At 40.1% G+C, this 140,533-nt stretch overlaps 12 protein-coding genes across 20 annotated transcripts; 7 read left to right on the top strand and 5 right to left on the bottom strand.

The window, feature by feature from the left end:
• Positions 1-4,541: 4,541 nt before the first annotated feature.
• Positions 4,542-19,582, bottom strand: usp36 (ubiquitin specific peptidase 36). 2 transcript variants are annotated; one of them, XM_062439545.1, is made up of 20 exons: positions 19,479-19,582; positions 15,713-15,978; positions 15,370-15,591; positions 14,350-14,460; positions 12,917-13,019; positions 12,760-12,827; positions 12,416-12,486; positions 12,245-12,327; positions 11,983-12,094; positions 11,746-11,886; positions 11,038-11,138; positions 10,793-10,931; positions 10,313-10,675; positions 9,782-10,006; positions 9,180-9,301; positions 8,369-9,058; positions 7,644-7,867; positions 7,124-7,306; positions 6,880-6,995; positions 4,542-6,728 (listed from the first exon to the last, which is right to left on the bottom strand). In XM_062439545.1, exons 2-20 carry the CDS (start codon positions 15,963-15,965, stop codon positions 6,597-6,599), a joined length of 3,459 nt encoding a protein of 1,152 aa, XP_062295529.1. In that variant the 5' UTR covers positions 15,966-15,978; positions 19,479-19,582; the 3' UTR covers positions 4,542-6,596. The 2 variants fall into 2 exon arrangements, with proteins under 2 accessions (XP_062295529.1, XP_062295530.1); XM_062439546.1 differs by lacking the exons at positions 4,542-6,728; positions 6,880-6,995; positions 7,124-7,306; positions 7,644-7,867 and adding an exon at positions 7,900-8,167.
• Positions 19,583-21,172: 1,590 nt separating this feature from the next.
• On the bottom strand, positions 21,173-29,898 carry timp2b (TIMP metallopeptidase inhibitor 2b). The gene is made up of 5 exons (XM_062438576.1): positions 29,497-29,898; positions 23,298-23,398; positions 23,103-23,211; positions 22,837-22,961; positions 21,173-22,698 (listed from the first exon to the last, which is right to left on the bottom strand). Exons 1-5 carry the CDS (start codon positions 29,627-29,629, stop codon positions 22,501-22,503), a joined length of 666 nt encoding a protein of 221 aa, XP_062294560.1. The 5' UTR covers positions 29,630-29,898; the 3' UTR covers positions 21,173-22,500.
• Positions 29,899-35,701: 5,803 nt separating this feature from the next.
• Positions 35,702-38,949, bottom strand: LOC133999012 (galectin-3-binding protein A-like). The gene is made up of 6 exons (XM_062438114.1): positions 38,799-38,949; positions 38,409-38,515; positions 37,967-38,170; positions 37,690-37,821; positions 37,252-37,543; positions 35,702-37,034 (listed from the first exon to the last, which is right to left on the bottom strand). Exons 2-6 carry the CDS (start codon positions 38,491-38,493, stop codon positions 35,927-35,929), a joined length of 1,821 nt encoding a protein of 606 aa, XP_062294098.1. The 5' UTR covers positions 38,494-38,515; positions 38,799-38,949; the 3' UTR covers positions 35,702-35,926.
• Positions 38,950-39,082: 133 nt separating this feature from the next.
• On the bottom strand, positions 39,083-45,855 carry cant1a (calcium activated nucleotidase 1a). Of its 2 annotated transcripts, none has more exons than XM_062438116.1 (4): positions 45,656-45,855; positions 40,397-41,065; positions 40,086-40,289; positions 39,083-39,989 (listed from the first exon to the last, which is right to left on the bottom strand). In XM_062438116.1, the coding sequence occupies exons 2-4, from the start codon at positions 41,040-41,042 to the stop codon at positions 39,619-39,621; spliced, it is 1,221 nt and encodes a 406-aa protein (XP_062294100.1). In that variant the 5' UTR covers positions 41,043-41,065; positions 45,656-45,855; the 3' UTR covers positions 39,083-39,618. The 2 variants fall into 2 exon arrangements, with proteins under 2 accessions (XP_062294100.1, XP_062294099.1); XM_062438115.1 differs by lacking the exon at positions 45,656-45,855 and adding an exon at positions 44,109-44,423.
• Positions 45,856-46,847: 992 nt separating this feature from the next.
• On the bottom strand, positions 46,848-50,519 carry syngr2a (synaptogyrin 2a). The gene is made up of 4 exons (XM_062438117.1): positions 50,315-50,519; positions 48,787-49,024; positions 48,505-48,641; positions 46,848-48,072 (listed from the first exon to the last, which is right to left on the bottom strand). The coding sequence occupies exons 1-4, from the start codon at positions 50,411-50,413 to the stop codon at positions 47,875-47,877; spliced, it is 672 nt and encodes a 223-aa protein (XP_062294101.1). The 5' UTR covers positions 50,414-50,519; the 3' UTR covers positions 46,848-47,874.
• Positions 50,520-53,435: 2,916 nt separating this feature from the next.
• Positions 53,436-61,388, top strand: LOC134000155 (transmembrane channel-like protein 6). 5 transcript variants are annotated; one of them, XM_062439486.1, is made up of 20 exons: positions 53,436-53,624; positions 54,394-54,512; positions 54,746-54,868; positions 54,998-55,147; positions 55,255-55,363; positions 55,503-55,587; positions 55,659-55,913; positions 56,000-56,130; positions 56,217-56,361; positions 56,780-56,923; positions 57,574-57,734; positions 58,312-58,387; positions 58,538-58,635; positions 58,745-58,840; positions 58,937-59,012; positions 59,109-59,237; positions 59,398-59,603; positions 59,925-60,003; positions 60,083-60,164; positions 61,275-61,388. In XM_062439486.1, exons 1-19 carry the CDS (start codon positions 53,566-53,568, stop codon positions 60,161-60,163), a joined length of 2,322 nt encoding a protein of 773 aa, XP_062295470.1. In that variant the 5' UTR covers positions 53,436-53,565; the 3' UTR covers position 60,164; positions 61,275-61,388. The 5 variants fall into 5 exon arrangements, with proteins under 5 accessions (XP_062295470.1, XP_062295471.1, XP_062295469.1 ...); XM_062439487.1 differs by lacking the exon at positions 61,275-61,388 and adding an exon at positions 60,307-61,263 and having other exon boundaries at positions 59,104-59,237; positions 59,427-59,603; XM_062439485.1 differs by lacking the exon at positions 61,275-61,388 and adding an exon at positions 60,307-61,263.
• Positions 61,330-62,626, top strand: LOC134000156 (heterogeneous nuclear ribonucleoprotein A1). Of its 2 annotated transcripts, XM_062439490.1 has the most exons (5): positions 61,330-61,417; positions 61,636-61,727; positions 61,833-61,928; positions 62,069-62,206; positions 62,335-62,626. In XM_062439490.1, exons 2-5 carry the CDS (start codon positions 61,641-61,643, stop codon positions 62,446-62,448), a joined length of 435 nt encoding a protein of 144 aa, XP_062295474.1. In that variant the 5' UTR covers positions 61,330-61,417; positions 61,636-61,640; the 3' UTR covers positions 62,449-62,626. The 2 variants fall into 2 exon arrangements, with proteins under 2 accessions (XP_062295474.1, XP_062295475.1); XM_062439491.1 differs by lacking the exon at positions 61,330-61,417 and having other exon boundaries at positions 61,466-61,727; positions 62,069-62,194.
• Positions 62,627-64,895: 2,269 nt separating this feature from the next.
• On the top strand, positions 64,896-67,957 carry cenpx (centromere protein X). Of its 2 annotated transcripts, XR_009927389.1 has the most exons (6): positions 64,896-64,931; positions 65,828-65,879; positions 65,969-66,022; positions 66,117-66,205; positions 66,556-67,720; positions 67,761-67,957. XR_009927389.1 is itself a non-coding variant. In XM_062438956.1 (5 exons), the coding sequence occupies exons 1-5, from the start codon at positions 64,896-64,898 to the stop codon at positions 66,568-66,570; spliced, it is 246 nt and encodes an 81-aa protein (XP_062294940.1). In that variant the 3' UTR covers positions 66,571-67,957. The 2 variants fall into 2 exon arrangements, 1 of the variants encoding a protein (XP_062294940.1); XM_062438956.1 differs by having other exon boundaries at positions 66,556-67,957.
• A 38,060-nt stretch (positions 67,958-106,017) lies between these two features.
• notum1a (notum, palmitoleoyl-protein carboxylesterase a) lies at positions 106,018-111,967 on the top strand. The gene is made up of 11 exons (XM_062439204.1): positions 106,018-106,346; positions 109,440-109,492; positions 109,678-109,773; positions 110,145-110,205; positions 110,286-110,344; positions 110,445-110,547; positions 110,647-110,838; positions 110,969-111,066; positions 111,252-111,399; positions 111,486-111,533; positions 111,664-111,967. Exons 1-11 carry the CDS (start codon positions 106,018-106,020, stop codon positions 111,965-111,967), a joined length of 1,491 nt encoding a protein of 496 aa, XP_062295188.1.
• A 3,648-nt stretch (positions 111,968-115,615) lies between these two features.
• On the top strand, positions 115,616-116,527 carry LOC134000157 (myeloid-associated differentiation marker-like protein 2). Its single transcript, XM_062439492.1, has one exon. It carries the CDS (start codon positions 115,616-115,618, stop codon positions 116,525-116,527), a length of 912 nt encoding a protein of 303 aa, XP_062295476.1.
• A 2,347-nt stretch (positions 116,528-118,874) lies between these two features.
• On the top strand, positions 118,875-122,937 carry pycr1a (pyrroline-5-carboxylate reductase 1a). Its single transcript, XM_062439080.1, has 8 exons — positions 118,875-118,953; positions 119,209-119,280; positions 119,405-119,475; positions 119,672-119,851; positions 120,577-120,798; positions 120,904-120,996; positions 122,114-122,277; positions 122,556-122,937. The coding sequence occupies exons 2-8, from the start codon at positions 119,214-119,216 to the stop codon at positions 122,722-122,724; spliced, it is 966 nt and encodes a 321-aa protein (XP_062295064.1). The 5' UTR covers positions 118,875-118,953; positions 119,209-119,213; the 3' UTR covers positions 122,725-122,937.
• Positions 122,938-124,290: 1,353 nt separating this feature from the next.
• On the top strand, positions 124,291-136,210 carry LOC133999775 (transcription factor MafG). Its single transcript, XM_062439081.1, has 3 exons — positions 124,291-124,416; positions 134,956-135,028; positions 135,122-136,210. The coding sequence occupies exons 2-3, from the start codon at positions 134,993-134,995 to the stop codon at positions 135,572-135,574; spliced, it is 489 nt and encodes a 162-aa protein (XP_062295065.1). The 5' UTR covers positions 124,291-124,416; positions 134,956-134,992; the 3' UTR covers positions 135,575-136,210.
• The last annotated feature ends 4,323 nt before the right edge of the window (positions 136,211-140,533 follow it).

A 140,533-nucleotide genomic window follows, 5' to 3' on the forward strand; every position in this document is an offset into this window, starting at 1 on the left:
CAGGTGTTAAGTGAGAAAATCACTTACCTATGCAAATAAATACATTTTCACTATATAGAAATGATTTGGTGCAGCCAAATTAAAGTGATGAAAATGTGTTTCTGACGTCATGAGTCAAACACCTTCATTTAGCAGGAACAGTAGCTGCAGTGGATAGTACATAGGCCTGGCCTTTAACTGGACCCAAATGAACACTTTTTGAGTAGTTGTACATACATGCCACCAGGTGGAGATAGCATGTAACAGCATTTGTATTTCTTAGTTCACCAACCCAAGGCATGCACCACGTGGAGTTGACCATACAGCAGACTTGGATTTGATTCATCTATGAAATGTGCGTAGGTTGAAAGCTAATTAGAACATCCATGAGCAAATATTACAAGCAGAAAACTTCAGCTCTGTCAATAGAGAGACTACAAGGCAATGCTGATGAAAATCAGTCTTATGTTTCTCCTCAAACAGTCATTTAAGTAGGGAAGTCTTATATGTGATGAAAGTGTTTCCCCAACTGGAAATAAAACCAGCAGAGAGCTGGCTGACCTGTGTTGGTGGAACTCCTACATAGCAGCCTAATGTTAGCATCACCTCCAATGACTAACACCTGGCTTGGTGGGAGCAGAACAAGCACCTCTGCTGATATAATTCAACCAAATATACTCACTGCAAAGTATAGAGCTTAATGCTAAATATAGCGTAGATTTAATTAATTTACATCTTCCTGATAATAAGTTTCAGCACCCTTTTGTCCAATTTTCATTTCAGATGTCTTTAATATCAGAGCTTTAATATACTGTTCTTGTGTGCTTCTCTTTATCTTCATCTCTCTGTGACTGGTGTAGACTTAATAATGGAAAACAGAGGCATACTGTTATATCTGGATTCACCAATCAGAGTATGAATTAAGAGATGGAAATTTAGAGAATGATGTCAGTTTATTTTTAGACTTTTTAAGAGGGTAAGGTATTAAAAACAACTGCAGCAGGCACATGTCAGATTTGCATCTGCTTTGAAGCAACAGATTTCAACTTTTCTTTTGAATCTTTTATAATTTCATTTCTTTCTTTTTTTAGACAGGAACAAGACATATCTGCATACGTCAACTGAGATTTGGCTCCTACTGCTTTGACAGTTCTTCTCTGAGTGCTTTGAAAGCGAGAGGAGTTTAGTGCTGGAGTAAACCTGCCTCATCACATGAGTAAAGAGTGACACTCTGCAGCAGGAAAACAACATATTACTGGCAGAAGTGACAATATTTCTCACGTCAATCACTCTGCAATTGAGATGGGGTTAAACTGAGAGGAGAGATGTCGCCCATAACCACAGCAACCACACGTACCTGTCGTTACAGTGCACCACACCTATGAACCAGCACACTGTTTCCTTTGTGAGCACACATTTCATTATGCAAAGAGAAACTGAGCTGCACTGACAGGCGCTGGTAGATGGCAAAGGTGCCTGTACAAAAAAAGATAAAACAAAGACATTTTATTTCCCTGCTGCTCAAAGCCGTTTGAAGTAAGTCTTGAAACACAGCCGCACCCAATAAATCCCAAGATAGCTGGTTTAAGGCACCAACACCTAGCAACATTACTGGTGCAGAGTGCCAAAATACAGTATGGTGATCCTGTCATGAATTTAAGAAGGTGACTTAACATAATGTCACTGCAAGGCTATAAAATATACAAATTATCCCCTGACACCCTACACATCCCCACATGAATATAACACTGACTTTTCTTGTTACATAAGTCTACATTAATAATACAGTAAAGGGAAAGAACACAGCTGCATCAAAATAAAAAGTCTGAAAGTCAAGTGTGGATGGTGAAGTGATTACTTCCATCCTCTCTCCTTTTTTTTCTCTTTCATTTGTGCTGAGCAGTCACGTAGCTCAGGGACAGAGGAAATTTTATGACTTGCACTTATACATTCCGATCCACAAGCCAGCGATTTGACTAAGTAGGTGTTGAGGACAGTGAGAGTGTTATTTGAATGTGCTGAGAGCATCAGCACATCCCTTCTCACACTTTCACAGATCATTTCATAATCATCGGCTGATTCTTCAGCTCAATTGCTACTAGGAAACTACTGACAAGGGGACAACTGCAAAGAAATATGACTATATATCTCATGTAGGGAAGACCAGACATAATGTAGGGGATGTCCAGAGTGGCAGAAGTCACTTTTGGTATAAAAGTGTAAATTAATAACCTCAAAGGTGTACTTCTACTTATTACACAAAAACTTAAAAACATTTTATATCTGACTCACAGAGAGAGAGAGAGGAGTACCAGCCCTCCCTCCTTTTAACAGAGCATCAGTTGAAATCTTGCAATGAGGCCATTGCTAGTGGGTCTATTTTGAGATGCATTAAGCCCACAGAAAATTAAACTGCTAAATAATTGAGACAAAGCCTCTATCATTGCTTGAGCTGAGCCATCAGCTCATCACGGCCTGACATCATCAGGAGCATCAGCCTGTATGTGGTGTCAGGACACTGAATTTCTTGTAAAGATGTGTGTTTTTTTGGCAATAGGGGCAGCTTTATAAGAAGGCATTCTGTAAAACTGTGTCATCTAAAGAGCTTGTGCAACTCTGACAAGATGCCAGCATGGCGCAAATCAATCAGCAATGTGTCATGTTAAATCCCACATACACAGGAAGTGTCCACCATGCCGTTATAGCTGCAGTGTGATGCTTAATAATTCATCATACAGATCTTTTTATATCCTTTTGGCTGTGAATATCATAGAGGCCACCTGTTCCAAAACTGGCTTATAAAAAGCCAACAGGGTATAACTTCATTTCCTGTATATGCGTTTCAATCACATAAACACAGGGTGGAAGCATGACTCTCTTTAGGTCTAGGTGTAAATACATGTCTACTGTATGTCATGCTGTTATCTAAACAGTCCCTCCAGACAGTCAGACTGGCACAGTATGAATCTATGCTTATTGATATCTCTGTACACTTGCCACAGCAGAGCACGAACACTGTAGACAGTAGCAGTGCTTAAAAAAACAACAGCATGCAGTCATGTCACAGTGAGAAGCTTGGGTGGAAGCGTTCACTTAAACGCTAAACAGTCAATATAAGAGTGTAATGATGACAAACCGTAATTCTCCCCCTCCATCCTGGTGGTCCTGATGCTGCTGCAGGAGTCACTGTCCGGGGATGTCTCTCACCAAGCACTCGCAGCTCAATCCGGATACCTTCTTCTCTTCCTCTCTCTAGTCTCTTCTTTGCTTACCCTCCAGGTTTTTTAACTTGTGGTGGTATGTACAAGCTCCCTAGGAGGTGGCACTTTTAAGCTGTTGCCGTTTTGTTGGTCGCCAGTTGCCGTTTGAAATATGTGTGTTGTCGGTGTTGGCTGCGTGCTGATGTGCATCCAGGGGAGCCGGTGCACATGCTGGCCCCTCCCATCCCAGATGTGATGTCACATCTCTAGACAAAAACTTTGCTGAATACTGGTATCATTTCCGCCGTTTCGTACGCATAGAGTAGGCACATTGCAAGAATGTATGATGCATGAATTTACATTCTCAAAATAGTTTATATTGATGTTTAAGGTGAGGAAAAACGTATCTCTATAAGCCAATTACTCACAGGCTGTAGATCCTTAGACCGAGCATTGTTTTGACAAAATTACTGAACATACTTTCAGAAAACTACTAAGATGTCCCCCAGAAATGTTTTAAGATGTATATAATACACTCCAATGTGAATAGTAATGGGTGTCTTGTTTTTTCCACAAAATAGGTTCATTTACTTAAAAACCTTAAAATGACAATTTCTTTACCCTCATTTAAAAAAAAAAAATCATAATCTACAAATATGCACATATACTTCATTTCAAAAGTTTAATGGCTCTGTGTCCAGTAGTCCAAAGTTAATTCTCAGTGTATGAGGCTTCATGTTTCTACATTACATTTGTGACTGGACCGGGATTGGCTCCAAGCTAGTTGTAATGCCGCAAATCCAGTTTGAGGTCTTTAAATTGACACAGACAAACCTTCTCCCTTCAGCAAATGAAAGTAGAAAACTATCTTCTGGTGTCGAACTCTGCACATTCATCATTCTGCACAATGAAGTTCAAACACCCATCTGAATTAAAAATAGGCATAACAAATTGTTGGCCGGACGGGGACTTTTAATTGTAAGTCCAAATAAATTGCAAATAAGAAAACTGTTGTTCTTTCTAGGTTCCCACTTTGCATGCCAAACTTTTGTTGATCAGTCAAGTCACAATAGGTGTTTGGCCACAGCTACCAATGGGGACACATCTGTTGTGACATTGCTGATTGAGGTGTGGCCAACATATTAAACCACAGACAGCAGCAGTTTCCTGTCTTTTTGTTGATCCATTTGTCAAACTTGATGTAGATGGCAATCGACTTCTGTTTCAATGGAGCTTTGCTTTGAAAATATCACACTTATGTCAGACTTTCATTAGTGCATTTTGCCATCATAACTGTGCTAATTCAGGACAAGGAAGCGAGAAGAAAAAAAAAAAACACAACCATCTCACAAAAGTCACAACTTTATTGCACCTTTAAAGTTTACTATAGTGTGGTAAGAGCCACTTTCATTATGAAAGGTCTCTTCCTTGGTCAGAAAAGGTGGTGCAAACATGTGGACCGTCCATTCACACCAGTAAATGTTCCTGTCAGTTTGAGAGTCATACCCTACGTCAATTTCACAGCCGACAGACATGTCCTATGGAATTTAGACTGCCGCAGCCTCTCTTGTACTGTACACACTACAGTGACATAGGGAAGGTCTTGCATGAAAACAGACAACTCTCTTATACACAAATGAACAAACACATTTGCAAATAAATTCTCAAGTTAACATCCACCAACTGATCCAAGTATTAGTAGCACATTAAAGATCTGTGTCTTGTCTTCTTTAAATTATATATTTATAACATTAAATCCTATACTTTTTATAGCCAAATTCAAGGCAACATCTCTAGAATGAAAAGAAATGCATGGGCAAATCTTTACAGCGTTGGAGGGAGACACGGGTAGCACAAGATGGACTGTACAGTCTTCTACACTGGCAAAGCATTGTGTTATCTTGACGTTGATTTCTCTACTCATCTGTGCCCATGACTGGGTGCAAGATGATCCCATGGTTTCCACACCTGAAATACTTGTATAAAACAGTTTCTACAGGATGCACAGGGTGCAAAAAATGGTGGTCCAGGGAGAGGGACTGGTCTGATATGGAACAGGGGAGTGGGGTCCGATCAGAGATGAAGAATGGATACAGGATGCCTGGGTTCCTGAGTCTTAGCCCAGTTTCTAGGTGACCAGCATGACAGTCAGAAAATTGCATAGAGATATAAGATACAAGGGGGAAAGAAATTATTAGCATGTGGCTATCCATTTCTAACACAGTGCCTGAAGTAGAAAATGTAACCCTTTTATTTCAGTACATTGGTGACTAACAGTTTGTGGTGAGGTTTGTTACAGATAATGGAAAGCTCAAATCTCCAGATGCAAGGCTTCCGAACGCAGGACTGATGAGATGAGCTACAGAGTTAAATAGCTGCACAGTAGAAAACAACTGCTCTCGTCTTGAGGTCCTCCAACAACCCCCACCTCGACTCCGTCAGAAAACAATAACATCTAGGTAAACACATAGATATGATGTTTGCTCATCGATACCAACGCTTCCACAAACAGTCAAACTGTTTCCAATCGGCAGAGCACTCTTGCGGTATAAATGCATCAACATTCAATCTGAAATTAAATGAATTTGTTAGCAAAATATGGTACATAACCAAAACAGCAGAACTAAAAACAAAAGTCAGCTTGGTAAATTTCTGGACCAATTTGGACATGCATAGATAGAAAGTGGTAAGAATTTTAAACCGTAATTTTACCAATAGTATGCAGCCAAAACTTGGTCCTTAAAAAAAAAAGAAGAAAAAAACAAGCCACATGGCACAGACACTGCAGCAAAATAAAAACAAAGGCAGATTAAAAGATATAAAGAAAATGATATATAAATCTAAAATAAAGTATGTTTTAATGAATACATAATTCTGGATCTTTGCAATTTGGTATTGAATACTTTCAGGAGAAAAAAAGGTCACTTTTTTAAAACAGCCAAAATGTTACAGGTATCCTTTCAATTTTTTAGCAACTGTTGACAAGTATGATAAACTGTATTCAAGGATTTTGGAGGCAATAACCAAGGCTCAAAGGGTGCCACCACCAATGAATTCATGTGACACTGAGGTGTAAGGGGGTTCTGTTAAATACTGCATGCATAGAAAAGTTTGAGCCACTGGATTAAAGGGGGACGTGAGTGGTCAAATCCCACTGGCCAATTTTACTGAAGCCTGAAGACAACATTTCACGTTAGTTAAAAGTTTAGTTTAAAATTTATATTCAAGGGGTCAGTTATAAGCTGTTAATGTAGTCTGCTGTGCTGCTTTTGGCTCATATATTATTCAGGAATTTGGGTCTGAACTGAACACAGAACAGAGAGGTAAAAAAGAAAGGGGACAAAAGTACAGAAGTTTGGTATACAGTATTATTGTCTCGATTTCCAGCAAACATGACCTCAACAGCTATCTGGACATTCAGCGACGGACTCCAAAAACTCTCTTCCCTCCGGGTGTTACAGACCACTTGTTCCGTCTGTCCTGAATCTTCTGGAAGATGCTGCTCCCGCTTCTCCACTTCTCTCTTTTATAGTTTTTCACTTTCTTCACCTGTTTATTCACAAGTAAAAACAGAGAATAATGAATCTGATGAAATGGGACAGTGTATGGCTTACAATTAGGCAGTTAAATTTGGGCTTTAACATTTAGAAAGCATTGTGATTTAGAAGAAAATACATTCAATTGCTTTCTCTCCTCTCACCTTTCCCCTGTCAAAGTCTTCATCCCACTCATCTATCACGGTGTCACACTTGGCATGGCGGACATCTTCAATGGCATCTCTACTAACAGCAGAGATCTCTCCATCCCAACTGAGGACTAAATAACACAAACAAAACCTATCAATGCACATGAAAACTGTAGCCCTGCCACATATCTTAAATATCTTTTGCCACAAACTATCAAATCAATATACATACAATAGCTCAAATCACTCTTTGTCTCACCATTGGCTCCATAGGCCTTATCTTTGGAGTTTCTGAGCAGTTCTTCCACCACACCACTCGTCTTTTTCCCATCCCAAGCTAGAGGAGCAGTTGGGGTGTCTCCTGCTGCACTTCCATCAGCCGCTGGCGCCTGTTTGCGCTTGTAGCCGTCCTTCACTTGGCTGTCCCACACTACCACTGTGGCTACATTCAGAAAGAAAAAAAAAAACAAGTCAGAAAACAAGACCCAAAAAAAACCCAACAACCCACAGATAGAAGATGGAGAGCTTGAATTTGACATTCTCAAAATGTAATGAGTCATGCTCTTGCAGTATAATTGTGTTATGACTGGTCACTCAAATGAAAGGGTGAGAGACTGTGGTGCAGAGAGTTTCAGCAGATGTCTCTATTCAATATCCACAAAAAATATTGTACATTCTTATTTGCCAAGGCAACAAGATCACCCATTTCATTGCATAGCGCAAATGCTAGTGTATTTTCTAGATGTACTGTACATGCACGCAAGTCCACACTTGCATACCTGAGCTGTGCTTGCTGATTTTGGCGTTCTCTGCGGTGTTCTTTTTGGAAGGGGGCTCCTCTTCTGCTTCAGGCTTGTTGTTCTGCCCATCTAAGCATCGCGTGCTCTCCTCCCACTGTTTCACCTCTTCTTTTAGCCTCTTCTTCTTCATTTTTAGCTTCTTTTTCATCGTTATCAAATCTCCCGTGTCATTCTGAACAACTGCGGCCTTCGACTCAGAATTCCTGTTGGAACAAAGTAAATTTATACTGATTAATATTGTGCTCATTTTGCCAAAATGGGAGAAACAGTGTTTGTGTTTGCCTATAGATGAAAGCCACAGGGTGTAAGCACCTGCTTTGCCTGCACTTCATCTTTTTAAGAATGATGCATAATGTCAAGCACTTTATACAGAGCTGACTAAGACAGGTGACACACATTAACAATGAATGAAAACTGGAAATTTACAGGTAGAAGAGGACTTATATCTTTCATGAAGTCAGTATGTAGTACGCTGGCTGTCCTGTGGAAGTTTCTAGAAGTGTCTGATAGATGGACATAAGAACAGTTCGATAAGAGAGCCAGCTGGTTGTTATGGAAACAAAGTTATGCATCTGTATTTATCCAAATTATGAGTTCAAAATTAATTGAAGGCAACATTTTGAACAGAAATGAAGAATATCTGATGTGCACTCTTACAAGGAAACAACAAAACATGCAACTAAATGAGCCAAACTTCAACCCACCTTTCTGATGCAGAGCATGCTGAAGTTGTGTCCTGCAGAGCCTCATCCAGTTGCATCTTCTTTTTCTTTTTCTTCTTCTTCTTCAACAACACAGAGTCCTTTCTGTGTTCTTCCTGATTTGACTGGCGTTGCATTGAGGTTGTGGCAGCTAACAGAGGCTTTTCTTTCGACTGTTCAGTATCTGGATGGGAGCTTAAACTCCACATCCCACCCTGACACCAATCCTCCTCCTGGTTGGACGTGTCCAGATGAGACGGGACGCACTCTCTCTCCTTCGCTTTCTCTCCATCCTCGTTCTCCCTCTTTCGCTTTTTCTTTTTCTTCTTCCTCTTCTTTTCGCTAGCTGATTCCACATGGTTGGACTGTGTCTCCACAGCTGGAGATGCGGCTGCCTGTGTATCACCCTCCATCTCAGAGTGGCGCCGCTTCTTTTTCTTCTTCTTTTGGTTGGCCTTTTGAGCTGGAAGGCTGTTGAGATCTGGTTCTTGGACCACGGAGCTGAGGTTGTTGGAAGACTTGGGGCTCTTTGGGCCGGGACTGTGAAGCCCGTTGGTTTTAAGAGAAAGGCTGGCGTTTGGCTTTTGCAGTGTAGAAAGAATGGACTGTTTCTGAGGGCTCTGCTGTTTGTAGGATCCACTTAAGTGGGCAAAAGGCGATGACTGGACTTTAGGTGAATGGAATGGACCAGCTCTGTGAAAAAGAGAAGAGAATACATCTGAATCAACTGGGTTGCTTTAATGCTGTTATTTTGATGGAAGAAGTTGGAATTCCAGTGTATTTGTGATATGAGTTGCGTTTCACTACTTCCTACCTGTGAGTGTGAGGTGAGGCAAAGGTGAGAGGGTTAAGTTGATTTGGATGCGTGGGGTCTCTGGACAACTGGCGTGGCAAAGGGGGCAGAGCATCAATGCTGCTCGGACTCCGGCTGCGAGCCTGCAGTTATCGACATAAATAAAAACTTGGTGGTCTAAAGAAAATAGCCATGAATGTGACAAAAATAAGGAAGAGAATCAAATAAGGAAGGGGACGATTTAAAGGATGGCAGGAAAAGATGGAGGGAGGGAAAACAAAGAGGAAAGGGTATGGCAGAGAAGAATTAGAAATGGTTAGAAAAAAAGAACAAACTAAAGGAAAAGAAGACAAACTCTAAACAAGTGCTACTATGTGGTTGATTAGACAGGCACGCTGGAGAAATAACACATTACATACAGCAGAAAACAAACTAGAAAGAAGAGACTTTACTTCCCTTAAATAAAACTATTTAAGGTGAGTCAAATCTCCTAAACAATTTACTGAAATCAATGGTCAAATTTGGGATAGCAGTGTGGAGTGGGGCAACAGGAAACCAAGGTATCATGAGCTTGTACTGAGACAGGAAGTGGTGTTGCAGCTGAAGATGGGAATAAAGTTCACCTTCTTGGCTGACAGGGCCAGTTTCTTGGCAGGTGGAGGTGACATGGTGCTGGTGGCTTCAGATGTGATGTTGTTGAGGGTTGGGGGTTTCATTTTCGCCGTCTTCTGCTCCTCTGTGCTCTGAGAGCGCTCTACACTCTTGGCTGGAGACGCCAGGCCATTGGAGCCTTTCCGAGGGGTGGAGGGAGTCTCTCCTACTGGAGCACTTTTAGGACCCATGGAGTCCTGGCCGATACAAAGGCAATCATACGCTGTGGTTATGATTCTGTGCAGCCACACTTGGCCAGATATAGATCCTTAAAATCTATAAAAAACAATGGTAGCTTCATATAAACTGGTAATACATTTGACATACTTGAGGTTTGTGCTGATGACTACAATCTGTTCATACTATTCTGAATACAGAGTGCATCCCCTTGTAATGAATTCATATGATCATCTACAGAATACTGTATACATATTTGCAACTTTTACATACACTAAATTTGATTTGTACGGTTTGTGTTTTTGCTTTTTCACCACAAACATTACCTTTGAGTCAGTGGTGTCGGAAGAGGAAGAGTCAGACAAAGACTTGAATGAGGTAGACGCTGCCATGCCTCTGCCCTCTCCACCTTGCTTTTTATCTCCCTCCGTCCTGCTGACCCCGTTATTGGATGGGGTAGGAGTGCTGCTGCGTGACTGCGCTTGGCTCTGGGGAGAGGGCTTCTTCAGCTTCTTGAAAGGCTCCTCGATAACCGTAGGTCCACCTGGCAACTTAGGTGGTCCATTGGAGGACGACGTCCAATTGGACAGCCTGGGCTGCGGCTGAGAGCCCACTCCGTTCCTGGAGACAGGCAGGCCCAAACCACCATCCATGGACTGGATCTTACGAAGCTGTGCAGGCTCAAGTTTCTGTTAAGAGGAGTTTAATTGTATTAAAAATACATTTCATCAAAATGTTCCAAGACGTAAAACTGAGTATGTCTTTTTAATATTTTACAAGATGTTTGAAGTTTGTATATCTCGCACCTTTGTGACCTGCGGGGAGGAGAGAGGCCCGTTCAGGTTGGCCCTCTTTATCTGTTCAGACGATACACTGTTCTTCCCAGAATGCATCATCCCCTGCTTGGTGGTCTGCCCATCTGCATTCTTCTTGGTTTCAGGGATCCTTTCATATACAAACAAAGACTCTTTAGATGCTTTATTTAATTATATATCCAGGAGGAACAGACAACACTGTTTTTGATCTCTTGCAGCACTGCACAGTGTCTTACCTCAGGTAGAAAAGCACATAAGCCTGCTGGTTCAAGACCACTTTGATGTTACTAGAGTGCACCATTGAATCATTCATTTGGTACCATTGACCGTTGCTCGCCTTCAAGAAAATGAAGAAGAGAAAGTTTTACAATAAAGCAGGAGGTCCACAGCAGTTTATGTAATAATTACCTGTGAAATGTATTCAACATTATTATTTACAGCTACTCTAGAAGAAAAGGTTTGCCATAACAAAGTATCCATCTTTTTAATACTGGCAATATTTAGCAATTGTTTAGCAATTTTAGCAATGTTGACCATAAATGAGCAGGACTGTTGTGTCAATTCACTCGATTATCCGAAAACAGGTTATTTTATCTAAAAGCTATTTGTCAATGGAGTTTTCAAGAAATATACCATTATACTGACATTGTGATATAAAATTACATATAATGTCAAAAAGGGTTGTATCCATATTGTGTACTCTAAAACCTACATTATCTTTACAGATTAACGAAAAAAAAAAGAATATCATATAATATCGGAAGCCATTTCATTTTTGGACTTTTTTGTAGACATTCACTGAAATATAATACCTTATATATGATTTGTTAATGTCTGTTTCTGTGTAGAAGATCTCCATTGACAACAAGATAGCTCATCTCAGGGTCTCAGTCCTTAGCTTTTGAAATACACAAAAATTAAATAAAGGACGAATATCAGCTTACCTTGACATAACAGTAGTAGTGGCCAGCATGACAACTGTAGCCAGAGTGCACCAGAACAGCATAGAGGCCGTACATAACAGGATCGCCTGAGCTCTGAGACATGTAAGGGCGGATGTTCAGAAATTCTGGGTATCCAACATCCTGACGAAGGAAAAAGACGAGCAGAAATGTGAGATATAACTGTCAAGCGACACAGCTCTTTCAAAACAGCCAACGGTGTGAGAATCCTTTGTTTACCTTTGTTATTTTTCCTCCACTGAAGTTGGCAAACCTCTTCAGTGAAAGGGTCAGTACATTAGATGTTCGATGGACTGTGAAGCGTTTGGTTGCTGGCACTTTCTTTTTGCACCTGGGGAGAAAAATAAAGAAATGTAAGGATCAGCAAAGTGAATAAACATAATAAAAATAAAAAGTTTTATGCCCTGCAGGTTTTACTCAAAACTTTTTACATTATGTTTATGATTTATGTTACATGTTAGACTAGATAAGTGTCACTCACTTGGCACACATGTAGGCGTTCTCTCCACTTAACACATCTGGTTTCACAAACAGTTCCAGGGCGCGCACAATGTTTGCTGCTTGCTGAAAGACAAGGACAGATAAACATTTAGAGTTTCTAAAAATAAGGTTGGAGTAAAAAAAAAAAAAAAAAAAGTCTTGTGAAACCTACCCGTATCTCCACAGCGATGTCCAGGTAAGGATCATACGTGTCCGACACACTTTTACAAATAGAGCATTTCACTGCAAGAAACAACAAAACAAATTTGAATTCAAAACTATTTCTGAAGAAAATATGTTTAAGTAATGTAAGTGGAATATTTCACTGCAAACATAAAACTATCAAGGACTTCAAAATATCTCCTCCGACTCTCAGATTAAATACTGAGAGGAAAAAAACATCACATTTACATTTTCTCAAAGAGTACGCCCACATTTCAAAGGAATTTAAGGAAATTTGAAATCTCTCTTACGTCGAGTCATTTTCCAAATATAATATTTAATATTCAATGATACCTCTTGACCTGAGGTAACCTCCAAAGATCTGGTGAACCAGCGTTGTAGCCTGGGTCTGCCTGTCCAGCCTACACAGAGGAAGAAAAGAAATGAGAAGGTCATTCACATCAACATTCACATCTGTTTGTTAATAAATTACTGACTAATAAAGCCTTACTTAGGGTAGCCATTGAGACAGGCTTTCTGCATGGCATCAATGGTGTATCGCAAAAACTCATGGGCGTCCTCCTGGCTCCCGAAGCGAAAATGTCTTGCAATTTCTATGGAGGAAAAAATTGCATATTAGTTTTCTGCTCGGTTTCTGAAACAATACAGCAGTGGCTCAGTGATACACAAGCTCCTGTCATAATTACAAATGGATGATTTAAGACAGGAACACATACAGGTATATTGAAGTGTGTGATCTAAACACTTGCTCTTTAAAATGTGGTTCTGACTATTAATGATGCTGATTCATGGAAATCTGGCCCTTTTAGAAACTAAAATCAGTTTGTTTAATGTGTTGTAAAGGTTAAAGAGCACTTATCAAGGGTATTTACAGCTGCCCTCTAATGACCTAATAAAAAGCTTACCGTCACTTAGTGACTTCAGCAGACTGATGTCTCATCTAAAAGTCTCATATTAGAACTAATATAGCTCTAAACCCTTTGGCTCTACTGTTATTTCCTGATGGAAAAAGGGGAGAGTACGAGCTGGTAGAATCATAATGTGGTCATCACCACATTCCCAGCATAGCATCCCTGCACATTTACAACAATGAATCACCCCCGAGTGGGAAAAAGGAATAAGACACCATGCACTAATGACTTGTTCAGGGCACCTCACAGAGAGGAAGGAGACAACATCTTGAAGATATGAAACCTGCGGGCATAAAATTAGATGGGATGTAGTTTTATTTTGTTTGTGAAACCCTTTTTATTTTATGTGATGACATCGTGCTTTATTTGTATTTTGGTGGAGTGGCCTGCACAAAAGCACAGATGTTTAATTTCATTTCATTGGTGGCAAATTTCTAGCTGTGTGGAAGGCCACCAAATAAATGAATGGAAAGGGAAACCATAGGAAACCTAAAGTACATCTCACAGTTCTGTTTGAAAAGACAGGAAAAGGTGGACTGTACATTTTTGTGCTAAAGCTGAAAGCTGCTCCTCTCAGCCCGCAGTCACAAGGAGACGGAGAGGGCATTGGGAAAGGAGGGAGGGAGAGGGAGATGAAGGGGGGGGGGGCAGAAAAAGAGGCGCAGGAGGTGGAGACATGATTGCAGCAGCACATAAGGAAGTAGCAAGCAGGTAGGGAGGGGAACAGGGTGCAGGGAGGACTCCTGTGAGACTACAGCACAGCACCTCTCCATGTCAAGGTGCAAAGCACACCTCTTCTCTCTACATGCTGTTCATTCACAGCCTGCAGTCTCACCGCTCCACTTATGTACTGCAGTTACCTGCTGTTGTCACACAGGATACTGTGGCCAGTGTTGCGTCATTCAACCAAAAACCAGGTGTCTGTGACTCCTGACAAAACCTACATTGAAACAAGCAGGCGCAAACTGCTCAGACACAATCACACAGTGCTGAGGGAAGCTGGTGGTCTTACTTTTTAGGTCTCTGATGAAGGAGACAGGCTTGATGGCATTGCCTGTGTTGGCAAAGGCTTGGATGATATGGTTCTGCATTATACAGATCATACAAAAGCCTGACTGGTGACCTGAAACACAGAAAACAACAACGCAGGAGAGTCATAATCAACTCATTACCTGATGAAATGTCAATCATGTAACTGTCCATCACAGAGTGACTTATTTAACACACTCATGTGCAGATTAAAAATAAATTAGATAAAAGGCAGAAATACTTAACAAAAAGGTGAAGTGATGTATTGATGTTTAAATAGAATAACCAAAAAAAAGAATGAAAAAGGGAAAAAATGAAATGAAATGAATTACTTTGTGGAAGCCTGGCACATGATCAGCAGGATTTTAAGGGATAATTAGTTTAAACCAAATTTTTCCATGAAGAATTAGTAAAAACCGAAATTGATAAACTATACAATTAAGTTTGTATCACACAAACTTCTAAATATGACAACAGCATTATGTGAAGCATTTATGAAGGGGGTTTTGTTCTTTAACATGGTCATTTTAAGGCTCCACCATGACATCTCAATATGTCATATGTAATCAAAGGGGAGACTTTAATTAAAAATTTATTAAAGTGCAGGCTATGTCTGCACATGCAGTTTGGTCTGCATCAAAGCAGAATATGATTGTTGCCTTTTTAATCATTTGGCGTGCTTAATATTTAACACATGAACCTAAGGCACAAAGGCTTTTTTAAATTTAAAAAATGACTTTGTTTGTTGGTTTACTAAAAAGGTTAAATCAGTAAATCATAGACTGCTGAGTGTTTTAGAGGTTGAATACAACTTATTGTGGACAAACTGGCCAACTGAAGCAGCTGTCTTTGTTTCTATTCTTCAGCTGCTCCGGCTTGCATTCCACAGTGGTCTTTCAGACACACATGTCCACCGTCGTGTAACGGTCGCAAGTTAGAAGTTATTTCCCAAACTTGAATGTTGAAGTCAGCCAGTGTTTAAGAACATGGTTCAAGTACTCACAGGCACGGCTGTGCTCCTTTGAGAGTAAGTAGTTGGCAAGTGGTGGGGTGTAGGTGAGACACTGCACTGTGGAGTTGAGGAAGCAGGTGTTTCCTAGGTTGTGGAGGCCGGCTCCCACCCTGTACACCCGCTCCCATTTGAGGGTCAGCTTGTTCCCTGGAAAGAGCATCTTCTGTGGGGCAGGGATCCCATCGCTCTGGCTCCCAACCACATTCTCGGAGACTGAAGGAGGATTGCAGTCAATTTTGTTACATTATCAAAATATTAATACACAGAGCCTGAGGAGCATATTAAAAGGAAAGAAATCAAAACATGGAAATGTAAAACTGCTTTGAGAGCTTACCTTGCCTCTTTATTTGGGCAGGCTCTGTGGCCTTCTGTCCCGTAGCGCCCTCATTCCTGGGATTGAGGATCACATACTTGTTCTTCAGACTGTCCAATTGATAGGAGAAACCTTTGCTGGCAGGCTCAAACTCTATCTTCTGCAAAAGGACTTTCTTGGCAGAAGAGGCCAACAGTTTGTTGAGGTCGCCTTCATCGCCCGTCTCCTTTCGACCAGGTTTTAATGCCTCCTTGAGTTTATCCACTATCGGCATTGTTGAAACATCACTGAGGAGAAAGATGCAAGTCAGTGTCATAAATCATTCACACTGTGACCTTACATGGCCCACATGAAGTTGCACAAAACAAATACAAAAAAAAAAATCCCAGTTTCAGGGTCAGTATATTGGCCATGTGAGCTTCACAGGACCACAAATAAACTTCAGTTGATCAATTAAATGTTGCATTTATCCCTCAGCTAATCACTTAATTGCCTGTTAATGCTCCTTTCTGCTTGTACTTCACTCCAAATTTCCTGACAGACATTATGAAGGTATACTGTAAAGACTGTACATCTAAGCAGCCAGCTCGGACTTGGCAGCTATCCCCACAGTTATGCAAGATGTCAGTAACATGGGGGGGGTAGAAGTATTTAGAGCACATAAGGTGTAAACAGCTGCTGTTATCAGTTGTTATCTCAATTCTGCCAAATGTTATGTTTCTTCAATTAAATTGTATGCCATCATTTTTTTTTTTAAATCTAGGCAATCAGCCATAGTTTAAAAAAAAAAATCACTGACTAACAGATGACATATGCTGCTGGAAACGTGAGTGAAAATTTGCATTGGCTGACTACTGTCCCTTTAAGTACAGTGAAGCTGAGTGCACTAAAGAGGACCATTTCAGTGTAGATAACAGTGTGTGCACATTTCCACAACAACCGTCTGTCTGCCAGTCAGCCAAGTGAATGACTTCTGATGTGTTATTTTCTACAAAAGGCAGCAGGCTGGCGAAATGCGTTCAATGCTGCTGACTGAGTGAGCAAACCAATCCTTTAGTTTCCTATTGCCCTGAACTACACAAACCCTTCTAAATTTGAAGGCACTAACATCATATAGATGTCACACGGTACTACGTCAAAGTGAAAACATCAAAGGCATGGAGTACCACGATAGTCATGCTCATTGGAGTGGGCAGTGACGTCATGAGGAGGGAAGGAGGGCTGAACATGCATTGTATGCACAAGGGCACGCTGACCTTCACTTGCTGCTGATACTGATACAACTAAGAATGACACAGCTGACTGCAGTGATTCGGGTCTTAGAGCAGGCAGTAGTGTCGATACACTCACTTCAACGCAGGAGTTGTTTGAGACTGTTGTCATTGAGGAAGTCATGGGCATTAAAAAAAACAAACAAAACAAAAATACAGGTGAGCCAAGACAATTAGTTTTTCTATTTGGGCAAAGAACAGGGAAATGTTCTAATGTTGAGGCTACATGCATGGATATAGTGTAGTCTTGTAGTGTGAATGGACAAAAAAAGCTTAAAAAACAACAACAGAAAAACGACTGAGTAATCAATTAGCTGATTATAGAATTATAGAACTATTTTGATAATCAAATAATTGTTTTAATAATTTTTTTAAATAAAAATGCTGGGCTCAGCTTTTGATAAAATGATCATTTAATGCTTTTTTGTCACACACAATAGTAAACTCTTTGTGCTTAGTCGGACAAATATAGATAAATGAAGATGTTGCACTTGACTCCAGGATATTATAAAGGGCTATTTTCAGTATTTTTACATTTCATAGACTAAACAAGTAATTGAGAAAATGATCAGCATTACTAATAATAGTTACATGCAGCTGTTCTAAACTGTCAGTCCAGCTTACATCAAGCGTGGATTGTTGTTGGATATTTTGATGAAAAGAAGGCTTGTGTGCACCTGGTGTGAGATCTGAGAATAGAATCAAACATCCGAAATCACATTAGATGTCACCTTCTGATGCAGCCGGTTTCATCTTTTTTTCATATTCTTCTTTTATTCTTTATTTTTGTCTGGCTGGACTTAGCTACTGCCTCAGCCAATGTGTGTGTATCAATATCCCTCCCAGTGAGGAAATCAAATCACTTTATGTGCAGTCTGAGACCACTTTCTCATTCTGGCAAAGTGGTCTCAGACTTTTGGACCATAATGTTTATTTGTTCAGACTCAGCTGCTTTAACACATGAATTTCTCCCACTGGGATCAATAAAGTGTTATCTTATCTATGCATTTATCTTATCTATCCAATCTGAGTCATATTTTGAGGTAAACCTTGCGCAAATACATCAATGGAGTTGACAGTGTTTTCTTCATCTGGTATGAATGCCCAAGTCATCATCCCACATCTGATGATGCAATTGCAGGCCAAACATTGTCTAAAATGTACCTAGGTTTCCAACAAAATAGAGATAGTAGTTTTAAGTTTAGAAGTTCATAAGCTGATCACATTAAAATCAATAAGGGAAAAATGCATTTTGAATACCATCACTTCAGCAAACCTTTAATACTGTAGCTACCCACACAGGGCAGAAAAATAATAACATTACACGTATAATATCAATTACAGCACAAGGGATTAGTTGAATTTTTCTATTCGATTTTGTCCCCCACTTATTTTCCAGCTTTTTAATCGTGAAGACTTACACCAATTTAAATGTTCTTTGAGCCATTGTTTGGGGGGGGGGGTCAATTTGAAGACATCACTTTGGGAAATTGTGGTGAGCAGTTTTTCCACTAATTTCTGACAAATTGCCAGAAATTGAGCAGATATGTCAGTAATGGAAAACTGATTGTTGCAGCTCTGATATTAATACTAATCTTTATTTTACAGAAAGGTGATGACAGGAAATGTGATGGCTGTAATGACGGGACCAAACAAAGTAAATAGTGTGTGAATGGACATGTTGAATGTTTTCTGATAAACCACTTGCTCGCATAGAAAGCAGAGCGCCTCCAACATAAAGCATATTTTGAGGGTACAACAGTTATGACAAATCATTTCATTAACGCATTAAGCTGCCTGAGCACTTAATATCTCACCGACAACACTAATCCATAATCAGACAACATTAATATTTTTGATAATAACCGATTAACACCTCAAATAACAATTATCCACTCATGATTTCTTACAGTCGAGCGATGGACATTAGGGGGAGCACCTGAACGCATCATGCTATATTGCTGTCACTTGTAAAATCCCTCCATCGTTATAACTCGATTAAACAACCAATTAGCCGCCCGGCGTCAGCAATTTTCTTTATAACTGGTCGGTAATTATCGTTATCAACCCATAATAGCAGCCAGGTAGCCTTTGAACACCCACTGGACTCAACTCTTCGGGCCAGTCATTATAGCTTAACATGCTAAGTTGCTAACCTCAACACAGCTTAATATCGACCTAAACACGCTCAAGTTTAGACACCAAACTTCGTCGTTACTTCGATAAATACCTAAACCGTTCGAGGTTTAATTGCTATCGTATTCCTGCTGCGACTTATGTCGTTTTCTGTCTCTTTACGCTTGACAGCAATAGCAGCAAATTAGCCAGCGAGCTAACTTAACGTGGCGAGAGCCTCCAGTCTCCCTTCAATGCTGCAATGTGGGTTAGCATCTCAGCGGTCCAGGTGGCTAGCAACCCCCCCTCCCCTCCACCAGCCGCCACATCCTGCCTATTTATTCACCAACATCGCACTCTTACAAACACCACACATAACATAAAGGCGTTTGTTCGCTCACCTTTTAGTTCAATCGTTCAAAATCGTTGCCAGTAGAGGAGTCCGCTTCCTCAGCTGTTTCTCTTCACTCTGGTATTTTCGCCCATGCTGCATTATCAGAGGGCGGTAACGACGATGACTGACAACTATCAAGGGCCAATCGGATAGCAGGTCATGCCGTAAGCAGAAAGGTTCAGCCAATCAGCGCTCAGAGTGACGTAGCGCTGTCCAGAGAGAAGCACACGTGACCTATGAGCAGCGCTGTTTACCATTGTTGCAATGGGCACGACACATGTTAACAAATTTTAATGCAACATCAAAGAGCGACCGACATATCACCTACTTGTATTGAACATTTATGTTAGGCGTGTATTATGTGTTAAAGCAAATTGAGCTTTTTGATTACATTAAAATCTATCGGGAATCCAATGTCAATGTCTTATGTCAATTTCTAATGCGGATGACCCAATGTTAAATTTGAGATAAAATGCCAGTTTATCTATTCCATTATAAGCCACGCCTCCCATGCCTTGGGTTCCAAGTAGTTAAATAAACAAACTAGTAACATCGACTACTGAAAGTGATGTCGGGGTGGTGGTATACAGCTTTCTGCAAAATGCATATCATTCTGGGTTAATGTCTTAAACCGTGCTGTAACACTGCTATAAACTGTCACTTCTCATCATGTTTGATATGATGGCACAACATTTACTATCTGCATTTTGCGAGGCCCGTGGAGGAATGTGTGTTACTGTCACCTGTTATTACCTCCAGTAGGAGGCAGCAGATTACTGTTTTAGTGTTGCAAAGTAGCTCTTCTAGTTATAGTTCAGTGCTCATTTAATAAACTGAAAATGATACATGGTACTTAAATTTATGTATTTATTTATTATTAACAAAATCAGGCCTTGTTTTCCATACACATGTATGGTTAATAATTATAGCTCCTGCACTAGTCAAGGTCTGGTTCACAATTTTTTAAAGTCTGTCTTAAAACAATAGTTGGGTGCCCAAATGAACATAACGAGTCTTCCTGTTCATACTGGCCATTAGAAAATCCTTTCACAATGCATTTGCAATGTAAGCCTCCTTCTGTGTAAAAATGTACTTAAAAGTTTATCTGAAGCTAATATGAAGCTTCAGATGTCCAAATGAGTCAAATCAACCAGATATTTTTCAGCATTGCACACTTTTGAGTACGAAGTTTCCTCTTTTTGTGACTATACTTCCACTGCAACTCAACAGGGAAATACACTACTAGAGGAAACACAAAGAGGGAATTTGATGCTAAAAAAGACTGGAAATGTGGCAGATATCCATTTAATATGACTAACTCAAGACTGTCAAAGCCTCATATAAACTTCGGATAACTTTTTAAAGCATTTTTGTGTAAAATGGCTGGATTTTTACCCCAATTACTTATATTGAAAGTGTATTTGAAAGGGATCTTTTGACAGCCAGTATCAACAGGAAGAATGGTTACAGCAAGGAAAACCCCTTTTAGTGTTCATATGGGCACGGGACAGTTGTTTTAAGACTTGAAAAATTGTGAACCTATCCATAAAAACTAAATGTGTATATTGTATGCACATAACTAACAAAGAAAACCACTCTGATTCTCTGCTGAATTAAATTCCTTTAAGAATTTGTGATGACTATTGTATCCTGGATTTTTAAGCAGTGAAGTGAAAATAACCAATACAAAGCGCACCAGAATAGGGTTTGGCATTTAATGTAATAGTCAAATGTACAGTATTGTTTCAGTTGGTCATGCATGCAAAAAATCACCTTCTCTTAAAAGTCTCATGTGAAACCAGCACAAGACATCACGGTACTCGACTACAGTTTCAAATGAAGAATCTTTTTACACTCTCATATTGAAGTCAAATGACATTAGCCTGACACATTAATGTTCATTTCCATGGCTCTGCAAATGTATCTATCATTAGTGACAATAATATGTTCTTTATTTCACTGGCCTAAATGATGAGCCAGTCAGACAGTTAACAGTAAGGCCTACAATTTGACCTTTAATGCACATAAACTGTATCTTATACTTCTGATAAAATATTACGTCTTTAAAAAATACCAATGGTGTCATTTGTCACAAAAGTAGAAAAATGTGGGCATTGTTTCAACAGAATATGATGAATCATATAACATCCTTAAATAAAATATGTTCTTACACTAAAGCATTACAAAGAGAAGAGCTGTAATATATAAAAAAAATACAAAATTGAGGATTCAATCCTCTTTTTCAGACATTTTCATTCGAGACAATATGACTGCTGTGACAGTTGTGTTCAAAGTGCATTCTTGTCTATTCAGGATTATTTCGAAAAAAAAACAAAAAAACAACAAACAAAAGCAAAAAGCGCTGATTGTGTGCACAGGCTGGCACCTGAAACATGATCATTAACATAACACTCTAACTCCAAACAGGCTTGCCACACTTCTTGAAAACAGAGGGGAGAAGTTTTTGCTTAATCAGCACAAGAAAGAATCTGAAGCAAAACAGGCAAAAGGCGGCAATCACTCGTTGTGATAGCTCTGCTGTCACAATCAGGACTCTGATTGCCGGCTGTTGCCATTTATCAGCACACAGATTCACAGAATTGCCATACTTTCAGTTATAGGTATGTATGTGTTTCATATTAGAAATTATACTTCACTTTAAACATTATCTTTGGTTAAACAGGAACAAAAATGCTAATAGCAGTAACACTGCATTGTGAGGACGCCCTTTATTTCAGCTGAAGGAGAAGTGGTTTATGAAGAAGTGCTTTGAAGTTAGGAAAGTGCTGAATTCATAAGACTGTTGATTAAAAACATAATGAGTCCTGCAACTAAAAACATTTTTTTTTTTTTCGTTTTTTGTTTTTTTTGGTCCAACTTCACCACAAAGAACACTCCCTGTGGCTTTCTTAATGAGAAACAAAACAAACTAACAATTTTACTGGTGGATTTATTTGTATTTTCTTTGGTATTGATATCTTGGTGTATTTCAACTGCAGTCATCCTCAGACCATTGCATTGTGGTGGAGTTAAGGGTCTTCGATATCCAGGAAATCCTTTTTGGGGTGGACTGCCCCTCTGTACCAGGCACAAGAGTCATCACTCCTCTTGATACAAGCATAGTGTTTGGCCTGCTCTCCACTGACTGTCTTCTCCATCACCCAGTCTGTCCACAGGCACTCTGCTGGGCTGCTGATCATGCACGGGATGGAGGCGCAGTGAGTGATCTGAGGATCAAAGAAGAGATCAAGATTAGAGGTTGAACTCATAACAGGCCATATGTCTTTCAAGCTCAATTTATTTCTTGTAGTTTCCGGCAATTATGAAATAGTAAATTCTACTTGAACCACTGAATATCATCCTACCTTGCATTCGCAGCCCATCTCGTAGCGCTGGATCAGGCTCTTCTTCTGGGTGGCACTCATGTCATCCCAGGGCTCAATGAAGTCACACAGTTTGATGTGCATCGTCCCATCAGTTGCCAGCGTGCCTAGAGTGGAGGAGGAGTGTCGTAGAGGCAATAAGGTGACACGAAAAGTGATATGGAGATGTAACAAGGAATACAAATTGTTGTCTTGTGAGTAGTACATTTTATAATCTATTTGAGCATGTGATGTGGTTACATTTTTACCTGTGATAAGATACTCCTTCTTGCCATTGGTGTCCAGAGTCACTCCACACAATGCAGAAATGGGCGCAGTGTAGACAGCATCAAATTCCTGGTTAGGACCTTTGAACATCTGACAATTCAAACAGAGAAAAATTATTCAGATTCATACTGGAATTAAGTATGTCCACAGTCATGAACAAGCTTTATTCCAAATACCTTGAGCTGCTTGATGTCATACTTGATCTGTTTGATGGAGTTGCCGTAGATGTCATTGCCAACGTCAACCTCCTGGCTTCCAACCACCTTTGCCCTGATAACTGTAAAGAAATAAAACAACCCACATTACCTTGAGTATATTTGAATAAAAGTTTTTTTAAGCCAAACACTATTGTCATGTTTGGATCGGGGTCTGCCTGCATGTGATCTAAGCCCTGCCCAGGTCTGGCATGCCGAGGTTGGCCACAACACATTGCTGTGGCTTGGATCTGAGGAGTTTGCATGTGCCAGGTGCTAGGAAGACAGAGGCACATGAGTGTTTCATCAGCTGTAATCAGAGGGAGGAATGTATGCTGCCTGCTCCCAGGCTCCTGGGCCGACACAGGAGGAAGTCAGTCAGCAATCTTTGAAAACTAGAATGAACTAGAATGCTCTCTTTGCCCCCAGGCCTCTCTGCCGGCCTGCCTCTCTGTCTGGATAGAGGTGCTGACATGCAAATCAGCCTCTCTCTTTCACATGCAGCTTGCTCCCTTCTTTCTTGCACTCTTAAGTTCCAGCTTCCAGATTCGGAGAGGTTTGGTTGGGGGGGAAAAAATAACAGTTCAAGTGGAAAAATATTATCAGGGCCAAATGGATGAGTCTTTAAGCTTTAGCAAAGCCAAATACTGAGTATTCAACAAAAAATATGACTCATGTGCTTCAGAATCACTGCCTCTTTCATGTGAATCCAAATTCCCAAGTACAGTAATAGCACTAATCAGATGCCAGTCAAGCTAAACACCTATGGATTACGTGTACCATGCAAGTTGATTATTGTAGTCATGTGACTACTATATCAAAAAAAAGTTTACAAAATCGCTTTTACAAATCAAGCTTTAAAGTGGTGGAGACTAGCAACAGAGCTAATGTTAACCAGATGTTCTCTCTGAAGTCCCGTTTCAGTCTTGCTTTCCCGAGGTGGCAGCTACTGTCTGCCTCAGTCCATCACTGCTTCCTTACCAAATAAGATCAAGCCTTTTCACTTGCTTTTTATATGAGTAAGGTATGAAGCTGCGAACCATATGTGCCCTAATTCAATGACAATAGAGGCTTAGAGAACATTTCCTTTTAAGGGTCTAAAGAGTCCACCTTTAACAAAAGGAAAACAGGGAAAAAAGGAGAGTGTGTGCACAGATGGAGAAAGTGATGGAGTGATGAGGATGGTTGCGAAAGAAATGCAGTCACATTGTAGTATTACCCAAAGAGCCAGCTCTTTAAAGCAGTACTGTGACATTATCACAAACATACAAGTTGACAGGGAGAAGAGTAGGAAGAAAGACAGAGGTGGGATTTAGTTTGTAGCCAGGCAAATGTGAAAGATACTGAATCATGCAGACTGCTCTAATATACAGTAGACAGCTATACCAAAACACAAGCTATCCATACTGCCAATACCTGACATTTGGGAATCACAAACTGCACTGAATAATTCTCTTTAACAGTCCAAATGATTTTGGTTTAACCACAGACTCCTTCAAACACTCAGGCACACTGTGCTGGTGGTGCTGAGAAACTCAAACATTTCTGGCTACAAAGTGGATTAGTGGTAATTCCCTATGCCTGAGTGTGCAGAATCACACGCAGATCACTTCTCCTCCTACTAGTGTTAAGTAGGGCAGGTAAAAATATGTACAGTAAGCAAAAAAACGGAAATATGTGGCTTAAAGGAGTAATAATATATGATTTGAGTTTTTTCAAAGACCCCTGCTTACTACATGGGCTTCTAATCTAACTTCAGTTAAAACGGTGCTGTGAGTGATCAGGGTTAGGTCTTTATATGGTACAAATAGTCAAAACAAAGTAAGAACAGATGTAACATGTAACTTATTTTCCATCTGTTATTTTTCACATCTATATTAAAATTATGATTCCAGCTATTTGAGTAATAAACAATGATATATATTTTGTTTTCCATGGCAGTTTCACTAAAACAGTCGCTTGTATTGCTTGAGTTTATATAGCGATTATGGCGCCCTACAGTTGAACTAAATTAGAAATATGGCTTAATTTTCTACACAGATGTACATTGTATACCAGATTCTCACAGGACATGATGATGTTTACTGGAACAGGCTGACTGAGCCCTATAAAAAAAACATAAGTTTCAGAAAGCTGAGGACTAAGGAAACCATCTAATTTTCTAGTTATGCAAACAATAAACACATTATTTTGTATGTAGTATTGTGGTAATGGGAGTGCTTTAAAAAACAAAGAGAAGAAAGCAAATGCATGTCATGTAATTGCAGGGCCTGGTCAGCCATTTTCCTCTCCGAAAAGCCGCAAAGTGGCCGGACCTTGAACGGGAAAAGCTAAACTACAAATTCAAACAGCTCTTCTGCTCTTCAGTCCAAAATACACAGATTAATCCACCATTATCTCGTTTTTTCTTTGGTTTTTTTAAACAATAGTACACTCTTTGGTGTCTAAAACCCCTGTCAGTGCGTAAATATGCTAACAGCTTGTCTTTTTGGCACTGCTTAAAAATGATAGCATTTACTTGATACTTAAATGTTTTCTCTGGACTGAACATATTCATATACAATATTCTATGTTTTGCACAAAAAAAGTGTGTTTCTGCATAAAATTACACGTTATTTGCTCTTTAGAGCACATAAACAGAATCTGCTGAGCAGATCAATACAAAGCGTTATCACTGGTGATGCTGGACTTTCCAGCAGCTGCTGCGAGAGCTTGCACATATTCAACATGGCTCAAAGTAGGGAAATCTGGTTTTAATGTCAGCTCTGTTTACACAGCTTGCAGCACTGTGTTTATACCGGAAGTCACGTTAAAACCGGCTTTCTTTCAAGATCTCAAATGATTTGCTCTGCTTCTTCCCAAAAGCTGCATAGGTGCACTCTATAATCACAGAGAATTATGGAACAAAGATAATCACTGAGAATTCTGAAGTAAACAGGGAATACATAACGAGCACAGCATATGACCGCCCGGCATTCCTCTGCCTCAGCCAAAGACCCAGGGGATGGATTTCAGTTTATGAGGGAAGATTTTTTTGTTCCTGCTCTGTCTGTTTTAATAAGATAAATGGAAGTAGATGTTAACAACTAAAGATGACCAGGTAGCTTGTTTTTGTTTACTAGAACAAAGGCAACAGAGCTGGGGTCAACTTGGGGCAAAGGTGGAAACTATAATCTAAAGAGTCCACCTCCATTATTTGTACTATCTTGACTTCCCACAAAGAATACTGTATAAATTGTAATGGGTCATCTTAAAAGGGGGCCCAATGATGCAATGATCTCTCCCAAATGTGTAGTTTTTACACACTGCAAACTTTGACTGTTCTTCTCAGTTTTAAAGATTTTCACTTGAGACTAACCAAATTTACAAGCCCTCTTCTTCTTGAGTAATTTTCCATACACTCCAGACACTGACTCTGCGTCTGTGCAACTTAAGTAATACTTTCACTTCAGTAAACTGTCTCACACTAAATGAGGGAGGAAATCAAGGAAAAGGAAATGTCTTACTGTGGAAATGTCTTACTGTGCAGTAACGGCATGGAAATAGCAGTTTCATCCTACATGCATTAACTGATACCATACTTAATGCAAATAACTTTGCTTTGATTTAATCATTTGCAGTTCAGAGGATAGCAAACCACAAACTGAGATCAATATAATCCAGCTAAATTGAAAAAAGCCTAAAGAATAAAAGGGGAGTTTGACATAGTAGATAATAACCTTTTTTTTGAACGTGGCAACTAAACTTAGCATTTCATCCCTTCACACAGTTGGCCAGCCATCCATAGTCTACTTAGCAGCTGCTAAGTTTACACACCAATGACGTTACAAATTCACAAGTTTCCTCTCTGAATTTTACCTTTAGAAAAGAGTTACGGAAGTTTGCAAGTACTGAAGTACTTGAGTTGTATCCTTATATTAGGAAGAGTTTGGTGTGGCTATGAAGATTTCTGACGAGGGGGAATCAAGAACCTTTTGGCCACATAAACTGATGTTATTGTTCATGTTGGTAGGAGGGTCTATCCATGGTGCTGAAATACAGGCAATGAGGTCAGGGGTAGGTCAGGATCTGACCTGAGGGACTGTGATGAAACAAACCCATCTGGAAGGTCAGCTGACTATCAACACCTCAGTTTAGGCTTAAAACAATCTGCAGGATAGTCATATAAATATGGATGACACTTCCTGCTACTATGCATAAGTAAAGCAAAAATGTCTTATTTCCAGGAGCTGTCATTTTGCTCGTGTGATGTCATTCTGCGCAATAGAGTTGGGTGGTGGGATTACAGCATGCGGGATACGCCCCCTCAGCCGTCACACTTCCTGACAGAGGTTTAACAACGGCTAACCCAGCTGTCAATCATGATGTCACACCCATTTGCATATTCTCAAAACACTAATTAGAAACAAACTTATCAGAAAAAGATCAGCTCGAAAAAGAACAACCTAAAATGACAGAAACAAATTTTTAGGAAAAATGTATTTGACATTATTTTAGTTTGGCTCATGTCCCATCCACTAATATAGAGGGGGTGGGATTTGTTAACCTATGCTGAATCCAGCCACCAGGGGCAATCAAGATGTTTGGCTTCATTTTTCATAAAGTCATAAAGTCCATATTTATATACAGTCAGTGGTACCCTATGAAACTAGAAATATTAAAAAAGAATGGCAATAGTATATCATCACTATGCAAAAGGTTAGAAATAGTTTGATTGAGTCAAAGAAATACACTGTTATATCTTAATCTTAGTTATATTTCATAGTTATGTTGAAGGAAAAATAACTATACTGTATGTCACTAATTTTTGTATGTTTCATCATAATTTATATTTGTCAAAGTACGACTGTATTGGAAATACATTTTTGACTTTTTGTATTATTATCGGGCTAGTTATTATCATTGTTTGTAGTAGCTGTACTCCTAGCTAAACTGAACTCTTGGATATACTGAAGTATGTCCTGATAACTTTAAAGTTGTAACAAGGAACACTAAATATACCTAATGGATTTTTAATTCCCCTCCGTCTATCTAGGTTCCTTCCATTAGCTACCTGGCTGCATCTGAAGCAGGAACTTTAATATGATCTCAATGAAAAGGTTAAACCAACAGTTGAAAAATCAGATTTTCCTTTACGGTAAACTCTGCAGCAGGATAATGTGGTTTCTTCATCCTCCAGCACCATGGAATCCATTGGTAGAGAGAAACCTTTGAATCAAGCCAGCTTCTGTATACATACCACACACTCAGCCAGCTCACAACCAAGAAAAAAGACCCCAGTTTAAATAGCTAGACAAGCTGGTCACTGTTGAGACTCTCGTTAGCTTAAGGCCTATGTTGAAAGCAGCAACAAGCAGTGTTTTGTAAAAGGTAAAATAGGAGGGAAACTACCCACAAGGCCTAAATTGCAATTGAATTGACATTTAGCAGTCTTTAAGGAAGTGCACCACAAACCTCTCAATTACTGAGTTGAGGATGATAAGAACTATTTCTCTTGCATGATCCTTAGCATGGTTGCACTTTAGTTTACATCTACTTATTTAACATTTAACAGCAGCAAACATTAATTTAATGGTTTAAAACACACTATAAAATAGTTTTTAGGAGATATAGTGACATTCCAAGTGTTATAACTTCCCATATGAAGACATATTTTATATTATTTCAACTTAGTTTTACTATAATTCCATTCATTATTCGTTAATACATTAGCCTCCACAGTGCTAGCTGTTGGCAAATACATTAATAAACACTTGTTGCAGCTAACAACTACATTTAAATGTGCTATAGACTGTTTATTAAATGATTTTATACTTGGTCCTTCTATCGTACTGTATTATAGATCAAATGGTACACACAAATTACCATTCGATTAAAAAAATGGCATAAAGTACATGATGTACACTGATGTCACCATCAAGACTCGAGAATCACAACAGAAGATTAAAAAAACAGACAGAGGAGGGAAGTGGAAAAAGACTGAGAGACAGAAAATTCCAGTCCATCCTCCGCCCCCTGTAATTGTAAACATAAGAGTGGGGCACGTTTGCAAAGTTTTCCTTCTCGGCAATTACCGTTTCTTTGTCAAAAGATAACTAACCTGTTCCTCTACATTATATAGTAAAATAAATGTACTTGTACGTGTAAATGTTTCTTTATGTTAGTCAGCGAATCCACTTACCGACGTCTGAGTAGCAAAACGCCTGCTGAGGATGCGCAGGAGAGCAGCTGCAGGCTTCTGCTATTTCTTCCACTCGCCACAGAAACAGGATGGCCAGAGTGACAAAACAACTGTTCACCATCTTTGAAAGCATCTCTGTTTAATTTACAGGATTTGAGAAAGTATCAGGAAAGTTGTGCAGTTGAGCAGTCCGGTAAAGGAGATGAACCAAGAACGTCCACAGCTTCAGAAGGTCCACTTGTCAAAGTATGAAATGCACAAGGCATGAGAGAAAGTTCATTCCTGCTGAAGACTGCACTCAAGACACCTCCTCCAAATCTGTTTTCCACTACCGTCAGGAGCAGCCGCGTTTTATTACTGCAGTGCTGGAAGCAGACTCCGCCCCTGCTGTTATCTCAGCCAGTGAGCAAAGCACTGTGGAGGTCAGGGGCTCCCAAACTTTACACATCCACCCACCTTGTGCCACCAATTCTGAAGATTGCAGAGGTGGATTACGGTTAAAACTACACACACGCAAGCAAACACACACACTCACGCATGCATTTGTTCCTCTTTTTGGTCAGCGTTGAGCAAAACTTTCCACAAGAAATTGCACTTCCTTTAACCACCAGATGAACCCTAACCTCTAACCCTAATTTATAACCTTTAAAAACATTAAAATCAAACTCTTTTTCAAGAACATTTAGGCTCCATTAAATCAGCGGACAACAAAATCACCAGATTATTCATATCATGGAAATCAAATGGAGAGCATGAACATCCTCGGCTAAATTGATAACAAATGTATCTTTAGATTTAGATGTATTAGTGTGAGAATACGTGGATAATGGTAACTGTTGTAGCATTTGGCTTGATAGCAGGGCTAGAAGAGAGGTCAGGGGGTCACTAACATTCAGATTCTTGATTTTGAGAATCTGAAAATCCACAGCATATGACCTCCACTTGATCTCCATCCTCCGAACATTGTGTCTGTGGTAATAGTAACAATAACCTTGCAATATGAGTAGTTTCAACACCTGTGATGTCACTGCAGTGCAGTTTGTACAGTTTTCTCATACGTAATAATGAAGTTTTGTTCCCCTTAAATTTTAAGGCGTTGGTGTTCTAATTTTATTTTTATTGCATTATGTTATATATACAGTATATTTCATATTTTCTCAGTTGGTTTGAAATGTAATAAACATTTATAAGACTGATAGTTTATGACGTACTCTTGCTAAGTAATCCTCAGCTCATGCTGCATGGTTATTCAGGGCTTTAATTCAGTGAGTGTTTATCCACGCAAAGTCAGTTTTAGGGACTCTGAAAACACTGTTTGTAACAGATGAAAATACTGAGGAAGAATGGAGGAGGAGTGTCAGAGTGGAGAGAAGTGACATCATCCCCTTAAACTTAATAGATTCAATCTGGCGGCGATTCCCCCAGCGTAAGCTACCCAAACCCTCCGACCTTGTGTAAAAGAAACATTATGCTATAGTCAAATTCTTCGGTTGTTTCTCACTCCCTTGTTCATGCACAAAAATGTATGTCTGTTTTGCTGAAAAGTTCACTGCTGCAACACCACCTCAGGAAACGGAGGATCTCAACAGTTTGGGGTTTGTGGCCTCCCATGTTGATTCTGGCTTAAAATTGAGAGATCACAGTGAGGGCATGCTGTGTGTGATGATTAGAGCTGATGATGAATAATAAAGGGAGAGAGAGAGAGAGAGAGAGAGAGAGAGAGAGAGAGAGAGAGAGAGAGAGAGAGAGAGAGAGAGAGAGAGAGAGAGAGAGAGAGAAGGACTGTATCGGCTGTGGCTGCCTTGCTCCCTGACATCATATTTGGCCACCAACTTTCTGTCTTCTGGCCACTCTGGCAAATATTTCCACTCTTTTCCATAGTTTAGCATTTTTGCCTGGTTGCTTTTCCACAGGTCTCTGTTACTTGATGTCTGTGTAAAAACAGGCAGGCAGAGAGAGTAAGAGCAGAAAGGAAAATGGGACAGCCAATGTAATGTCATATAATGACTAACGTCCCCAGTGTGTTTTTGTTAAGGAAAGGAAAGTAACTCATATTTATCTTTGCCTTCAGCCATAGAGTAAGAATACCATCTGTTAGATAAGGAAAATTCCCAAATCATTAGAAATTTTGCAAGATAGTATGACTCGTATGCTAAGTGGAAGTTACTGGACACAAAAGACGTAACCAGGATAGCATCACGGATGTTGGGTGTGGGACAGAAATCCAACACATGAAAGGAAGTGACACATCCACGACCAAATGAAGAGAAATGTCCTTCCGTTTCTTTCCACACTTTGGCATCAGAGGAACAGCAGGCGCCTTCTTCTGGGCAAAGCCTGCCTCCCTCTGTCCAAACAGGCGGCTTCCTTTGCACTGAGATGCTGACTGATGTGGTGGGCTCTGCTCAGATGTCTCAGCCGTGTCCCCAGCTTCTGGGCATTTTTCAAATGACCTCACAGTATGACCATTCTGAGCTATTTCCCACACTACAACTCTCGCTTTAGAACTGGGTTTTAGTCGCCCGTTAAGACCTGGATTATTGTATCAACATTTGGTTTACATTTGTTGAAAGAGGTTGGATTTGTTAAAGAAGTGCAATGTAAGCACCCCCCTATGTACATTACCCACTACAAACGCCAAAAGGGGCTTAGGAATGGACTGAACCTCCATCCCCTAAATTACAGACTTGCAAGGCCAGGAATACTCTCAAAAGGAAGTGCCCGGCAAGACAGAAAAAGAGGGTCTCATTGTGGGAACTGGTGGGTGCTGTGGCACTGACCCACATCCTCTGACTCCCCCTCGACTCTGTTGCCCACCACGTAGCGTTTCCACTATCCATCCACTGCTGCATGTCTTCCCCTCACCTCTTAACCATCTTTGTTTTGATGTGACCCGACCATGGCCTGAGGGTAATTCCCATGATTTTCCATTCATCAGTACAGCAATGCACATTTTATTGGTGACAATGTGAGACAGTGAATCCATGTTAGCAGATTCACTTCAGGGAAAGCAAGAGGGAGGGAGGCATCTGCTAGAAAGTGAAAAAAACAAATAACAGTAAAATCCCACCCTTGACTGGGAGTGAAGTGGTCTGTACTTCCCACAATGTAAGAGTCACAATGACACAATGAGTTACTTTCCACAGACACTCCTCAGTGACTTCAGTTAATTTAAGTGAATTAGTTGTCTGGAATAATTGTTAGCTAACAGCATGTCAAACTAACACATGCTTTAACTGGAACTTTCACCTTACGAAACGTGAATAGCCACAACTGTTAAATTACATCGAAATTGTTGAACAGTCATTTCCTCTGTCGCACTACTATGCCATCAGACCATGACTAGGATGTCTGGAACAGCACTTGATATGAAGCACAAAGCACGTTGTACAAGTGTTCAACCTTTACAACCCCACAGACTCTTCAAAGTGTCTATTGTGAAAAAGCTTATCATGTAGCTGATCATTTAATAAAAAATCAAATCATCACTTGTTGTTAAAGCTAGCCTGTCATACCAGATGGTTTGTTACACACAACCATTTAAGAAGCCATTCTTGGCAACTTTTTGGAAAAGATGTAAGTATAGTTGTAGCCGTAGCCATCGCAATTTTGTGTTTTCAGTTCATTAAAGTTAATTGAAACATTTTGATTAAAAAACTCTTGTTCAATATTTGGTTGTACTAAAAGACCCATTGAGAGGTCAGATGTTTGTTTTTTTACACTAAGTACATTTTACTTTAATGGTTTTATGACTGTTTTTTCCAGTGTAAATGCACTGTGCTAACCAAGCTGACTCTCATCTGAATTCAAAACAAATATGTATGCCCATCTCATACATGTACGTCCAATATTCACTTTCCCTTTAGTTTTGTTCTCCATCAGCTTCTGAGGGCATTGTGTCAGCTGCTAAATGGTCCAGTATGTACCTATGCTGCTCAAATGAGGTTAATGTGAGCTATGAGAGTGAATCAAAATAGCTGAGTGTCAGACTGTGAGACCAAAGCAATGAACTAAAAGAGATTAAAACCCTCCATATAGCTGAGGGGAACTGCAGAAATGGTGATAAGTATCTGTGGGTTTATCACAGTAGGTTACACCTTTCACTTTACACATCCACTGTTCATATAAAAATATGTGATATAAAAATATTTATTAGAGCAGCTTTAAACAAAACAAAGTAAAACTACCAATATGGGCACTACCTCAATACCACCCCACATTCCTCCTACACACACAGATATACATTTACATCTCTTTCTGCTTTTGGGTTTACTGTTGGCATTGCTCTGCCAGTTGCGTGACTATAAGCCACACTTCTTTCTTTAATGGTTGCTAATTGCGTTGTTGTTGTTTCTTTTGTGTATTTTCATCAAAACACACTTAGTTTTGTCTATAACAAGGGCACATTTGTATATTTCAGGAGGGCACCACCCAATGGAATTTCAAAATTTTGGGACAAAAAAATCAACCCATGTCATAACTTGCGGGGGCAAATATTTAGTGGGTAGAATGACACAACAATAAAAATGCAGTCAGATATTACTCAGAGCACAACAAGTCTACCCTGTGACGAAATACCAGAACTTTCCCTCAGCCTCTTTTCCCTCCGGCGTATCCTACCTTACATAGAGAATGCAGCCATGATTACAAGATTATTTGTGAATGATTCATAAAGCATAAATAATAGAGCAATTGCTGTGAGTTTCTACCACAGTGACCTATGAGTGTGAAGGAGTGATCTTTAAATGTAATCAGTGATTTTAATTAGTCAGTCATATTTTATTTGCCTATGTCATTGTTTGGTGCAGCCACACATTTCTCAGAAACTGGACCCTCCTGTCCAGGCATGTAGGACTGCATGTCATTAAAGTGTGACTGTCAGTTTTGGGAAATAGGTATGCAGAAAGACTTGGAAGACAGTCTGATGTGAATGTGTGTTGAAAAAACAATAGCTTGGGAAGATTCCATGATTCACAAAGAGGAAACTTCTATCATCCTTACTCAAATCCCTGTAAACACAACTTTTCCTTTCACATTAACTATCTAGTCTGGTAATCTTGAATAAGCCAACATGTTTGGAGTTTGTTGTTTTCATTATGTTGAAGACAGGTGACTGAGTAAATTTAAATTATTTTAGCTAGACCTAAAACTGCACTTGTGAAACACAATCACTCAATTTTGGACTGGATATTTTGTAATAAAAGGAAAGGTTCAACATTTTGGGAAGTATGCTTTTTCACTTCTTACTCACATTCTGGGGAATTGGTTGATCAATACCACTCTTATCCCTTAAAAGGCTACAGCCAGCATCCAGTGAGCTTAGTGTAGCACAAAGATTGGAAACAGGGGTTAGCACAGCTAGGCTGGCTATGTTCAAAGGTCACAAAATCTGCCTTCCAGCACATCACTAATTTTCACTTTATGTATTTTGTTTAATTCTGACAAAGCACAAAGTGTAAAACATAATATGTAGTTATATGTGGGAGTTATAAATGCATTTTTTGGAGGGTTGGGACCACTTGCCATTTGTTTTCTTTAAAGATGAAACCAATGAGATATAGCGTGTTAATTAGTAAGCTTTAGAGATGCTGTTAGCAGTATTGTTACCGTTTAAGAGTGTCAAGCTAACTGTTTACCGCCAGTTTCCATTATTTGTGCTAAACTAGCTATGGCTGATGGCTGTACTGTAGCTTCATATTCAACTGACAAACATGACAGTGGTATTGATAATATAACTCTCTGGCAGAAATATAAGTATAATTTCCAAAATATAAAACGATTCCTTTAAGACAGTGCTGGCATTTAGCAGTTTATTTCAGTCTCTCCTGTGTAAATGCATAATACTTGTTCATTTCACAAGTCATGGCCTAATGATGTATGCATGTGAACCCTTCTTCAGTTGAGCTGGACCGCAGCAAAATGGCTGAGATCATGATTGTAGTTAATATTTTAAGCAGCAGGGTTCATGTCAGAGTCAGTACAGTTAATATTTTGGACAGGACTGGGCTAAAACATCTTGAGTGAGTGTGCTCACTCAAGATGTTTTAGCCCAGTCCTGTTAATTTGGCCCTCCTAGAAATGAAAGGTTCAGCACATGTCCAGGAAAGTGATGCTATAAATCAGTCAGATGATTATAGCTCGGGCCCATTCACACTTGTCATTTATTGTGTCTCATATCTGGATAAACAGATGACAAACACAGAAAAAGATCTTGAACTATTTATTTGTATTATTGAATTTTTAACAAAAGGGCAGGAAAGGATACTTGGTATGAATTAAAGCACAATCAGGTGATATATTTGTAGCTAATCATTAGAGAAGAAAATCATTCACAACGATCATATTTTAAGTATTTGATTGCAATCTATTGAATAATAACCTGTCAAATTGATCAGGTGTGAGAAATATTAGGTCTTGCATTGCTGCTGGATCAGACATACTCTGGTCTCACGACAAAGCGGTAGATGTACTGGTCATCAGTACAGGGATAGGCCAGAACCTGGGTCCCGTTCAGAGCGATATAAGCCAGATTGTCTTTGAAGTCCTGAACCTGACAGATGTACTTGCCTTGGCACATCAGCAGGAGTCGGTTACGAAACAGGACATTGCTCTGGGAAAGGTGGCTTCGGGGAACCAGCCTTGCCACAGGGACTGACTCGCATCTCAGACCATGGTTTGAACACTCATGTTGGTTCTTGAAGACATTAGCCTCCCACTGGGCCTTGTTGCTCTGAAAGATCATGCTGTTGTGGACAGGTGTGCTAAATGACGTGGTTGTGGTTTGAATATATGGGCTGACAGTGGGTTGGTGGTAACGATAGTTATAGCCATTGTCATACTGCATCCTGCGGTTGTATGATGGATATTGGGCACGGACTGGTTTTGTTACAGTTTTCTTGAAAGGGTCCATTACAGTGCTCCATGGGTTAGAGGTGTAGATCCTGGGATGGTAATCATCATCTTCTTTATTGAACTTTGGATTGGTCTGAAGATTGCTGAAGAGCAGAACATTAAACTGAAGCGCTTTCAACATGTTCTCACGATACATATTCTCATGTGTGCTGTAGAGTGATGAGTTGGATTCCAAATCATACAGTTTCTCAGCAGGGATCATAGGGAAACGAATAAGACCCAATAGTTCAGCCTGGGTTTCCAAACTGCTTGAGTTGCCCTTCTCAAGGATCCAGCTCTCCACAGTCTGAAGCACAAAATATTCATCTGGCACCACTAGGTCTGAACGGGCTAGAAGGGCTCCAATGACCTCCACAGAGAGGTGTGGCCAAGCAGAAGACCTGGTCAGATTTTCGTAGTTCCAGGCCAGATACTGGATACAGTTCTCCTGGAGGACCAAGTCCTCAGTTTCCACTGCATATTTGTGAAGGGACACCTGGGTATGAAATGATGTGTCCTCAGGGAGGATTTTGGTGAACACCCGGCCTGTGTCCTCCATCAGCTGCTTCACTCCAAACGTTGAGGCCATCCAGTGGATGCACTGTGCAGAGGAGAAGGTCACATCTATCTTGCGAGTGTAAAGGTACCTGTCAAGAACCAGATTGTAGAAGGGTTAGATGTTTGCCATTGATTTTGCTGACAAAACTGCTTTCAAAATATGACTAATATTGCTATTTATATCCTCACAAAACTAGAATTCAGTATATTGATGCAATACATGTCATAGCGGGTTCAATAATATATATAAAATAGTGTGGTGCTGCACCATCTCCAACAGTGGCAGGACTACAATCCTACTTGTACCTAATGAAGGAGGTGAAATGTGGTTGGCAAGACTGGCTGACGTTGACTGTGATACTAGTCATCCCCATCAAGGTACTAAAGAATGGGAATTGCGAGACAATCATCCTGTGTGCACAGATCTTTGTCTCAAGCATCTCTGGTGTCCCATCCTCCCATTTGTTCCCAGTGGCACTCTGAACTGTGATCTGGAAGTCGCAGCCATCCCCACTGTGAAATATTTGGCCAAGATCATCAGACAGACTAGCACTGTGGTCCAGGGAATGTGTAGAATTACTCATGGTCACATTTGTGTCTGGAATCACAAATAATCATTGGGATAAGCATTTGATAGAAAGTGTGCAAGAAGGGCAGTGAGCAGTGATCATCGACTTTATTTTTACCAGATCAGATGGTGTCATGTGTTCTGTATAAAGGGACTGGTTTAGTTTAAATACCTACCTGAGTCACAAATAACTCCAACATCCTCTTTGTGGGTGCAGTCCGTCACTCCCCAGCTTTTGAAACCACAAGTGATCAGACGGTTCTCTGTGCCTTTACATGTGATATCATCGAGCCAAATAGGTCCAGATGCTATGATTTAAAATGAAAGGGTGTGTTAATTGTTGTGGCAATAACAGATTAAACAAAACCCATTCAGAGGGCTGAATCACAACTCTTGACTCATTACAAAAGTTTCACTGCCCTCTGGTGGGGGATATATGGAAGTAGAAGGTACCTTGTCCGTACTCCTTCCCTTCTACAACAGATTTGGCTCCAGGGAAGTGGAGCTGACGACACGCCACCTGGGCCTCAGCCATGTCCCAACCATCGTCACAAACCGTTCCCCATTTCCCATCATGGTAGACCTCCACACGGCCCTCTGAAGTGCTCTGAGAGCCAGTCAGCCTCACATCACCTTCCTGCGCATCAGGTGTCCTCTCTGTATGTGATCACAGGCGTAGGATATCAGACTGTGACAGCAGAGAGTTTATCCAAACGTTCAGGTAATCTATGTTCTTATTATTTGTAAAAGCATATCAGACAATGCATAGTTTACAGTTATACATTAACAATAATAATAATTCAGACCATTTTCCACCCCATTAATTACTTTCATGGCAACATGGTTAGCATTTTATTAGTTGTTACACAAATGAGATGTGCTTCTGGTGACTTACTGAACAAGTTCCATTTGGTTGCACTTCCAGAGACAAAGAGAAGTAGCAGAACCCACAGAGTGAGTAGGTTTCGTTTAATAAGCATTTCCAACCACCAGTGTAGGACTCTAACACAATGACAGCAAAAGAGAGAAAACGTATTCTTATCCAAGAGTATCAAAGATACAAATTGCAGTTTTACTTTTTGCTATTTTTGTTTAAAAATAAATAAATAAAAAAGAGTGAATGCGAAACCACCATAGCATTTGCCTTTACATCACTACGTTTTCATCGAGATGGATTGCAGTTCGTTTTAATTGATTCAATCTTCTAAACTTGATTTCTACATTAAAAATTGAAGGTCAAAGTTAAAAGGTAAAATTTACATAAACTGTAATGAAGACACATTACCTTCCTCCCTCTGGCTATCAAGTCCTGTAGTCCTCAAATGCGCTTCTACCTTTTGAAGCTTGCAACACGAATCTCACTGCTTTTATGTTACTGGAAACCGCGGGGTTCACTTCTATATTCCTGCTGCTTTCCTTGTGTTTCATTTCACAGTAAAGCAGAAAATCAGGGTGTTGCACAACGGGTTTTGGGGCCATTCGAAACTTGTTTGAGAACAATGTCTACGTGATGTTTAACTAGTTTTGTGAAAACATGCACACGTGAGCTTCATGACAAGACTCGACAAATAGTGATCAAGAGTTTACTCAGTCAAACCCCTAAAAACATGACATACATTATAATTCAATTTTCACCAAAATGTCCTTCAAACAATGTTTTATGATGAATAAAAACACACTTTTAGTTATCCAACGAATAAACAGGTTTGATTTGTACAGAATGGATTTACTATGGAGTAAAGGTTAAAAATAAACCTTTGACCTGTTGAGAGTGTATAGTATGTGCATGACAATCACAGTCTTATAAATCTGTCTTTTGTACATTCATTATAGAATTATAGAAAGCCTACAGTACTGTTGAGGGCCACATTTTGCATGAGAAGGAGAATATCTCAAGACATGCTGGCATTGTTTGACTAGTACTTTCTCAACACCCAAAGCCAGACTCTACTTGACAGTCTCAGACATCAATTTGTCTATTTGTAATGAAGATGAGTTGTGTCTTTCATAAACTCAATGAGGAAGCAGCAAGTGGAGTAACTTCAACAGTCAGTGGCTTGTAAACAAAATAGAACCACAGTGCATTGGTCTCAAGAGCGAGCCTACTAAATGAACTCCAAGCCCTCATATTTCACATCACCAATCTTGGTTTCAGGTAAAAGAATGCGTCCATCAAGTGTGAACGCCATGATGTATGTGGCAATCTTTCCGGCATCTTCTTCTGACTTTAGTGCCAGAAGGATCTGGTCGTCTGTGTTGGGGACAAACTTGAAGGAAGAGAAACCGTGAGTGGGGTTGAGCGGACCCACCCGACTCACAATGATGTCTTTGAAATCTGGCGAGCAACTAAGGGCAAGGTTTGTGGCACGCCGTTCGTCTGCCGTCTCCTCATATTGCTCCTGGCTGGCACGGCGAGGGAGAAAAAACCAGCGTTGCAGGGTGTCGCTCCACGCTGCAGACTCATGAATGAGATAACCTGTGGAGATTCAAGGGAACACAGTGAAGAGTACAGCAAGGAGAAAGAAATGGTACCAACAGCAGTCGTTACATGAGACCAGATTTACATCCTCACCTGGAGGTTCTATTCCTGCAGCAGACTTCAGTGATTTGTACTTTGGAACCCAGTTCTCATGTTGCACATCTCCTCTGAAGCCCACTACTTTCACCCACTCTGGGTTGTTGTTAACAAACTCGCCTGTAGTGGTGGTCCACTCCTTCCCCAGTCCACCAACATACAGGTGCTCATCTCTCACTGCCAGCCACTCGGCTTTGAACCCTGTCAAGAGAAAAGCTCATGGGTCACAATTTTTAGAAAGCACTGTTTCAATCTGGTGCTGAAGAACTTGTGAATTACAGGATATATGTGACCAGGGTAACACCAACCTTTGGCAACACTGCCGTCACCATCGGGTAAGATGACCCAGGGCACAGCCTTGTCACCGTCAATGTGGTAGACAATGCCCGTCCTGTCATCGACGCTGTAAAGCTTCCCGTTGAACACCACCAGCTCAGAAAGCTCCATACCCCTGCCCTTCTCTGCTAGGTGGCTTTCCAGCACCACCTTGTCCGCATCCCATTCAACTGCCACCTTGTCACCACTCTGGGACACCAACAGGTACCCACACCGCATGTAGCTGAACCACGTCAGCTTCTTGTCACTACGAGAGTTCGTGTCCAAGTCAGCAATGACCCCAATGCGGTAGCGGGTGCCCTGCGCCGTGCGCTCTGGCGGACTGAGAGGGTAGGTGTCATTGTAATGGGAATCAGACTGCTGGGTGTCACTGCGGCTGGCTCTCCAGTTCTGTGAGCCATAGGAGTGGGATCGGAAGCCTGAGCTCCAGTGCATGAAGAACAGCAGAAGTACAGTCAGCAAGATGGTAACCACCAAGATGGGCTTTCGCTTCAGGCGGAAACGAGGGTCAGTGGTGTTGGCCATGGAAGCCAACATGGGGAGGCCTCCGACAGAGATACGTAAAGTGTTCATAGGCTCATTCTGGTCCAGTCGAGTGAAGCCTGTGGGAGCAGGCATGGAGGACGGAGGACTGGAGTGACCTGGAGAAAAATTGAGAGGGACAATAGACAATTTGTCAACTATTTTGATCATCAAATAAACTTTTAGTAAATGTTCAAGCAAATAAGCAAACAATTTTCTTAAATCTCTCAAAAAAAATTGTTTTGGCATAGACAACTTTATTAGCAGTAGAGAGCCAAGAAATCACGGGAGAGAGGGGTGTGTGACATGCAGCAAAGGTCCTCCGGCTGAGATTCGAACCAGGGCCTGCTGCGTATGTGGTACGCGCTCTTAACCACTCGACCACCTCCAAAGCTCTCAAAATTGAGAATTTGTTGCTTTTTTTGGTCTTACATTACTGTAAATTTCATAATTGGGGATTCTGGTCTGTATGGACAGACGTTTTTTGTTTTTTTGTTGCCATTTTCTGATATGTTATTGACAAAATAACGAATCATGAAAATAATCAGTAGAGTAATCGATAATAAAAGTAATTGTTAGTTGAAGCCCTAGCACATTTTGGCCTCAAATTTCAAGAATAAAAGACTGTTGTCATAAGATTCATAAGAGTCATTGAAAATCCTCTTTTAGAGTCAATATTTAACTGTTTTCATATGATTATTATTCCTCAAAAGTGGACAACCTTTCAGGTAATATATGATCATGTTTTAGTAGGATAAAGTTGAGGTGTACACAAAAGGCTGGAATATAAAGATACATGTTCAGTTGGCAGAAAAGAGTAGTTACACCTGTTTTTCCTGTGAGCAAATATCAAAAGTAGACTGAAGGGCCTATAATGTGCATCAGAAGGATCCACTTAAAATAACACCTGAGTAAATCATATACCTGGGCCTATCTGTAAGAAAATGATTCACCAAAATTATATATTTAATTTAATTTGCAAACAAATCTTTGAACAATATTAGTTATCTGAAGACAAAGGCCTACAACCTAACTTACAACATGACACTACTAATGACATTTAGGTAATAAATCTCAACTATATCCTACTCACATACTCTCCATAAGTAGATTCTCTTCACCTCTAAATTAAATCTTTAGTCCCGAATGCAGACAAGTCCTTCATTGCAGCCTATCGTTGAAATATTAAATGTTGCAAAGAGCTCACAAGAAGCTGTCGGTGTATGCCCAGTTAAGTATTATGCAACAAAAAGCAGGAAGTAGACCGGATTTACTGGGTTGGGTGAATATCAGGTGGCCACCAATGTGCTTTGTCAACGTGGGGCGGGGAGGAGCCCGTTCAGTGACAATAAGGTGACAGGTAAATCAGATATGTACAACCAGCCGTCTGAGAGTCACATATCACAATCCCGATTTGGGGTTGATCTTAGTGCTGAAACAATTACTCAATAATCTGTTTGTCTGTGATCAGAAATTAATAACTAATTATTTTGATAATCGATGAAGTTCCAGCTTTAAAATGTGTTAATGTGCTTATTTTGTCTGTTTTAATTAAATATTTTTGGGTTTTGACTGTTGTTCAAATATAACAAGATATTTAAGGACCTCATCTTGTAGTCTGGGAACTTGTGATGCACATTTCACTGTTTTGACATTTTATAAACTAAACAATTCATTTAGATTAACCAATAATAAAAATTACATTAGTTTCAGCCCTATCTCATCTATAACGCTTTTCTGCATGATGGCCTCTTCAGTTAAGAGCTGTAACAAAATTAAATTAATGACAATTTTGAAGCAATTATTATGCAAGAATGTCAAACATTTGATGTTTTCAGCTTCTTAAATGTGCAAGTTTGTTGGTTTACATTACAGTAAATTGAATATCTTTGAGTATCTTTGAAATCTGAACTTTACTCTAGGTTCAAGGAAATGTGTTTTTTCACAATTTTCCAATGTTTAATAGACAAAATAATATAGATGGGTCAATGACGTATAAGGATTTGCAACAATTCAAATTTAGAATAATAAAAACAAGCATATCTAATGCAGTAGTTCAAACATTCAGAATGTTGTGTACCTGAAAATTCATGGTGCAACCATGATTCATCTTGAAATAAATTAATTTACTTAACACGCTTCACATCTTTTTTTTTTTTAACAAGTTTTCAGTAATATAAAGTGTTTGGAAACAAAGTATTTGCATTTTTTTTTTTTTTTGTAAAAGAAGATATTTCAAGATGAATCATGGTCGCACCACATGACTTTTTTTCAGGCCAGTGCCAATTAATCTTGAAAAAACCCCACTAAAATCACTTTCAAATTGTTATATGAATTTTCAGGTACACAACATTCTGAATGTTTGAACTACTGCATTAGATATGCTTGTTTTTATTATTCTAAAAATTGAGTTGTTGAAAATCCTTATACGTCATTGACCCAGATGTGAATCAAAAAGATAATCAGCACATTAATGGATAATGAAAATATTCCTGTTGCTACCTAATGTAGTCTAAAAATTGACACTTTGTCCTTTCATGGCCTATTCAGTTAAACTATTCAACAGATAAAAGGGAAGTTAAGAAGTAGATACTCCAGTCTAACAAATGAAGGGGTCAACATCAAACAAACAAGCCCATAATGCTGAAATGTGGGATGTTGCAAGCAGAAAATTCTCATAACTCAGGAAAACAAATTCAAAACACAGAAAAACTGTCGTACTATATGGGTATTTGCAGCCCTACAAACTCATGTGACCTTGGAGTCGTATCAAGTAACTCAACACAACCTTGAAGCACTGCAGAGCAAAAGTGTTGTGAGCTGTCTGTTGTTCTCTGTGTTTGGAGGGACACCACAAGGCTGTTTTGGAGTAGAAATTTTGTGTAATCTACTCTAAACCAAATTCCAGCAACCTCTAAACCTGGCCTCAGGAGCCAAAACATGGCTGCATTTCTCTAAAAAGGGGAGCAGCAGCTGAAAGACTCTTTCATAAGAGGGCCCCAAGCCAAACAGCAGTCCATTATGGCAGCAACATCAGGGCCGCTCTCTGTGGCAAGAAAACGACTCTCGGAATCACACCAACAAGTGGCTGATACAAATGAACTTAAAACACTCTTTTTTAATGCAACACCTTCACTGAAACAACAGAGTTTTTCATCTTACCCCTTCGTCTCTTCCTGCCAGAACGCTGAGCCTGTGGCATCTTTACCTTGCGGTCCTACAGCGGACCTCAATACTTTTTCCTGAGCTCTAAACTGTATTTCTGCTTGCTTGAAACTATGGCTAGGGGTTGTTACAATGGCAGTGAACTTTAACTACACTTGGAGGATTATGATCCAGTCCAAAGGGTCAAACCTTTGCAGGAGGCCGACACAGTTTGTCATTCATCATATCAACCTTTGAATGGCTGGGTACCAGAGGTTAGGAAAACATAACACAATAACTCTACCAGCATGATAGTAAAAAGCTGCACATCTGGCAGGCTGAATAGAAGTTAAAAACAAACCCCTGGTGACAACATCAACTTTAATCAATACCAATACATACAAGTGCTGCTGTGACGCAATCAGTGAGAGGCCAGAGATCAGGCTGATTACAACAGCAGAGGTTAGACACTCAATAGGGAAGGAACAGGAACCTATGAATCAGTAAACTATGTATGTGCTTCTCAGAATGGTCCAGAATTAAAGAGTTTAATATCACTATTTGCTCAATGAGATGATATACAGAAATATAAAAAAGTGATATGATTATATAAAACATGAGACATTCAAAATCCATCAAATATCAGAGATATTATAGTGCAGTTTGTACCCATGTAGCTGTCAGTTCAATATATCTGGTTGCATTTGATTCTTTCTTAGCCCTGCACATGCTTCTCAAAGTCTTTTTACTGAATAATTTTGATGACTCAACACGGAAGAGCTGTCACACTCCCTGACAGTGAAGGCTGTTACATAATTCTCCCCATTTAGAGACAAATCTTATAACATATGCAAGTCTGTTGGTCCCTGATGTGAAAATGTGAGAATGTGAGAAGATTATCTGCTGAGCCACAGGGTGCCACCCTATAGGGTGACACCTGGGGAGGTGCACTTCAAAGGAAACAGATCAAGGAGACAGAAAGAGTGTGAGGCCCATAAATAGTTCACTTGGTGCTGTAAGGCAGATTCCCAAACTCCTGCATGTCAAGAACCCCTCAAACAGATGTGCATAGAGCTGATTTTATGTGGCTTTGTCCAATGAGAAGAGTTTGAATGATACATGGATGTACATCATTAATAATCAAGCGTTTACTTATTTAGATGCAGACCTTTGGGAACCAGTGGTTGTGGTCTTTACATTGGATCCTTCTCATGCAAATGCTGCTGCAGAGCATGATTGGAAGAGTATTCACACTTTGCTGTTTACAGGCCTTTCATTGAGGTTAAGGGCTGAGCAGATCACACTGTTGGACAACTTTACATTCGCCTGGTTTAAGTTATGAATTACAGTGATACACACACGCACGTATCCAGTCGATCTCTCTCTCTTTCTGTGTGTGTGTGTGTGTGTGTGTGTGTGTGTGTGCGTGTGCGTGTGTTAGCTCATGTCCCTGTCGTACCAGCAGCGCAGAGGTTAACCCAGATGCCATCACAAATGCGCCTTCAGAAGCTAAGCTACCCGACACAGTCCCGACCCCGCAACCCCTCTGCTGTCTTCGCACTCACCGCAGATGTCAGATCTTCAGCTCACAGTCCGCTGAAGGGTTGTAGCTCAGATGTCATTATTGTATCGCTTCCTTCTTTGGCTCCTTTCCCCCCCCACCGTTCCCAGTTTACCAGGCAGCCGATCATTACTTCCTGTATCTGCTGATGACGACAGATCGCACACGGTGGATGCAGAAGGAGAGGGTTTGTCAAACGCTGCCTTCAGGTGCTGTCGGAAATATGACTACGAAGCAACACGGGGCAATGCGTGGTGCAATTCCGTGTACGCCTCCCTTTTTACGAAGCTTACTCCGCCCATTACAATACATTGCAATTATTAGTGTTTTTAACTGAATTATTCCAGCATTAATTCAGTTAAAAACACATTTTATGGGTAAGATTGTGTAACGTATCTTATTTAGTCAATGTTATAGTGTAGCTGTATAAGAGGCAAAGAGGAAACCGTGTTAAAGGTTAAAAATCACAAACATAAGTTTAACGCACACTGCATTTGTGTTTGTTAAAATGTCAGATACTCATCATTGCCATCATTTCAAATAAATGCTTTACATAAATTTAGCAGAATTTCATGTTTTCCTCCAATCTCCATCTGCTAAATCTTCAATTCAGAAAATATGAAAAGCACTTTTGCAAAACCTTGCTCAATCTTTTAGGGCTTTTAAAATGTTATACCTGGTCTTTATTGTTCATAGTATTTATAATAATAATATATAATAATAATAATAATTAATATTATAATTAGTACAATGTGTTGGAATCACAATAAAACCTTGAAACCTTTTGGCCAAAGTAAAATCAAATACATGACACTAAAGATTATGGTGAACATTATTCTTTTCTCAGTATTATCCAATAAGTCTGCAGTCATTTTCATTGCTGTACACATAACCTCACACTTAATGTATGACCTCTCAATAAGTCAGGTGCAATTAATTAATGCAATGTTGCTTATAATGTGAAAACATGCACATCAGTCATCTGTTTTGGTGCACTTCTGTAAAGACTGCATATGAGATAATAATGCATTGTCTTTAAATCATTATCACAGTACTGTCTCCACAGTTCACAAAGTTCCTCCACATTCATCAACACAACACAATGACTACTCAAATATTTGCCAAAGGAGCAGACCGCTGCACTAACTCCTGTTCTTTCTTTAGAGGAGGATATAAATTATGGGCTGAGCCTGAGGTTCAAAACGGGAACAGCTTTTATTCGGCAAACCCTGTGTGATAAAGAATATTGCAAAAGGCACTTGAATGGAGAATTATTGTGAAGCCATTGAGTACAACAGAAAGACTGCAACACGTGTAAAAAGGCACTCCAGCTTGAGAAAAAAAGAAAAGCAAGATGAAAAAAGTAAAATGATGATTGTCATGTACCCAGGCTGACAGGATAAAGTAGGATAATAAATATGTCAATTTACCACAATGTCACTAATTCTTGAAATCAAATTGTGGCTCGAACTGCTGAATTCAACTTCTACAGAGGTAGCTGATATAAATGTATGGTTTGGCTACCTAAAAACAAAAGACACCCTTAAATACTAAACTAAATAGTAGTAGACTAGACGTCTTAAAACATTGAAATGAACAATCTTAGTTCAAATGTTGGTAATTAACATTGTGTTTTTCAGTGCACAACAGCCATTTTCAGTGGTTGATTATTAAAAAAACAAAGATAAAAGCATTACAGTAGTTACTGTGGCAACATTTTCAAAGCACCCACTGATTAAAAAATATGGGTTTCTTGTCTTCTTCTACTGGTGTATATGAAAAAAATGCACTAGACAGTAACATATTCATTAAAAAACACTCCACTGTCCATTTTAGCAATGCAAAGCAGATTTCCCAGCAGCAAAGTAATCCTAACCTGTTTGTTGATTCGTGCTGTGATACTACAACTGCTCTCTCCGTACTGAAACAAAAGAGACACTGAAGCAACTATACTTTTTTGGTACAAAGATAACAATGGCACAGTCATCCTCCAATCTCCTTCCAATACAAAAACGTCTTCAGAGTCAACCTGCTGTGTGTGGCATTCGGAACAATGCAGCAAACATCCACCAAACTACTTACAACAATGAAACACTAAAAACAGATCAGTGCACCCAAAAATATGCAAACACGTTCCGCAGGAAGAAAGTTTGGAGTGTGGGGAACAGGCCCCAGTTGCAAATGAACCATTGGCACGCGTCTTGAGGTTTGAATCTCAGTCCTTTAATAAGCTGGCGGCTGGTACTCCCCAGGCTGCTCCTGACTGTGGGAGAAAGGTGACTGCTGGTACCCTGTGGGGCCGCTGGCGTATGGTGCCGGTGGGTACGGGGTGGTGTGGTCATTGGCTGGGTCTCTGTACTCCTGGTCAAACTCACTCACGCCTTGGCGATATCTGCCATAAGCGAAGTAAGACAGCAGACCCTGTTGAGAGAAGAACAGAGATTCAGCAGCAACCTTTTTAAACACCACATATAATGCAATTTAATACCTGCTTCACAAAAGTATGATGGAAAACCACCAGGAACAATCTGGCCTATAATCATTTATTATTATAATAGCACATACTTTATGTACTTCACAGCAGTGTAAAGATAATTTCTAATGATACAATTAATTACATTAATTCAACCTGGACCCAGATAGCCCTCCCACCAAGCAGACAAGAAAAAAGTTCAAGTAAATATTCTTTAAATTAAGTGAAATGCAATACTTTTTAATACCTTATAAGTTTTATTTTGAGATGGATTCAATACTTGGTAAGACTTTTCAAGACCTGCAGATACTCTACTATATAGATGAGCTGTGTGTTATCAAGTTACTTTGTTAGTCAAATGCCTGCCTCACTATACTCACCCAGGTGATGATTGAGAAGAAGGAGAATGCCACGACAGCCCGGGCGGCGTCGCCAGCAACAGCAGAGGAGTGAGGGGTTTTGGACCACTGGTTGGCCAGGACACAGAAGCATATGAACCACAGGAACGTCCAAGCCGCTGCCCAGCGTCGAATCAAAGCAGAGAAATACAAATAAATGAAACATGATGGCAGCATTTGCCTAAACTTGGTCACACTTCTTGTCTTTGGGTACATTTTTTTCTATTCTGGTATGAGCAGACAACAGTGAAACCTGACTCTCACCTGAGAAGACCAAATCTCCTATAACAATGTATTTTCTCTCCTTGGCGTTGCTGATCTGGGGGAAGAAGGCGTCCAGTATGAGGAAGATAACACAAGCCAAGAAGGCCAGGACACCGATTCCCACCCCGTAGCTGCAGGCGGTGTCGTTATCATTAAACATGCACTGGGTGTCTTTCTTGGATGCCGGGTTAATGTAGCCCTCTGCTGTGATGGACGCAAAGACCACGATGGAAAAAAGCTGCAATGAAGGGAAACAAAGGGTTAATTCCACATTGGAAGGGACTGGTGAAAAAAAGCATGTTTTAAGTCCAGCAGCTGTGAGGGTTTGTGATTCTTATCACATGATTCATATTACAAGAAAGCTTTCACCATTTAAAAAATAATCTTGGTTAAAACACTGTCTAACCAGTTCAGACAGTTTCAATTCCTGATCTGCTGCAACAATGGCTGAATGAGAGCAACACCTTTTTGTGAGGGATCCTTGTTCCTGATTTGCTAGAGCAGAGCTGAAACTATTGAAATGACTGTAACAGTTTACCTAAGAAAAAAAAAAGGCAAATATTGTCTGATGCCAACTACTAAGATGTGCAGATTTGCAGTTACTCTCTAAAAGCTCACCAGATAAGACAGGTCATAAAAAAATAAAATAAAAATCACCTTAGACTCCTAAAAAATTGCAATGTCTCTTTTTTTTGGACATTTCATGAACCAAATGCTTAGTCATTGTTTGGCAGTTTAATTAATAATTAAAAACAGCTTTACATTCACATTTCACTGACACTGGCATCTCTGCACTGACTGTCACTAATTTATTTAAATCCCTGAGGGACATAGTCTCACATACATTATATTTGAGACCTTTTGATCCTAACTCACATGATTCACTTCTGGTTTTTGTTTTCCCCATTAAAAAAAAGGTGACAGCTTTTGCTATTAGGGCTGGTTAGTTTGAACTTTTCTTTTAAAAGCACTGTGTAGCTGTGTCTTTAGAAAAGTTTAACCTAAATAAAGTATATTGTGATTATTATAGCTACATAATTCACTTTACAACTCACCAACTTCATCTCACAGACTTAGACGCATTTTAAAATTTTAAAATTCCTGATAGTTTCTAGCAGTGAAAACACTCCACAAAACAAAGAACAGCATCTTGTCTGAGTTTTAACAGGTCCTGGTCCAGTTTTAGCACCAGACTGACCAACAAAAATGAAGTGAAAGCCAAACATATCGTCCATCATCAGGTGAGATAAACTAGTAGCTACTGCGGTGACACAGCACTGGCCACGCTAGCTAACATTAGCATATATCAACAAGTGCGGAGGAAAAGGCATCTTAAATGTATTTATTAAACATTTAATTTACATTTCAATCTAATACGCAGTTAATGTCCGACACTGACAGTTCATTAAGCTAACAGGACGTGTTGTTTAATGATGTATGTCGATGCTGGCAGCTCACATCTGTTAACATAAAGTCGGTGTTGTGACAGCTGGCTAACAGTGGTGCTAACTTTACCGGAGTCACTCACCCAGCTCAGGCACCGCAAAATGGTTTGAGGCTGTTTTACAAAGCTCTCTAAATCAAAAGCACCACCGGCCAGCGAGGCCCCGTAAGCACTGCTCTGCATGTTTCACACCCTGGGAAATAAAAAAAAATCCCAGTCAAGACAATTTAAAATCGAGCAGTAGAAGTCTTCCTGTCACAGATGGCACAGTTTCGCTTCACCATAAAACTTCCTGAAAACTTTTTAAACACCGCCCCCCACCGTGCTGCGTTCAAGGAGGTTAAGAGGAGTTAAAGGACAGGTTCACTGTTTTTCCACGTCTGTCTTAAGCAGAGTTGAAAAGGTTAATTTTGAAATGTAATAGGTTACAGATTACTAGTTGACCTATTTAAAATGTAATAAGTAATGTAACTATTTCATCTTAATCAAAGTATTGTAACTTATTACATTTGATTAGTTTTCTAATTATCTAACAGATGTTTTCAACTGTTAGGGTAAGTGTACCCAGTAAACCCACCAAAATCTAAGTTCAGGTGTTTTTCATTGATACTGACATGATGTATAAGGGAGATCATTTATAATAAAGCAAGTTAGTCCATTAGTTCATGTAGATTTTGGAATATACAATAAAGATGTTTTATGAAAAAAGTAAAAAGTCTGACATGGGCTTAATTGGTACTGTGACACCATTTAAGCCCACATCAACATGATATATTTACAAAATATATTTGAAAAAAATTGATTAAAAAAAAGCAATATACGTATTCAGTAAAATGTTGAATATTTAAAAATGAGGAAAAAAACGTTGTCCTGAGCAAAATCTTAAAGGTTTGACTTCAGATGTAACCGCCTTTGTAATCATCAACATTTTCATCTATAACTGTAACTTAATTGCACTTTTTTTCCCTCAGTAACTGTAACAGATTACAGTAACAATTATTTTGTAATTAAATGATGTAACCCCCCTACATGTAACACTGCCCATGAACTCCTCTTTATTAGGTACACCTGTGCAATCTAATGCAAACCAATAAAACAGCTCTGCTTTAAATTCTACATGTATATCAGTTTCAGTTTTTTGTTGACACTGTCAGAAAGGTGACAATTCTGCTTTATGTTTATTATTGAGGTCATAGTGGGTGATAGTGGTGTATTAGGGCGCATTATATTGAATGGTGTTCCTAATATTTTGTCCACTCTATTAAATACAGGAGGGGGGGGGGGATATTAGGAACACCAGTCACAACAATTCACCCCAGTATGCCATCACCACGTCGTACAACCTCAAAAATCAACTTTAAGTAAATTTATCACCTTTTTGACAATATCAACAAAAACAGAAAACGTATAAACTTCAAAAAAAAGGTGAAAAAAACAGAGCTATTGTTTTGGATTGAATTAGATTGCGCAAGTGTATCTAATGAGGTGGCAGGTGACTGCAGGTTTTCCTCCTTGTAATCATTCCTCCCGTTCATACTGATTATTAAAAGATCCCCTTCACATGCGCTTAATGTAAGTGATAGGGGCCAAAAATTGTGTTTTGTTTAGCTGAAGTTTCTATGAGGCTACAACAGTCTGAGTTTGTCATATCAAGTGGATATCTGCCACATTTACAATCTTTTGATGTTTTTTAACCATCAAATTCCCTCTTTGTGTTTCCTTAGACAGTGTTTTCCTGTTGAGCTGCGGTGGAAGTATATAGTAACAAAAGAGGTACTTTAACACTAAAAAGACTGTAACACTGAAAGATATCCACTAAATTTGACTCAACTGGAAGGTTCATATAAGATTCAAATGAACTTTTAAATACATTTTTGCACAGAAGGACGCTTGTGAATTTTGTTCCCGATCACTATTATATACTATTTTAAGTTCATTATGAAGGCATCCTCTAGTATAACGGTCAGTATAACCCGGACTACAACAAGAGAAAACTGTTTCACTGTCTGACTAATTGTCTAACTGTCTAACTGTCTGACTAATTTCACCTGACTAATGTTTTAAGACATGCTTGACAAACTGTGAACCCATCCTCTAATAATATATCCTAAATAATAATAATAATAGTAGTAGTAGAAGCTTTAAATGCCTGTATTTTTCCCAGAGAAGAATGTGAAGTTGTAGTCTATGACTCAAACATCAACATTAACCTTTCTAATGCTTCTGTTGGGTTGCTTTATTTTAAATCTATGTTAACATGTCTTCATTGGCGCCAGTGACTAATCTTCTGTTGCAGTTCCTCACTGTGACCACTGGGTGGCAGTGAACACCTATGAGTATACATACACAGGTCAGTCAGGCGTTTGAAGGATCCAAATGTGTTTATTCCATATAGCGTAATAGTTGTAACCAGGAAGTTCATTTTCAGTTCATTTTAAATATCCGCAAAATTAAATTACAGTTACAGTTGTTATGTTTTGGTATCTTTCCCCAGGATCTAGTTTTTTGTTTGTTTGTTTGTTTTAATATTTTTTGTTATTTGCTTTGGAAAGGAAATGTTGTCTTGTGTGCACACTGACAGTACTGGTTGATTATTGGTTGTTAAGACTTTGTTGTAGGAGAAAGGTGAGACCTGGTACAGCAGATCGTTCCAACAGTGATGCTAGTATAGTACTCTTTTGACAAATCTAATGCAGTTTATCACTGTGACCACTAAAGGGAAGTGGACACTATAACTTCAACTAGCAGACACGGCACCATACTGTCAATATGTACGTATCATACGTATCCTATGCACCATTATGTTTTTATTTTTATTTTTAGTACTTATTTATTTAATCACGTCCCAAATGGGCCCACCAGCCATTTCAGACATGCTTGACTGATTGTAAACTCAGCTGATATGCAGGCAGATGAGTGACAGGCTTTGTGGCTATTACAGATCAGGCACAGCTGTGTTGAGAAAGAGAGGGCAAGAGGAAGTGTATCTTTCATAATTTATCAAGACCAGAGGACTGCTGTCCTCCTATTTGTGTTTCATTAGCACTGTCTGATGCCTTGACATAATTCACACATTGGTTAGGAAGTTGTTGCTGACCTAGCAGCCTTGTGACAAGATTCAAAGGGGGGCTGAGTTATGTGGGTGAATTTCACAGGAAGCAAAGCAACACATAGTCAATTTCAATGAGTAGCAGCATTACTTTGTGGAAGGATGAAAAAAAGAAGTCGTTGTTCAGTGTCAGAAATGATTAACTGACAGTGGCCCACTATGTAGATAAAGAAGACTGATCCTCTTGGAGATTTGTTTTTGCAGTAATCAGAGATCATCGAGGAGCATGGCACACAGCGCAAACATCAATGTCGACATTTGGCAGAGTGATGACTCAGACTATGAGTGAGTATGAGTATTTGTTGTTTTTAATTAAAGAGATGTTTTACTTTTGGTTCGTCCTAATTTGCCTGCCATGTGCTGTGTACCTGTGTGCTGGGAGTCCTGGTGAATTTTATTGTACATTTATCTTGTAGTTTACATTGAAAGGGTTAGGGTTATAATTATAATTACCATATATAATTATATTACTAAAATGTGTTACCAATAAACAAAATTGTATTTGTCTATGGTATTCTTTGTACAATTTATGTGCATCTTCTTGTGAACACTGAAAAATTGCCCCTGCCTACAGCTAGTGTGCGGAAGGAATAAATATGTAAAAAAAAAAAAAAAAAAGTATAGCTGCAATTTTTAGTGATTAATAGATTAATATCAACATTTTTAAATAACTTTGCACCTTTAAATGAAGAATGACTCCAAAGGATTAATCAATTCTCATAATAGTTGGTGATAAATGTAATAGTTGGCAACCTATCGATTAATCAACTAATCGTTGCAGCTCTACATGTATTTAGCACAGTTTTTGAAATTTCTTGCTCCTTGGTATTTGGAGTATTTGTTTCAAGGATCCCATTCGCTGTGGTAAATTTTAATCATTGCTGTCCATTGTAGGTTACATTACAGGGTTTTTCTTTTCACAGAATTATTCCACATTTCCCACTGCAATTGGGATCCTTGAAATAAATACTCTCTGATGCACATGCTCTCTTCATACACACTGCGGTCAAGATGGCACTGGTCATGGTTTACTGTGTTGGTTACTCTCCCGAAGGGACCTGGATGATGGTGTATCAGACTGGGTCACTTCCTGCCAGGTTGTCAGAGAACCAGCAGCCATCACTGAGAGGCGGCGTGAAATTCTGCAGATGGAGGTGTTGACTGAATGCACAGGTACAAAAACACATGTCTGCCATTTTTACTAGTATAAAAGTCTTCTCGTTATTTACAGTGAGGTGTCTAATTACTTTTATGTACAAATGCACAAGATTTACTTCCTGTTCATAAACAAGTTTGAGTTTAATCTGTAATCCATATAGGGTGAAAGGCATATAACATTTGCCACATAGACAATGCAAGCAATCTGCAATTAATCTTATGATTTCCTGGTCTGAAAACTTCTTCAGACAACTGGCCAACAGAAAGTGGCCACATGAGAGATGACAGAGGGCTGGTCAACCCTCTGCATAGGCACTGCTGGTCGGCTGCAACACAAAAGATCCTTTCTTCAATGCCCAGTCGCACCGTTGGTGAGATGGAATGCTTCTTGCTACTTTTGAAAAAGTTGTCACCAGGGAATACAATCTTTATGTGGCTCTTAAAAATAAGACTCAAGCAAATGTCCTAAGAATAAAAACAGCTTAACTCTCTGTTGACAGGGCAAAATAGTGCTGCAGGCATTTCTGGGTTTGCAACACACTCCCCTCTGCTAAACAGGCATCAGACCACATCACAAGATTTTATCCATCACTCCAGACCAATCCAACATGACTTTGTTCTGACAGATTTGGGAGAAATCACTACGGAAGGTAAAATAGCTCCAAACATTGACAACTATTACTGTTGTTCAAGTGAGTCTTCCTGTTCATTCTGCGCTCAGAGTCAATGAGTTAACTTCTAGATTTGGATTTTACAGAAAACAAGAAGGAGCAGTTGGTATCCAGCCTTCGGGGTCTCTATGCGGGTGAAGTCCTTCGTAAGCTGCGTGCCATGCCACTAAGCCTTACAGATAAAATGGAGCTGAGGTACACATGGCACTGACACATGAAATGACCTGAGAATAAAAGCTACTGAAACTCTGGTAACTTACAGTGATGAAGAACCTGATGTGTTCTCACCTTCTTTGCAAGGTTTTTTAAACTACTTCACCTCTTCTTTTATTAGGCCACTCGCTTTTAGTGATGTAGCTGAAAGTTCACTCACCAGACACGTTCCATGCTTCGGCTGTTTCAGGTTTTACATTTCAAGGGTGAGTACAAACTTGATAAAGTGTAGATAAATGTTTGCTGTGTCATAAGACAAATGTTTTGCTCCACTCAGACTAGGCGCCACTGCCTCTTCAGCTGCCTCCCCACCCTCATGTCTCTCCGGTTGTGGCACTTGCCAATGAAGCAACTGAGTGCACGTTTTGGAACCGGAGTGCTCTCCTACTTCCTGTTTCTCCGAACCCTCCTGCTGTTTAACCTCCTCCTTTTCATCATCAACGGCCTTTTTCTGGTCTTCCCTCAAGCCATCAGCCCTCCGTGTGACCACCAGTCACCAGTCTTCACCGGTCTTGAGCTTCTCACAGGCATGGTGAGATGCAGTCGATGTGCACTTCTTATCCTCTCTGTTTGCACTCTCTTGAAATTAATCTCCCCTCCATCTGCTCTCCTTGGCAGGGTTACCTCTCTGAGAGTTTGATGTTTTATGGCTACTACAACAACAAAAGTGATGGATACAGCATATCTGCAGCCTACTTCTTTACCATTGCCATTGCCTTCTTCATTATCTGCATCATCCTAGTGTACAGGTTGGACAACAGGTTCATTTTTATATGCATTCATGTTATTTAATACCATGTGCTGTGTGTTTTACAGCTTTATTATTCTCCTGCAGCATTTCCAAGTCCTTTGGGAAAAGTTGTCATGCCCTGAAGTCTAACGGGAATATGGCGGTAAAGGTGTTCTGCTCCTGGGACTTTAAAGTCACCAAAAAAACATCTGTCAGAATGCAGTCTGAGAAAATCAGCACACAGCTCAAAGTATGCAATCATTTGAAGTCTCTATTACACTCACTGATGCATAAAACATCAGGATCAGTGTGAAGTTGTAGACAATGTATGTTAAAACAGAAAACAATATTTGAGAATATGTTTTTCTCATTTAAATGACATGTTTTATCACTTTGTCACACTATCTGTTTTTGTGCAGCAGTGTTTAGACACAGGAAGTTTTTAATTATGCACTGTCAGACAGTGCAAATCGTGTTCCTCAACATGCACATAAAGTCTAATGAAGGCCATTTTCTTATGAAGGGAAGATTTAAATATATATTCTAAATAGACAGGAAGTATCAACAGTTGTTAGCCTTGACACGTCTTCACACTTGAACACGTGTTGAGTTGTGTAGATCATTCAAATGCTTTTTGCTTAAGTTTACAAATGCTGCTTTTCTGACAGGAACTGCTGTCTGAGATGATGCGTGGAGAAGATGAAGAGAGCTGCATACAACGACTCTGCAACGTCCTAGTGCATCTGTTCACATGGGCTACGTGTCTGGCCAGCATTGTCTTGAGCGTCATGGCAGTCTATTATCTGTCAGAGGTTAGATTTAAAATGTCAGCAAGTGCTGCGCAACCAGACATGACACATTTCATGCAGAGAAGAGCAGCTATTTAAATTTTCTCAAGAATACCACGAAAATAACTCAGAAGAAACACCATCCCACCGCAGTTGGTTAAGTTCCCCTTTTTTATTTCCTAGCAGAAGTTTCAGGTCTGTTCATCTTGCTTTTTTAACATCCATCTGACATTTCGTTGTCAGATTGTTTCAAGTGGTAACAAGCTGGGAAAACCAGTTTCAAATTATCCCATGAGCAGCTTTTAGACACATCACATACATAATGCCTTTCTGCTGTCTTGCAGTGAACTTCCTCCTACTTTGAATTTGACTCATAAGTAGGGTGTCTGCTGTTTTTCTTTTCCTCTCTGTCAAAAATGTGTCAATCTTGTATTGTACACATCGATGTCTTTCTGAATAAATCTTCCTGACATGAATCACAATAGGCTATCAGCATTTTAGAAACCTGCCACAGGCAGAAAAGCACAGGTGAGACTAATGAAATCAGTATGTTGCATTCCAGCAATTATTGTAAAGCAATCATCAGTATAGTTGAAATGCTGTCTATTCTACTCTAGTTTCACATACTGTTTTTCACCCTGGTCACTCACTGTCAGTTAACCTGTCCTTCACAGACAGACTTCATTGACAACTTGGGTCGTTCAGAAGGAACTGATCTGCTCTTGTCTGCAGTAGTGTCGGCCATTAACCTGTTACTCCCTGGCCTCTTCAACCTATGCACTTGGCTAGAGAAATATAACTCACCCAATGTTCGTGTTTATGTCTCCATCTTCAGGTGAGAATATGATCTACCAAAAACCCAAACCAAACCAAAAAAACCCAAACATTTTGTCATATTTTGACAAAGTAATCTGTTCAACTTTAGGTCTGTGAATTCATGTTTACATATTTATGTGCTATCAGACTAAGCAGAGCTAAACTGTTTAGGGCAGTATAATTTAGGTTAAATCTTCGGTATTTACTGATATATAACTTTGTGTAAATACTGAAATCATTCAGTAGACTATTAAACTGCACTAAAACTAGTATATCGATGGCCGAAATGCAAAACCTCCTATCTGAAAAATTAATTTATCTTGCAGACAGACTGAATATGAGCATCCTTCCCTGTTCTCATCATCCAAAGTGAAATCCGCCATCAGAAAATCCTGCAGATAGGAGGTTTTGCGTTTTGGCCATCGATATGTACCTTTTATGCGTATGTGCTTTTATGTTTATGTACCATTTACATTTGTTAAAGCCATAATACAGGGCTGTTACGACTTATTTTCCCTTTTTCTTTGAAATATTGGTTTTATCTTTTTGTTAGAGATGTTGTCATAAAAGGGAAAAAATCCTCATTTTTTTCTCAGGAACTTGTTGTTGAAAACCAGTATAGTTGGAGTGCTGTGTTACCGCTGGCACAGAATTGTAGAGGAACCAAAAAAGGTGACAAGCATCCACATATTTGACACTCATAATTGCAGTAGTGTCACAACACTGACATGGTGTAAAGTCCAGAGTGTTTGCTTATAAACTAATTAGCTAACCTTATTGGAGATGTTAAACAACCCTAAGTTGTGCCTTTGTTGTCCACAGTGTTGGGAGAGCTTGGTGGGACAAGAGCTATATCGCTTGCTGGTGATGGACTTTATCTTCACAGTGCTTTATACGTTTTTGGGAGAGTTCCTGTGGAGGCAAGTTGAAAGATAATGTAACTTTATTCTGCTGTACACTGCTGACAAAACTGACTGATTGACTGGTCAATCTACAATGCTGAACACTAAGTTGAAATCTTCAATTCAGGCTCTTTTACAAGCATGTCTTGAAAAGGAACAGGAAGCCAGTGTTTGACATTGCTCGTAATGTGCTGGAGCTCATATATGGGCAAACCCTCACTTGGTAATCACACAACATTACATCAAATCTATGAATCCCATAATTTAGTTAAAACACAAAAAAGTTACTTAAACCCTAATGGTCTTCTGTTCTTCTCAGGCTTGGGGTCCTGTTTGCGCCATTGCTTCCTGCCATCCAGATTGCAAAACTATTTGTTCTGTTTTACATGAAGAAGGTTGGTATAGCCGGTATTTCACCTTCTACTTCATAAAATGTGTCTGTTTTGCTTGACAAACTCAATGTTATTCCTCTGTCTTCTTCCCCAGGGCAGTGTGTTGCTCAACTGTCAGGCCTCCAAAAAGCCCTGGAGGGCCACTCAAATGACAACACTATTCATCTCTCTTTTGTTGTTCCCCTCATTTCTTGGTGCTGCTGTGCCTGTCGCATATACAGTTTGGAAGTGAGTGGAACAAATAATAACCACTCTTTCTCTGACTTGTGATGCTCACAAGCATTTTCTACACCAAAAGGCCTCCACAACACCAGACTCATAAATATGGTCTGAAGTTTGTGCTGGAGTTTGAGCCCTAACAGTAGAAAGGTGTCTCAAATTTTGACAGACTGCACTACATCTGTTTTTCGTCCACAGGATTAAACCCTCAATAGACTGCGGTCCTTTCAGGAATCTTACCACAATGATTCAGTCGGTGGAGCTGTGGGTCACAGACCGGAAGGACACTGACCCAGTCCTGTTGTGGCTCACCCAGACCACTACCTATCTTGTAGATCACCCAATATTCCTATTCCTCGCCAGTGGAATTTTTCTGTGAGTGGTAACATGATCGCCAACAATGTTTAAACGACCTGCCCAGTATCATAATCTTTTTTTTTTTTTTTTTTTTGTCTGATATGATTAACCCATATTTGCAATTAAGTTAATTTTTAAACTTTATTCTGCTGACAGAACCTCAGCTTCTCTCTCTCTTAAAGAGAGCTTGCCCTTAAGAGGCACCGTTAGATCATTGTATCTATGATGTAAAATTTGTCAACCACATTTAAACGTTTTACAGTTATGAACCACATCTGTGAATGTCATTTAGGCGCTTTAAATTTGAATTGATCCCTCATTGATCCTTTTATTTTTCAGAATGGTGATATACATTCATGCTCAAGTTGTCGATGGCCACAGGAAAATCATCAGTCTGTTAGAGAAGCAAATTGAAAATGTATGCATAATCAAACTTTTTTTTAAACTCAAAGGCATGTGTATAGTATGTTAATATTGATTTTATTTCTTGTATGCAGGAGGGTATGGACAAAAAGTTCCTCATCACCAAACTGCAAGACCTTCATGAGCAGAGTACTCCGGTTTCCCCTCGTAGATAAGGTAGGCAGTCTGAGTGTTGTATATCCACATTTTGGTTGCAACAGATCATCACTGTTTTAATGAGCTCACTTATAATACGCATTTGTGTGAGCACTGCCTTCTATATAATCTATTTTCCTGTTTTTCATTCTTTCTCTTTCAGTCTGTGGCTGATTAGCATTGATATTATCATCATTACTAAGATGGTTGTCAGCACCATCAGGGATGTCACAACCTAAATCACTGGATATTATTAGAATTTAATATTGTAGTTTTTATTTTATTTTTTTAGAATCAACGTTAAATCTAAAAATAATGAGTTTAACTTTACATGTGTATGATTTTGAATGCATTGTATTAAAAGTTGTTTAGGTTAGAATAATGTTTTTTAGCGTGTCTGTTATTGGGCATTTGTAATTTTACTGTAAAAATGTGGCCTGCCAGTGCATGTATCTGTGACATTACTGTATACTGTGTTCATCCAGCAAAATGTGAAATAGTGGTCCAACACAAATTAGAGATACAGCTGTCAAGTCAGGCATATTTTTCATTCCAAAGAACATCAGATTTCTTAAGGACACATTCCACATGACATTACGTAATTATGTAATTATGTATGTGGAAAACCAAGTACATCTACATTATTTCTCTGTGTGCAGTTTGAATGTGTTTGTGACAAATAATTATTTAACTGATACTATCTTTGAATGATATTTAGATGTCAAAATGGAGTGGGCATTGACCTGTTGCATATTGTGTCAACCTTTGTCAGTTTGCTATATGTACAGTATAAGTGCAGTATATTCAATATCTTTGACATAAAATGAAAAATAGAGCAATGACTCGAATGTTGGAACAACTCTTGTGAGGCTGTACAGATGGAAATAAAAATACAAGACTTGTAAGGCGTGTAACTAAATGTACTCATGACTCCTTGAAACAGAAAAACTACAATTTAAAACTACAGCTAAACACAAGATGTACTTGTTTCTGCTTCACATGTCGGAAGACTGTACACTTAGTGTGGAGAAGTTCTATTACCAAGTGCACAACAATGTCAACAACCCTAATTAGCATACTTTGAGATTAGGCAAGTCTTCAACCAGTCACTCTGACATTTTTCTTTACAAGAAAAACTTGTTTCTGTGAAAGAAGAAGAAGAAAAAAGTACTAGGAAGGAGGAGATTTCGTCATTGTGACTTCAAGGGACACTTTATGAAGCCTGTCCACAACACATTCATTTGCATTTTGAGTCAGTCTCTTTCAGCCCCCTGGTAAGTAAGAGCTTTCTTGACTTCTACATCTTTTGCTGAGAAAGATTTTATTTTGTGTTTATAATTTTACATAAAAGTGAAGCATTTAAATCATTTAACTTGTTTGTTTGCAAATCCTCGGTGCAACATTTTCATATTATAATACGCGTCTGATCATGCTTTGACAACCTTTCCCACTGCACAGCGTTCATAAATCTCCCAACTCATCTTTCCTCCAGATAAGATGGAGGAGAATAAAGCACCTCAGAAACGAGTCTACATCAGTCTTCCAAAGATACACATGGCTAGTTTGGCTGAACATTATGAACTGGTAAACAATTCCTTTCTTTTCAACAGTAAGGGTGCATCACTCTATTTAATATTTTGACTTAAGCTAAAATATACCATAAATCTTAGTATTTTCTACTGTTTATAGGATCATGGATTGGTTATAAAAGATCTGAACCCTTACTTAAATGAAGGATACATACAGGCTTACTTCAGAGAATGGGGAACCATCACAGCATGTAAGGTAAAGTCTCATAATATCTCTTATAATCTTAATTGTATCATATTAAGTGTATTTGTTAATGTATTTCTGTATACACTATCAATATAAGATTTGGTCACCTAATGAAAGAATTTCCCTTGTCTGTTGGATTTCATTTCCAGATTAAGAAGACCTCTAACAAAAGTGGGCTAGCCTATGTGAGATTTTCTGCTGAGGAAGAAGCAGACAGAGCAGACTGGGCTGGTCCTCACATTCTTGGAGGCTCTGAAGTGGAGGTGAAACGAATTGTTAGTCCAAAGGTGAGCATTCACCAGTACATCTCTCGTTCAGTCAGTGTGGAGGAATGTTGATAAACACTATTTGGTTTAAAACCTGCATTTGCAGCCTTCATGAGATGACTTTAAAAATGCGTCTACTGTTCTTTCAGATGGAGGAGGATTCAGATGAGAAGGCCAAAGCAATCACCACTTTGCCTCGACCACGGCGTTCAATGGGTCTGGGCTACTTACTCGAAGATGCTCAGTGGTTGGATGATAACTAATGACCTGAATAAACAAATACTCTGCAACTTTTTCTTTCTATTTAAAATTCTAAATAGATGTATACATTGTAGTGGAAGAAACCCAGGAGCATAGGAAAAAGTTGCATTATTTCGAAAATGCTGTGGTGGAGGAGGCAGCCTTTCCCACCACCTATGAAAGGAAATGGACATTTTTGGAATAAATGGTTTTGAACTTTTAGCCCTCTCTCTGCACTCTGACTCATTTTTTGACATCTCTCAATTTCATTCATTCATTCTTCTGGCAATGACTTATTAACTTCTTTATTAATTCATTCATTTTATTTGTATAATGTGTATATGCCCATTTGTTCCCATCCCTGTCCTTTAGTAGTTCAATAAATATTATTCCTTTACAGCAGAGATTGTTTAATTTCCCCTTCCCCGTTTCCTACAAGTGTAATTTTAATTCCTTAAAGTGGTAAGATGCCTACAACATTAAATAACGAAAATCTGAAATGATTTGGAACATTGTCAGCTTCTGTTTAATTTTAGGCTTCAGTGAGGGAAAAGCTATGTGGCAAATGTGAAAAGAAACCTCAAAAAATGAAAAAGTTTGAAAACTTATATAAATTAAGTATCCTAACTGTAGTTTTAATGTGAGATGTGTAATATCTTATTGTACTGATATTCTTTTATGTGCAATTTATATTCCCCCAATAGAATCTTCATATTTCAATGAGGACATTTTCTCCAACATAAAAGAAGGTATCAATCATTTCCAGGCCCATGGATCTGTGGATCACTAGTTCACAATGCTAGAACTAGTGGAGTTAAACAGTACTGATGGTGACAGTTCAACACTGGAGCTAATCTTCCCTTCCCTATCTGTCCAAACAGGAATAATTATGACAAAAACACAAACAAGAGTGGAAAACAAGTCTTACAGCTTTGCAGAGCACTGGTCTGCACATTGTCAATGGAAGGGTTTGAGAAGACTCCCTTTGACATTATACAAATTGTTCAAATATTGGCAGCAGCACTGTTGATTATGCTATAATAAGCCAAAACTCTTTGGGAGCCTTCATAGTGAAATAACACACATCTCTATTAGATCACTTTGTATCTGAAGCAATACAGATGGGAACAAAATAGCCTGGATCAGTGCCAGGAAGCAATCGTCAGAAATCCAGTCTCTTTTAGACTCCTTTCTGGCCCAGATCTACCCTCAGAATACAGAAAGTGTCTGATCTGATAAAAAGTAACCACATATTTGATTATTTGGCCTCTTTGTCAAACTTATAATGCAAAACAAAACATCCAAAGAAAATAAACAGGGAAAGATGGTTTGGCTCAGACTGCAAAACCATTAGGAAAAGTTTCAAACCAAAAACACAGGAATCCAGACAGCCAGGAGCTCTGTCTTAGTTACTGTAAGACTAAAACAATATAAAAACACAAACAGCAAAAAAGAACAATATCTAAAAAAACAAATTAAAATTAATTGAAAAGTCTCTTGGGTCAAATCAATTTAGGGAAAAATGGAACATATTACCAAGAAACATAACAAACAGTCCATTCAGAAGATGGAAAACCCTCAGAAGAATCAAGCTCAAGACCAAATTTCAGAAAAATTGAAAGATCTTGAAAGAACTATTGAAATTATGAATCACCACAAACTGAAGCATCTGAAAACGCCAAAAATCTTAAACAAGATGTTAAAATATACTAACTGAAAATGCAAACTGGCCATTCTAAAGATATTCAACTTGGTACTAGAGTATGGTCATTTGCCTGAGAGCTAGAGTGAAGGGCTGACCACACCCATCTTCAAGAATGGAGACAAATTCAATGCCAACATCTAGGCCTCTGTGTAAGCTGTAAAAGTTTGAAAACATGTATATCCTTAAGTATCCTAACTATACTTTTTAATGTGAGATGTGTAATATGTTATTGTACTGGCATTATTGTATGTGCAATTTATATTTCCCCAATAGAATCGCCATATTTCAATGAGGACAGGCAAGCCTGCTGGCATCTTAAATGAGATGTTAAAATATACCAACAGAAAATGCAAACTGGCATTGATACTAAAGGATGATCATTTGCCTGAGAGCTGGGGTGAAGGGCTGACCACACCAATCTTCAAGAATGAAGACAAATTCAATGCCAACATCTAGGCCTCTGTGTAAGCTGTAACCTGGGGAGGTTAAACAAAAATAAGACTTCCTCATCGAGTGTTTTAAGCAAAAATAACGTTTTTATTTATTAAATTATTATTTTCTTTTAAATATCTCAAAATGATGAGATACTATCTCAAAAATAATGACTTATATTTCAAAATAATGAGAAACTATCTCAAAATAATGACTTTTGTTATGACCACTCAGCTGGTGTTTACAGCCTGCTGACGGCGGTACGCCTGACGTCAGAGGTCAATAGCCAATCCATACGCAGAGCGCCAAGTTTCTCTCTCAGCGTCAGAAAACATGGCGGAGATGGACGCAGAAGTTGCATTCAAGAAGGTACGAGCAATAGCGCTGCCTTTGTTATTCGTTTACCCTTGTTTGTTTTTCTCGTTGGCAAATAAAAACGAATATCATCTCTGATTCTTCATCAAACTGTAAACGCTCACTGCCATTAAACTTTCAAGTCGAGCCTGCTCATACAGGAAGCAAATCGCTCCGTATGTCGTATGACTACAAATTTAAATCTTCGTTCATATTTAATTTAGTGGATTTACAGTAACTATATGTACGCCGAAGGTAACAGAGGTTCATGATGATTTATGTTAAGTGGCTCTGTGATCGGGATTTTTAAGTTCTTCTCGCCGATACACTAAAGTACATTAAATTGATATTTTTTCAAAGGCAGTTTGGTATGCGGACAGCAAACCTAGCTACCTTCGATAAAACTTGGTCAGTCTATACAACTTAATGCTAAATCATCAAATGGTATACAAGTCAACTTTTAAATAACAGCACCGGTGATATACGTCTAGTTTTTTTGTTTTTGTTTTTAAAAAAATGTTTTGCAGCAACACAAAAACTAACGCTAACGATACTCTCCCACACCATTTAGTCTGGGGAAAAAAACATCTATATCAGTGGTTCTTAACCTTTTTACGTCAAGGACCAATAAACTGTCACAAATTAGGACCCCATTGGATAATGTTTTTGTCCCAGGATCTTCCATGTGATAAGATTTTCGTTTAACGTTATAGAAATGTATGAACTCCATGATCAAAATAGTCATACATCCTGCCATTGTTACGGATGGAATTATAGTGAAAATAAATTATTCCCCTTTTTGCTGGGGACCCCTTTGGAAACCTCTCACTTTGAAAGCCAGTGATATAAAGAGTCAATGTCGCATGCAGTGTAACTTGCATTATAATGTGCTCTATCCCCCGCACTTACAGGAAACAGTACGCAAACTCTTATCAACTTTCTTTAAGGAGGATAAAACCAAACGTGAGTTGACAAAATATTTTGATAAAAGTAATTTCTCCAAAACTGTGTTTTTGTTGTTGTATGATTCAACAAATTTCATTGTGTTACAGTAAGTGGCGAGGCTGTGCTGCTCATGGCAGAGATGCTGAAAGTATTTGTCCAAGGTAAGGATATCTGATAGCTGTGGCTGTGTACACTGTGATACATCACTACTGAATGACTGAGTGATTAGACTTAATGTGTTTGTCTTGTTTCCAGAAGCAGCTGTGAGATCACAGAAACAAGCTGAATCTGAGGACTGTCACCAAGTAGACATCGAGCACTTTGAAAAGATCCTACCTCAGCTGGTGTGTAGCTCAACAGTAACAAAACTCACATTACACTTAAATTATTCAAGGGCCACAAACTATACAATACATGAGTTTTCTGTATTTGCTGGATTCAGATTTAGATCTGTGTTTGTTATCATATTATTTCACCTGCTGTCTGTATTACAACCAATCAAAAGAGGGAGAGGGATTACTGCTCCAGTATTTATTGCTAGATTTTGGAGAGTTAGTGTTTAAAACACTGTTAAATTAAGCCATAATGCTAGTTCTTGGTGAATGTAACTCTTGCTCACTTCCAATCAATCAGTAACTAATAGTGATATTACTTACACATTATCTCTCCGTCTTTCATCTCATTTCCACTGCAGCTGCTGGACTTCTAGCACACTGACGCCACAAGATGGAGCCAGAGGGCTACATGCATCTTCCTACTTCAACCCTACAACTTAAGTTTCAACAGCTACACATTTAGTTTTACTGATGTTTGTATTTACTGGAAATTAATGTTATAATCACTCAAATATTATATTACATTAAGATTGTCCCTCTGTATTTGTTTGAGTTGTGTGATTTTTAAGTAGAAAGCAGCCTCCATGCCGCCACCACCAATAAGGCCCACCTGTGCTCCTCTGTGCAACAACAGGTGCTTCCAGCATGCTCCATGGCGCCCTTCATCAAAGCCTCCTGGAGCAGTTGGAAGCAATTAGAGTAATAAGGGGAGCAGCCAGTCCCTTAGATGATGACAAGTGCCAGGAAAAAAAGAAGTACCCCCTCCGGCCACTTTGAAGTTCCCTTTTGCTGTCCTGCGATGTTTAGTTAGAGGTGGGGGGAAGGGCAAAGGGGACCTCTTGCACAGGGGGAAAGTTGAATGGGTGTGTGTGTGCACGAACGTGTGCATGTGTTAGCCAAACATGGCCAGAGACCACACGCATAGATACTCTCTTTGAAAGGAAACATAACAAAACACATTGGAACATGGTCCAAGAGGAGCAGGGTGTAATTCTGAAGGTAAATAAACAAAAGAGGAGAGTAGTAGAGGTGCTTTCTCTCCTTTCATCACAGGAGAGGGGGAAGTTGGGACTGCGAGAGAGTGGGTAATGTGGGGTTTTCTAACCCAAGTGCGTCTGATGGTTTTCCACTAGTGGTGTATTTGACCAACGTGTCTTTACTATGAGTCAGCATAGCCGTACAACACCTCACACTATTTATTTGTGTGGCTCTTGGGTGACTCACTGTGCTTAGAAATGCTGCTCAAATACAGCTGGAAGCAACTTCGGGCAAAGTGAAGAGTCCAGTCTCTGATAGGTGCTCAAGGACACAGCACCTGGAATTTGACCTCGCACCTTTTTAGTACGGCCCAGACTGGATTTGTGTTTCCCAGGAGTAACTTCAACAGCAGGTCTGCAGGAGAGGGTGTGTTTGGTTAAGTGATGTTTATTTTAATGATGCCACAAGGACCAATAAAGCATTAAATTATTTTATGTCACGTAAATAATTTGTTGGGTTAATAATTACTGACATAAATAGCCGCAAGTCTTGCGCTTTGTTTTACGAGAAGTACTGTACACTGCAGAACGACCGCTTTGACAACCTGTTCATTCAGATGAAAAGCTGGAGGCAATGTTCAACAGACTTCCTTTTCATGATCCTGCTAAAAAATTGTGTTATACATCCTGACTATTTATACATGACTGTGATAAGATACACATCATAAAAGGTTTATTGGAACTGAAATGGTTCTTTCTTGCAAATGTAATAAAAACAAGCCAAAACGATTATTCTCTTGGATCTCTGATTTTTTTTAATTCATTTTAATTCCAACAATAAGAGTTGTTGGAAGGTCTGTACTGGTGAAGTACTACACTACTGTACAACTTTTCTCCTTATGCATCTTAGTGGAACAAATTACATCTGAAGGCAGTATTATTAAACATACGAAAGCAGTTAGGACAAGAATGGGGAGGGGCATTGAAGAGAGTAATGAGTTAAAGCTTTTCTTGATCATACATTAAAGGCAGGGAGTGTCGACAGCCAGTCCAGACGCTTTGGAGAAGCTCCGGAGTGATAAGCTTTTCCCAGGGGACAGAGACTGATCTGTCTCCAGCTTCTGGCTGGTCTTTTGACAGCTAGGCACATGGGATATGGCCTTCATTATTGCTTGGAGATATTTGCCTGATTGTAGTCATCAATATCAATGCAGATTTTATTGAATCACCAGTGACTGCCAGGCTGTTTTTTAGTTTTTCTATGTACATGGACTTAAATTTGGCTTTTTTTTATCAGTGCGGTTGTGTTGGGCATGACAAAGTTTGTATCTCCACTTATGATTTGTTTTAAAACTCACACTATCATGAAAAAATAAAATGATACACTGCCAATTTTGGGATCTGGAAGTACCTGTCCTCTGTGGGTTTACAGAAAGAGAGAGAAGTCTCCAGGGTGGAGTCGTCTGCATCAGTTTTGGGAGTCCCTGTGAGGGTATGTTAGGATTATGTCAGATTTGACTTCTTAATTCCCCACTCACTAGTCTGTGGTTGTTTTTTTCTGTTCAAATGACACAGTTTGTTCCATCTCCCCAACTTTCTGTCATCTCAAAGCTCCTTTCTTCTCAGGCCCAAAGTTCCCAACTATGACATTTGATGATAAAACACCCAGAACAGTTATTTCCCTGACTGCGGGCCTTTCAGGGATTGCTGTAAAAACATCCAAGCAGGCAAAATCTGAAGTGTGCTATGCGCTATAAAATGTATTTATGTGCCATAAAATATTAACTTTTACCAATGATGTGTGCATAAAAAACATTTACTGCACCATATATATATATATCAATTCTATGCCTGCAAGTATTTGCCTTATTTTATACTGACCTTTTACTTTTTATAATCTGGTTAAGGCATTCAAGTGATAGTATAAAATCTCATGAAAAAAAACAACTGGAATAAAGCTGATTCAGCTCAATTCTTGCAAAACAGGAAATCAGCAAAGAAGCTACAGGTGTCCTTTGCCATAAGCACCATTTTACACTCATCATTTCAATTACACATGTTTGTGAGTGCTTATACAATAGATATCTGATGGCGTGAGTCCATTCTCGGATGTTTGTGTGCATGTATGTGCTTGCATGCATGTTGTGCTTGATCTGGGGCTGTGATGCATTAGTGCTCAGGAGACAAGAGGCCCTTGTGGCCCCCTCATGGGCACGGAGCTGTCTAACCATGGAGGAATGCTGCAGGGGACACAGAGCAACTGCATTCCTCTTCGATACTTCACATGCAAGTCACACACACATGAAAAGTTACAAACATTTACAGCACTGTCAGAAAAATACAAACAAAACATGATCGCAGGCGTTTGATGCGCATGCGTTTCGGGTGGAAAGCTTGCGTGTGTGGAGAGAATGCAAATACAGAGGCAGCATCTCTGTTGACAGTATATACTGCTGTGACATGCGGGTTTCCTGGAGGCCCCGGGCCTCTCTGAGGGGCCTGGGGTCCTCAGGCTAAGCTTTGTTAAGGAGCCACGGGGCCCACGCCGGGGATGATTAGAACATACCTGGCAGTTTGAGCCACTTGGGTGCTCTGCTGGGATCACTCCTAACTGGTTGTGGCGCTTGGCTGTTAGTCGGAGGTTGGAGATGGTCTGCTGCTGTGCTCTGTGTATTGGCTGGGGCTTTGGTAGCCATAGGGGGCGGAAAGGATTCTTCCGGAACCAGTGAGGTGGATGATAAGGTCAAAGACCTTGGCATGCAGCTGAAGAGGGAAAAGGGACCAAGAGAGATGTACAATTAGGCCTGGAGCTGGGTTATTTCTGGAGCCTTGTACTACTACCTTAACTACATTACCCTCCTATTCCACCCCAAGTCCCCTCTACTCTCCATCTCCTTCTCCCACTACTGTGTGGTGGCCTACATGGTCAGGGCATAGGCAATAACAACCAAGTAATCCCCTTACATAACACTGCACAAACTCAACGAAACAAGACCATTCAATTAATTTTGGGAGGGTCTAAAAATAAAGAAGCAGTTCGGTTGAGGTGACGTCAAAAGGAGTGTGTCAGGGGAGGTAGACTGAGACCCGACAGGACCGGAGGTCAGCAGAGCACTCTATTTTTAGGTCCCATCAAAAGCAGTGATATAAAAATACTGCAGCTCACAAGATCTGTCAGTCACGCTTAGAGAAGCTGTGAACCTGAAGGTCAGACACTCGGTATGATGAAAGGGTGGATGTTTGAAGATATTTAAAAAGGAGCAAGTAATGACCGAAATCTCTTTAGCTGGTGGCAGGTGGCACAGTGTGAAGTTGCCCTTTGTTAGACTTGTTAAAGGACTTCATCAGCAGACATTTGAAGGCCTCAGCTCTTGGGCTAATATTCACTGCAATCACACCCTACATATTGGAGACAAAAAGTGGTGAATGGAGATAACTGTTTCTTGATTTGAATGTCAACTTTGCACACTGAAGGAGATCAGACCAAAGGGCTGATATGAGACCTTTAGATTAAGATGCCATCATCTACCTCAATGCAAAAGTGCAGTATGCACTAGCTTCCCAAACCTGAGGAAACCCATTGGAAACAGTTAGGTGTTAAGTTTATGTTTCCATTTTTTTGTATTGGGTCAAACAAGCATGTCTAAAGTTCCCCTCACAAGTCCAAAGGCCAACATGTTGACTGTCTGTTCTCACAGTGGTTGGGGGCACCGGAACTCTAAATTAGCCCTAGTGAGTCAACAGGACAGCTTTCATGTAGACAAGGGTGCATGTCAGATTGCAGCAGAGGTCAGGATGTAGAGGTCAGAGGTCATGATGCAGTGTTGGTCCTTGTCTTTAACAGCTTCCTGTAAGCTGTGTTGTGCAAACCTGAACGGTAATCCCTTGTGTTACAGGTTCAAAGCAAAGAAATGTCCTCACTCTCCAGCACAGGTAAGGGTCTTACCAGCTGCAATTATTACTGAGGCAATGCTGAGTTGAGCCAAGGCTCTTTAAAGGTATCCTCTTTGATTTTGGTTTATCTTTATCAGCCATACTAGTGGCATAGCTCTGTAGATGGCAATGTCAGTCTTGGTGGGTCAGTCCACCAGATTGATCAAGACTGAAATATTGCAACAACTATTGGGTGTATTGACATGAAGAACACTGTTGACTTTGGTAACTAGCGCCACCATGAGGTTCATATTTGTGGTTTTAAGTGAAATGTATCCAGACATTATCTCCTCAGGATGAATTGTAATACCTTTGGTGATCCTTTAAATTTCCATCAAGTACCATCATCAGGTCAAAACTGAATTTGTGCAATAATTTTATTTTTTATTGCCAAACACGCACCAAACTAATTACAGTTTCACCAGACAGCTATATATTGAGTTTAGTGCTAGTTAGCAAATGTTAACATGATAATGCACTTAACTGTCATCGTGGGCATGCCATGCTGGTTTTAGCGAGGTGCTTTTAGCATTTAGCTAAAAATAGAGCTTCACACTGCTGCTAGCATTGCTGTAGATTCGAAGTCTTGTTTTAATCCAAGTGATAGATAATGTTAAACGAACAGCAATATATTTTTTTATTTATAGTGGCATACATTATGTACACATACAGAGTTGACTTGACTTGCATGGAACTTGCACTGATGAATGACTACACAGTCTTACCTGTCTTCAGTTCACAGAGCTGATCTAGTGGTTTTAATAATGTAATACAGAGGGATAGTAAACATGATTGTCAGATAAAGTGGTCCTTGTAGTAAATCTGCTTGAAATATGTAGGATCTGTACTGGCTAAGTTCACTATAACAATTTATTAGACAGCGATTTACATCGAACAAATCCTTTGTCCACAACCTTTGAGATTTCAAGGTTCACCCTCAATAATTTATTTGATTTTTGACATGAATGTTTCTTTTCAGAATATATAACACAGATTGTGCCGATGCTTCTGCTCACCTTCAGACTTTGAAGGTGCACCTGTTTCTGCATGTGTCATAGTCCAAGAGAAGTGCAAGAGTGAAGGTGAAACTCCAGGGTCAATAGGAGACACAGCAGGGTGCTCCACTGTAAGGTGTCTCTTTTTCTCTTTGAGTGCAAGGGAAATAGAAGAAGCAATTCAGGCTCTTTTTGCTTCTCTGGCATGAAAAAGAGCAACTAGGAGAGGTGATTTATCAACGTCTTGACATCAGACTGGAAATAAACCAGAGCTGCTGGAAACACGCTGGCCTGGAGGAGCAAGAGGAGAACAGAGTTAATACACAGTTTCACATCACACAACTGGATCTTGGATGATGAATGGTTACTGCTGCAAGGGACAGTCGGCAGAGAACAGAGCTGTGGTCTGAAATATGTCTGCAAATCCCATGGATTGATTTTTGATCTTGGTGACAAATTCTAATAAATAAAAAATGTAGAAGAGAGACTGTTAACATAAGCTGAGCTCTGATCTTTGAAGGCAGGTACAGTACATTGCACCACTCTGTGCAAAACTTGTTCTATCTTCATCTGATGAAGAGGAGAGGGAAATACTCTTTTCCAGACATAAAATGTAAACCCTTTCCAAGAACAGCAAAGGAGCAGATCCACTCACAATGAGCAGTAATTTAAAAAACGCCTCTCCTGGAAAAACAACAATAAATTTGAAAGGTCTTCAAAGGAGCCGCTGGTGCTCTTACTTTTCTGTGCGTAAAACAAAGCACTGGCATGTCCTAAAACCACTCAATCACCCTGCGATGAAACAAAAATCTAACAACACACTTAGGCACAGACTGAGAGAAAGATGTAGCAGACAAAGAAAAGAGAGAGCGAGAGACTCTTAAATTTCACTTCCAGTACACAGGCTTATATGGTGTACTGTTGGCAAAACAGTCAAACTGTCTTTTTCACCTTCTCTCACTTTCTTCTTTATCTGAAGGATTTTCCATCATCCTTAATTTGATGATACTATCCCACAAAAGAGAGAAGTGGGCCATGTATTTGTCACCATGCTCTAAATGAGCCTTGTTAGAGTAATTAATGATACCAAATCCATTATCTAAGAGCATAAGAATGGAGTGGAAATAAGGTTGTGTACTGCAACCGGATACTCCGGAGGTGCTGGTGGATTTTGCACTGATACACTACATGGACTGAGGAGCTTCAGGACGCACATCAATAGGAGAGCAATATCCTGCATCCTGAATCTGTCAAGGGGCACAGGCATGACATGTCTGAGCACCCAAAGAGAAAAGACCAGGTGTCCCCCGGTCCCCCCCACCCAGCACAGATCCTGCTAACTAATAGCACCAGGGGAGCTACCACCCCTGGCACAGGAACCCAGATCACTGAGCTGTGGAGATGGAGATGTGTGGGAGTGAGGGCTTACAATTGCTCCCTGACAGAGGCACACAGCTTTACAAAGAAGAAATTTAGTTTGGCATTTCAGTTTAAACAATAGCATGTATGTCTTATGTTAAGAACATTTGATTTATCTAACCACACAGCCCCATCCCATTTGACACCTGCACATTAAACAAAAACTGAAGTGAAATGCGTAGCAGTGGTAGGAGTGACAATTCTACTGAAATGTGCTTTTGATTAAGGTCTCTAAAGTGAGCTGCTGGTTTCTATTTTCTGGGTTGGATTAAGACCTTTCCAATAGGGAAAGCATTCAACATTGACACAGCTGATGACATGAAATGTATCAACTAAAAAAGAAAGCACAGAGAAAAACTGATAGAAAGAATGTCTTTACTTACTCATCTGTTTGATGCAAGTTTAATTTATATGGTACTAACAGTTTTTTTTCTTTTATTGACAATGGAGCTGTTGATTTTTTTGTCAATGAATCAATGAATTATTGACTCACCACAATTACAGAAAAGCCCATCACATGTAGCTACAATCCAAACCCCAGAACCCCCCCCCCCCTCCCCCAATATTTTCAGAATCATAAAAAACAGAGGCAATGAGTCTGTTCTGAGTGAATGTCTGGTATTTTTACTTTCTAAATGAGTATTAAAAAAAACTAAACAATGAATTGAACATCCACAAATTGCTGAAAATCACATAACTATATCATAGCAAAATCTAAAAATGAAAATGTTTGATTCAAAATAAAGTAAATTATTTAATAATTGTGTTTTTTCCTCTCCGTTTTAGCAAATTTGAAAGTATGTAATGTGAGTTAATGCTGCTATAATGACGAACAGGCAAATATACAAAGTGTTAAATAGAGGCAAACTGCAGGTACATTTTCATCCTATTGGGGTCATGGGAAAAGTTTACGCACTATTTTATGAATGGGTATCCAAGGGTGTTGAACTGCTGACCCAGGTGGAGAAAACACAGAATGCACAGGACATGACAGGCACTTTGCTTTTGTGGTTATGAAACCTTGTATTTGCTGACAGCAGCCAAATCTCCTTCCTTCACCTTTCTTAGTTGAAGAAATATTGTGACAATATGAAAAGGAAGGTCAGATACTCAGCAACAATGTAAAAACACAGCCATCAGAGCAATTTTATTCTTCACTGCATCTCTGACACTGAGAGGGGAAGCAGAGCTTGTTCATCTACAGCTGAGTAAACTACTTAAGTCCATCTTATATGGCTACAGACATGATTTTTGAAATGGAAAAACCTCAAAATGTGGTAATGATAGAGATAGACAAACATAGCCATGTTTGATTGCCAGACTTCCTTTTGTTATTTCACTGTGTGTTTGAAGTCTTGAGAGAGTGAGTGAAATCTTAGTGAACTGTCTTCAATTTCCGCACTTTTTCTGAATCAAAAACTGGTGATAAAATCTGCTGGACAGGATTCACAGAGGAGTACGCTTTGACAACACACTATACAGCTACTAAATACTACACAGGCAGCCAGAGCCTTGTCGTTCCTTAAAATCTCTTATTGTCCTCTCAAACCAGCTGTGTTAAACCTGTCCTCAATAAGATAAGCTGTGGGTCTGTTTCCTGTGCCGCCTATAAATATGGCCTAATCACTCTCCAGTGGGACTGCTGGGACAGATGTTACAGTTGCATCCCTCCACCTCGCTGAAGTACATATTGATGGTTCACAGACTGTTTACACAGTTTTCATTCATCTGTGCTATGACCATTCTCAATTGGATCCATTTGCCTACCCGAGTCTGGTGGTTTACATAGCAGAGCCCCTCCGGCATGTGGAGCCCATGCTCTTTACCCTCTGCTTGTTCCATGACTGCACACAAGCAAATAAATAAGAAGTGAAGATGTATGCCCACAAGTTATCCATAGAGGAGCGAGCCTGGCGGGTACTGGATCTAAACAGACTCTGATGACTGTATATGTGGAGTGAGTTAAACAAGTGACACAGAAATGTTATGCTTTGATCTGCTAATTATAATGGAAAACAACCTGGCAATGAAACTGCTGAGATCAGTTTGAACACATTACCTGAATTTTCCACCTTGCAAACAACAAAATTGTCCAAGTCATAAATGTTGAAATGTTGAAGCTCTTTGTTAATTGAAGAAAATTCCAAACATCCCTTAATAGTCTCAAGAGTCTCACGCTGTTGCTTTGCACATTAAACTTCTGAATGGAGGTTAGGTAGGGTGACCTAGCTTACACGAAGTGTATCTATCCTCCAATGGCAAAGAAAACTTTCAATTACTGTTTAGCTGTCATTTTTATCTCACAAAGCCTTTGTGCTCCTCAAAGGCATTAATACCTGCACCTTGGTGATGCCTTTAATTGCCATTTAGCATTAAGCTGGCTGAACAATAAAGCCCAGGCTGAGGGGATGTTGTCAGGTTTAATGAGGCCCTCAGTGAAAGAGGGCTGCTGTGTCGGCACCACCAAAGGCTGCTCCTTGAATTCACCTCCAGTGGACCAGAGTGGTCCTGCAGGGATTTGATGGGCTGAGGGAGCACAGACTGTCTCTACCCCACTGTGGGAGTGTGAGGGGTAGCAGTGGCATCAGTAGCCCTTGCTGTGCTGTGCATGGCTAGGCGGGCAGAAAACACAGAGTAGAAGAGGTTGTAACTGCGGTGCCACAGAGCAAGGTGCCACTGAGCGGCGTGGCATTGTGACACCGAAAAGCCCAGCAGCAGCTGTGATCCGCAAACAGATGAAGAAGAAACTGGGCCCAAACGGCAGCTGGTGGTCTTTCACGTCACCTGAACCTAAAGGGTAAAATATGGACCTTTTTGGCCTGTCGCTTGACTTGAAGAATGAGAATATACAGTGATAACAAAGGAATCAACAAGCATAGCCACAAATAGACATATGGAGACAATGACATGTAACAAAACGGGGAACAGAGTCAAAAGGAAAAGTAATGACAATTGTGAACTCCTGGCCCATATTTAAGAGGGGTACATGGTTCACAGTTTCACATGGAGTCCTCCGCCTCCAAACCCCACTCCAGTTACTTTGATTCTTTATTCATCCCTCCGCCCCCCCCCCCCCTCCCCCCCCCACCCCCCCACCCCCTAACCCCCGCCACCCCATCCTTAAGTCCAGCTGATGGAGGCTCTTTTGTCCATCAGCACCCAGGCAACAACATCAAAGGGCTGCTGGGTGTAAATGCAGAGTGCCTGAAAAACAAAACAAAACTGAAAAATAAAGAAGTCCCGGAGGGGATGGGAGATATTCACAACAGCACCCCGGAGAGGGAGGAAAAAAGAGCTACTGTGTACAGGAGGAAATAAAGAAACAGGGAGAAGGGAGAGAGGACAGAAGACAAAAAAACAGAGAGAAAGGAAAAAGAACGAAAGGAAGGAAGAGAGAAAAAAAGAAAGTAACACACCCTAACTTGCTAGGCAGCAGTCGTTTGTCAGACATTCATCATCATTTACTGAATACACAAAGGTGTGGGTTTGGTCATTCTCGGTTTAATGACAACAATAAACAAATGAAAAAGCCCACATTAGACTTTGTATGAGACCATTATGACACTTTCTTTGTACTGGATCATCAAAGCCCATTAGGAGACAGTGAAAGCCTTCCATTGCTGTTCATGACCACTTCCTCATTCAGTGACAGATGAATTGGAGGCTAGATGGATTGTTGTGCAAGACAATGTCATGCTTTTGGACTGAAAGCTTTGCTTTGATCTCAGTGGATGCCCTTGAAGCTTCAACAAGGGCTGATATGTTAACAACCAGTCTGGTTATTCTAGTTCTATCCTCCACCTACTGCCCTGCCAGTCAAAGCTCAGAGGGGGAGGGGACAGAGGGAGGGAGGGGGGTAACGGGAGATAAAAGCCTTTCATCTCTGCCCCCATATGGGACTCCTGTAGAGTCATGCTCGGCGTGGCGGCATGCCTTGTCTCGTACCCACAAAGTACCCGGCAGTGACATGCTGACTCCAGAGCCTGGCACCAGGTCTCTAGCCAGCGCCAAGCAAACCCTCTATTCAGCAAGATGGAGGAAACACAACTACATCGGGCCCACAGCTTATAATTAAAAGTCCTTAGCCTCAAAGAGCACAGCATCTCCATCGTAATGGTAGGCTTCCATCTGAGGCATTGGTTTAATACTTACTCTGTTTCCCATCAGATAGTGATGTGGATAGAGGAGGAAGAGAGACATTAGGACTACAAAGAACACATGTGACCCATCCAGGATTAGAGGTTCACTCTTCCCTCAGTAGCCTAATTGCTGGATTGGCCAGATCAAAATCACTTCATTGAGATCAAGGTCACTGTCTTCCTCTTGTCTAACTACAATGTTGCACAATAACTCAACAAAAGCAATGACAAACCAGGGGGGGGGGGAGAGTCCAGAAGTCATGGAGAGAAAATGAATGTAGTTCATGTTTAGAGAGCATGTTGTGTGATTAAGGGAAGCCCACATCAAACATTGTGGCTTAAGAAAACCACCAGTTGAAAAACAAGATGCTTCTTCTGTGCAGAGCGGCGCAGACTGGAGATGCTGTTGTTCAGAAGGTGGACCAGCCCAAACTAACCCGCCTGTCTGTCTCTTGAGACAAACAGGGAAATAAGAGACATCACAGATTTGCGAAGGACTTGGAACTCATTCTGAATAAGAGAGCAGGATGAGCTGCAGACTTGAATTCAGTGTAGCAAAAGACAACAGGTTATTATATAAGAAATAAAGCTCTAAACATGCATGAAACCGAATGGATTCATTCACATATGTAAGCATCTACTAATTTTGGGCAATATTTCACCATTCACAAACTAGAAATTAAGTGGACATGCGGCTAAAAAAAGTGTTTTCTGAAGTATGATTATAACCTGTTCAAAGGAATGAAACGGAGTTAACCTTTTAACCATCAACCATTTTTATTTTTTGCATGATTTAAATAAAAAAAAAAACACTACAAGAAGGAAACTCATTATGATGAGTAAAAAAGTTGTGTGAACTTGCAACAGGACTGTTTTTGACTTAAATATCCTTATATTTGGGCAAAACCTTGAGGCTATCGTGGGTTCTGTCAGACATCAGCGGGAAATGCTGAATGAAAAGGATGGATAACTCCCCCTTTTCTCACAGAGAAAACATCTCTGGACAGAGGAACGGCAATATTGTGGCCACATGTGTGAGCTTGTTTACTTACGCTTGGCTTTTAACTGAAGGAATCTCATGATTTAAACCACAACATAACAGACTAAATTATTAGCATGTTACCGCACTATACACTCTTTCCCTTTGATTGGAACAGGAGAAAGTGTGCATGTGCCTGGTAGATTAACACACATACGCACGCCCGCAAGACGTCTCTCTCCTGCTGTCTTACATACACAGAAACACTCACACGGGCCTCTGCAATCTCTTAGGTAAAGAGATGGAAAGTTTATTTCAAAAACCCTAATCATGGAAATATTCCCTTTAAACAATAAACTTTCAACTTCATTTCATCTCTCTCCTTGCCAGGACCACATCAAACAAATCCTAAGGCCAACAAGGGTCAGCGAAAGGATTTGGATAATGATGAGGCTCAAAGAAAAAGATTGAGGGTGGTGAAAGAGAGATGGTAAAAGAAGGGGAGGGGAGCTGACGGGAACAGAAGAAAGGATGGGGCTGGCGGAGAGAGAGAGAAGGTGCAAAGGCTAGGTCTTGTAACGACGGACCCCCTGATTACATTGTTGCACAAATAAACAGTCCGTCTGCAGGCTCCCTGGAGTCCAGCTGCGGTGCAGGAGAGGAAAGCTTTCATTTTAGGGGGCTGAGGTCGAGCCAGGCAAGTGATGGGATGGGGCCTGGCTGTCTACCCGCACCGTTTCCTTACATCTCCATCAGCAAGTCAATGAACAGGGGAATAGGGCAACATCTCACTTGAGAAGCTTGTTGATTACGTGCCATTTCCTGCACTTACAGACTACCTAGAAAAGCCGTCAGCATGTAGATGAATAATTGTCAATCTCAGGGAGCTAGAGAGACGAGCTGCTTAGGTTGAAAAGAGAAAAGAAAGGATGGTGGATAACTGTACTTTTTGATGATGATGAGGGGCCATCTGTATGGGGTCAGATAAGTGTTAGAGGAAAGAAGTTGAGAGAGACAAGGCTCAGATGCCCCTGAGCCACATCTGTAATCGTCTTTCCTTCACCTCCGATCATTACAGTCCTGGTCCTCTCTTCTCTGTGTCCTGCAGCTATCAAGGCCCACATCAAGGCATGCCCCTGCCAAATGTAAGCCCCCCCATTAAGGGGCCATCATCAGATAAACAAGATAAACAAGTCCTATTCCTGGCAGGACTGATCAAAGGACTCTATGTTAACCCCATGGCCAATTTCAAGTAGGCAAAAATCAAACACAGACGAGGTCACATAGAAATGGAGGAGGCTAATCCATTGTCCCTTTATGGGCACAGAAAGTAAAAGGGACAGTGAAGAGGGTGGAGGAAAGAATGGAAACCGTTTGGAAAAAGGGGGCATGTATCCTTGCATCTTAAGATGCTCCAGGAATTACACTCACCCAAAAACGTTTAATTCCTGCATTACTTTGTATGAACAGGTGCACCCATTCAATACTACATATAAAGAAAAACACTGACAGTATTTTGCAGCAGATGGTGAATCCCTTAGATATGTCTTAGAGGTAAAACCAATGTCCGCACTCCAAGTTGTAAAAGTCATCATGACTTCTTCTTGGGCGTAGCAACTTGGCTGAAATAGTCTACAAGAATGATACACCCCTCCACTTTCTTTGGATTTCCCTGGCAGATTGCGTCATCCAGGCCAAACACTTGCGTATGTGGTGGTATTTCATTAATCTTTTTCCACAGCCCCTGTGTCATCCTTCCTCTGTAAATCACCCCTTTCTCGAACGCTCAAACTCTCCCCAGACACACGTCAAGCAAAATGAACAGTTGAAAGATAAAATCTAGCCAAGTATGTGTGCGTGGAAGCACACTCTTTGATTTATTTCATAGTTCTACTCCCAGAAATCCACACAGTATTATTTAAAAACCATTGTAAAACACAACAACAAATTGTCTGGTGACAGTGACAATAAGACGGATCCGCAAAAGTTGTGGTTCAAATTCTTTAAAACTGGTAACAATTAATCAAGTGAATGTTGAACTCCACTGGTGTCAAGGTATGACAGAGATGACGCCTGCTTTTGCTCATGTAATGAATACATTCACGTTCATACATGGGAGAATGAGGAAATTCCATCGCCTCTCTCTCAAGAGAGCCATATTGAATTGTAATCAAAAGATTATCCCCGAATAATCAAACATCCCCCACGGGACCACCCACAGAGAGGAGAGAGAAACACAAGACTGGCCACATGCTCTGCTGTTCACCAAGACCTATACTACACAGCAGACACAGGAACAAGCGAGAAGTAGGACAGAAACTTTTCGAAGACTGTGGTACTTTTTTGTAACTGGCATCTCCTTGTATTGGTTGCATCTCAAAAACAAACATCCATATTTTTTTGTAGGGGGTTCCTCCCATTTGCCCATATTTGCCTGTATGTTATAGTTAAGTCATACTCCCACAACACAATGCATGTCATTGTTTGGGTTGCTGGCTTATCACATAATGGGAAAAAGCTTTACTCTCAAATGATCCTGATAATGACAGGCCCAGTCTATATTTAGCTCTTGTCTCCCTGACAGACATCTGACTGTCGTAACTGGGAGGGAGAGCCGTAAACAAAGCTGGCAGAGCTTAGACAAGCATGTGATGGTTGCTGTGCCGCCCGAGATACGAACCATGGAGGCCAGGGACAGAGAAGTGTGGAGGGTGGAGGGATACGTGAATGACTGCACCACATGAAGTTAACAGACATCACCACAGACTCTGGTTGAGGCTTGCGGTTCTTCTAAAAGCTTTGACTGACAGAATCATCCTGTGATAGACAAGGGCAGGCTCCGTCAGTAGCCTGCGGGATGCCAGTGAGGATTGTGTGATGTTTTTCATCACAGGCCAACCAATATGGTTGTCTGATTGAGGAGATACTTTTCAAGACAGCAAAATCACTGTTGTCAAAGGATGACTTCAGCTTACATTTTGGGGTCAGATGGAAGGAAAATGTTTGTGCATCAAGCACAACTTTCCTTTCTCTTCTCAGTTCTGGGTGTTGGGTGGATGTGCTTGTGGTAGGTGGGTACAGGGTAGACAGACCCCACCCAATTTCTTCAATCCAGGCTAATTAAAGGACCACAAGTCATCCATAGAGGTTTGACAGATTCAAAGAGACCTGGGTGTCCTCTGCTGTAATTTCAAATTACTGATTTCTGTTATTAATTATACATCTTAAGTGCCTTTGAAGAATGCTGCTGACTATCCTTCATTGAGAAGACATAATGTCTGGCTCACAAAAAAAAAAGAAAAAAAAAAAGACTTAAGACAGCAAAGAAGCTTCAATTCATTGGCTCCAATGAATCAGAGCTTCCAGGAAAGTCAGCAGGCCATGTCTTATTGTATCATTATTATTTTTCTGTCTTGTTTTTAAGAAAAACACCCGCGTCTGACGTCAGTGTATCATTGTCATTTCAAGAGTAGTCTTGGAAGCAGAATAGGGGTTGTGATTGAACTCTGAGAGCTGCCCTGGAGCTGTACTTTGAGGAAGAAACCACGGAACCACAGATAATGCTTTACAGTCCACTAGTCTCAACTACTGTCATCAGATTTTCACTTTGTAAGATACTTGAAAAAGATTGTCATTCCGGTTTCCTCCAGAGCAAAGGGATTGCACTGATGTCAAAGTGAAGGTAAGCTTCGAAGACTTGAGTAAAATGTCACAGATCGTCACTATAAAAAAATAAATCAATTAAATTAAAATGGATATGTTTTAAGGTAGCATCACAACTGAGAAAACTTGCCATTTTGGATGATTCAAAAGTGACTGACAAGATAAATACAGCACTCATGTAATTTTCAAATATGTCTTTGCCCATGTTGTGACAAAACATGGCAAGGAGACATAAGACTTTCAGAGGGTGCTGGTGGGATCATCTAGACTCATCTGGGCAGAGTTTATGGCCAGAAAACAAAAGCATCATAGTGTCAGGCACACAATAAAAACATAACCACCTCTGTTGACTGGTTGAAGACTAGGAAGGCACGAGACACAAGTTCAAACACTGCAGAGTCTCTTCCTCGTCTACTTTCCACTGGTGTAAAGACTTTTCAGGAGACAGGGGAAGGCATCTCCCTTTCATCCTTCACCACAGACAAACATAGACATATAAAAACATCCATGTTGAAAAGTGGCAATAGTCCTTTTAATTCCAGACAAACCCAATGTGAAGAACTTAATTACAGAACGGGGGCAACCCAGCCCTTTAAAAAATTACACTTACAGTAAGACCTTTGAAGCAAATACATCCTTTATCCTATTTTTTCTTTTGTTCAATGTTTTGTCTCTTGTAAAGCATGCCATTGACTACTGTGGTTTAAAGTGGGTCTCCTCTCTTTTCTCCTCTGTTTCCATCTCTGTCCAGCCTCTGCTCATCAAAGGCCTATTATTTGGACCTATAGTAGAGACAAAATCCCAGTTTGTATGTTGATTTTTTGGCACTTTTTACTTGATCAAGTACCAATCCCAGAACCTGGTTTAGAAAAATAAATCAACAAGCTCTTAGAAAATTAATCGTTTAAACAAGGTGGCACCAGACAAAACTATAAATCTGTGTTGGAGTTTTTTTTTTTTATTAATATTGCAAAGTATTAAACATTTGATTTGAAGGACTTTTGTTGTTATATTAACTTTGTACAATGCTATGTGGGAATCAAGCAGCTAAAAATGGATCTGAGAATAAGCCAGGTGCTTCTTTATAAACTGCTTCAAGTTGCCAACTGGAACACAAATAATACAATCATCTATAAACTATTTCATCATCACTAACATGTGGGAAATAATTCCATTGCACTCAGGTAAAGCAACTACAAAAGTGGAGCACGGTCCCATGACATAATCCCCAGAAATGAAAAACAGATTTCCATTTTGTTTGACAAGAATGCTGTTAATTCCTTTCTGTTGTACGTGGGTGTCTACAGGTTAAAGATTTCCTCTGCATTAGCTCATTAGTTCCTCCCTGTAAAGATAAAGGATTGTGGTTGGACAGATCCAAAAGGCCTGGCACCAAATCTCTACCTGGAGCCATGGTAGTAAACCGCGGGAAAGTGAAAGAGATGTTGCGAGGTACATGTTTTGCTCTCATCTTCCTCTCAGGCAGGCGTAGGTGATGTTCTGCCAGGTTTAAGCTGAGGTGTTGGGTTCGGCAGTAAATCAGCTTGGTCTCAGATGATCAAACGCTTGTCGTTATTTCCCGCGCTTTCATGTAATCTCATAAAAGGCCGACCGCTCTGATGGACGCAGCTTGCCTGCCAAGCCGGTCGGGCCTCCCATGCTGGCACGTCAACAAAACAAGGCTGAACAACAGCATGAAATGAGTATCGCCATGAGTATGACCACTGAAAGTGGAAAACATTAGGGCCACTTCCTCTTCTCATTAAGCACAGCACTGAGGTGGATCCAGATAAAATCAATGATGTCTTTTTTGATTCTTTACACGTAATGTTATTTATCCATTGTATGAAATCTTTCACCAAAACATCTTTAAATTAAAACACAGCTGTGGATAATGTACACAAGATGTTTTCATGTGCATATTTGAGAGTTTTGCATTGAGTAAAACCTAAAGGAAGACGTGCCATTTTGTGCCATAAAACATAACATTTGCGTGTGAAAAATAGGTGGCAGGAAGAAGAGATGAGGCGTCTTGAAGCGTCTAATAAAATGCCTGAAACCACCGCAACTCAGAACGAAAGACACAAACATCAAAGTCAATCGACTGGTTGTTTGATCTCCCCAAGTTTTTCCTCTCTTTTTAACATCACTCTGGCCCATTTACACTCTGGTCTTCATTATCCTCCTCTGCCCTTAAAATAATTTTAAATCTATCAGGGTCTGACATGAGAAGTGGGAAAGCTCTAAAATAAGAAAGAGCTGTGTAGTGACCACTCCGATACACAACATCTACCAGCCAATATCACTTCATCTCCTACCAAATTACACATCTTATGTGGGATCCTGCATCCCTTTGAACGAAACGGTTGGTAGTTGGATGGATGTTCTGTAATGGATGTTATGTTCTCAACCTCCAGGGAAGTTTATGGCTCTCTTTTTGACAAATGGGCAAGAGCGAGATAAAACACTCACACACAGACACCCACTCTTTTCTCAAATAAAATAAATCAATAACCATAAAAAGGCAGCTATTAAAGCGTTGGATAGCTACACATTAGAAATAAAACTTGGATTTTGGCTGCTGTGCAAAGGATTTCAGAGACGGGGCAGACCGCACACATCATTGATAAATGGATGGTGGGCACTGGTGTGGTTGGGATGTTTCAAACATGTGTTCGTGGGCCAATAAAGACCAAAAATACTGGCAGCTGCAGGACAACTCATTCACAGCTTTCACAGATTTGGCCAGGCAACATCTAGACTACATGAATGTTACAGGTTCCCCAGTGAAACACATTCCTGAAAATTCTGCCTGTGCCTATAACTGAATGTACTTCTCGCTTGAGTTTCAGTGTAATTTTGTATTTTTATGTTGTAATGTCTTCATGTGTGCGTGTGTACGAAGACTCAAAGAGACAAGGCCACTTGTGCCCATGGCGTCTGGTAGAGCTCGTGACTGTGCCTGTTTAACTCCACTAACAGAGCACCGTTCCACAAAGCCCATCACGCAACCCACAGATGTCCCACAGAACAGACAGGACTGCGCCGCAACCAACAAGGAGCAGTAATAACCCCCCAGCCCACACACCCATGCACACATACAAGAAAACAAAACAAAACACACACACGCATGCACGCACAAACGCACGCACATGCACACACACACACACACACACACACACACACACACACACACACACACACACACACACACACACACACACTCACGCGCACACACACACACACACACACACACACACACACACACACACACACACACACACACACACTGCACTGAATCTTCTTCAGAACAATGAATTTTTCTCATGTAACTCAAGTGGTATCTAATCTACCCATGCAGATGGTTTGGGTTTTATTTGCCAGGTTTTCAGTTGTGGGTAACTGAGATTTTTTTGTTCACCTCAGTGCAATTGAGGAAATTGGGTTTGTGGTGCTCGTAGCACTGAACAATTACATTTAAAATAATCAGCAGCAAAATCTCTCCACAAATAAAACAAATGTACAAAGTGTCCCAGTTACACTGGATAATCCAAAGAAAACACTGAGGTAAAGTTTTTATAGTGACAACCAAGTAGGCAGTAGTTCCACTGACTAGTTCAACTCCTCGGATACACAATAAAGTAATTAATTAAGCTAAAATATGATTTTTCCTGATTTTTTTAATATTATGATTTTCTGTCTGGTAGAAACGTTTAAAGATGGCCATTTAGTTAGTTAGATTTCAGGCATAAAAAGGCAAGCCAAAGCTTTTGATTGAAGCCCGCAGATTACAGTGTAATTATTCAGTATTCATGGTGCAATTACACAATAAAAACGGGGCACAATAATATAGTTATGGGAAACAAACAGGGAGTCTTAAAAGGGGATCTATTATCTAATTTACAGCTCTATATTTTCAAATTGGGACTCCACAAGAGTAGCTTTGCAGGATTCACAGTTTAAAAAACTTCTTATTTATCTCTCAGTTTTAGCTCCTGTCTCTTTAAGGACCCCCTCCTGATAAGTATACTCTTTTCTGATTGGCTAGTTTTCCGAAAGCCGGCTGAGCTGCAGCCATATCAGAGTCATGTTAAGTTACCGCCAATGCAAACCCAATGTTTCCTGCTTTTGAAGAACTGAATTTATCAAAACCTTGTGGGGTGTAGAAACATTACCAAGTTACAAAAAACTGTTGCAATTAGTCTAATGGACTGGCTAATTTATAGATTTGGTGGTCCACCACCTTAAGTTCTTTGAATTGGTTGCTGTGCCTGTTCTCAGTTCTTATTCTTGTACTCATGAATATCTAACTGACTGTAGTGATTGAAAGTTTCATAGTTTTTGGGAAACATGTTCATTGAATTATCTCCATCATGTGAAAAGTGTCTCTATGAAAACTATTAGTTGTTAATTTGGACTTAAGGGCATTTGGACCAATGGTGATAACATTACAATAAAGGCATTAGATTCAGAGTTGAAATTCATCTTTTTTTGTGTGTGTGTGTGTGTGTCTTTACATTCACCATATTCACAGTTAGGCTACTTTTGAGAGTTGCCTGGGGCTGACATGCAACGTGGGCTCAGATTTCAAAGCCCACAAAGAAAATATATAAATACAAAACCATTAGCCAGCTTGTTTTCTTTAGTTAACATTTCAAACACACTGCGGAGTGGATCATGTTTTCAGTCCCCTCTCTGTAACTTGAATGTTGATGTTGTTTTTCTAATGGTCCTGGGGCTGGAAAGTCCTCAGCACCCTTAAAAAGTGGCTGCACAAACACACCTGAGTCAAGCAGAACACAACCTCCTTTGGCCTGTGTGGACTTTCCTGCCAGCTGCCCACTAGGATACAATTTGCATTTGGCCCTCAGCACAGCAGAGCCATAAGCATAGGTTTCAATGTCAGCAAAGGGTTGAACATATACAAACCCAGAGGTGGTAGCATCACAGAGGAAAAAGAACAGACCGACGTTGAAATATATATCGGACATATGTACTGTTATCAAGCATCAAGGGAGTAGAAGTCACTTTTATTAGAGACACTAAGAAGTTTATAAACAGAGCCACTTGACACAGTGAATTTAAGATTTGAGGGTGATCCTCTGTGTAGACAGATTACCACTTCGTTAAACAAACCAAGACCTCAAAGTGTAACAAGCCCTTGGACACGCATACCACAGAGAGAGAGAGCAACCCGGATTCTCTAGCCACATGAGACAGTAACAGGCTGTCTGTCCCAGAGGTTATTACAATTCCAAACATTTATTGGACGGAAATCAAAAAATGTGTGCCTTTTTGTCTTCCTTCTTTTTTCTGCCCACAAAATTACATCAAGCAATAAAAATGTTTATATGTTAGGTATATAAATGTTTGGGAATAGCACTTTGTGGCTATTTTTAAATCTGCTTGGAGTTGAAATAACATCATAAAAAGACACATAAATCAGTAAAAATAATGCTCAGAGGGAAAATAAAACCTTCTTCTGTTTCAAGTAGCTATTATAAAGGCACAGACAGCTGTTAGGAAAACAATTCGACGTGTGTGACCGCAGCGCGAGTTTGACCGGAATAGTCCGTAAAAGCATAATGAACCCCTGGCTTCAGCAGCATGAAGGCATGCATGACAAAATCCGTAAAAAGTGAGGAAAGATACTACGATTATGGTCTGCTCGGCTAACTTTGAAGAGGGGGCATTATTGTCAGTGAAGACATCAATCTTCTTAAATTCAATTACTGACTTTACAGTTCAGAAAGCATATATTTCAACTCTTAGTTAAGAAAAACAGGACAATGTTAAGAGTCATGTTAAAGGAATAAATTTGGGGAAATACACTTATGTGCTGCTTGAACTGCTAAATATGTGGCTTAGTTAAGCATTCATTTGTAGTGGAACAGTTGGCCTGGCTCTGTCCAAAGATAACAAAATCATTCTACCAGCATCCCTAAAGCTTACTAACTAACATTACACTTGTGTAATCTGTGTGAGAACTGAAGCCTAACAGCAACATTATGCTGTTTTATGGGGGGCGATGTGCCAAACCATTTCTTGGCTTTGAGTTGCCAGGCAACCAGTGTAGCCTCCTGCACAAAATGACCCATGAAACAACAAATCATCATGTCTCTTTCGCTACATAGTAAACAAGATATAACGACAAAAATCGCCATAAAATCACAAAAGTGAATTGTTGTTTTTGTACACATTAAAAAAGTGAGATATAAAATGTTAGTGTTAGTAAGTTTTAGAGAAGCTGGTAGGCATATTTTGTTACATTTGGACAGGCCCAGGTTAGCTATTTCGATTCCGATCTTAATGCTAAGTGTAATGCTGCTGTTGATGGCTTCATATTTACTGTGTACACATGACAGTGGTATCAATCTTTGAATAATTTCCTGTTGAACTGTTCTTTTAAAGATGAGTCTTCTTAGCTTAATACTGTAAAGCAATGGCATTGTGTTCATCATTCTATATAGTAAGTATAAGAGTTGTAAAAACATCTGTTAGACAGAATTACATTTTCAGAGTATAATTTTTTGCTGTGTGGTGGATCCAGTTTTTAATCTGACCAGTTTGGATATTGAAGTAGAATTTCATCAGATCCAATCAGAGACAAGAAACAGACGAGCAGTGACACTGTGACACCACTGCACTGCAGAGGAAAAACAGACCCGTTTTCACTTCAAAGAGCCTGGGGGATGCTTTTAAAAATCACACCGGCAATAAACTACAACAGAAGTTCATCGCTTTTCCTCGACATGAAAGGGATTTTCAAAGTTACGTCTCCTCAAGTAGTCCCCTCTCTCTGCCCGGACTCTACCCCTAAACAAAGTTCGTATCAGTGGAGGGCTGGTGGTGCTGAGGCTGTTTACATGGGAGGTGTTACCATGGGAGCGGTCAAATTATTTACATTTCAAAGACAGAGGACATCACGCCGCTGTTTAATGCAAGGAGAGAGGAAAGAGCAGGCCTTAATTTCAAAAGATACCATTCACAAATCACTGTAACAACTTAATATAACTTCTGCAATTGAGGGGCTGAATTTTTGCTGTCTTTCATCCCTGCACTAAAATGACAGAAATTAAAATTACACTGTGGATACTTGCTAACCAGTGGAGTTTATCTTGGCATGAGAGTAAATGACACATGAAGACAGCAGCAGAAACTCTCAATCCTCACATGACTAATTGAAGTAAATACAGAAAGGAAATGAAAGAGGTGCCCTGCCCGAGTGCATTATATGAACTCTTCACTTTCTCTAAAAGAATAAATATGAAAACAAAGACAATACCAACAAAGATATAGAATGACATAAAACATGTGCAGGGCAAAAGAGAAAACAGAACACACTTTGAAATCCTCATTTTTCACTTGTAGCGAGTAGTCCTGCAGGCTGAAGAGATACAATACACACACCTGAAATACTGATAGACTGCTGTCATTTTAGTTGCAATGAGAAAGAGAGGCAGTTACATGTTCTCTCAGTTACATTCACGTTTCCTCTCTCTTACTTGAAAAACTGAGCCGTTGCATGCACTACATTTCAGGAATCTTCACAAGGATTAAGGTGGGAATACAAACAGCAGCAAGTCGAGAAAGTGACAGGTGACAGAGACTGCAGTCAATAGCTGTGACTGAAATTAAAGCAGAATCCCAAGCAGTTGCAGCTCCCTCCTGAGGTAGCTGATTGAAACAACATGCTGTTGGACATGTCACATGTTTTCTATGGTCCAGAAAATATGACAGGGCCAACAATGTTAAACTGTCTCATATTATCAAGGACTGCTAATAAAAAACGTATTCAGACGTATTCTATTCTGATGTGTAGGGCTGATGTCCTGCAGGATTGTGTTCCACATCTGGGCATACCTGATATACATCTTCATGAAACCAAGTTAACATTATCAACTGTCACTGTGCGTGCATGTGTTGCCGTGGAAGGTGTTGCAGGGATGTACCGACTGCATGCAGGTATACTGAATAACCTGAAAGGAGGAAATCAGCTGCTGTATAGTAGTGAAAAGTTGGAATGAAAACAGATGGCTGTGATTTGAGATTCAGACAACACTGGCGTCTTCTCCCACCAGGTAGTTCATAATCTGTATTTACTCAGTGTCCCAGGTGTGAATAAGCCCCATAATAGATGATAAAAAACAGCTGAGCACTGAGTCATGAGACCTGAAACTCATTGTGTGAGTATATTATATGAAAGTTGGCTGATTTAACACAAAACTGTAATATATCAGTTTTATCTTTTTTCCATGGTTTGTTAGTTTTACAACTTGGCTATCAAACACAAGAATGCCCTCAACCATCGCTGATCAAGGGTCACAGGAGCAAAGCAGATATCCTCTTTGTTTTAGTCTCAGAATAAGGCTCAAACTTTTGCTTTGGACTATTTTCTCAATGGCAAATGTCTTTCTCTTAGGTATTTGCTAACAGCTACCCAAGATCAAGGTAAAAGATTTAGGCACCCATTGGCCATCGATTCACCTAACAAGACTCATTGTTACACTGTGTAAGTACATTTTTTCCCCCTTTCAAATCCATTATAAATGGATATGAATTAAATGCCATTTGGTTCTAAAAAAAGCAATGACACAGATAGTACAACCAGCCAACAGTCAGTCTGAGCAACCGTCATTCATTTTTGTGTTCATTTTTACCCTGACGCATTCCACAGCTTCCTTTGATTCCCGCTCTTCATATGTGGCACTCACTCTGCGCTGAAAGAGAAATTAGAGGTGAAGATGACAAAAGCATTCTGCAAATTACAAGGCTTTATGTTTACTATTCTGAGCTCGAACATGACATTCAGTCCAGCAGCATGCTAGTCTTTCTTCAGAAAAAAAAGAAAGAAAATACCACAGTTGACTGGAAGTACAGAGTGAATAAAGAAAGGCCATAATTATAGTTGAGTATGAAGAGAGAGAGTGAGTACTCGTCAAGAACTCTCATCTGCTCATCTTCATTTGTCCCCAACATGAGAATGCAGTTGACTCTGGCCTTGTTTAACCGACCATGTCAACAGTCATACCAGTAATGACTATATATGCCGATGTCAGAGTGTTGGGCCATTAATGGCATTCTCTGGAGACATATATCCATTCACTTAGGCTGATCTAAACAAAACATGATTATAATAGCTTTGTAACACCATTCACAAAAAGTTAATCAGCTAGGACAGCGGTTTGGCTCATGAACCAAACACAGCTTGAATATTTACAATTGTTTACATTTTCATGCATGTGAGAATGGATATTATCTATGCATTTTTGTGGATGTCATTTTAAGTCTGCCATCTGGACATGGATGAAAATTTCATGTCAGCTAAATACTTATTCCAGAGATAAAAGAATGTCAACAGAAAAAAGGCATCTACAGGAAACAGAAAAAATCCACTGAATAACAAAACCGTCCAAACGCCGATATCTGTTGAATGTTTACTCTTCTTTCATTTATCCCCCGCTGTTTCCAATAGACCTCAACAAGTTAGACCAGAAAAATAGCAATCTCAACAGCATTTCTGTCTCCATCTTTAGTTTCTCCATCACAGTCAGATCTTTGAATGAGTGGAAACTAATTGATTCAGATGCAAATAGGTGCTGTAATAAATGTAAGCTTTAAGGGAGAAATCTCTTTTAAAGAGAATGCATACACTGTAAAATGAAGGGATGGTGACATGAGGGCCACAGGGAACATAATGACTGTGCCCAATATTGGTTCATGGAATCTATTGTTAGGTTGTTGCTGTGTTGTTCTTGTGCCATCTTACTAAATAGAGACATTTTACTATTTGAGAGTACATTAACATCATTTCTCTTTTCATGAATCACAACATAAGCTTTAAGGTGCAGGTTTCATCAACAGTACCAGGATCTGTTCAAAAATCTTCTTCACATATCATTGTGTTATGGCTTTTACCAGGAAGTCATACCCATGTTTCTGGGACCTCTGCCATATGGTGCCTTGTCTTTTCTACGTGTGAGTGTGTGAGAGCGCGTGCACAAACATACTAAGATGCCTGAGCATCACTGTATTTCCCTTTAGGCTCAACCTCCCGCTCTCAAGTGGATATCAAAGGCCTGCATTTACAGTTATCTCTGCTTGGCTGCGCCACGGAAGTAATCACTGCAGGTCAGGGGTCAGTGCTCAGGCCCATGACAGAAACAAAACTGACTGACGTCGACTTCAAAGGAAAGTGATCCTCTGACAGACTGTTGTTTTAGCCGGGAACTCTGGATATCATAATCAGGAGGGTGGAAAGGGACAGTAAGAAGAGAGAACAGTGGAGTGGGTTGTAAGGATGGGTGGGTAGGGGGGATACTGGTGTCTCAGAAGAGAAATAGAAGAGAGAAAGACTACCTTTGAATAATTAGAGCCAACAAGATCAAAGAACAGGCTCAAGTTTGGTCTGCTTAACCTCTGTAACACAGAAACGGAGCAACAACAAAAAAAAAGCGTCATTTTATTCCGTCCTGTTGTTATTCCTCTGGTTGGCGAAACCCAAAACCATGTCAAACATAATGGAAAATATTTGAGGTCTTCTTTTATTAACCAAGAACAGCTTTGATGTTTGACGTCTTTATTTGTTTTAGAAGAAGAAAGGGAAGGGGCAATATGGCATGCGAGCGATCTTCTTTTGGAGAGAGCACACAAAAAAGGGGAGGAATGAATGATATGAGAGCAAACCAAGCTTGTTCATTCTACATAATCAATTAAACATCATTATTGGCCCTTTCAAGAGTGCCGAGATCAAAGACCAGTAGGAAATGATCAAAGTGACAGCATTTTGTTTGAGAGCTAACCCCTTCCTGCTACTGCTGTCCTGCTTTTCAGCAAGTTCACTGATGTTTCTTTGCTAGAGATCTGATGAAATGACAAAAGTCTAGTGAGCTGTTTTGCTCGAGTTGATATTTCACAGTTTATGTTCCATACAAGTGATGCTGCAAAGATGAAACAGATAAATTGATTCAAGCTTCCTGTCATATTTACATGTAATCTGTGTTTTGTTATTTATTGGCATTGTAAAAACCGTGAAGCCTGGGGAATGTTGGGAATTGCAGAATCAAGAAATCTGGCAAACTCAGTAAACTGACTATCTTCAAAGTTGGCTGCTTTCATTGAGAAATAAAACATCCCTGTTGCTGTTGACTAGGAATTATTCACACCACTCCAATTTGATTTTGACTATTGTGACAAGTTAATAATATTTAGTATTTTGAAGCAGAGTGGGTGGTTGCAACTTGAGTTGCAATTAAGGAAAACTGGGTGAATTACAGCAGAAGCAGCGGAAAGTTGTTAGTTCAGTAGTCCTTTATAAGGATGAGGTACACAAAAGTTGCTCTTATTCTACATGTCTGTAAAACTGGAAAATATGGTGCATTTTGACTCATAGCTGTGTAAGAAAGTCCAAAACAGCATTCCAGTTATCAAAGGCACAAACCACCGACCTTCTCGGGTGTATGTGTTCAGCAACGGGGCACTTCAAATGCATAGCAACTGCATGAAAAGGAGCCTCTCCAGCTTGCTGGGTGTGAAAACAGGTGGAGGGGCAAGAGGAGTCTTTCATGGACATCCTGTCAAGAGGGAAGGGCGCGGGTGGAGCAGCATCACAACGAGCGCAAGAAAAGTCAGCATTTCAGGGTGGTCAGCGGGAGGGTGCAAGAGGTCAGAGAAACAGTGTGTGAACTATTCTACTCCAGGTCGTGTTGACCAAGTCTTATCACTGCATCCTTGTTGACTTTGGGTTTCTTAGCTGGTGGGGGGCCATCAACCCTCATGACAGATCTAAGCCACTGGCACTTGGCCTGTCGTTCGTCTTAGCTCTTCCTTGTTAATGGATTGGAGGTAGAAGAACCAACCAACCCCAAATTTTTCTCATTCGGCCTTTTTCTTCAACTCACTGACTCTTTTATTTATCCAAAGCACCTCTCTTTGACTGCATGCTGTACTGGAAGCTGTCAAGAGGAAAATATGTGGGAAAACGACTTTTTGAAGGGCTCTGACTAAACACATGGCTTATCTGCATTTGCAGATGCTCAAACCTTCTCTTTTGTCAGGTCAAATTAGGTCATTCCTTAAAAGAGACCCTCACTTGTCTGCTATTAAGCTTGTTTTTTCTAAACAAAAACATCCACAATTATCTCTGTATGGCATTGCAATTACTGTAGCTAATTAAAAAATATTGTAAGTCCATGGGAAGCAGAAATTGTCCTACAAAACATGATCTTGAAAGCAATTTATACAGCATAGACCAGGATTATTTTATAGGAGCCAATCATTTAACAAAAACAATTCATACGTATTGTGGTGCATATAAAACTGTCAAAATAACACTGCTGGTACAAGACTTTGGTGTTACCCTAGTGTAAAAGCTCTTACATAGTGCATTATAGGTGCGCAAGAGAGACGCAATTTGATCTGAAGCCCAAGTGGTGGTCTGTTTTGTCTGTAACAATTCACACACATACACATTGATTCACACACATAGGCACACTGCTGAATCATGCCAAAAAGGCTATTTGATCAGCAGCAAACTCAGGAGAGGTGACGTCCCATCCGACAGGATTCACACGCTCCCCGCTCTTCAGCACAAAAGGGCAGAACAACAATATTATGGTGTCCACTGAGTGCCTACCCCCTAGTAAAAACATTTCTGTGAGAGTGGGCTTGACCTACCTCTTCTCTCGTATAAAAACACAAAGCCGAGTGTATTCCAACAGCTGCTGCCCGGGTGCCCTGTGGAGAACAGAAGGAGAGCTTTGAAGATCTTGACCTTCTGGAACAATAAAACGCCATCATCAAACACTTTCCTGAGACAGACTGCTGACCCACAGATCCAAGTGTCTGCTTGAGATAATTCATATTAAACTGTAGGGATCACTGTGTGTACGTATGTGTGTGCATGTGTGTTGGATGCTTACAGGGGCAAAGATAATGTGGATCAGGACCAGTCAGATGCTCCTGAGTGGCAACATGTGGAGTGGAGTTTACTACTGCTATCTGATTCTGAATCTTACCACAATCTAATGCTTTTACACATTGGCACGCTTTCTATTATCATGTGATTGCTGCATCACAGAGTATCCATTTGGCCAAGAAATGTGTCTACCATTAGTTCAGCATTACTCAGTCTTTTGAGTCACTCTGGTTGTTTAAACCCTTTGCCAAAAGCCAGCCATGACTAAAATATAACTCAGAAAAATAAAATAACCTTGTACAGCATCATCGCACCAACACCAGGCAGGATGTGTGGAAAGGATGCCATTTAATAATTACAGCCAATTGGTTTCTCCTGAAGGAAGTGGGACTTTTCATCACTAAAAGAGTGATTCAGAAAAAACAAAAAACAAAAAAACAACAAAGCAGTAATTTAAAGTTCAGTTAGGAAAAGAAAGTGATCACAGATTGATGTTATAGTCATATAGATAATAATGATGCTACACATGGTCCTTGTGCTACTGTACTGGGCAAGAGATCAGAGGGGCTATAGGGTAAATGGCCGATCAGACCAGGGTGCAATATGAAACTCTGTGGCTTCAAGGTCAAGGCGAGACCCCCTTCCCTTTGATGGCAACAAGAGGAAGTGCTGCTATTTACCACCTTGAGAAATACGGCAGGTGGTGGTTTCTAGCACAAAGTGAAACAGAAGCTCAAAGCATTAAGCTTGCAAGGCAATGGTGTTGAAAAGTGAGATCCGCTTTTCTGATCTCCTGCACACATACAGTCCCCACAAACTGATGTTGCAGTTTTTTCCCATAAGGCCTCAGTAGAAGTAGATAAATCAAGCCTTTGATCTTATATAACCTTGCATTAGCATAACTGGCAAAAGGTGTTGTAGGGCAGAGATGCCAGCTAGGCCCTCTTGCTCATCGCGCAGGACTCCGAAGGCCTGTTGTCTCCGTCCACATGTTAATCTTTACAGGGAACTCAAGGAAGTGGCGCTGACAACCTAGTTTTGAGGTCAAGAGGGGGCCAAGGGTCAAGCACTTCCTGCTGACATGAAAGCACATCCAAGCACACCTTGCTCTTGGTATCTGTCGTCCGCCCCCCTGACCATCTGTACCTACATAATCTGGGGCTCATCGGGCCCAAACAAAAGCCATGTGTTAATTACCTTTGAAGGTGTAATGACTTCAGGGCCGCAGCCGATCTTCATCTGGTTTCAAAGCAAGGGCCGGAGAACAGGTTACGCTTCAGACATGTTACAGTCATCCTCTCCCCTACCTGCGTGGCGTGTTTTCATTTTTAGTTGGATAACCATGCCTTTTGTATTCCTTAACACTGGAATCCTCTCCTTTCCCGTATCAGATCCAGAAGTACACAGCTGTTTCACTCTCGCTTTTGTGGACTCTTAAGTAAATTAAGGAGAAAGTTCTGACACATGAGAATTGGGCCTACACCTGTCCTCCAGATGTCAGGGCCCTCACTTTTGGTCTTATTATTCAAGTGTTTTGTCTTAATTGTTTTTGTACTGCTTACTTTAGGAATATTACTTGATTGTGGTAGTAATCAGTATTTAGTTCTACTTTATTTACATCCATCACTTTCCCTAATTGTAGAGCTTTGTGAAGAAAAGAAGAACGATTAAGTGGATTCATTTAGCGACTGACTAGAACTCTATATGTAGATCACATTTATTTCCATCGCAGCTCTTTTTCAGAGGTAGGAAGTATTCCAGTTATGTGAAATATTAACAGATCAAAACCAGATAGAGGCGAGCAAAAGGTGCTGGTAGAAGTCTGCTCATTAGTCATCATGAAAACAAGATGATGTGTCTGATGATGGCTCATTTTGCTCCCTCACATTTGTGAGTAAAGCCTGAGTAACACTTTTCTTTCTTCCCACAAATGACCACTCTCTTCTTGCTGAAGGAGAAAGGGATGTGGGTGCCATATATTCCCAAACAGATAGGTTACCTTGTTATGAATAAATGTTTCCACTTGCCGACCACAGGTGACCTCAAAATAAAAGATGAGATCTTTGCGGGAAGACACTCAGATTTCAATGGCTTAGGTGGCTTTGTAGGAAGTAGCGGTGGCACTAAAAAGACTCTTCCTCTACCTTAGTGAAAATGGCTTTAATATATGTCCGTCTGTGTTTCTAATTAGATCACACGATGATAATTATACCTAATCGTGTTTGTAAGAGGATATGCATCTGAATACATCAAAGAGCAGTGCGGACTTGGCAGCCACATGTCTATCCCACTTCAACCTCTTGAAGATATGCAGTCATTCTCTACATCCTCTCTGCTGAGAATAAACAAACACACTCTCTAATCCTTTTAAATGTTTTTCCTTTTGAAAGTCCTAAACTCCAGTTTCCAGTCAGGGGATGGTCAGGGGCCTGCAGACACCTCTTGATCCTCAGGGCATCTAGAGGAGAGTCTGTATGATGTGGGGAGGAGAGGCTCTCTGCTCCTGACCTACTGTACAGGTGAAAACAGACAATGATCCTGTGAAGCTGACGCTGGGCAGAGAGGCAACACTACCACCAGCCTGCCGGAGGAGAAGTTGGTTATAAATATCCACCTCACACGGCAGTTTCCTCAGTTTCCTCCAAAAGCAAACACTTCAGATTCTACCTTGTAATTTATCAGTGCTCTCTCCCCCGTAGAGGGAAAATCAAAGAAGGGAAATGTTGACTTGAAAGATTGCAGTGTTTACAGTTGTTTTTCTGTTTTCCATGTTTCCCTTTGTCTCTTCACGCTCCTATTAATGTTTATTGAGCTCCACCTGGTTTCACTAGTATCACAAAACATATTGTATTAAAGAATTTACAAAAAAGCAAAATGGCCTGACAAAACCCTAACATCACAATAGAAAGCCAATACTTCACAGCACTTTGTTACTAATATTCAGCGCACTTACCTTTCAATACAAACACTGTACTATGCCTGAGGGCGTAGGTTTGGTTTTAACATTAGTGGGGACTTTTTTTTACCAATATGCATAGTAGTGTGTAAACATGCTATCTGTGTCATACATACATACACATGCACGTAAACACATGCTTTATTTCATGCATTTGCAAACTTGCCAAAACATGATTTGTATCACATGGATTTTTTTATGTATTTGATAAGATATTTTACTGTTTATTTTATCTGTGTGCATCTTAAACTAAAAATTATTCAAATTAAATTAATGCAAATACAGATAGAATTGGCATATGATAGCTCTTTGTAATAAGATTACTAGAGAATAAATAAAAATAAAAAGAAAGGACCCAAAAAATGAAAATCAACAAACACACAACAATTGATGCATTTTGAATCTTCCTAATACCGCTTTCATGAAAAAACTTGACTTACTCAGAGAAGTCCACAGCTGCATTTCATGCAAAGTTCACATAAAACAACAGTCAATCACAATATAACACACACAATTACAATCACAGGTAGGAACAGACACATGAAATAATAATGACCCTATTAATAAACCTATTAAAGTGACACAACATATAACAAGTACTGTAGACATGTAAGCAACATTTTACTTATAATCAAGAAATTAGAACGGTACTCTTCAAAATCTCCTGATTTCTCCTAAACTGCTTGTATTCCAGTTCCCAGCTCGTGCCCTCTGTCTCCTTAATCTATCTATCTATCTATCTATCTATCTATCTATCTATCTATCTATCTATCTATCTATCTATCTATCTATCTATCTATCTATCTATCTATCTATCTATCTATCTATCTATCTATCTATCTATCTATCTATCTATCTATCTATCTATCTATCTATCTATCTATCTATCTATCTATCTAAAAGAACCAAGCACATGTCTTCGCCTAATCCACTAACACAAATTGCTGACAAACAGTTCTGAGGTCAAAGGCATCAAGTTTTTTTTTAATGGACAGGGCACACTGCAATGTTGTAAAGACACATTTGTGAGATTGTTGACCTGAGCCAAGTTTTCAATATCCTAAGTTTACTGAAGCTCCTTCCAGCCTCAGCTGAAACCACAGGGATAACCAACAGCAGTCAAACAAGAGTTTCAACCTCATCAAACAAACCCTTAACCGCAAGAGACATTGTTTTTAAGATATTTGCAGCTTCAATGCTAAACCTGTACTTATTCTGTGAGATGAACACGAACTTTTGGATACTCTTTTTTTAAGCTAGTATGACAGACAACATTGTTCATTTTCCCGATGAAGAGAACATTGTCTAATTCGTTGAAGACTCGCATATCTGCCTGATTAAACTATCCTTTAAACTGCATTTCCACACCATATAATATTCAGCCCTGTAATATTCTCCTGGTGATTTGGGCCTATGCTGAGCTGCTCCACCAATGTATCTTTTAGGGACGTCTCTGGTGAAAGGTTTGGATAACCTTAATATCCGAGGAGTGTGCCATAGACGATGCCTTGTCAAACACTCTCTGGCAGTGTTCCTCATTCCTTTTTACATTGAGGAGAGGAGTTCATGTATTCCGGTACAGCCTGCAATGGTCTGTGGTTTCTTCTGCAGCGACTTGTTTAAGCATTCTAGTCCCCCAAATATCTCTGATGCTAGATATAGACCAAGGACATTTTTCCCTTTCTGAAAACAGTCTAAGAGTCATTTCCTGAGTCATTCTGCAGAATAGTGACAAGAAAGATTGTGCAACCTACACAAAAGTTTGACATGCTGTAGTGTGAAAGCTTTTCTTTATATACACTGCATTAATGATGATGATGTAGTCAGGAATGACTTAACACTAATTTCAAGTTGTGCAATCATAAAATAGTGATATAGTAAATGTGTAGCAGTACCACCTCTATGTATGTTCAAGAGCACTAATAAATCTAGTTAGACCTCACCTAAGTCCTGAGTTTGATTCTGTTCCCTGCAGATGACTGAATGATGAGTTGATGTATGAGTTTGACAAAATAAATCTCCCTGAATACAATGGTGAATTTTTGGCGGCGTAACAGCAAAGTTCAAACATTAACCCATCTTTAAAACTTCTCAAAAATTGATTTATAAGCACCTAATGAACTCACAAACGGAAATTTTACTATAGCATCAGAGCCTGCCTGTATATCCTCTGTGGTGCTGATCCCTCGATTACCCTAATATAATGATGCAGCGTCTATGTATCTGTGGTATACAATACAGTATGGGTTGCCAGATCATCTGGTCAAGTATCCGCCGGACCTCACTCTGTCACTCAGCATACTGACTGACTGTAATAGGTTACTGTAATATTCAGATCAGTAAAAATACTGGTAGAGACAATTCACTAACTCCTCAACTTTGGTGGGGACACATCTCTACTGTCCATACCCAAATATACGCCCATGCATATGCCACATATACTAAAGTGTTTCTCAGATGTGCATTTTTTTTAAATTTTGAGATGAAGAGTGTAAAGGCGGGGATGATGATTTCAGATTCCTGGGAGAAAATTCCCAGGCCTGGAAGAACCCATGGAAAGTAATCAAGTAGCAGAGTGATGAAAGGCAGCCTGTCAGACAGTTGGCGACTATGGGTGCTCTTTGGCATGGGCCACAGCCTGCTATACACCAAAATATGACATCAAAGCAGGTACCAGGCCAGGCCAAGAGGCTGGCACTGATCATTGTCTTCTTTGATTACAGTAGCTTCATCTGCTTGCTGAGAGGATAAAAGAAAACGGCTGCTTGGTGTTAAGAAAGTGTCAAAAATAATGAGGCACATACCATGCGCTAATGGTGTCCCAGTGGCTCAGTGGATTGAAGCGCATACCATGTACTCACAACATTATGGGCCTGTTTCCCGGACAAGGATTAAGTCTAGTCCAAAACTATGGTTTTTCTGACAGAATTGTGTCTTTAGTCTAGGACTATTCTTAATCTCTGTCTGAGAAACTGGAACATTTGGATGTAACAAGAGATTTATGCTATATGCTATATTCTCAACTCTTCATACCTAGATTCTTTATAGTCTACAGTCTCAAAACTGTTTCAAATACAGCTCTTACATAATTGAATAATGACCATGTTTTACAACAGGGTGTGGACTTCAAAAGAATTTCCCCAAAGAGACTACCAGGTTAAAGGACAGAAAATGAATAATGTGTTGTGGCTCTACTGTCATGACCTGTAATAAGGGCTTTTCCACGTCCTTTGGCAAATCTGCGGCATAAATAAACATTTCCGAGACAAAAGGGCCTGATTCCTCCTGTCTCGGTGGAGATGGGAATAAGCGCAGGGGAAGGAGGGCTGCCGCCTCTCTGATGATAATAATAGCAGGTCTTCAATGGTAATTCGTCTCTGCTCCCTCCTCTGTCGCTACCTGGCAGAGGGTACTGCACAGGATGATTCAGGCACAAAGCATGAATGGAAAACTCCTGGAGGAGGGCCACACACTCACGCACCGGTACCTCTGAGACAGCCGGGTCCACATCACTCATCCTTATGTACACCAACACACACATGCAGGCACATACACATGCACATACCCCCACCTTGACTGACACAAACATCTATCTTGCTTAGTAAAAATGACGTGACAGAACTGTTTACAGGCAACAGCAGCTATTTTGTGACCATCATTCAGATGAAAGATCAACAACAAACAGCTGACCTGTCAGCTGAACTATTTGGTTACCCTTTGGTACCAGAGAGACCCCTAATGCAAGCTGTCCTATCTTGAAAGAGTTCATTTTTATCAAACAGGGCATCATCTGTAACCAATAGACGGCCTCCTCTTACGAAATGAGAGCCTGCTCGACAGATGTCTCCTGCCTCTCTTACTCTCTCTTACTCCCCATTTACATCCACATCTTAGATGGCACCTCTTGACTTAACTTGACCAGGATCAAGGTTGTTTACGGATTCTCTGGGTAATATCAGGAACATGTGGTGAGGGCACATGAAAGGAACTCTACAGTGTGTTAACACCCAAAACCTCTGTACATGTTTGTTTTGGTTTTTAAACAATAGTTTCAACATGAAATTAAGGGGACCTGCTTCCGGAGTTTTGCCTCAAGGGGACACAGAACAGAAGCTGAGCCTCAAAACGTTTTCACAGGTATGGAAAGCCTCAAACGTCAAAGCTCTCTAACACCACCGTCAGATCAACTTGTTAATGACACTATCAATAAAATGCTCCAGGCAAAAATCATTATATTTGTATGAATAACATCTAGTGCATTTGTTTTCTTTTTTATGAGTAGCACAGTGAGTTCTCTGACCAAGCTACCACAAACAATGAACAAAATGTCAAAGTCGGGTACTGTCTTTTTTGGAAAAGCAGCAGAGAAATGTTAGCCACAGGAGAAATTAAGAGTCATTAATACAATACACAAAAAAACCTCTGAAGGTTTCAACGACTTTCCAACTAATTCATTACACCTGAGTTGTATTCCATATATTTCCAGTTTCCTTTTTGTTCTGGCTTTTAGCAGATTTCCACACTTAAACACTTTGTGGCATAATGCCACTAAGTCTGAGGATTTGCTGTTGTGACCTTTATGAGATTTAGTGCTGCGGTTGAGTCCCACAATCCCGAACCTGATATCATATGTTTTTTGGTGGTGCTGTGTAGTTTGTGCACTGCGTAGGTGAGGGTGGCAATTTAAAGGAATTTAAAGAAACTCCTCTATGAAATATAAAAGTTTTATAGATGGTGATCTCTCCTTTGTTCTTCCAATGAGGACCTCCACCTGTTTCTGATGATGTGAGCCAGAGCCTGTCCCTTTCAAGAGGCTGATCCCTCCTGATCTCTTTGATGTAACCTGACCTAACAGTTCCAACTAGCGGGATTTGATGATCACGGATGGACCCTCGACAACAGCATGTGCAAATCAAAACTAACAGGCATGGGGAGACGAACGATGGGGATGTGTGAGCAGAACTGGCAGGCTGCATAGACAGAGAGCGCTCACAGAGCTATGATGTGTCTAAACGCCAGGCAGGCAACGGTCACATGATCAATGCTGCCAGCCCAGACTTAAGCAGTAAAACCTGTGGATCTGTGAGGGCACATGCAACTGATCGGAGATGAAAGACAGGCTTTGACTTTCACAGGAGGCCTGGAATTGGGGTGGGGGTTACGGGGGCTACAGGGGCACTTCTGAGGGACTGCCATCAGAACAGCTGGGTCATTTTCAAATGACCTAATTCTAGGATTAATCCACGCGGACTTGCATGGTTAAATTTGTGTCTATGCTACACACAGACGATGGGAGGCAAAGAAAATGGGACTGAGAGAATTACTGGTGAAAGCCAGAAAGGCTTAGTGCAGAGTTCAAACAAGGTGCACAGTAGAGAACAAACCGCTGAGCACCGACAGTAGCAGAGCTAACCAATGTTTCTAACTCTGTCTTCAGCCTCGTACTGTTATGTCATTTTAACACAGAATCCATCATATTCTCTCTCCGAATCTACACATTTAAATCTCTCTTGAGTCTCCCCCTCCGTGTAACATAAGAGCATTTGCAGCTCACACTTCTCACTCACTTGGGTCAGAGGACGTTTCGACACACCATCGGGGCATCTCTTCATGGTAGTGTGTGTATGTGTGTGTGTGTCAGAGGCCAGCGTCCATCTGCGAGTGATTTAAGGGTTACATTTTTGGGGATGACGTGTGATAAAACAGGGAGGTATGGGTCAAAGTGACTAGACTCAATCTGTGACAGAGCCTCTCCTCCTGGGCCCTACCACATGTTTTAATCTATACAAGCATCTGTTTGAAGTTCCCAATGAATACCATCAGTCCTGCTGGTGACTTCATATCCATCTTACCTGACTCAAAAGAGATCGACATCCTTTAGGCACACCGATTAACCATGGGGCTATAGTCAGTAAGTTTGTCTCTGTGTGGACATGACACTGTTTTACAGATATGAGGTTCTTTTTGTTAAAGACACATACAGTACGTGAGTATCCTCTATATTAAATTTCTATCTATCCATTTATCTATATATCTATCTATTAAAATATTCAAACCTTTCTCCATCTTTTTTTTTTGTTGTTGTATGTTTTGTAATAAGATACAGTCCTAAAAAAATCTTTTTGGCAAACCCCATAAGTTAAAATTGTGGATGTTTGATCACAGAGGAAACTGATCAAATGTATCTCTAATTGATGATAGGTCAGCTAACAGACACACACAACTTTGTCAGTCATAATTGACAAAGAGTAGGGTATCTAAATGATACTCACATGAGGAAATTCTGTCAAAAACCACATACAACATCCATCTCTGCCTCCTAATGTTGCCACAAATTGTAAACAGCAACATTTAGACAATGCGGAACATGAGCAAAATCCTCTTAAGCCACCCTAGGGTGTGGGGCTTGTTGCTTTTATAAAAATTATCTGAAAAAAATAAATGTAAAGGTACTCCACAGACATCCAGCCATTTTAAACAAAATTGAATTATGGTATTGTGGGCTCAAAGACAAACGTCACCAAAATACTCCCACAAGTGTTATCTTGATTAATAATCACTTTTGGGCTGTGGGCTACACTTTAACTTAAACGTGTCCTTAAAATGAGAGGTTGTTCGAGGGAATCCTACCTCAACCATAACGAGGCATTCCTGTGTTAAAAAGTTGGCTTCCCATCAGGGTGCCCTGCTCGACCTAAAATATACAGTAGACCAGGAAAGTTTGGAAGAGACTGAAGTGGGAGGGAGGAGGCGAGACAGGGGAGAAAGAGTGATGGTTGCTTTGATCTTTGGAGGCCCCATCTGGATTAAAAAAACAACAACAACAAAAAACAAGTGTCCAAGTCCCTTTTTCTAAACCTTAAGAAAACACGAGCAACTTAGCCAGTCAGTACTGAAAGTGATTGTAACAAGGAGTTATGTGTTTTTTTAAGGGATGGATGTTAGTGGATTAATCTCTCACCAATTATTGTCCTACATTAAGGAGAACACAAAAAGTAAAAATGAATTATATACTACTACTACTACTACTACTACTATTACTGATAATAATAATAATAATGATAATAATAACAATAATAATGATGATGATGATGATGATGATGATGATGATTAAAAATAAAAATAATACAGTGTTCCTTTATATAATCAGGTAAAGTATCTTGATTAACATTTTTCAAGCGAAACCTGATCATTTATTGTTGGAACGCTGCACATGTTTTGATCATGTTTTGTTTTTCTTCACTTGATTTTCAGGCAAGTGTGTAACAAGATGCGTATTCTCACTTCATAAATTTGTGGTGGAATGGGAAATGGGCATTTCAAGGCCAATAAAAGCCACCACATCAAATAAAACATCGCGGATCAAAAGAACCAACGCATGGACATTTTTTCCCTCTATAAATTAAAAAGGGGGGTAGTCTGCCACGCTTGATCATGCCCTGAGTCCTGCCCCGCAACAGCGATTGGCTGGACGGACACACAAGGGGGGAAAGTTTGAATAAAATACAAGAGCATGGCACCAATGTTGTCGTTCAAGCTTGTGTGCTTGGTCCAGCAGTGCTAGAGTTGTAGTGGATAGGCAATGGGCAAACAGTTGTAGAAGCACTCTTTCAAAGTTTGAAATATATCCAGAGAATTCAACGGATGTCTGTGATCGACCTCAGAGGACTTCTGATTTTAGCTGACATTAAATTGCTGCGTTTCTGGGAGCGGGCGACAAGTGTTGTGGCGTCTCTAAAGCCGTGCGTAATTGGCGTGTCTTCCTCAACTCCATCAGTAAAAAAAAATCAGTTTCTCTGACGAGACGTTGCATTTGAAGGAAGAGCATTTCACCGGCAGATACGATGACAGCGATCAGAATGGTTTCATCAGTGCTGCTGCTGGTGCTGATGCAGTCCGGAGCTCTTTGCGCACGGAGGTTCCGGGGTGGCCGCAACCCACAACCACGACGCTCACCACCTCCTCCCACATACCGGGCGGACCGGGGTGACACCACCGAGAGCTTCCCTCTGGATTTCACTGCCGTGGAGGAGAACATGGATAACTTCATGACACAAGTGAAGAACCTTGCGCAGTCTCTGTACCCGTGTTCGGCGCAGAAACTCGACTATGACATGAAGCTGAACTTTTTGGAGAATACATCAGTCACCTGCAACGACGGTAGTCCTGCTGGGTATGTACCAACACACACAAAAAACCACATTGCAGTGTGATAAATGATGGTTCCCATGTGATCGGATCAAGACAGGTCCAAGCAGGGTCAGCTTTGCAGAAGTGCACCTTGGAAATAGTAGGACTGAAGTGTTATTATTTTGAAGAGTAGTTCAGCAGGTACTGCTGGTCATCCTGCTACCCGAAGTAACCCTCATATTTTTAACCTGAGGATAACAATAAAGTTTGGAGAGTGCGCATCAAGGAGACGTTCTCGGTATTCGGGCTTGTTGACTTTAAATGTTAAACATGGGTTTTCGATAGTTAAATGCTGACAATTCTAAATATATATATAGCAATGAAAAAAATGGGGATTTTTTCCCCAAACAGGGCAATGTTCTATTAGACAGAACAGAGTTCAGTCAGGATAACATAGACAGCTGCTTTGCGTCAGCCAAGCGTGAAATTTGCGGATAGCCACATGGCCTATGCTTCATTTCCTTTGCTTCAAATTAGAATGCAGGATTTGCTCTGCAAAAAGTTTTAGATTTAAGTTTTCAGACCCCCGCCCATCTTTCCCTCTCTCTGATGATTGCACCCGGTGCGCAAACTGTTGGTATGTGATTTTTAGGTCAGTTTAACAGCGTGTCCTCCTGTAACTAAAACGTGGATAACGAGTCCTGTTAGTTTTGCGTTTGTTCCTCTTTTCAGCCTATGTCCTATGGGGGAAACAATGGATCTCTACTTGATCAACATTTGCTTGCAATAACATCCACTGTTGACATTGTTAAGCAGAAATCCATTTGGCAGTAAGAAAGCCTGCATGATTTCTCTACTAAGAGGGATAAGCCATGGCACTAAAAGCATATTAACGTCAGACAGATCCACATACTCTCCTATTGTATAATAAACGAACAATGTTCAGTCATATAGACTCTGCTTTTATATCCTATTTGGTGGCAGTGAGTCAAACTGTGGATTGAAGTGACTAATTTTTTTCAGAATGCACATTTTAGTGACAGTTGGCAAACTGAGATGAATCAAATGCATAGTTTGGATTACAGATGTAATTCATATCCATACGTGTTTTACATGTTAATTGTCTTTAAAGGTTTATCAAGAAAAGTGAACTTCAATTGTGTGTAATAATGGCAATACTTTAAAACTGTAACCGTAATAAAAGGAAATGATATACACATATTGTAAATTACTGTAGAATATGTGATTAGTATGTAGTCATTATTTGAAGATACCAGTATCATATATGTTTTTAAATACTGTTAATGTTGTCCATGTAATCAGGACACTTTGATGTGTGCCATTCTGTGTAGGAACTTATCTGAGACCAGTGTGATGATGGGATGACTTGACTAAAATGGGTTTTGATGTACAAGTCTTTTTATGGATTTAGTAACCATTCTAATTCCTGATAAAACCCAAAGTGCCTGATAGAGAAGCACGGTAAAGCTCTTAGCTCTGTATAAACACAACGCGAGTACCAGTGCAGGGGACAGTTACTGGCAGATGGCCGTTTCATTCACCACTGTAGCTGTTGTCAGTTAAGATGCTAATCCATCAGATACTGAAATTATTTTCCAGTGAGGGATTCTCAGTTACAGATAAACAAGAAGGCAACACAAATACACACACCCCTACACACACACGCACACACGCACACACGCACACACACACACACACACACACAAATGATTCACTAGATGTAAAGGTGATTCATCTTCTGGAGAAAGATCTTGCACTTGTTAGAGTGGGTTGATGCAGCACCTTTCCCTTTTGGCTCCTTCAGCTTGCCAAGCGCGCCTTCACACTGTTGTTTGGAAGTAGTAAGTAAAGTGGACTGTCCTCAGCCTACATCATTGACTGTGGCTTGCAATAACAGTAAAACAACTTTAAAGGCAACCAAAGTGTGACTCAGCATCTGAGCAAACAGCCCAGAGCTAAGTCACTGAAATGTATTTGGCAATCACTCGAGTTTAGTCATCGTTGGGTTGGGTGGATAAACACTCAAAGAAAAAAAAAATCCGAAGCACATTGGGAGCATCTTACCTCTGTGGCTGATGCTAATTTACACACCAGATATTTTAAATCTGCCTCATTTGTGAAACTATTTTTCCATAATTGAGATACTGAATAAATATGAAATAAATAATAAAGAAAAGGGATGGTAATGCTTTGGAGATGAGTATGTCCTGCACATCCTGTAGCATCGGAGAATCATGAAAGCATTGCCCTCTTCTGGGCTGACAACACACAGCACACATCTCATATTCTAACATGCTTATACTTCAGTTTAGAGTCCTCGTCTGACACAAAAATGACACGTATTCACTTCATCTAACCCGTGGTGCATATAAAAAGGCATTACATTGTACATATGTAGGTCCTATGCAACAGACAGACTGATGACTGAGTGTTGACATGAACACAAGCCAAATGTGGGTGTGTTATTTCTCTTACCATATCATTGCTATGGACGGGATCCTTGATTTTATCAGATTTTGTGTGTGAGAACACTGCTGAAGAATGATGAGCTCAGACAGAAGAGAATATGATAGTACATTACCTTTCCTTGATTCACTAAACATGAGGGATATCATATACTGGCATTTTCAGTAAGAGCAAGATAGGGGAAAGGATGATGTTTATCTCCTGTTTGATCCCTAGATCAGTTTCCTAAGTGTGGAGAACACATACCACCTCATTGTGTTAAATTTATCTTGTTGTATTTAATTTTTTGCTGTTTTCGTCACCTTTTTAAAGATAGGAATCAACACATTAACATGCCATCCTCTGTTTACATAAAGGTGATGCTGTCATATGTTTTTTTTATTTAATGCTTGGATACCATTGCTGGAGGTATAAACAATGAAGTCATAACTTTAACAATTTATCTCATCTTTCTTTGTCTGTATACTGTCTCAAAATTGTGGGATGTGATTGTATTTTTGTTGTTTAAATGTATTGCCACGCAGGCAGTGTAAAATAAATCTTGAGGGATTGAGATTTGTATTCACATATTTTTTTTATATTTCAAGATTATGTCACACGCCTGCTATTATGTGTTGATTTTATATTTGGTCTCTTCGGTCTCTTGTAGGTACTACCTGAAAGAATCTCGAGGCAGCAGACGATGGCTGATATTCTTAGAGGGTCAGTATTTTCGGACTGATTTGTCTAATTCACTATCATTATGTTTCTATTTTCATGCTTAAATTAGGAATGATGATGTTAAAGTGTCTTTTAAGCAAAACATTTTGAAAATCCATGCAAAAAGTATTGTAAAGAATTCATGTGAGAAATGATCTGTGTTGTTTTTTTTGTGTATCTTTGTCCAGGCGGCTGGTATTGCTTCAACAAAGAGAACTGTGATAGTCGATATGAGACCATGAGGAGACTGATGAGCTCATCAAAGTGGCCCCAAACTAAAACAGGTCAGCCTCAGCTAGTCTGTATATGTTCTATAGATATTCAGGCTCCTATCAGCACCACTGTTAATCAAACTGTGGCCTGTAGCAAATCCTGACCCCTTGCACAGTATCTAAAGTACTAACATCCCATCATAATGTCTCAGTAATTTAAAGGATCGGATGTACCTCTGCTCATCTGCCTTGTTATTGAGACTGACACCCGGTCATAATTTAACTGTGGCATAGGGCTACCTGGCGCCCACTGCTATAGGAGCATAGACACCTCCCTCTCTCATTGTGGTGTAATAACTGTAATCCATGTGATGATGAGGAAGAAGAGGATGTGTCTGGGAGTGCCAGCATGGCTAATGATACATGTTGATCTGTCTCTGCAGGCACGGGAATCCTGTCTTCGCTGCCGGAGGAAAATCCTCACTGGTGGAATGCCAACATGGTGTAAGTTGACTCGTGTTTTGTGTGTTTATTGATGCTTAATTTTTATAGACAGCAACTTTAACTTCATGTTGCCTGTGCAGGTTCATCCCATACTGCTCCAGCGATGTGTGGAGTGGCGCCACAGCCAAAACAGAGCAGAGTAAGACTGATTACTGAGATTACTGATTCAACATAACATGTACAGTGTCCCTCTTTAAGAAAAAGTGTTTTTCTACATTCTCTCTTTTTGTTGTGTGCAGGTGGCTATGCCTTCATGGGTTCACTGATAATTCAGGAGGTTGTGAAGGACCTGCTGAACAAAGGTCTGGACAATGCCAAGGTTCTCCTGCTAGCAGGAAGCAGGTACACTCAGATCTGAACATTTTTACCATAACATTGAAACTGAACGATTCATTCATATTCCTGTACACTGTATGTACTAATAAGAATTTCTGCATACAGTGCTGGTGGCACCGGGGTCTTGCTGAATGTAGACAATGTAGCTGAGCTGTTGGAGGGATTGGGGCACACCGGGATACAAGTGCGAGGCCTGTCTGATTCTGGCTGGTTCCTGGACAACAAGCAGTACCATTGCACTGACTGCGTGGACGCTGTCAGCTGTGCCCCCACTGAGACCATTAAGAGAGGCATCAAGTATGTGAATATTATCATGAAATGTCAAAAAATCATGGTTTTGTAAATTACATTTTGGTGACTATTTTAGTCAAGGGATGAGTTCATCAGGTGTCTTATTGCCTGTCTGTGCTTTCACTGACCCCATCAGGTACTGGGGAGGAGTGGTACCAGAGAGGTGCAGACAAACCCATGAAGGAGAGGAGTGGAACTGTTTCTTTGGATACAGAGTCTTCCCATCAATAAAAAGCGAGTTTTCTAGTTTCAATTTGTACTATGTATATTTTGCACATACATGCTCACATACCTGTAAAAGCACAAATCATCTGTATGGCACATGTCTGAATAGCTGACTACTTAACTATATATAGACATGCATATATTAACTCTAATCTTCTTATAACTATTTAATCTTCTCTGTTCTCCCCGTTCAGGCCCTGTGTTTGTGGTCCAGTGGCTTTTTGATGAGGCCCAGCTGACAGTGGACAACATCCAGCTTACAGGACAGCCTGTGCAGGAGGGCCAGTGGCGCTACATCCAAAACCTTGGCATAGAGCTAAGGAACACACTAAAAGACGTCCCGTAAGGCCAAGTCTCAGTGTTTAAAATAGAAAATTTAAATATAATTATTGCAGAGTTTAGATTGAGTTCTGTCTTCTTTTTTTCAGGGCTATGTTTGCTCCAGCATGCTTATCACATGAAGTTATCACCAGAAAGTGAGTACTTTTATAAAGTAATTCTCAAAATCCACTTTTCCAGTGTATCATTTTCAGGGGGACATAACTATGTGTTAAAGTGTTCAGTTCTGACTGTGAGCTGACAGCGCCCTCTTGTGTTGTGCTTCAGTTACTGGATTGATGTGCAGGTTAAAGGTACTTCCTTGCCCCGAGCACTGCACTGCTGGGACCGCAGCCTCCAAGACAACAGGAACAACAAGGCCCCGCCCAAGGGCTGTCCGGTGCATTTGATTGACAGCTGCCCGTGGCCACACTGCAACCCCACCTGCCCCACCATCCGAGACCAGTTCACAGGACAAGAGATGAACGTCATTCAGTTCCTCATGCACATGGGCTTTGATGTGCAGAAGATGGCCCAGCAGCAGGGCATGGACCCCAGCAAGCTACTGGGCATGCTTAGCAGTGGCAGCTAAAGGGACACAAGCACACACAGTATCTCCAAGCTAAGCCTGAGTAGGGTTGGCTGGACCCTCTGGCCACTTTCCCAAGCCTAATACCTCCAACTACCCATCCAACTTCACAACCCATTCTACCTAGTCTATTCCCCTCTGACCTCCTGTTTACTTTTGGTACGAACCTCAAGCAAATACAGGGGCTTATATTTTCCCTGCAGTCCCTTCCTCACAACTCAGTACTGGTGACAAGTACAGGGGGCAAAATGCCTCCATGACAAGGCACAACTCTCTGCTACTCTCAATTTAAATTATCTTTTGCTTTGTAAAAGAAAAAAAAATATCATGAATGTAATCCAGTTTTAAGGATGCTCAGTGATGTTTTGTTTTTTTTATATTATTTTCATCCTTCCATATAGATTATATATAGTCATTGTTAAGAAGAGAAAAAAAAGAAAATGCCACAATGACGTAAGGATGATATCTTTGTTATGTAGTCACTATAGAGTATATAAGGGTATACGTTTTTTCAAACTGTTCATAGCTGGGTTCTACTTACATCTCATTACACAATAACCTACATCAAATGATGAAGTGAAAAAAATCACTGGAACGAAATAAGCTGTTATTATGTCCCATTCATTACACATATAACAGTTACACTAATCTAGAGGTTAAATTAAGTTACATAAATTTGAAGCCTTAAACAGACAAAAAGATGTAATTCCTTAAGAAATAAAGTCCAAAAAGACACAGTGCTCAACACTTAAGATTAAAAAAAAACAATCATTCATGACAGTGTTGGGATAAGAGTGCCATATTTCTCATTTTAACAGCTGCAAAGATGTCACAATGCCCAGTTAAAGAATCTAATGAGGCCAATTGTGGTGCTAAAGTGGACCTGGAAACACTATCAGTAGCTATACATACACCAGAGTGCCACTGCATCCAGTCTTTCTCACCAGGTGCATCACCACAAGAGGACCACACGTCGGGTACACATTCATGTTAGGACACCTCAGTAGTTCAGCAATCCTCAGATCAATGCAACAACATTTAAAGGGAGACAAATATTGTGTATTGTATATTTTTTGAGTATTTGTATAGGTTCTTTCAAGTGTTCACTATTGTAACTCCCTTCTTATATTTCATAATAGAGATCACTTTTTAATATAATGACAATGTTGTATGTAATGATGTCTTTATAAATGATGTTTTTAAAGGACCTCTATTTCGCATCACACCAGAGAAGGAAAGGTATTACTAATTGTAATTTTATTCTGTAACATATTTTTTAACAGAAAAAACTCAAGCTACATTGGTAATTTACATATTTATTTTGTTATGTAAATCATATTTATAAGTGCTATTTTCACAGAGAAGTGATTCTTTGTAAATTGTAAATACATTGCTGTTTTTTTCTCTTTGTGTTGATTGCATGTCTTTGTATTAGAACTAAAAGAAACACCATATTACATATACTACAAGGTACAATTGCAGTCTTGTTATTATTACTATGATTATACTTTTATTATCATTATTATCACTATCATCATCATTATTATTATTATTATTAGTAGTAGTATTATTGTTATAATTATTATGATGATGGTGATGATGATGATGATCATTATTATCAGTAGTAGTAGTAGGAGTAGTGGTAGAGGTATCTATATTTATAGTATTTGCAGCATTCACTCCTAATCCCACTTCACACTCCTAGCAGAGTACACGCAAAAACCTTTTGGTGTCAAGGTCAGTGGCTCCCTCAGGGTTCATACACAGCTTGTCACCATTTTGACATACCTGATAATAGATATGAGATTTACTTTACACACAATGACAGTCAAAGGTTTTTCAAAACCTTATATTTTTGGCAGCTTCTGATAAATCTCAAGGATAAGGTTCAATCCCCTAAAATCTGAAAATAAATTTCAGTAGTAGGAGCTTAGGTCAACTGAATAGAGAGATGATTGAGTTTTTATTGATATAATAACTAATAGGAAAGGAATTAAAAATGTCATCTCTTGGGCTGACCAATCTAAAATGAATTTTCTTGTGGTGCAACACTATAGCTATAGCAAACCTCTTTTTTGATGCTTCTATAAAAGGTGTCTTAGTGATGCAAAACTGACCAGCCCTGAATTATAGTCTTTATAATCTCTGCACTGTTTAAATAGTCATTTTCTTATGCCGTGACCTTCATTCAGCCACGTTTTTATGTGTGGTGAAGCCACTGTCTGTTACACAAGCTGCAGACCCTTATGGATATCTCATTTTGTTGTTGCAGGTAAGCCACATTGTCAGCTTGTGCCATTTGATAGTGCCAATCACAGTGATAAAAGATAATTTATGTTATTTGGCTCTGTGAGATTATCCACCATTCCTCATGTCAAACCAAACTATTGTGTGCAGCAGTTTTCCATAAGAATCACCTGGAAAACTGAAAATAAAATAAAACATCACAGCATACCAATATCACAGGTTGAAGTATTTTAAGTAACTACTAATCCATTTCACTTCCCTCTCGCATGCATAGCTAAAATCTGTCATTGCTCATGTGTAATTATCCCTCTGGACCTGTGTGTAATTTTTGTCTCCAATGGGAGTCTTAGCCTTCTTCCCTGTCATTACACTGTGTATAAATGCCAGTTTCTTACTAAAGGGGCTCTGACTCAGCCTCTCTGGGTGCTCTCTAGAAATACGACTCCCATACTGCCTGCCACATGTAGCTTCCCACCCCTCTGTGGAATATACACCCCCTATTTATAGCACTAGCTAGGCCTGTAACCCTGGGCTCGGCACAAACTTTCATTTGAGCAACCACCCCTTGAAATCCACTGACTTCACACACACACACACACACACACACACACACACACACACACACACACACACACACACACACTGGAGAGAGAGGGTGTGTTTGTGTGATTAAGAAAGACTGGGAGACCAAACCCGAGAGGCAAAAGTAGACAGAAACAACGAGACAAAGAGCAAGAGACAAGAAGTTTGAGTGACTTTGACGGGCAGCTAAGGGTGAAGAAATTACACATGCAGGAACTTGGCTGACAAACCAGTCCACCTGTTCGACACTGAGGGCTATTGTTGGAAGATTGATCTCTGGATATGACTTAAAGAGGCTTATTGGACAGAACATTATTTCACTTTGAACATTTTCGGACAACTTGGTGATTGAAGTTGAAGCAAGGACAACCAACATTTCTGAGGACCAGTAAGACCAGGATAACCTTCTCAAAAAAGCTATTGCATTTTAAATGCAGGACTGATATCAGTGTTATAATTAGACTCTATGTGCGTAGTTTATACACCTGTGCAGACAAGTAATAATAATCCCTTTTTTGACATTGGTTTAAAAAGCAAACTTGGCAATCAAAGAGATTTTTTTTATGTCAAGCTAAATAATTACTACTATTACAAATTACTGTACAAAATTCTACATAACGTATAAATGTAACTCGATCTTAGACACACCGCTGTAATTACAAAGCTAGCCTAGACAAAATTACAGACATTTGTAATTAAGGACCATCTATAAAAGGCGACCAAGGAAAGAGAAAAGTGGGCCACAAGGACGGCAACACAAAGAACCGGACATCAAGAATCTCAGCAGGAATAAACCGCTGTTTGTATCGAACAACACGCACCATGGATGCACATGGAGGACACTACCTCAACAAGGAAGCTGTTTTGTCACCTTTAGGCGCAGCTCGAATGTGCCAGCTGCTACTTGGTTGCACCATAATAGCCCTTGTGTCCCACAGTGCGGGCTATAGCGCCACCTATGGAACGTTCTGCATGTTTGTGTGGTGCTTCTGCTTTGCTGTCACGCTGGTTGTGTTCACCCTGGACATTACACGGCTCCACACCTGCATGCCCATTTCCTGGGATAACTTCACTGTGGCCTTTGCCATGCTGGCAACACTGATGTACATCACTGCTTCTGTGGTCTACCCTGTTTACTTCCTGCAAACAGAATGCCCTGATGAGGGCTGTGAAATCCAAATCTACCGCATTGCTGTGACTGTCTGTTCCAGTGTCTGCAGCTTCCCCTACGGAGCTGAGGTGTTCCTAACTCGAGCCAAACCAGGTGCTGTGGTGGGTTACATGGCCACTGTGTCTGGTCTACTCAAGGTGGTCCAGGGCTTTGTGGCCTGCATTATTTTTGGAGCCCTGGCCAATGCCAGCGAGTACAACCTCTACATTGCCACCCAGTATTGTGTGGTGGTGTACAGCCTGTGCTTCTCTGTCACTGTGATAGTGATTATACTGACGGTTTCTGGGAGGACCTCTGCTCTGCGGTTCCCCTTCGATCGGTTTGTGGTCATCTACACCTTTTTCGCTGTGATCCTCTACCTCAGTACTGCACTGGTCTGGTCCATCTTCAGCTTTGACAAGAAGTACAGCTCTGCTACTCGTCCTGAGAACTGCCCACGTGGAGACTGTCCTTGGGACAGTAAGCTGGTGGTGACAGTGTTCACCATTGTCAACATGATCCTATATTTTGTTGATCTCATCTACTCCCAGAGGATTCGCTTTGTCTCAGGCTCTGCTGTCTGACCCTTGCCCTGAGACTTTTTAGACTCAGAGGCAAATGATGAAGGTTTGAGGCCACATCCAACATGGGCTCCACAGTCACGTCTCTGAAAAGGACTCATTCCCTTATTAAGTAATGGTGTAATGTTTGCGTGACATTTGTTATTATCAGTATTCATCTTATATTGAGCCTCTGTTCTAGGCAGTATTACCCATGATCCATGCTATAAACTAAGGCCCTTCTCCAGTCCTCCAGTGACCTACCAGGGAGAGTCTGCCAGGTGCACTGATGAGCTGATCTCAGGAGGTCCACAGATGTCCTCGGGAAACACGTCCATCTCAGCAATACATCTCACCTCTCAAAGTTGCACTGGTGGTCTCATACATGGTAGACCTACAGGGGTGTGTGATAATGTTTAGAATACAACACCAGTATTATGTCAGTCAGACTTAGGCTGAACAATTTATTTATGAATTAACATGCATTATGTATTTATTGTTTCATACTGCCTTGTAAGATAATGTTTCATAGAGACACATACAGTAGTATTAAGCTTACAGCGTGCACTGAACATAGATTTCAGTTTTGGCTCTCCAGCCATTTTGCTGTATTTTGATTAATTTATCAAATTCCTCATCATATTTGTAATGCCAAAAGTTCAGGTTTATTACACTTTTCCTGTTGTCCACTGAATGTTTAATGTATCTGATACATTTATGACTACAGCATGATTACTAGGGACATGTAACATATTTTCTTTTTCTATGTGGTATTTTCCATTCAAATAAATACAGAATTGTATGTTTTGGGGCTCTTTGATTTCTGTATTGTTTGCTTTGCATGACAGGCCTCAACTGATATGTGAACATTAGTCTCAACTTTCAACTTAACTAATTAATTGGTGTTACCACAAAAGATGTGGTGCAACTTTTATTATGTGTTCACAGTATTTTCCTGTACCCCAAGAAGACATGTTAGACATTAATGTTTTCATACATGACCTTACTTTCTATTAAATTGTTTCTAATTGGAGCAGCTGAAGACAGAAAACCAGTGGTGGAAGAAATAGTCAGATCCTTTAGTTAAGTAAAAGTACCAACACAGCAATGTAAGAAAAATCCTACTTGTGTAAAAGCACATAAGTGTTGCCAGGAAAATGTACTTAAGTATTAAAGTAAAAATACTCATTTGGTCCCTCTGACTGACATATTATTATATATGACATCATTAGTTTATTTATACTGAAGCATCAGTGTGTAGGCAGCATGTTACTGTTGTAACTGCTAGAGGTGGAGCCAGTTTCAACTACTTTATATAAAGTTAGCTAGTTTAGTCCAGTGGTTCTCAACCAAGGGTTGGGCCCTTTCAAAGACTCGCAAAATAAATCTGAGGGGTAGTGAGATGATTAATGGGAGAGGAGAGAAGAAAAAACAAAGTTCTGATACACAAATGTGTTTTCAATTTTTGGACTTTTTCTCTAATCTTTGATTTTTGGTGAAATATTGGATCATTTGAATATTTATTGAAATGAAACCATGTGAGAAGTTTAGAGGGAAAAATCACTATTTAGTGGAGCTTTTAACAACTCATAGACAACTGAAATGTGACCCCAACTACACACTGTTTGTTGTTACTAAAACTGTCCAATAAATGTAGAGGAGTAGAAAGTACATTATCTCCCTCTGGTAGTGGAGTGGAAGTTTAAAGTGACATCCAATGGAAATACTCAAGTAAAGTATAACTGCCTCAACATTGTAATTGAGTAAATGTACTTAGTTACTTAGTTACATTACAAACTTGAAACTGGACATTTGTAATTTGTCAAAGGTTAAATAAAATAAATTTAAAAAACAACAACAAATTAATAAACTGTTGTTTTGTATTTAAAAATATGAATTATGTATTATATGCAATGGTAATATATATATATTATATGATGCCCAATGTCAGTAAAATTATCATAATTGTCACAGCTATTAGCTTATTTAGGCTAACATAGACTATTGAGCAAGAAACATGACTTTCTCTCTTCTGGAGCAAAGGAAAAAAGGCGTTACTTACTCTTAACTAGGCTACAAGTTGGCTCCAACATACTTTCTGGGTCAGCATAACATCTGTCTCCATTGCTGTAAAATTCTCTACCATGTCTTTCAAACTTTTCGCCAGCAGATGTTAGCATTGTGCTGGCTTCCTCAACTCCTCCCTGAGGCACAAACTGATGCAACTGGCTTTTCGGCTTAATAGGACCCGCCCGAAATTTACAGTTACTACAAAGGTGATTGGTCAGACGTGTTACGTACTGAGTAAACATGCAAGTTCATTGGTTTCTTCGCTTGTCAATCAAATGTTTTGCCACCAGGTACAGTGGAGCTAGGTAGCAGGGCCACGTTGCCAGCGTTGTTGTTTTGGAAAGTCAGACGGTCCACTCAGGGGCACCTTCCCTATAGTAGTAAGTCTGTTTATCTGTAAATATGTACAATTATTAATTTACACTGTGTACGTGGTTCCTGTCACCATATGTTTTCAGAAATGTCGTTTGCCTCGGTTAACAAGGAAATAAGAGTTTGTTTACTACCACTGCACAACATATCCAGAGCTAAAAGGCCATACTTGTGCACCAGTTGCGATATGCATGTTTAATACTGAGTTTAGCATCGAATCGATCTTTTTAGAAACTGATTCATCCGTGTCAAACTGTCTGTAGGTAGAATGAGTGTGGGCTTCATAGGTGCGGGCCAGCTGGCCCACGCTCTGGTGAGAGGTTTCACAGCTGCAGGTGAGTTTTGACTCACACATTAACAAGTGTGCATGGTTTTGATTTGATTTGTATTGTTGTCTGTTGATTGCAATCAGACACTGACATGATTTCCGGACTTTTTTCCCCCTTCTATTTTCACAAGGCGTGATTGCCACCCACAAAATAACAGCCAGTTCCCCAGACACAGATCTCCCCACAGTACAGGGACTCCGGGTGGGTGGACAATTAGAGATCAAAATCAATACTATACTGTATGTTCCATCTGTAATTGTGTTTAATTCGGGCTACGTTTAATTCATGCTTGAGGCTGCTGGATTTTAGAAATGAAAAATACATTGCTTACATGTAAATACTTCATATACCAGCTTGCTCCAATTAAATGATATATTATAAAACTTTGTCTTTACAGAAACTGGGTGTGAATTTCACTACCAGCAACAAAGAAACAGTGAGCAAGAGTGATGTGCTCTTCCTGGCTGTGAAGCCCCACATTATTCCTTTTGTGCTTGATGAGATTGGATCAGACATAGAAGATCGTCATCTTATTGTGTCCTGTGCTGCAGGTGTCACCATCAGCTCCATAGAGAAGGCAAGTAAGAGCCCCCTGACTGTACATGCTACTGATATGAAATATCACAAGATTTTTTAAACTCAATCTTATAACACAATTTTGAGTAAGACAATTAATGCATATTAAATGTGAATTTAGAAGTATGTGACTGTGTCTGAGAGGAAATCATAAGTAATGAAGACAGGAATGCCCATTATTATCCATTCATTGTTTGTTTACTAAAGTGCATTCAATTAAATCTGTAATCCAGAGTTTAGGACCAGGAAAAGTGTAGGACATTACTATAATTAAAACCTCAGATGATCTCTAGTTTCACTTCAACAACACATAGACATGGATTTCCCAGGTCTAGATGATTGATAATGCTTGCAAAACGTTTATTAAGTAGGATCAGCTCTTTTCAGGAACACTGAACTTTAACAGAAGACTCTCAAAATATGTTTGTGGTCTGAAATCAGCAGCCCCTCTGGCAAAAGTCACATTCTTTAACCTGATGCTGGTTTGCTGTTTGGACTTGAAACACCCAGGCATTTGCCTTTTAATAAAGGCCAAAATTAATTGTGCAATCTTAGAAAAGCTATTTTTAGTAACACACTTAAGCAAATGCACTAAACTAAAAAGTGATCCATTATGGCTTTAGATTTAAAGTTAAAATTAAAATACAAATGGTCCTGTCAGCCCAACTTCTTTCGTGTGATTTCAAAATAGTCCATGAGATCTTTGTTATTTGTTACCCTTTGCAGAAGCTGCAGCAGTATCGCACAACCCCAAAGGTAATGCGCTGCATGACCAACACTCCAGTAGTGGTGCGTGAAGGCGCCACCGTGTACGCCACAGGCACCCATGCAGAGGTGGAGGATGGAAAGCTTCTGGAGCAGCTGATGGCAAGTGTAGGATACTGCACTGAGGTGGAAGAGGACCTGATTGACGCCGTTACAGGCCTGAGTGGCAGTGGTCCTGCTTATGTGAGTGTTTTGCAGTGCTGGTTTACCTGTAGCACATACACCAGATCTTTCAGATGGTTTTAAGTCATTCCATCATCCTAACTATTGACGATTGTGGCCTTAAAGGCGTTCACAGCTGTAGATGCACTTGCTGATGGTGGAGTGAAAATGGGCCTGCCCAGGAGGCTGGCTGTACGCCTCGGAGCCCAGGCCCTGCTGGTATGAAAGTTATCTGTAATATAAATTTATGTGTAACGTGTATGTGTTTTCTTTGATACTTTTCAGTATTATATTTCTTGAATTGATTTCCTTTTTTTACAGGACAAGGCTGGAGATTTTTCTTTGTTTGTCTTTTTGCCAACAAACCTCATATGCAGAGCCAAACCATCAATCAGTCAATCCTACTTACAAATATTGTGTGTATTCAAAGCATCATGTATCTTATTCCTTTGTGCCACAGACCTCCATTGAACATGATTAAAAACACATCAATGACCCACACTGCTGCATTGGATCCCCAAAGAATGTGGTTATTTAAGATTTTTTAGAAACAGTTCCAATAACGGCATCCAGATTTCACTGTTCAAAGAGTATTTCCATGTTAGGAAGAGGCCACTTCATATGCACAAGGAAGCAGGTCTGTTGACACTGCTCGGCTAGCTTGTTGTGCTATGTAGTCTTGACTTTGCACTAAATGTATTTGAGAAATATACAATGTTGGGATCAGTGTCTGATCAATATACATCAAGCATTAAAAATCACAATTATTTACTGTAAAGAGTCCTTCTGCATGTGTGGTGGACTCTCCCTGACAGGGAGATTCTTTTTTGGAAAGATGTCCCCCACTGCAACTGTATGGCATATTGACATGTTTTTGGACAAAAATGGAGGTTTACGACACAGAGGAACACAGTATATCAGGCTATGGATACACACGCAGTACTTGTTAGTAGGATCAAATCATTGTTGGTTTGGCTCTTCACAAGATTTTGTTGACAATAGGAAACATCAGACAGAAAGAAGATAAAAAAAAGAAAATCACCAGCCATATCCTTTACGTCTTGCTTATCTGGCAGATCGGGCCATTATAACATTCTGAAAAGGATATGCACGTCTTTTTTCACACTGGCACAATTTCATTCAGATGTTGATTAATGTGCACTTTCCCTGTAAGGCATACAAAACCAGATACAGCTCTGCCAAGTGTGACCTGCAGTATGTCTTGGTGGGTTTAGACAGTCTGGATATATAATAGCTGGATAAAAGATACAGGCTGTGTTTACATAATCCGTGCTTTGTTGGTCTAACGTGGATCTCCCTTTGTGTTTCTTCAAAGGGGGCAGCTCGAATGTTGTTAGACTCAGAGCAGCACCCTGGGCAGCTCAAGGACAATGTGTGCTCACCAGGGGGCGCCACCATTCATGCCCTTCATGTCATGGAGAGTGGTGGCTTTCGCAGCCTCCTCATCAATGCCGTAGAGGCCTCCTGTGTTCGTACGAGGTAATTTGATAAGACCAATGTGAGACAAACAAACCAACAAATCATATTTCCTGTCATAAGGACACACAAGAAATGCTTTTAAGTTGATTGTCTTACTTAAATAGCCTAAGGGTGATATATTTCTTTTGAAGTTTATAATTCAGACAGCAGATGGAGCCATGTGTCATCATTTTAAATTGAGAAATTCTAATCAATAAACTACAGTATATTGTGCTATGTATGTTACTGTACATACCGTATTGTAAATGTCTGTGTGTCCCTGCATTTCCTTTAAAAAGGGAACTTCAGTTTTTGGCCGACCAAGAGAAAATCTCCTCAGCTGCTATAAAGAAGACAACTCTGGACAAAGTGCTGCAGCAGCCAGGAGTGACAGTGGACGCCGTTGGTGGTAGAACTCGTGGGATCAGTGTCTTCAACAACAGCAATCCAAAAACGAAAAAGGACTGATCCTTTTTCATCACGCTGGGAAACAATGCATTGCAATGCAACTTGTCAGATCGCTAAGGATGCTGTACATCCTGTTAACAAACCACTACTGCCTGATGATTGTTGAAAGATGAGACAACCTAGTGGATTGCCATCTATAAAAAAAATGTGATGGAACCTAACCTCAGGAAAAACTGTATAAGCAATGTTTTATTAAATGCCTCTCCTTTCTTCCTCCTTTCAAGCTGTGATTTCATTCCTATCTTGTCACTTCTCATGGTCAACTTTGGTCGACTTTGAGATAGAATGATATTCCATATCTGGTGAATTTGGCTTCAGGAATCTTATTTTAGTTGGTTCTTTCTGATGTTAGTAGGTAAAGCAATCCATTGGGCTGCAGTAATGTTATGGTTTTCTGGATATGGTAACCTATTTATGCAGTTATTAAATTATGTTTTCATTCAAGTATTTTCCTACTTAAACTTTTCTTACACAAAATGTAAAAGGATACACACTCACTGGTAAAAGTATATCTTTTTTGACAGTATCAACAAAAACTGAAAATGTATAAACTTGAAAAAAGTAGGATTTTTGGAAGAGTTTTATTGGATTGAATTAAATTGCACAGGTGTACATAATGCAGTGGCCGGTGACTCTATTTTATAAAGCAATGAAACTGGAAGTTTCGAAACTGGTGTTATTAAATATTCAAAAGACAGTGTTGATGCAATCAATTTTTTGTCAGTGCAACAAGCAGCAAGCAGTTGGATAGCTACGCTAAATGCCCGGTGGAACGTTATTAAGTATTAATGTCAGGGTTGGGAAGTTTACTTTGGAAATGTAATAGGTTACAGATTACTAGTTACACTATTTAAAATGTAATAAGTAATGTAACTATTTCAATAACTTAAAGTAATGTAGCTTTTTACATTTGATTACTTTCTAATTTTCCAACAAATGTTTTCAGCTATTAGGGTAAGTGTACCCATTAAGCTCACCAAAATCTAACTTCGGGTGTTTTTCATGGACACTGACATGATTTGTAAGGGAGATCATTTCTTTTATATTTTGGAATATAAAATTGAGATATTTTATGAAAAAGTAAAAAGTCTGGCACGGGCTTAATTGGTACTGTGACACAATTTAAGCCCATGTCATGATTTATTTACAAAATATTGATTTCAAAGAATTAAGAAAAAAAGCATTGTATGTAGCCTATTCAGTTAGGCTACATGTTGAATATTAAAACATGAGGAAAAAACCCTCCTCCTGAGCAAGATCTTAAAGGTCTGACTTCAGATGTAACCCCCTTTGTAATCAACATTTTCAGTAACTAATTTAATTACACATTTTTTCTCAGTAACTGTAACAGTTACATTTATTTTGTAATTAAATTACATAACGCCGTTACATGTAACTAGTTACTTCCCAACACTGATAAATGTAGAAGGGGTGCAGTATATATTTTTGGTTAAAATGTTTCTTTACTTCATGAATGAAGGCACGTGACCAAACACGATGACGTCTGGCTCCGATACAAGAGAAAGGGATCAACAAGGAGAGCACGAGCTGGCATTTGGGAGAGCAGCGCTGTAGCCTCTGTCAGCGTAATAAAATAAATACTACGGAGACTCTCATGGTTGTTCCTCCGCGTGTTGGTGTGAGGAGAGGACATTGACAGCCACAGCTTCACAGAGAGTCATTTTAAGTCAGGTGGGTGCGTAAACTAAACAGAGTCGGTGTTGTTATGCTGAGTGTGCATGCCTGACAAGCTGGCCGCGGCTAGCTTCACGCGTTAGCCACCTAGCCTCTGATATGTCTCTGTGTGCGTCAAGTTAACCGGATTTACACCACAATTGGTTTTTCAAACGAAGAGTATCCCATTTAGTCGGGAATGTGCGTTTTTGCTATTGTGAAAGCTACTTCCGGAAATGCTTTAGTGTAGTCGGTGTGAAATGACAATCGTCGGGCTCCTACTATGCTGAGATGGCAGCTAATCTTTTGTACACGCTCGTGAGCTGCGGATAAAAATATGCCATTCAGATTTTGGGTTTTGATGTAGCGCGACTGCCAGTTGTTTCGCGCGTGAATAGATGATTTTTTTCCCTAGTTGAGGAAGCGCTCATGGTGCTGTATTGCTACAGTTATAGTAAGGAAGGCTGAGCACGGGGATTTCCTCGCTTGCTTGTTTTGTAGGCGGGGGAGTTGTTTGCCACTTTCACAAGCAGGCGTTGAGAGGTTGCAGACAGGAGTCGTGGCATGTCCGAGCTGTGTAACTAGGCTGCTTTTAGGATAACTAGTTTGGCGTCTCTTGCCCACTGTGTCACAGCGCTTCTCGGTGGTTTGTCAACTCGTGCGCTTTCTTGCTGTTCAAACCTGCTGCTTCATCACCTCGTTGTGAAAAAGGAGCAAGAGCAAGCCGAGGCAGCGGGTTTAGCGAGATCAGGTTGGTTGCATTGTATATCTATATATTCATATATTATTTTTTTCTTATGACATTCCTGTCAGAGATGAATGTGATTGTTGAATCTGAGCAACGTGCTGTGCTTTATGTGCAGCTTCAAATGCATGCATGGTTTTCATCATTTTTTCCTAAGGCAAATGCTTCCATATCATCGTTTCGTATTGAATTGGTTTGCCTGAAGTGACAATTCATTTAACCACTGGTTAAATTGTAACAATGGCAGTGCAGATCAAACCTGCCGTCCTTGGCTTTTAACCAGTCTTTATTATCAGAGCCAACAAACAAACAGCGGTATTTTTATCATGCTGAATCATCACAATGATGTAGGCTATTTAGACGTCCTCAGAATCCACCCCGAAATATGGCACCACCGGACAAAGGTCTGCTCGGTGGATAAGGGTCGATGTTTATCACTAAGCCGCCGTTATTAAGTACATGGATCGAAATGGTGCTCATCTGTCGTCCAAGTCAGTCATCAAGCCATGAGCATCAAGTGATTACCATCATGCATGTATCAATAGCCTCATCTACATTCAGCTGAGAATGTGCATTTTATTGCAGTGCTGTCAATGATGTACATCAACAAACGAGGTGTGAGTAGCCTACATTTAGACCAAGTGCTTAGGTGTCAACTGCGATGTCAAATCCATTATAGAAAAATGCATGATAAGCAATATATTATGCCTATAATGGAGTCCTGCAATGAGTGGTTGTTTAAATTGGGTCATGTGTAATTATGGAAGGTATAGGAAGTTAAAAATCTTATTAGGTAGTATTTGAAATAAAATGCAAGTCTAGGATATATGTATTTTGGTGTGTGTGTGTGACATGCTGTAAATGCCTTTTTTGTTTTTGTTATTAAATTGTATTCTAAATGCGACTGCGAGCCAGCTTGCTTATGACATTATTTGATTCAGTTTAACACTTCATTTCTCTTATTTTGGGTTGGCAGATGCTCTTGTTTCCCTGTGTGTGACATGATGAAATTTGCAGCCCATTAGAGTGCACGCTTATGGCGGGCAGGTAATGAATTATCCATGGAGAATCTCTGTGCAATTTGAAAAGTCACCTTGGAAACTGTTGAGCATACATAGGCAGGGCTAAACAGATAGAAGTTGCCCATTCTTGCTCAGATATCCAACTTATTTCATCATCTCTGTTCATGCGAGCAGGGCATTGAAGTGTGTTTAGCAGACAGGCCAGCGCTACATCAGAAGCCCCGGCTTTGCAATAAAGCGTAATGCCCATCTCTGCCTTTTTCTGCAGGTAACAAGAACAGATGAGGGTCCATAAGAGCCCGATGGGGCTCGCAATGGTGTGCGCATGGAGACAGGGAGTGGTGGAGATCAGCTCTGAGATTTATCGCCTCTTGCATTGAGGTATCCAAGATAAAATAAGGCTGGATACCATAGAGGTGTTACCAAATGCACAACTCATACCTAGTGGCATTGCTCAGAATGGGCAGGCGATGGAGGGTGGAAGAGAATATGTAAGGTTGATGAAACACGAGGCAAGACTTTACACTGCATAGAGTGCAGTCTGTCCACCAACACCTCTGTATGGCCAACACAGCTGTGCCTTGGGAGTAGTTACGCCTATTCAGGACAATTAATAGCCTCCAGAAAGGAACACAAATGTGGGATTTGTCCACAAAAGTGCTGCTTAAGCTGCACAGGGAAATGGGAATGCCTGGAAGCAAGGGAGAAAAAGATCAATATAGTTTTTTTTCCCCCCCGTTTTTGCAATAGGGAGGGAATGTTGATGATGAAACCTCTTGCAAGTGTAGTGCGGATTATGATTGCTTAGCATTGCGATATGCCTGCTCCACTTCTCAAAGTAATACTTTCATCCAGACAGAGTAGCAAGTGTGTTTGATGAATTTCTGTTTGGAACTTGAGTTAGACTTGGCATGTTCATTATCGCCCTGTGTGTGTGTGTTCATGTCTTAGATGAACCAATATCGGACAGAACATGGAGAGCATAAAATGTAGAGCCTCTCGCCGGCTGCTGTTTTTCATGTAACCTACTTTTATCTTGGCTGATTTATGTGTGACACATATCAGTGGTAAACTGACATTGAAAAGTGATTTAGCTGTCCCCATACTTGTATAAAAAGCCAAGTCAAACTGAAACTAATGAATGATGCAGATTTGTTATTTTGAGTTATGATAAAGGTGAAAAAATTAGACCGTTTTCACTATGTTCTGATCTGACTTGGGCTGCTAGATATGTGTAAAATTTTCTAAGGAGGTTAAAGATAGTAAGACCTTGTTCTAAGATAAGCAGTCTATAACCCACATTGGAAAGGAGCTCATGCAGATCATTGGGCTGCCTTAAGTGCTGCCTGTAAAAGTTATTGGTAAAATGGTCAAAGATTGTTTGTAGAGGAATGTAAAATGAAGGTGTGTTACCCAAATGAGTGCAGAGTATGTTGTATGTATGCGTACACACTCAATTAATATTTCCCTGGCACCAGTATGACAACAATCTAATTTTATACATGTGAGTTATTTATTTGCAAAATATTCCCAATTTACAAAAGCAAAGTGACAAAAAATAAAACTAATAGAAACTGCCTTTATATTCAGTCAATCGGTTATTTATTATTTAGCTGACGTTCCTTCCTGTGGTACACAGAGTGAGCAGGTGGGTGTTCAGTATATTGCTCAAGGATGGATGGAAATCCTGGCTGCTGTGGGGATCAAACCTGTGATCTTACTCTTGTAAAATTGTCTAAATCTTTTGGCCTCTTGTACGCTCTTGAGGTATGTAATTTGTTTGAGTACTTTAGGCTTTAATTCAATGTAAAATATTTGAAGAAATGAGAAAACAATGACATTGAGAACTCCAAATAGATGATAGTGTTCCGCAGAGGTAGACTTGAGTTAAAGTGAATGCATGCTTATGAATTCAAACTGTATTCTGGAGTGACGTAATTTATTTATTTATTTGGATAATCATGTTGAGTGTGAGGCTCCCTCAAATATCCTGTAGGCAGACATCATCAATCATTTGGCATAATTTGAACTGAGTGGTGGCAGTGTTATTAATAGAAATTAGCATCTTTGTTACTTTCAGGTAATAACTTTGCTAAATGACTGCATTTGAATCAAAGAGCTTTGTGAAACAAAGTGATAATAAATTATTTTTTTCTGTGGTTATGTTGCTTAGCTTTGTTGATTTAATGGGCTTATCACAGAGTGGTGTTTCAGTTTAACAGAATCCAGAGTCAAATATGTGAATTTTTTCACTACAATTTCACTTAATTACATTACAATGTGTTGAACTGCTCTAGCTTAGCCTGTGTGCTACAAATGCTGTGTTGTAGCTGTAAGGTCAATGCAAAATGCATTTAATATGTATGCAACCAGAGTAGTAAAGCTCCTGGATATTTTGCCAGTGTGTGGGTTGCCTGCAACCCTTACTTCCTCTGCCAGTGCAAGGCCGAAGTATCAAGAGCTATTCTCTTCCTGTTTAATCAAGTCCTCCAGGCAGATTCAGTGGAAGGCCAATGAAGTCTCTTCTCTTGCCTGTACTAACAGAGCAGCTCCAACAGTAAACAGCAGCTCCTGAGCTTGGAAATAGATTCTGTATTGAAACATTAGCTAATGCAAACCAGTCTCTAACCCAAGTCCCTTTTAATAAGCCTCACATTATCAGTGACTTAAGAAAATCTTAAATTCCTTGAGGGTGATGATTCATGTTTTCTCTTTAAACCACATGAACTGGATGCAGATTCCAGACATAAATGTGCCACATGCTCCTCTGCATGCTATAACCTACTAGCTTTCAAATGTGACTTTTATAGAGCCAGAGTCTATCATAGTGCGTTATGTTCTGAAATAGACAGTGTTACATTCATGTCTGTAAACCTGTAGGGGGAAAGGATCACATTTATTTTTGAAAAATTAGGAAAATTGTGCACCAGAAGACTACACATTACAGATTGTTTTAATATTTATTGTATTCATAAATACGTCACACTTTAGATTAATATCACTTTTTTTTTTTTTTTTTTAAATCAGCAGATGTCTTGGCAGTATTGCCAATCTTTTAACAAGCATAAAAGTCTTAGAATTACCATATTCAGTGAATGAAGAATAACAAGCTAAAATCTATTGGATTAAATTCTGAAAGGCAGTTCTAATCTTAGTTAAGAGTCATTGTACTTATTTAGCATTTTACCACTTAAAATGAGAATGCCACTCCAATAATTGTAGAACATGTCTTTATGTTGACTGGTAGAATCTTTAAATACATTTCTCTAAATGAAACATTGCAAGTATTCAAAAGGTCAAGGACGTTATGTGTTACCATCTATTGTGGTCTTAAAAAATGCAATGCCTTGAAGAATAAGAAATAAGTATAGTCTACCAGAGCAAATTTTACCTAAGAGCTGATAAATAAGCAGAGAGAACTTTCTCTTTTGCTGTATTATGCAGCAGGTGGCAATATATTCCCCCTCTTTCAAACCTTAATTTAAGTGGATAAAAGGACACATGTCAAGAGTTACAAAATTCTTGGATGAAATATCAACCTCAGCTTCCCCCGTGAGATCTTTTTTTTCCTCTACTGATTTCCATTAACCTTGATTAAAGCGCTTTTCTGTTGAATGTAGTTTTAAACATCCGTCTGTTCATTCAGCACGACTACTCCTGCAGACCAGAGCAATATCAGGAAGATATACAGACTGTTACTAACAACCATTTAACCCTTTAGTTATAGTCACATTGTATTTATTCTAAGGGTCAGTGTTTCCAAAGGCTGGTATAAGATTTTGATTAGCTGCTGTTTTGGCGTTGCCCTAAACCTCCTCTGGTCAAAAGTATTGGCTTAGTATTTCCCCTCTACTACAAGCATATCGCATTTCCCTCTGAAAGCTGCTGAATGATTTCCCCTCTCCCTCTTTTTGTCACTCTTATTTCACGCTCTGAATACTTAGTAGTTAATAGCTTCCCTCCCCTCTTCCCATCATACCTTTCTTACACACACACACACACACACACACACACACACACACACACACACACACACACACACACACACACACACACACACACACACACACACACACACACACACTTGCACACTGTTGTCTCTATACACAAGTTTACACCAGTCTTCCAGTAACTCTTCCAGAGCTATCAGAGGAGTCTGATTTTTAATTTGCAGTTAAATGGCGCCCAACGCATGCAGCTTGCTTGATAATTGACTTCACTCAGCTGAAGGGAGGAATGATTAGATCTGAATATCGAGGCGATCATTTCAACTCAGAATTGGAAGGGAGGGAATAAAAGTAGTGGCTCTGATCAAGCATGAAATGTTGAGAATAGATATTTATGGCGTACAGGATGAAAACGTTGGCAGGCTGCATTAAGCATCTCAACTCTGAGAAAAGGGATTGGACAAGACAACAAATAAGTACAAAGTACAAATTAATGAGGCAAAGCGTAATGGGGAAAGTGCTGACATTTTTTGTTTTTCACACACTTATCTCATCATGTGCTTTTCAGTATCTTCATGCTCATCAATCTTCTATTTCCTGTGGAAAGTCCATGATAATGGAGCGAGAGGCTACAAGCCTCATTCATTATTGATCAGGGAAACTGAATAGGTGATCATACTGGCTTCACATCCAGGTCTCTTCTTTTGTGTTGTGTTAATCTTCTAACATGTGCAGGTTTTTGGAGAGACAATGAGTTGAAATGGAAGCTAAACCACTCCATCATCTTAGCGCTAGTTTACTTTAGGGCTACAGCCCCCATGTTTCTCCTTGTGGCTGCACAGACCCTCTTTACAAGTCTGGACTGGTCACAGCAGAGTAAAGAAATTTCAAGGAGGCATGCGAGCAAAATGAGCCACACTGTGTGTCTTCTCTTTTGGAATGAATTGCATTGTTTGGTGTGAGATGTTATTCAGCTGCTAGTTTCACAGAACTGAGTTGCTATTGTTTGGATGCTGCCTGAGCTTTCCTGAAAACAGTCTTTCATCAGCATGCACCTCCACTGTCTAGTTTTATTCACTTCATTAGCAAGCTGCCGATGCCAAGTACTCGGACGCTTCTTTTCAAGAATTGATCATGACAAGTTAAATTTTATATGTGCTTGTGTGGTTTTGGTAATCTGCCTCTGTGTGGATACATGTGCGTGTGATTTTATTACGTGATATGCAATCCACTCTCATGTCTCAGTGAAGCCCTCCCCAGCCATGTTTAGTATTCAGAGAGCAGGCGCTGTCGTAATCTGGATTCTGAGGCAGGTTGCTGGGGTTTTTGTTTGCTCTTATGGTCCTGATAATCTTGTTACACTGCTGTCAAGTGGAGCTGGCTCTCCCTGCAGCCCTGAACCACCATGCGTGCCACCTCCAGTACCAGAAATCCCCCCTCGCCGCCCCCACCACCAGCCCACCGCCATTTTGACATAGCCGTTGATGGAAGAGCTTTGGATGTATCCTTGAAGAATCACCTCCTGAGCATCTTTATTCAGCCTGCCACCCCCTAACCCCCGTCTCCCACCCCCACCTTAGGCAGTCGACGACAGTGATAAATATTCATCAGGGGATCCAGTGTGTGTGGATGCTGTAGCCTCGGTTCCCCCTCAACAAAGGGTCCCCCAGCTAGTGGTGTCCATCCTTGGCAGCCCCCCTGGAGGGATCTTGTGGAGGGGATGAGATCATTAAAGCATGACATGGGCTCAAGGCCTGACCTATCATGTCACATCAGCATTTATCCCACCAGAGTCCAACCCCCCCCAAGCATTAACCTAAGCCAACCCCACCTTTGCGAACTGCTCTCTATAGATTTAGATGAACACAGACAGCTTTTGAAGGTTGGCTGGGTTGCTCTCGTCGTGTTAGTTCAACTTCACAACTTCCTAATTGGCACCTTGGTTTTGGTCCTTGCTGAGATCAGTATTTTTTTTTCTCCCTCAACCTGTTCTTCTCAAGCTCCTCTAAATGTGTTGAGTGTGCATTTTTAACAAGGCGGTTTGCTCTCTCACTCTCTTGCTCTCTCCTTTCTTTCTTTCTTTCTTTCTTTCTTTTCTTCTCGCCCTCTCTTTCCCTCTCGCTCTTTCTTTCCGTCTGTCTCTCTCACCATCCCCTCCTTCCCTTTCTCCGGGTGACCACACTCAGCGTTTTCTATTTCCTGTGGGTGTGATGTCTCTCCTCCACAATCAGCTCTGATTTGTCAGCGTTCTTCCAGGCAATTCATAAAAATTCAGCAAGCACCTACAAAAGTCGTCTGTGTCCCCCGCGCTTGCTCCCTACCTCCGCTGCCCCTGTGCTCCATGCCACAGTTTTCTCCCCGGGCATACACAAAAGACTTGAAATACAGTGTAATAATAAGTATTAGATGCATGCAAGAAAGACAGTTGGTTGGTGTCCTCAGTTACGACTGTGAACAGAGTGAACTTGTCAAACGCAAGGGTATTCAATTGTAATCAAATCTGCGCAGGAAGTCTAAAATTTCCCCGTCACATTTTTTGTGTGAAATTATAGGTGTGTTTTTCTTTTCCTCGCCTCTTTGTGTGTCTGTGTGAGCATGCCTCTTTGTCTCTGTGAGGTATGACATGCCTGGTAGTGGAAGGGAGCAGCTGTGCATTGGACCTTGTCTGTGTTGTGCTGCCATGCCCTGTCATTGGTAGCCGTCTGTTGGCAGCAGCCTGTGCTGGAGGGTTGCAGCCTGAGCGCAGTCCTTCCACAGTGTCATATGGTGAGCTTTCATTGTGCCAAGCCATGCCTACTATGTTACCCTACACACAGCTGTGTGACAGAATACGCTTCCTCAACCTGGATAATGTGCCATCTCTCCCTGCATTTTCAAGATTCCAACTGGTTTATGAACAATGTTGGGTCTAGGCTGCTGAGGGGAAAATGATAGGCTTCCATGAAATTTGGAAGAAGCAGCCCTTTTTTTTCTCCTACTCTGATCGCAGTAGCTATTAGTAGAGTACTTTCCTGTCTATTTGTCCATTATCTGTGCTTCATCAGGCAGACCATTATCCCATTATGTTTTGCATCTGTGGTCCAAATGCTTACTGGAAATGAATCACCACAAAGGCCAGTGAAAGGTAGGTGTTACTATCAGTCAGCTATTCATAGCCAACCCAACAGGGATGAAAGTATCACATTTAAAAAGTCCTCCACAGAACGTGAAAGGCGTTTTTTATACGGGCATCTGCAGCATAGAGAAACATTGCAGTTTTATGAGGAGCCAGAGGACTTTTTTTAAGTGAAAGCATCAAGAATGCAAGTCACAATCTGACCTCATGTTATGTCCCCCAGCCTGTGTGATAGTGTCGTATTCAGGTCATTTTTAACAAGCGTCTGTCTCTCCCTGTTTGGCTCAGGTGACCAGTCCACCTGTAGCACCCTTTTGTTGCCATGGTAATATCCTGGCCATCTTAGTGCACTTCAGAGCTACGACTCTTCTGTTTCTTCTTTCTTTTTTTCCCCCTCCTTCCCTCACTGAGCTTCTCTGAACACATCATACATATACATGATGACTATCTTAGTGGGCGTGTAGGCTATAAACACATGCACATACTGACAGTAGTTCTTTTTTCTTCTGTTTCGTGTGTTTTGATGCTAAAAAGTTGTAAAAGCCCACATGCATTTGTTTATGTGCTCAGTGCAAACACACTCTACTGGGCTCTGTAAATCAGCTTACCGAGGCAATGTGCTGGCTGGGCTGACTGTGGTGGGTGCCTGTGTCGCTGACACAGCATTTACTGTGTGTAGTGTAAAGCACCCAGGGCCACAACCGTGTGTGTGTGTGTGTGTGTGTGTGTGTGTGTGTGTGTGTGTGTGTGTGTGTGTGTGTGTGTGTGTGTGTGTGTGTGTGTGTGTGTGTGTGTGTGTGTGTGTGTGTGTGTGTGTGTGTGTGTGTGTGTGTGTGTGTGTGTGTGTGTGTGTGTGTGTGTGTGTGTGTGTCCTGTGACAAAGCTCACACGGTGGAAGGCACCCAACCTTCTGTCTGTCTTAACACCAGTAGGTTAAATTTCTCGCCTGCACAGGTTCTCTTGGTGTTCCCTCAGTACTGACATGACAGAATAAACTGCATTGCAGCCCTGTTATTGTGGATGGTAGCTGAGGCTCTGCAGTAGTTACAGCATATCCTTTTTGCATTGATTTATGGGATTATAGCTGCAGACCAGCCAAATCTAGACTGTCTAGACTGGATAGCTCATACAGTAGATGAAAGCCTGCCCTGTGTCCCTTTTTTGAGAGTGTATTTTAGCTGAGGGTGTGTGTACAGTAAAAAGGCTGAGCTCCTCTGCTGTTTATGCTATGAGAGGCACTTAACAGAGGCGACTTCTCTTGAGTTTTGTTTTCCAAGAAATTGTGGTCGTGAATTGCTGCCAGCCAACTAAATGTCGTGCTCCTTGTGATTCGCTGCTCCCCTTTTTAAAATGCAGTGCAGGATTCAAGTGAGAGATCTTTGAAACACTTGCCACTGGATTGTATTGCCTGGTCTTAATCAGCCCAATCTATGTTAGTGGGGGGAAAAGCATACCACTGAGTAATTTGTCCATAGTGACAGGTGCAGTAATAAACCAGGTGCCACTCGCTGAATAGGCTTGGTATCACTTACAAAGAAGTCTAAAGTCCTTTGACCCATTTTTTTGTATTTGAAGTACTTAGCCATGCAGTATCTTCTATGTTAGAAAATGTATTCTTATCTATTTCATGGGAATTTTTCTTTTAAAAGCTCCCCTAAGTTTTTTCTGGTGTTATGTTTGTTTTTTTTTGTGTTTTTTTTTATATTCTTGTGGCTTTTCTTTTCACAGACCAACCAACAGTACAGGTGGACGCAGCTCTCGTGGCATGACTACCACAAACAAGGGAAACAAGGCCTTGAAGGTAGATAACTTGTAGACACAGAACTAAGTTTGTCCAGATGTGAAGTATGCCATGTTCATATTTTATCCACACTAACTAACTCCACATCCGCAGGTGAAGCGGGAGCCAGGGGAAAATGGCACCAGCCTGACAGATGACGAGCTGGTGACCATGTCAGTGCGGGAGCTGAACCAGCATCTACGGGGCCTGACGAAGGAGGAAATCCTGCAGCTGAAGCAGCGACGGCGTACCCTGAAGAACCGGGGCTACGCTGCCAGCTGCCGGGTGAAGCGTGTCACCCAGAAAGAGGAGCTGGAGAAGCAAAAGGCTCAGCTGCAACAGGAAGTGGACAAGCTGGCCACAGAGAATGCCAGCATGAAGGTGGAGCTGGACGCTCTGCGTTCAAAGTACGAGGCCCTCCAGAGCTTTGCCAGGACTGTGGCCCGCAACCCTGTCACCTCATCCAGGGGACCTATGTCCTCCGTCATAGGGCCCCTCATCCCTGGTAAAGTAGCTGCCACCAGTGTCATCACCATCGTCAAATCCAAAACGGAGGCTAGGTCGTAGTAGCAGAGAGGATGGGATGACGATTTTCAAGACTAAACTAGTCAGTGCATTGTAACATGGCACAGGATTGGCCGTGTAAATTCTCAGTTTCACCCCATGGCACTAACACTAACAATACGCTTCCCCCAATTCACTCTTGAAGTACAACTCAGCAGTCTGTACCTGTCAACAGACATGTTGTGCTTCATGGTGGCACAGGTAATCGAATTGTGTGATTTAAAACATCACAGTTGGTTATCAAAGAATGGTGACACATTGGCAATACTGAAACATTTCATTTAAAAAGCCAGCTGTGGTAACAGATATTCAAGATGGCAATATTGGGTAGCTAAAATAGAATAGAATAAATGTTTTTTTTTCTAATTACTGAGACTAATGGTTCATGGCATCAAGTCAGACTGTTAATAGGTTGTTGGTTTCTGATAAGGTACTGTATGTGATGCGTCTGTTTTCTTTAAGACTAAGCTCTTAAGTATTTTCCGTCCTAAGAATTGGTTTGTTTGTAGTCTCACAACCAGTAAACTAACTATTAGATAATACACACGAGAACAAGAAAAGAAAGAGCCAGCACTTATCCCACATTGAACCCCTTTGCTTGTTATTATGCACTGACTGATATGAGGGTAAATAACACATGGTCACAAACTCTTGGCATGGATGCGACAGATGTCTTTAAAACAGCCTGACTAACCCAAAACTAGTAAATTAGTCCAATTTGTGATTTTGTTGGTCGCCTGTCAAGAATATAAGCATGAAATAATGCTCCCAAATCTAGCATTCATTTCTGTTTATGCATCTGTGACAGGCTTTAATGAACTTGTCATTATCAATATGACTGGTAGATGCAATAATATATGTATGCACTGAAAATACAAAGAGGTCTTGCATATTTATGGTAAGTGGAAATGTTTAAAAATGATCAGCTGTTCTTAATGATATTGTTCCAGAGCTGAGTGCCATTCCAATATGACAAGATTCTTCTACAATATCTGAAAACCTGAATGTTATTACAGTAATATCCTCGTGTTTTGAGGGGACAGTGTAATCCACAAACATTTTGAAACATAATTTTTGCTCATAGAGAAAAATATGTTGGAGTTGTTTTGTTTAAAAGATATATATTGCATTTTTTGTAATTACAGGGCCGTCAGATATTTCCAAAAGAAAATCTTTACACAAGCTTTACTGTTTGAATTGTTAAGGTGTAGAAAACTTTGTCTAATGTTGAGTTCTTGGTTTTTATTATTAGGTAGATTACCTTCCATTGTTTATAGAAATACAGAAAAAGAAAACAGAAAAAAAAATCCTGTGACATCTTTTTTGCAATTGTACCGAAAGTGGCTTACTATTGAAGTCTGATAGCTTTTTCTAGTGACTAGGCGCGTACTGTGGGGTAGCGCGTGATGTGATGTGTAAGTGACAAGTTGGCAGTGTCGTTCACTGTATAGATGTCAATGCTGTGCTATTTAAAACAAATCTGTAGAGCTAAACTAGGTGGTGTAAACAAGGTCAATTGTCTTTGTGCGTATTGGCATCTGTGATATCCTCCGCTTCCTTGGTGTTAGTTACAAATCATATTGTCATTAAGAGTTTACCACATTGAGCCATGTAAGACAGAATTGGGTGAAATGGCGTTTCGGTATTCAAAAAGCTGTGTTCTAGTGAACATGAATTTAAAAGACTTTTGCTTTTCCTTGAAGCTCAAAGTGATACTGTCATTGCAGAACCTGAATAATGGTTGCACCTGGTGCTGGATGCCCTCTAAATACATCCTTTGTAACCAGAAAGTAAATGACTTCATTATTGGGAAGATTTCATTATCATATTCATTCCAGACACTTAATTGGTGTGAATTAGATCACAGGAATAGAAATGAATAACCTCTCAAATGTCGCTTTTGACAGACTAATTGAAATTTGAGGTTAACAGAAAATTTTTAACGGTTTACATTTTTACGTGTTTTTTTTTGTTTTTTTCCTTCCCCAAAATCTTGCAGTTTTTCAACACTGTAAGTAAGATTGCATCAATGATCTTAAAGGGTAACCGCCAAATGATGCAGCATCACGTGTGTGAGTATACCAGCTGTCTCAAGATTGTCAGATTGAAAGCGGTAGGGTTCGGCTGAGGGTTTGTATGCACTAAGCTCCGGCTTGTTTTGCTCAGGACAAAACAGGTCACTCTAAAAATGAACAAACCATTCTAGATGAGAGGCATGGATGGCAGCTCTGTTCACTTTTTTTGGTTTTCTTTTTTATAATAAGCATGTCATAAAGGGCTTCAATCCACACTCGGAAAGAGATACAGCACGACCACGTAGAATTTACAATCAACGACGGCTGCCAGCAGCGCTTTCTCTGTGCCAAGTGTCGCATCATTCTCATGGTCCTCTAAAAGGAATTTAACAGTGAAGCAGTTTTACACTTCAAGGTGAAAGTAGTTGTGTGATGACATTAACAGAATGCACTTCATCCAGATCTCCTGCTGGTCAGAATGTCTTATAGTGTCGGCAAGGTGTTAATCAACAGTCACTCTTAAAACTACGCCTCAGCAAAACTCCACGCCAGAGACCTGGATGCTGGTTATACTGTCTGTGCGCAAGTATCCTATCCTCACTTCGTCAACATGCTTAGCTATCAACATTGACTGCTTAACTGTGGGAAAATATATATCTGACTCTTGACATAGCCCAGTATTGATGTTGGCGTCCTTATTGCTGTGGCAGTCTTGTGGAGTGAATCTTTTTTCGTGTCAAAGTGTCTTTAAGGTGTTCGAGTGGCACCGTCGACCAATCTCTCAATCTCCGCTAGAGATGATGACTCTCTTTCTCACATACAGGTGTATAGTATGTAGCTACAGTAGGTATTAATGACCATTGTGAAAAAGTGACCCTTAATATGCAACTCAGTGGAAAGGTGTGAAAGAGTAGATGTAAGAGTAATCAATATTGTCAAAGTGACTATGGTCTGTTATTTAATAATAATTGCTGTTTTTGTAGTTTTTTTTTTTCCTTTTGTAAAACATGTTTTCTTTCGCCCACATATTTTACATACCTAAATGGAAGAGCAATTGGCCCTTGTTTATAATAGCTGACATGTTAAAACTATAATAGTGTACAAGGTTGGGAAGGAGTCAAGAGACAGTTGCACTCAAGCCTTACTCACTAATTATTTTGTTCTTAAATTAGCTCAATTACCAGATCTATAAATGGGACTTTGATATCTTACAGAAAGATATTACTATTATATGAATATTAGCGTTTGTGCACTGAGCTGAGTGATGCTACAATAGATTCTGTCACAAGGGCCACTTGCAATATCTTTTTTTGTTTGTTTCTTTTTGGTATGTCTCTGTGTGTGTGTGTTTGTGTGTGTGTGTGTGGGAGTGTTTGTATGATTGAGGTTCCTCTGCTGCTACACCAGTCATTAATGCTCGTTGTTTGCTGTAGCATCATTCACAGCATTTCTGCTCTCATTATGTGTTGAGTGTGTATTTGAAATTGATCTTACACTGTAATTTGTTCTGCAGATTTAATTTTTAATTAGTTATAGCTTTTATTTCTCCCTTGTTTGTTGTTTTGTCATTTTTACAAGCAACATGTTAGAGAGGATGAATAACAGCACTTGTGTGGCAGTTGAATTTTAATAGCTCTCAAGACATTGGCTTTTTTCATGAAATTATGCTTTGTAAACAGTTGACTGTGCAGTTTTTTCCCTCTTTACTCCATGGAGTGGGTCTGTGTTTCAAAGGTATAAAAATCTGACTAAAGCGAGTAATACAAGCGAGGCACATCTGTTTTGTTATTTTTCTGTATGGGTTGTAATAAAATATTGCAGTACTTTGTATGAAAACAGACAATAGTTAATTATAACTATTTATAAATTAAATTATTGTACTTTTTGCAATCTGTAGATAAGTACTATGTATTCATATATACAGTAACAACTGTGGATTTAAACGTGATTCTCTGAGGTGTCTAAGTTATTGATGTATATATTGTATGTTTGTTGATACAGCTTACTTTATTTTCTATAAGACCAATAAAATGTTTTGAAAAAGGCTTATAAGCACTACTACTGTGTCATTAGAGGCTTTTAAACACTGTTGAAAAATTAGGTTTTGTCATATTCTGTGGCGTCATTGACCCAGTTTGATACTTGTAAAAATAAGCTGGCGGGGAAGGCTTTTCGCCATCCAGGGTGGGTTTGAGAAGACAGCGATCATTTAGATGGCACGATTTCTTTTTCTGTGATCCAAAAAAAGACGTTGGGCGACCCACTTTGGCTAACCTCAGTGGACATATTTTTGGCCCGACACGAGTAAAACATTAGAGTCATGAAGGATGTCTAGGTGTGCTTGTCCTAGATTAGGAGGAGTAGTGAGTTAGTCATCTCTGCTCCCTGTGGGGCTCCTAAACCCCCTCTGTCTCAGCACAGCTCATCAAACATCACCCTCCTCAGCAGCGTTTCAACCCCAGCACATTCAAAATACATCTCAGGAGAGAACATACGGAGACAAAGAGACAGATGGCTGAAAACAAGCTACATCTTACCACTCCATCCTGCAGGGCAAGTCTAAAACCCCAGTGCCTCAACACCATTCCAGCTTGGTATTCTTCTTTGCTCCCCTTTAATGGAAGAGGCTCCTACAGGTCTGTGTGACCTGTGCATTAAAACAGGCTCCTCTCCCTCCTCTGTTGCCTGCCCCAGACAACCGGGTGGCCTCTGAAGAGTTGATTAATTTGGCTGGTTGGGTTAAGGTGAGATGGTAGGCAATCTAGGACAGCATTCTTCATCTTCACCCACTTCTGCAGCAGGTGCCTGCCCCAGTTCTCAGACCACAGCTTGCTGTACAATTAATGTTGCCATCCCCATCAGCAAGGCTGTTCATTTACCACGTCTGCCCTGCCAAAGCTTGGCATGGGGCTCCGCTCTGCAAATGTCACCATGGCACCTGCTTACG

Source organism: Scomber scombrus, chromosome 18 (genome assembly GCF_963691925.1).
Source record: "Scomber scombrus chromosome 18, fScoSco1.1, whole genome shotgun sequence".
Taxonomy (NCBI): Eukaryota; Metazoa; Chordata; class Actinopteri; order Scombriformes; family Scombridae; genus Scomber; species Scomber scombrus.

What these genes read in the sequence shown, in the direction of transcription:
- usp36 (XM_062439545.1), bottom strand. Translation starts at nt 15,965, where the DNA reads ATGCCGATAGTGGATAAACTCAAGGAGGCATTAAAACCTGGTCGAAAG. An exon ending in TGTCTCAATGGCTACCCTAA is followed by an intron (nt 12,828 to 12,916) that starts GTAAGGCTTTAT and finishes TCCTCTGTGTAG; the next exon opens with GCTGGACAGGCAGACCCAGG. An exon ending in CCTCCCCGCAGGTCACAAAG is followed by an intron (nt 10,676 to 10,792) that starts GTGCGAGATATA and finishes TCCTCTTAACAG; the next exon opens with AAACTTGAGCCTGCACAGCT.
- timp2b (XM_062438576.1), bottom strand. Translation starts at nt 29,629, where the DNA reads ATGCTTTCAAAGATGGTGAACAGTTGTTTTGTCACTCTGGCCATCCTG. An exon ending in GTTTTGCTACTCAGACGTCG is followed by an intron (nt 23,399 to 29,496) that starts GTAAGTGGATTC and finishes ATTTCTTTACAG; the next exon opens with TTATCAGGGCAAAGGTGGTT. An exon ending in GAAGGAGTATCTTATCACAG is followed by an intron (nt 22,962 to 23,102) that starts GTAAAAATGTAA and finishes CCTCCACTCTAG; the next exon opens with GCACGCTGGCAACTGATGGG.
- LOC133999012 (XM_062438114.1), bottom strand. Translation starts at nt 38,493, where the DNA reads ATGCTTATTAAACGAAACCTACTCACTCTGTGGGTTCTGCTACTTCTC. An exon ending in AACCAAATGGAACTTGTTCA is followed by an intron (nt 38,171 to 38,408) that starts GTAAGTCACCAG and finishes GATCACATACAG; the next exon opens with AGAGGACACCTGATGCGCAG. An exon ending in AGGGAAGGAGTACGGACAAG is followed by an intron (nt 37,822 to 37,966) that starts GTACCTTCTACT and finishes TTTAAATCATAG; the next exon opens with CATCTGGACCTATTTGGCTC.
- cant1a (XM_062438115.1), bottom strand. Translation starts at nt 44,148, where the DNA reads ATGCCACAGGCTCAGCGTTCTGGCAGGAAGAGACGAAGGG. An exon ending in TGGCAGGAAGAGACGAAGGG is followed by an intron (nt 41,066 to 44,108) that starts GTAAGATGAAAA and finishes ATTTTTCTCCAG; the next exon opens with GTCACTCCAGTCCTCCGTCC. An exon ending in TGACGGCAGTGTTGCCAAAG is followed by an intron (nt 40,290 to 40,396) that starts GTTGGTGTTACC and finishes TTCTCTTGACAG; the next exon opens with GGTTCAAAGCCGAGTGGCTG.
- syngr2a (XM_062438117.1), bottom strand. Translation starts at nt 50,413, where the DNA reads ATGCAGAGCAGTGCTTACGGGGCCTCGCTGGCCGGTGGTGCTTTTGAT. An exon ending in TTTTGCGGTGCCTGAGCTGG is followed by an intron (nt 49,025 to 50,314) that starts GTGAGTGACTCC and finishes CCTTCATTGCAG; the next exon opens with CTTTTTTCCATCGTGGTCTT. An exon ending in TCTTCTCAATCATCACCTGG is followed by an intron (nt 48,073 to 48,504) that starts GTGAGTATAGTG and finishes TTCTCTCAACAG; the next exon opens with GGTCTGCTGTCTTACTTCGC.
- LOC134000155 (XM_062439486.1), top strand. Translation starts at nt 53,566, where the DNA reads ATGGCACACAGCGCAAACATCAATGTCGACATTTGGCAGAGTGATGAC. An exon ending in GTTTATGTCTCCATCTTCAG is followed by an intron (nt 57,735 to 58,311) that starts GTGAGAATATGA and finishes TTTTTTTCTCAG; the next exon opens with GAACTTGTTGTTGAAAACCA. An exon ending in TAGAGAAGCAAATTGAAAAT is followed by an intron (nt 60,004 to 60,082) that starts GTATGCATAATC and finishes TCTTGTATGCAG; the next exon opens with GAGGGTATGGACAAAAAGTT.
- LOC134000156 (XM_062439490.1), top strand. Translation starts at nt 61,641, where the DNA reads ATGGAGGAGAATAAAGCACCTCAGAAACGAGTCTACATCAGTCTTCCA. An exon ending in TGGCTGAACATTATGAACTG is followed by an intron (nt 61,728 to 61,832) that starts GTAAACAATTCC and finishes TACTGTTTATAG; the next exon opens with GATCATGGATTGGTTATAAA. An exon ending in GAACCATCACAGCATGTAAG is followed by an intron (nt 61,929 to 62,068) that starts GTAAAGTCTCAT and finishes TTTCATTTCCAG; the next exon opens with ATTAAGAAGACCTCTAACAA.
- cenpx (XM_062438956.1), top strand. Translation starts at nt 64,896, where the DNA reads ATGGCGGAGATGGACGCAGAAGTTGCATTCAAGAAG. An exon ending in CAGAAGTTGCATTCAAGAAG is followed by an intron (nt 64,932 to 65,827) that starts GTACGAGCAATA and finishes CCGCACTTACAG; the next exon opens with GAAACAGTACGCAAACTCTT. An exon ending in TAAGGAGGATAAAACCAAAC is followed by an intron (nt 65,880 to 65,968) that starts GTGAGTTGACAA and finishes ATTGTGTTACAG; the next exon opens with TAAGTGGCGAGGCTGTGCTG.
- notum1a (XM_062439204.1), top strand. Translation starts at nt 106,018, where the DNA reads ATGACAGCGATCAGAATGGTTTCATCAGTGCTGCTGCTGGTGCTGATG. An exon ending in GTGGCCCCAAACTAAAACAG is followed by an intron (nt 109,774 to 110,144) that starts GTCAGCCTCAGC and finishes CTGTCTCTGCAG; the next exon opens with GCACGGGAATCCTGTCTTCG. An exon ending in TGGTGGAATGCCAACATGGT is followed by an intron (nt 110,206 to 110,285) that starts GTAAGTTGACTC and finishes TTGCCTGTGCAG; the next exon opens with GTTCATCCCATACTGCTCCA.
- LOC134000157 (XM_062439492.1), top strand. Translation starts at nt 115,616, where the DNA reads ATGGATGCACATGGAGGACACTACCTCAACAAGGAAGCTGTTTTGTCA.
- pycr1a (XM_062439080.1), top strand. Translation starts at nt 119,214, where the DNA reads ATGAGTGTGGGCTTCATAGGTGCGGGCCAGCTGGCCCACGCTCTGGTG. An exon ending in GAGAGGTTTCACAGCTGCAG is followed by an intron (nt 119,281 to 119,404) that starts GTGAGTTTTGAC and finishes TATTTTCACAAG; the next exon opens with GCGTGATTGCCACCCACAAA. An exon ending in GCCTCCTGTGTTCGTACGAG is followed by an intron (nt 122,278 to 122,555) that starts GTAATTTGATAA and finishes TCCTTTAAAAAG; the next exon opens with GGAACTTCAGTTTTTGGCCG.
- LOC133999775 (XM_062439081.1), top strand. Translation starts at nt 134,993, where the DNA reads ATGACTACCACAAACAAGGGAAACAAGGCCTTGAAG. An exon ending in AGGGAAACAAGGCCTTGAAG is followed by an intron (nt 135,029 to 135,121) that starts GTAGATAACTTG and finishes CCACATCCGCAG; the next exon opens with GTGAAGCGGGAGCCAGGGGA.